Raw genomic sequence first — 144,179 nt, 5'->3', positions numbered from 1 at the left:
ATTAAACATTCAAAAACTATTGATTCTGTATGCTTGATTATTTAATTTTAATTTTAATAATTTAATTGTATATTGTATATATTTTCTATTTATAAGTCAATAAATAAAATGACATTTTCTAAAGTGCCACTGTTTTTTGACCCTTGAGAATATAGTCATGATGATGACCTTTCTCTTTGGAAACTTTCCAGTATATTGGTTCTCCTCACCCCTCAATCATTGGGCCTCAGTCTCATTCCTCCACCCTTACAAACTAACCACCACCTACATCACACCCTCCTTGCCTGGAATATTGTAGTGGACTCCAATTTCTCTTAGTCCAATCAATTGATCACTATAGGAAACTAATTTTTCCCTGTTCAAAAAAGCTCAAGCATTTCTCACTGTTTATTTACCCTAGCATTCAAGGGCCTTCATAATCTGTACACTAATATCTCCATTCAGACCTCACAAGTCAGTCCTTCTTCTTATGAAGACCACAAATGCCTTATGTTTTACTTCTTTAAACTTTTGTTCAATGTTAATTGCCATGCCTGGAATTCTCCCTACTACTTTTAGTCTCTCTAAATATTATTCATCTTTTAAAATTCAATCCAGATTCAATTTCTTCATTAAGGCCCACATGAAATTTCGAGGTATAATGGTGTCCACTTGAATCATTATTTTGGAAATTGACCATGTACTTATTAAGAATAATTTTGTAAAATATTCCCTATGTTCAAAATCAAGAAGTACAAAAGCATATGCAAAAAAAAAAAAAAAAAAAAAAGAAATGTCTCTCTCCCAACCTTTTCCTTCAACCAAGTAGGTTCCTTCCTGGTTATCCAATATTATTATTTTTGTGTATCTTTCCAGAAATATTTCATTAGAAGGAAATGAAAGTAGCTGCCTTTCAATATGTATAGCATTTTGTACCAAATTAAGTATGCACTTATTTCCTCTATAGATAGTTAACATTTTATGTACTTACATATTATTTTCCTGTTTATTGAAACTCTGCTTTGTCTTCTTTATAGAATGTCTGTCACACAAATATTCACTCATTGATTATGCAATTCATTTTTTCAAGTTTGAGATAGACTACTCAATAGTAAAACTGCGTTTCCACTACCTTCATCCTCAATTAAGAAGGATAAAAAAGTAAGCATCAGGTTTTTTTTTCAAACACTTCCTCCCCATACACAACCATTAAAGGGAAATTAAGGCATAACTAATTACATATGCAGATGTGTATTGTTCTACTATGATAGTTTAATTTGTTCCAGATCCAAGCACATATTACCGAATTTCCTTTGGTTCTGATACATATGCTGATACAAAGATTAACAAAATTACTGATTTGTAATGGATGATTCTGTTTCATTTTAGAAATCTCCCATTTCTGCAACATTCCAAGCTTACTGAAGGTATGTTTGCATTGAAGTTTTTTTCTGTAATTGAGTCGCTCTCCGTTTCACATTGGACATATTAGAAATGACATGACAGCCCACCCACCTTGTTACTTTTTCCTAAATGCCCCACAGTTTCCTACAACTATTTTAAATGTTTATATCAAACTGTGAAATGATAAGGCCCCAAGATAATTTTTTCGTATAAAAATAATACCTCCGAATGAAGTCTTGGAAGCAAAGTAAATTTCCTTCATAGTTAAACATTATTTCAGTATATTCAGTATATAATAATAGATTGGTATCAAATATTCAGTTTACTTCATACTATACAAAATGAAACCTTAATGTATTCCCCATATGTGTCCCTTGATTAATATATTTTTTTCTGATTAATCTTGTATTTAAATCAGTGCTTAAGGTTTACATATTAATTACAAAAACTAATTTTTCTTAAGAATAAAATATCACTAAAAAACTTCAGTTCTAAAACGTTGTTTTAGATTACTTTTATCCAAATCAATATTTGTCCTTTTAAAAACTTGAAAATATTTTTCTCATAACTCTATAAAAAATACTAGTATTTGACAATACTTAGAATTTTAATAGCTCATTAAATTACCAGAATTGCAACTTTATGTTTCTTGATGACTATTTCCTTCCCTCCACCACCCCCCTGCCCCTGAAAAAAAAGAAATGCACAGAAAAATTTCATGAATCAACTCTTATTTCTATGGGCCTTTCACTCAGAGTCTTATAAAATTCATAAATTATGAAATATTCAGATAGGAATGAAATCAAGTAGGAATCAAATAATTGTTTCATCAATTGATTTTATTTTTATTTTCAATTTTGATAACTTATTTTGGGTTTATTTTAGATTTTGGACATATATTATCAAAATACTTAATTTTTAACACATTGCTCAAAAGAGATGTTAAGACACTGTTAAAGTTGGGTTAGAAGCACTTCATTTTGATTGGCATGATATGTAGCTGGGGAAGTGAATATCCCCAAATAATTACACTGTCTTTGAATGAGTGGCTCATTTATAAGTAAAATAGCCAATGAGACTGAGGTAGTAGTTGTCAAATTTATAGGAAGTATTTAAGGGAGCAGAAATTCTCTTCTTTTATTGGCTGTTTCTGGATTACATGGAGATTATGAAGAGAGACAAGAAAAATGACAAAGCAATTTGAACAGTCCATCAAATTTTCAACTAAGAAAATTATTTTTCTCTGTAGATAAGCTTCCTATAACAACTCCTTATTGTACTGTATTGATTACAAGTTTTTCAGGGGGCAGGGAGGAATCTTATTTCCACATTTTAACAAAAACACAGAGATGTTTATTCCCTAAAGGATTTGTTCTTGGTTTCACTAGCATTTGGTAATCCTCCATCCTCAGTTCCTTTGGTTGGTTGCCATTTGGCATGTTGCCTTTGATTTTATGAGTAAGGTTCCCAATCATTTTTGCAGCTGTTATCAGTGCAATCTGACCTGTTTGGAAAGGGGAAAACAGGGGACAGATCTCTACAACTTTCACAGAATTTCATTCCTGTAGCTCTCTTCCCACACCTCTCATTCTGGTTTTCTTAGTGTACATTCCTCAACACAGATGGTGAAATTACTAGATCTTGGTTCAAGAAAGACATAAAAGTGAACCATTTTTAGGAATCATTGTTTATAAATATATTTGTTTATCAGTGAATATGGGATCTATTAACTCTATCCAGTTTACATACATACATATATTGTTCTCATTCATGGCCACTGATAATGCTTCTAATTTTATATAGTTTCTCTCTATCTCCAGCTAGTTGTTTTTTACATCTCTGATGATGCTGATATCTTTTATACTGATCTCAAACAAAATAATAATTTTCAAATGGTACTCCCATGAGTCCAAGTGATATAGAATAGGGGTGATGGACAGCTACTGGTATAGTTTTCAATGTTATAGTTTCGTCTCCCTCCTTTCAACCAGAGCACTACCTTTTAATTGGTTTCATGTACTGGACTTCCAAGTAAAATTTCATTTACATTGGCTTGGTTTTATTGCTGTTATTGCTTGTATGTGTGGTTTTTGTTGTTGTTGTTTTTGTTTTTGTTTTTTAGCTGGGTCTCTCTATGTTGTTCAGGCTGGTTTCAAATTCCTGAATTCTCCCATTTGTCTCCCAAGTACCTGGGAACTACAGGTAAGACCACCATGCCTGGCTTGTTAAAATTATATTTAAAGAAGGGATTTCACTACCACTTTTAGAGAATATCTGAATTAACTCACTCTTAGAGATGGCTTCAGGTCAGTCCAGCCCATAAATAGGCAAGATATTATTATAGCTGAAAAGACCTTTATGAGCAAATCTGCCCCTCCCAATATCTCTCCTTGTAGCAAGCTATCTAAAATTTCTACTTCTAATCCCACCTTTTTTTAAGCATTGAAAAATCAGTTTTAAGGCAACTATAATAGGTTGGACAAGAGAACATATTAAACCATCCATTAGCACACCATAAGAACAAGTGAATCTATTAGTTCTTGGGACCTAGTGGGATCTGGGAAGAAAACTTGGTAATTTTTATGAAAAGGGATAGAGAAATGTTTCCTAGGTCATCATTTCTGGGGCTAGGAAGTTCAGTGGAGGGGTGGCTAGAGCAGAGAAGGGATGTGATGTTGAACAGTAGAAGGCAGTGACAGGAACCCCCGGCTCTGATAAATTGGTCAGGCATGGGCCAAAAGAGTGGAGGGCAGATTCCTGGCAAAGGTAAAGAGAGGGAAGCACTTCATCTGCCCCCCAGCTTGGTCAGCAGAGTTTCTATTTCCAAATCAATGTAGACCTTTCTTTTCTGATCTGAGTACTTTATTTTTCTAATCTTGTCAACTATAAATATTTTTGTTTTAACTGAATTTTGCTCTATAAGTCTGCTGTTGTCACTAACATTTCTTCTTTCTTTCTTTCCCTCCCTTCCTCCCTTCCTTCCTTCCTTCCTTCCTTTCTTTCTTTCTTTCTTTCTTTCTTTCTTTCTACCAGGGATTGAGTTCGGCCGTACTTTACCACTGAACCAAATCCCCAACACTTTTAACTTGCACTCCTCCTGCCTCAGCCTTCAGATTTGCTGTGATTACAGGCATGCACCACCTCGGCAGGCTTTTATTTGCTCTATTTTGCCTTTTAAAAAGTTACTGTATGGTGCTCAAGTAAAATGTAATGACATAATTCCATAATTACATTCTTCTTATAGTAAGCTACGGAGGGGCAGAGTATTTATTTAACTCCCACAACTTTTTGAATAAAGGGAAAATGTCAACTGGGAATAGTTTTTGCATTATATTGAAGTGAGAAGTAAGATTGAGTTATCTATGACTCCCTATGTTGAAATTATTTTACATCTTCAAGCCTGTCCTGCAGGCAGCTGACTTTAAGCTGATCTCTGTACACACACAGTGATTTCATGCTTCTGAATGGAGAATGATCCTTGGCTAATTCTAAAGCCAAGATAGTGGGCAACTTAACTTTTACAAAGAAAGAAGAAAACAAGACTATTTATTTTACAAGTACAGGTTCAGTCAATGCCAACTCCAGACGAGGATGAGAGTTAAAGTGACAGAGACCCTCAATGAAATGAGACCAGAACTCTGCTTTTATCATCTTACCAACCATCCCTGCATTTATATATATGGAAATTTCAGATGTGCATAGTAATACTACCATCTAATCCTCTACAGTGAACAAAGTTCTTTGACATGCATTTTCCTTTTTGCAGACTGTGATATCTGAACATTCTCAGACCCAGCAGAGACACATCATGATGCCACTTGTAACTGAAGAATACCCCTCCGTGTTCCCAAATGTTTGCAGGCTCCAATTGTCTGAGAAGTGATCCCGCTGGGCCACCGTTCTGTGAGGTCCTCCACCAAGCGTGCGTTTGCACTTACAGTGTCTACTGCGTGTAGCACGGTCAAGACACCGGAGCAGCTGTACCTTCCTGCAGGTAAGAGGCTTCTTTGTCCATCACGTTCAAAACAAGCCACTCCAAAGGGCAAACACCTTTCAAAGTTCTGGGCACTTCCTAGGATGCAGACATAGACGCCTTCCTGAGTTCCCTTTTCCTTTGATGATCAAATAAAACCGAGCCCAGATCCCCGCTGTTTGATGTGCAGCTCTGTCCAGTTTCTCTAACCGCTGTGGAGGCCCCTCTGTAGCGTCTGAGATGACTCACTCCGGGCTTCCCAGTTCCCGCACCTCTGCGCAGTACCCCGGGTCTAGGCAACCTTTTCCTGCACGAGTGATCCTTTTTCTAAACCTCTATTTATACAAATTACTTTCTTCTTCCTTTGATTAAGCAACCGGGATTTATTTTCTTTTCTCTATATATCAACCATGCACACATCCAGTACTGAAAAACTCGTCAAGGTTTTGTGTTCGTATTTATTTTTATTTCTGATGAGGTAGGTTCAAATCAAATAGCAATGCCAGAAAAAATAATCAAACATCTCACAGTGGGCTTTTAGACTGAGTTTTCCTTTGTGGATCATTTTTAATTCTCTTTTTCATCAAGGGGTAATTAAATCAGTATCTGTGCTCAAGAGCCAGCGAAGGCGGCAGCAGAGGCCAAGGCGAAACCTCTCAGGCCCCACAGGCTTCCTTGCAGGCTTGTTCATTGGACAAGTGCCCTTCCCCCTAAGGAGACTTTCAGGAGAGACTGAGAGAGGGAGAAAGAGAGTGAGAGAAATTTCCAGTGCTGGCTACCATTCAGAAGCTGCTCATTCTTCCCCCATGCAACTCTACATCCCACATCAGAGGAGCAGGAGAGATCCCAGGTAGGAACAGAATCCTACCTGGATCCTGATGGGGGGGAGGAAATCCCCTCTCTCAGTGAAGGACATTTGTCTTGAATTTGATTTGGTGTCACTGAAGATCCATGAGATCAGATTCCTTAAAGGACACTAAAAATGTTTACTTGGTGACTCTATGGGTTCATAATGACCATCACTAGTTAAGAGTGGCAAGAGCACCCTCTCCCCACCACCAACAGATGAAAATCAACTCTGTAGGAAAAAAAAAAAGAGTGTGTGGTTATCTGATAATAAACACAACAGTTACATTGAGGAACAGCTGAGAAAGCTCTTAGGTGACCAGGAGAGGTCAGCCAGGTGACTGAGATTGTGTCTTAGACTTCTCTTCAAAATCACACCCTTTCAGTGCCAGTCCAAAATGTTTCCCAGTATAAACCTGATTCTCCCCCAAACCCCAGAGTGGAAGTTCTACAGAAGTATTGTGTGTGTGTGTGTGTGTACGCTCATATGTACAATTATGTGTGTTTAAACTGTTGTGTCCCCAATGCCTAAAACAATAGGTATTAAATAAATATTTGTGACTGGAATGTTAGAACATTAGAAGCCCCTGCCCCATGATAAATGGAGTTTACCAACCAAGACTAGCAAAAGAAGGAAATGACAGGAATTAAAGTACTTTTTACCCACAGTTTGGAGAAGAAAGAAATGGCCGCCTGGGAAAATAAATTGTGACCCAACACAATCTTCCCCTACTCTTCATACTAAAGGGAAGCAAAATCACACGCAGATGGAGGAGGGTGCACAGAGTGCTTCCTTAGGTTCTTGGAGAGAAGAGCTCCTAGAACAGGGTGCTTAGTTGGAAGGTGGCATACACCTTTTTTTTTCTAAAATTAAATTTGTGAACAGTAAAAGTGCAGAACTCTCCAACTACTAAGTAAAGGAAACGGCTAAATAAAATGTAGTTTACATGAGTTCTGGAAATGTCTCTAGTAAGAGAATCATTAACCTGGGACTTTGCAGTTCCCACCCCATTAGGCTTCCCTCCTCTGGGTGCTTTTGGAAAGGGAAGGTCCCAGGCGTACCGACGTTCTCTTGGGCGCTGGTAGAATAGACTGTGGACTCCGCAGCGCAACACCATAGGAGACTTGGTTCCCGCAGCCCTTTCCCCAGCCCCAAGCCACAGACATCATAAGCCCTGGCCCCAGCTACTGACGAAGACCATGTGCGGCTGCCATAATGTGTATAAAAGGGTCTCTCCTAGGGGTGGATTTCTTCTGTTCTTGGAATGCTTTTGGCAGATCATCCACTTTTCCCCTGGCCTCTTGGGAGTATGAACATACATTTTTCCTTATTGCAGACAGTATTCTAAAGTGTCAGATTGTGCACTTCCCACTACCTCTCCTGTCACCCAACCAAAAGCTCTTTTCAGCGCTTGGGACACTGGAGCACGCGCCCGCGAAAACGTCAGAAAGAATCTCCTGCAGAGCAAGGAGAAGTCGGACTGCCCTCAGGCTGTGCGCCACAGAAACCTTCAGCCGGCTGGTTGCACCAATTTAGGAGTCTCAGCAGCCGCCAGCTCTAGCCTGTCCCCGGGAGCGTCCAGTTCTAGCAGGAACGCTAATCTTTCAGCACAGAGCGCCCAAGTTCAAGGACTGCCCTCTTAAGATTTCAGACTCAAGAGGAGCATTTTGGAATTCAGGGGAGAGAAGAGCGGGTGGGGCAGAGCCCGCCCTGACGATCCGGGGTCGCGCGCGAGAAGCATTGAAAAGTAGGAAATAAGTGTCTGCTGACTTTGAGTTCTTTGGCTTTGATTTTAAGCCGCAGTGATGCTGGGTGGTTTCGCACCCCCACCCCTTTCGCCCCCTGCCGCTGACTCGGATTGATCCTGGAGCTAGTTACGGGTGTTAAACTGGTACGCGGGTGGGGCAATTCATTAGGCAAGAAATGGATTAGTTGTTTATTATCTATAAACATTCCAACCACAGCAACCTATCATAAAACCACGGAAGGGCCTATAAAGTAAAGCAGCAGCGAAGCCTCCATGTGGGCAGTGCGGATTTTGCAATTGTTCCTCGGGTGATAAAGTGTCCATTAGAGATGGAGAGGGAGAGAAGGGAGGGAGCAATAATAAAGTGAATCGTCAGGAAGCAATTTCTTAGATTAAGAATCAAGATTTCTTTAGGAAATCAAGATTTCTTTAGGGTAGGAAAAATATTGGGGTGAATTAGAAGGGGGTAATTAAAAGACAAAATAAGGGTTGGAGGGCCACAGTGGGGTCATTAGCGAGGTAGATGCCAGAAATAAAAGCTGTGGATTAAATGAGGATAGCCATTTAGTCTTTGGTTTCTTGGTGAAAATACTTGGTCAGAGACCATGAAAAGCAGCCCAACAATATTTTATGGGGGGAAAAAAAAGTTTAAAACTAGTATCTTTCTTGTGGCAGAAATTCGCTTTTGTATTTGGCTTTTTAGAATTTTCATTTGGAACAAAAACGGTTTGCAGTTTTTAAACAAAACAAATTGCTATTTTTTTTCTTTGTGTATTTCTTAATTCTTTTTTGCACGTTTGACATTTTACTATTAGAAATAGTAATGCAATATATAAGCCGGTTGATAAATAACTGGATCAAGTATAATATTTTTCAATTTAATTCAAATTCTATTATGCAGAATCAAGTTATTGGTAAATTTCTTAATTTAATTTCATAAGTATACAGGTTTAGAAATAGTGACCACATATCAGAGGTTTCTTATTTCTCAGATTTTAAAAACTTATTAAAGAGAACAGTCCAAAATGGGCATAATTTATAAGTAAAAATTTTAAAAATATACTGCTCTTGTAACTACCTAGATCAAGATGAAGAGCATTTACCAACACCAGAGAAGTACCCCTCCTGCACTGAAATTTTTTAAATTAAAAATCCATTTATTAGATCTTATTTTAGAAAATGTTGATATTTAAATAATTGCTTCAGTGCCTGTATTTCTTTTCAATGCCAGTATCTTGTGGATTTTCCCCCTGGGGATTATCTTCTTGAAAATAAAAATGCTTTGAGCATTTTGAAGAGGGAACAAAAAACAGTCTCCACATCCAAAACCCCTTCCCCCAGCTTTTCTTATTCCATACTGAGAGACATAACAAACAAACGATTACATGTTGGAAAACACATCTGAAAACAGAAAGGTCACGTTACTACCAAGTCCTGGGGAACATTAATCTGGTGTTTGGAAAAAAAGTTGACAGTTGAAGGTTGGGGTTTCTCTCTCTTCTACTCAGAGAGGGAGGAGGAAGAGGGGGAGGGGAGATAAAATTTGAATGAGATAAAAGAAAAGAGACAACTTTGTGGCCTTTTTACTTAAAAAAAAAATTATTTTAGGGCTACCAACTTTCTATCCCAGATTTGGGGGGTGGGGCGCAGGGACTATGGGGACTAACAGTCTGAAAAGACTCCAATTTACATTGACTCTGTGGAAAGGTGTGTGTATTGTCCTAAAATAATTAATGTGAATAGTGAGAAATAATCAAAATAACATCAAGCTCTGACTGCCTGAGGGGAGAATTTGCAGGACAAAAGCCAGTCCCTTTTCTAATAGCTTGTGAGAAGGTGAAAGTTGATTGCCTGACCATTTCCCTCTGTATAGCATTTCTCTAAGCCGCCCCCCATTCCTCCCAGGCCCAGGACTCAGAAGTAATTCCTTTTCCTGACTTAGTTAAGTACGGGTAACCCACCACCCAGTGACTAGGTGTCTAAAATACTGATATCTGGCTACCTTTGCTTGAGATACCTTTTATTTGATTTTGTAAGATAGAATGAGAAAGAAGATCTGAACTACATTCCTAGAACCATGATTGGAAATTATCATATTGAAATTATGCTAATAAATTGCACTGACAGCAAACAGTGAATCCTTCGTTATGGACATGCTCAGATCTTCTTGATATCTCTAAAACTGAGTTTTCCAAGCGGGCTGATGGAGGCGGGGGCCAATAAGTGAGAGATTTAGAATTAGTTTTACCAGAGCTTTGTGTAACCTTGAACATGTCACTTTAACCTTGAAAGGTTCAGGTTTCCCATGCACAAAATGGGATGGGATGATGAGCTCTTTCATTCTCTGTTTGTAGGGCAATCTTTAAGTCATCCCTCGGTAGGTTGCTAGAGCATTTTCCCCACTGGGCCCTTTGCATGCCTGTTAAAAGCGCAAGCGTGTATGTGGCCCTATCTAGGACATTCAAATACAAAGATTCTGGCATAGATTCCGGGCTGGGAAATATCGTCTGGACCCCCTGCAGTTAACTGCCTGTGGTGTAGTGGCCAGGGCGAGCCCGAGAGCTCTGCACCTACAATCTCGGCTGACAGTGATTCATGCGCTTGTGACTCTAGCCAACCGTAAACCTCCGATGCTAGATTGTGCAGGGAACAGCGCAGAGGATGGATCCACCCGCACGTCGTTTCCCAGTTTCCCTATCTGGTGCTTTACAGCTTCAGGGCTCAGGAATTTCAGCCTTTCCTGCTTCATTGGATTCCATTTCAAACCCTTCGGTGGACTGTAAGCATGTCCACTTCCTTCCCAGCCGCAGACCCCCAAAGAGAGGTTGGATGAGTCTGGTGCGAGTGCTAGTGCCTGGGGCCCAGCAGAGCTCCGGATGCAGAGGGCTACGAAGTCCCCGCTGCGTCGAATCCCCAGGAGCAGATTATAGGAACGGTAGGAACGACCAGCCCTAGAGTTGCTTTGACATTGGGGGTTGGGGGAGGGACGGGCGTTTGCCTCGGGATGGAATTATTCCTGATGGTTTATTTTAAGACGTGAACTCTAGAACGCTGCAGCGGCTGCTGCGATACATAGCTCCCAGAGTCAGGCAAGCAGCCAAATTGCGAGGACTCTGTGAAGAAGTAAGACTGGTTCCAACCAGTTATCGTTCTTTTTCTTTCCTTTTTTTTTTTTTTCTTTTTAATTTTTTTTTAAGCAGTGAGATCCTGAAGCGCTTGTCTCTCCATTCACAATTCTTAGCAGGCTGCCTCTGGCATTTTCCACTGCAGCACCAGATCTGCGAGGCAGACGCCTTCTCCCGGAAGACCCAGGATGGGGGCCCTGGCAGCCACACGGATTCCTGCCATGGGACCTCTAATATGTAGGGTGGGTGGAAGCTGACTTGACTCTTCCAGGATCCTTCCCGGCCACTCAGATTTAGATCCATCAATTCAAAAATTAATGTCACAACTATTGCCAAACAAAAACACACGGCTAAGAAAGATGGCAAATAATTCAACTGAGACCAAGGAGGGTGCTATCCTTCTTTACACTTTCAGATATCGCTTGAACTTTGTCATCCAATACTCCTCGCTCAGTACCTATTCTTGGCAGTCTTCATACCACAAAGTGTAGCGGACATGGTGTAGGAAGAGAAGGGGGCAGGACTAGCTGTTTTCCCTTCAGTGTTAAATCTGGAACTCCACCCCTCCCCCGCCACTGAAGCAGACGTGCAGAAAAAGTCCCCCCAGACTGGCTACCAAGCTGCGCCGTAGACTGTGAGATGAAGGATGAGAGAGAGAGAGGCTTTCAGTGCTTCGGGAAGATAAGATCCTTGAATCTTGGAGGAATTTAGCCTCTTTTCCTTACGTCAGCAATTGCTCCTTGTTTGTCACCTGCCGCCCCACTCACCTGGAGGGAGAAGAAGTGGACCCCAGAGGTCCCTGGGGAAGGCCCTCCATCCCCTACTCCCGAAGGCCATTTAAGATTTGCTTAGTTCTGGGGAAAGTCACAAAAGATACTAGTGTGAAAATAGATCCAAGGTCAGGCGCAGAGAAGCTCCGAAATTTCAACTCTCCCTTTTCATAAATATCATTCCGAATGTGTTAAAAACTACGTCGTTTTTAAGGTTTTGGGATTTCTGATGCTACACTTGAGATATTGAGATCAGGTATGATTTATGCTAGTTATGTGGCAGAACACCGTGGGGAGGGGGACTAAAAGAAGAGTTTCCGAAAGAACATACATGCCACTTAACATATATGCCGCTTAATCCAAAAGGCTCCCATGATTTTTATGGGAGCAATTGCAGTTAAGAAATTACATTTAAAATTAAATAAAATTTAGTTCTCTTAGTCATTTTACAGTTTTTCTAAACTTATGTCATTTGGTTATAGAATTTTACTTTGCAGAAAAAGTATTGCTTTTTTAGCAAATTATAGCATCATAGTAGCAAATAGTATGTCCAGCTTTTAAACACAGTTATTTTAAAACAAAATGTTTTCAACTACCTGGGAGGATATACACAACAGAAAAAAATAAGGTTATATTTTAGAAATTATAATCATTCCCCTCTGTTCTTTACCCCAGGAAAGAACAACTAAATTTGGGTTTCACACCTTTTTCTTTTTAATTCTCAGGCATGGGTTGGAAAATAATCAATGAATATTTGCAAGAAAACAATAAACAGCATGAAGCATGATAAAAAATGCCTGTATAAATCTTCCTAGCAAGACTAATCTATCATACATTTCATATGTAGCCCTATTAAACTGTCATTTATTACTATTGTACTTTTATGAAATTCACTTATGATATTTATAGTTTGTATCAAAATGGGAAAATGTAATTAATACCACTTACCTTAATTCAAAGCTCTCCCCAATGAGAGAATTTTTGCCTAAATAGCAAATATTAAAATTTAAAATTTGAAAGAATTAGCTACTTGAAAGTGTTTCCTGCAATTTTAGAATTTGTATTTGTGCGGTTTATTTCTATACTTCACATGGGTGAATAATTGGATGACCCTCACCATTTTCCCCATATCAGCCATGCATATTAAGGAAGATAAATTAATTTTGAAATTCTTATTTATTTTTGAAGTGATAGATGTTATTGTTATAGTGAGGTAAGTAAGCTAAAATCTTTGTAGTTAACAATAATGGAGCAGATTTAAGTCCTACTCTATTGTTGACATTGAAAGGCAAGAGCTATGATCAATTGATTTTTTTAATAAATGTGTATCGAATGCTTTGGTCAGCATATCTGTATAATGTGTGTTCTCAACAGTTTTTAAATAAATATTAACATTGGGATTATAGAGCTAGCTTTATTCCGAACTAAAGAGGACTTCTGGAAACCCAGCATAAGAGAGTAAAGATATCTACCACACACATTCACAGCCCAAACTTCCTATCCCCAGTGAAGCAAGAATAATCCTCTTATTTCATTAAAATGGTCACTAACCTTATAAAAAGAAAGGAATGTTCTAATCTCTTACCTGAAGGAGTCTTGTCAATGTAACAGGAACTGAAATTGTGACTGCTCTGTGCTGCCTATTACAGTACAGAGTTCTGTACAGCATTGCTTTTGTGAAGGCTGAAGTAATAATGTATGACTATGGCCTCCCGGGACTCTTATGAAAATGAGATATGTAGCTGGTTCAGATGAATGCTGTAGACTTCAACCTGAGGATATAGTTGAGAAAAACATACACTAAAACATAATTAAAATGTTATTCTTAACTATAGTGCTTGCATGTTTGTTATTTGGTATGTGCATGTTAATGTTATATGAAATCTATGTTAAGAAATTATAGTAGTTATGTAAGTGTTACTCAAACTTTGTTTTATGTCAGAGGGGCAAAAATTGCCTTAGAAAGCAACTGGCTTCAAAGTCTTCAGAGACTGTACATTTTAATAAATAACCCCTCCCTCCCGGCACCAGACAGTGGTGGAAATCGAATCCAGGTCCTTAAGCACCCTGGATAAACACTCTACCACTCTGCAGCTCCCTAGTCCACATCTTTCTCTTTCTTAAAAAAAATTCTGCTTCTTCACATGTGGCTTTTAAAGTTTTTCTGTTGTGACTCTGTATTTAAGGTGTTTTCCATTGACTCTATCAAAATAAAGTAATTGTTATTTGGGGATATTATATTTACTTGTAAATGTGTGCATATTTGTTTAAAACTATGAGCTCTGGGAAGAATTTTAATTCTATGAAATATAAAATGAGTTTTATGTAATGAACAGCTACTGTTTCAGCTAATAAAAAATAAAATTTATATCTCAGTAATATATTATCAAATGTATTTTTATTGTCAATTTAAGTTCATATTAATTTGAAAACAAGAATAAGTTCTTTTAACAAACTGTTGGCATACCATTATGTCATGTATATGGGGTTTTATTTGTTTGTTTATTGGCTGATTTAGAATGAAAAATAATTCTGTGAAAGAAATTTAAGGTGGATTATCTAGTCAATTTTTCCAGTCTAAATTTTAAGGTGCTAAAACATAATCTAATATTTTTATTTTTAAAGTTCTTCTTAAAAAAAAAAGTCTAAAAAATCGAACACTTACGCTCACTTTGGCAGCACATATACTAAAATTGGAATGATACAGAGAAGATTAGCATGGCCCCTGCTCAAAGATGACATGCAAATTTGTGAAGCATTCCATATTTTCAGTAATGTAGTCATGCAAGATACTGAATTTGGTGAAACAAGCTAAGGAGATAGAGGGTTTCCCTGTACACTTCTTTACATCTTTGTGGAAATATATAAATATTTTGAAATTTTTAATTAATAAAGAATTATGAAAAAAAATCAAGCACTTATTAGAGGAAAACTCTACTTAAAATTATAATGATCATTTGGCTTTTTTTAATCACTAATCTTCATGCCAGAAGAAATATGTTTGAGTCATTTACACCTTTAGTTCACTAAAATAGAAACATGAAATGTTATTCTGTAAACGGAAAACAAAAAAAATGTACATATAGTCATATATGTGTATGCATATTTTTTTCTTTAAAAAGAAGATTAAAAGGTTTCATAATTTTGAGCAGCAAAAGAGGAGTATAACAAACACTACAGTCCAAAGCAAGAATAAACCTAGAAATGATTTTTAGACAAAGAAGAAAGGACATATTCCAGTGCAGATTTAATTTTATTTAGGAGCATTTGGGATGAAAGAGGGGTAGGCTTTCACTATCTAAATTAAATTATCTGAATTATCTGCCTACATGAAGCAATAGAGACACATCCAAATGAGTTATGTAGATACACCCATAACATGAGAATATAGACCCTACCATTTACTTTTTAAATAATTCAGAATTTTACTTTTAGTTTGGAAATACATTTTGGCAACAACATTTTGAGACTTAATTTTCAATTACATATTCCCTGTAACAATATTCTTTAAGTGTAGCACACCTCTAGTGAATGCTCATCATTTATATAACAGCTATTTATTAACTGCCTGTTAACATCCAGACACTACTCTAGGATCCCCAAAAAGCAAAATAAACCTAATACCTGCCCTAGGTGGAGTTAGGACTTTTTCTGAAGACTGTGGAAATTAATCATTAGCGATAGAAAATCCTGTAGTTTTCAGTTGATCCACTAGGTGGCAAAGTGTGCAAACCTGGCAGCTAATATGCAAATAGCGGCTTTTGGGCATATCTTGAGTGAAATTTTCCAGCATATATTGTTACAAATGTCTCTGTTTGTCACAGTTAATAACTAAATTGTCAGAATACTTCTTGTATTTAATTTTAACAAATCATTTCTTGCTAGAGACTCATCTCCTAGGAAAGAGGAGAGCCAGCTGTATTCCTCAGAGGCCCATCTGCAAGATCCCCAAGCTTATCTTAAACATTTTTCCTCATTTCCTCTGCTTATTTCTCTGTGCCCCCAGATGTGCATATTATAGAAATCTTTCTAAGGTTCTGTACATCTGGCTTTGTACACTGCCCAGGGAGCCTTGGGTTAATTTTATCCAAATTTACCTAGATAAACTTGGGTTTCACACTTTGGTTTGTTAATATGACGGGGTTAGTGTCCAAAACGCAAACACCTTAGAAGTATGTCCATGGTAACAAGTAGCCAAACACATCAATCAACACATATATGAAATCATGCTTATATTTTGTTTTCAGAAACCTCTTAAGTACCACCTCACCCTTACACTGAGGAATTAAAATTCCTTAATCAGACCTCTTCTTTGAAACAATTTTGACATTTTTTCCCCAAATAAAATTGGATCTTTATTTATGTCTAGATTTCCCCAAAAGATTTTTTAAAATCTTCCCTTCCTTGATAAATGGTTTATAGAGGATGCAGAAATAGTTGAAGAAAATTTTAAATGCAGAGTTTGATATTTTCCTGTGCTTATTTATCATATGAAATCAAGATCTGTGTTTATAGATGGGTGTTCTTTAGATCTCAGAATGATATGTTGAAGATGAATATTGCTGTAAGTGAAGATGCTATCTCCAATTCCTCCCAGTTCATGTTCCCGCCTCCCCCACCTCCAGGACACAGTAGAATATTAACATTTTAGTACATAATTTAGAAATTTTTCTCCTTACATATTTTCCTTAGCTGTAGTGATCCTCAGGTACATTGGAAATGCATGAATTAATTATAGCAAACATATATTTGACATATATGGTTGAATTAATGACTTTATTAGTAACTATGATGTATTTCATAGAGAAATTATGTGTATAAAATTTACTTGTAGATCTTAATGTAGTCAAGAAAAGAGACTGGTATGGTGTTACTAGTGAAAAATCCATTCTTAATTTGATTTTTATTATTAAACGATTTTAGGCCTGGGATGGAGCTCAGTAGTAGAGCAGTTACCCAACAAGCACAGGCCCATGGGTTCCATTCCCAGTACTGGGACAGGGGTATGGGGAGAAGAAGGATTTTACTTATAGTTAGTCTAAACAAAAGAAAGGACAATTCAAAGGTTTTAAGTAATAAAGTGCTATTAAATTGAAGAAATTGAAACCAGCTATTATCCATTCCCACTGATAGCAAATTATCCTCAAAGTTAATCCTAAAGAGACTTATGGACTTTATATTTTAAAAAGGAGAAAAAAGGAAAACTTTTAAAGAAACTAAGATTATAAATAATTGAATAGATTATAATGGGATATTAGACTTTCCTTCTCTTGAGGTTTTTTGTTTGTTTTTGCTTTTTGACATAATTTTTATTTAAGCATGAACTTTTACCATAGTTCAACCTAGAGAATAACCTTTGAGTTATATTTACTAGAGAGTTCAGGGCTACAGGGCCATGATAATGTTGCTGGTGTTGGTGCAACTTCATCTGAAGGTCTGAATATTACTCAAAGGAAAACAACCTAAGAAGAGAACACTGTGAAAGCATCTACTATGTTGCAAATCAGTTACCACAGATCTAAGATGACAGTGGCTCTTAGTAAACCAATCACAGAACTTTAAAAAGAAAAAAAACTTTGGACAAGGAAATGGGAATACCTTGGTGGGAGATAGGGCCTTCTTATCTATCTATCTATCTATCTATCTATCTATCTATTTATAGCATTGCTAGGAATCAAACCCAAGGCATCTTGCATGCTAGGCAAGTGCTTTACCACTAAACTACATCCTTAGTTATTCCTCCATATTTTTTTAAATAGAAAACATTTCAAGGTTTAGTATTTTCCTTATACATAAGACAACACTAAATCAACATATATTTTAAGGAGTACATCGAGAGATTTCATTATTTGTGCAACCGTTTTCTGGAGTATTTCAATTAATTTTTTGCAAAATATAAAGAGCCCAAAATTCTGTGGCAAAGTCTCACATTATAACAAACATGAAGTCAATGTGTCATATTGTAGAAAAAAATACATAAAGGACAAACAATAATAACCATACAAGGGCTGGAGATGTAGCTTAGTTGTAGAATACTTGCCTAACACGTGCAAAGCCCTGGGTTCAATTCCCAGCATTGCAAATAATAATAGTAATAATCATACAAAACATGACACGTGGTTGAAATATAGTCCATGTAGAAAGCTTTGTGACCAAAAATGTTAATACTGTATTACATGTTACTTGAAACATAAAATCTTTGAGTTTTTGTGCTTAAATTTTTTTTTCTGGTGAACTTTTTCTTCTCAATACTGCCACTATGACTAATATTACATCATCATTTTCATGGAGACATCACCATGAGGACATCTACTTATGAGAAAATAAGCCACTTGTTATTAGCTCACAGAATGGCAAAGTGGTGCATAGTTGGTCTTGAAGAAGGGCTTTCAATTGATCACCAAGTGTTTCACAGAAGTGAAGTCACCTTTATATCCTTAGAATATATCTGTGAAGGCCAAATGAACTAAGGAATAAAGGCCCTTAGCAGAGTAAGTATAATCAAAGAGTGATACATTTTACTTACAATTTTGATTCCATTATCATTATTTTCAGTTAAATCTTTCCACAATTGTTTTCAGAGATTTCTGAGACTCAGTTTCTCATGGTATTGACCAAACTGCAAAATTAACTCCCCTACAGGAAATCTGAGTTACAAAATACATTTCCAAGATGCTGAAACTGTTTCCTCCCAAATCCAGGACTCTGCTGTGTGGCATGACACAAACATTCCCAGCTGAACAGGGTGGTTTTTATCATGGATGCCAACTGGAAAATAACTTAGAGATGTTTTGGGTTAGAAACAAATCTGACCCTTTGGCGCATGCATTACATTCAAAATGTCTCCACTCGAAAGTGCTTAGACTTTTATTATTGCATTTATCACATTGTATTACAGTCTTGAGTAGGGTGACCATACATCCTTAGTTTATGCATGTTGTCCTGAAGTACCATCTGGTTTAGCATTTTAGCACTCTCAGAAGTGTCCTGGTTTAGACAATAAACTCCATAGTCCCCCAATTATGAAGCAGGTGCCTGGCCAGAGAGGCCGAGGAGCACTGGGGTGGTCCTAAATAGAATGTGGGCCTGTTTGACACATTGGTGGTGCTGGTGACCCAGAGATGTCTGGCAGCTCTGCCTGCAGAGGAAAGCTCCTTAAGGAGAAACTTAGCCTTCGAAGGCAGGAAGAATCAACAGAGGAGAGTTAGGAAGGCCTCAAAGTCTATGAGGCAGGCTTGCAGGGAAATGGCTTCTCTTCCCATTTCTGCTAGGACACAGTGTATTCGAAGATAGTGTGGACCCCAGAGAACAGCACCATTTTGTTTTTCTCGGTTTAAGGTTGTATTAGGAGACAGCAGCCTGGTGAAGAAATCAAGGGTAATGAAACACATCCCAGAAGATGCTTTGCAACCCTGAACCTCAGTGAGGTATGAAAACAACTCACCCAGAATTTCTCAGGCTTCTGAGAAATACTCAGAGCCCAGGGCTGAGGTGGGATTTAAGATTGGATTTGTGTGTGTCTTAATCACCAGTACAAGATTTAATTTTGTTTAGTGTCGTTTCAGTTTTGAGTACTCCAATTGTAGGGTAAGTTACAGTCTATTAACTACAAAAGAATATTTTTGACCTTTTTTTTAAAAAATTAAAATGTATTTATTTTGGTGCTAGGGATTAAATCAAGGGCCTTACATATGCTAAGCACACTATCACTGAGCTACCGCCGACAACCCTATTTTTAAAACTGATGCATAAAAACTAGAAGGTGTACATATTAATGGGGAACCACGTGCTGTTTCTATACGTGTATATATTAAGCAATGTTTAACTCAAAGTAAACATAGCTCCTCAAACATTTATCATTTCTTTATGGTGAAACACATTCAAAGTTCTTTCATCTAGTCTTCTGAAATATATAGATCATTATCATTATTTATAGTCACCACAGTGTGCAACAGTAAAAGAGTAAGTAGAACACCTCATGCCCTGGCAAGGACTTGGACTGGCTAGAGGAAACTTTTCTGAACAAGTTGGTTATTTAGTTCAAAATATTAATTGTGAAAGATTCTTTAACTTGAGACACAGCAGCATTTGTTTATTCTCAAGGTATGTTATTAAAGTACTTGGATATTTTGGGTTGTTTGTTTTGAGAACACTTGTCAAAATCAATTTGCCCATTCTACAAATACTTATTTAGACCCTACTGTTTGCCATGCACAGTGCTAAGTGATTATGATGATATCAATATGCATCTCTTTCTGTGATTTATTCTATTGTTTTTATGTTGAGGACTCTCTCAAAATATTATACCAGCCATTATCCCTCGCCTGAGTACTAATTACATTTACAAACTAGTTGCTGAATACTTTCACCTGTATGTACATTAACTGATTGGCCATTTTCTTACCTACATCCTCTCATCACCACCTTCCTCCCAACACAAGCAAACTTGGCCTTCAACTGTGTTTCTTCTAGGATGGCAGCATTATTTGGAGTAATGTTTTTTGTTGCTGTTGTTTTGTTTGTTTTTGGTGCTGGGGGTTGAACCCAGGGTCTTGAGCATGGAGGCAAGCAATCTACCACTGAGCTATATCCTCAGTAGCCCTGCAATAATTCTTAACACCTTCTTCTTTATGTCCAACAGTCAATAGGGCACCAAGATGGTTTACTTTTGAAAGTGTCTCTTAAATCTTTCGTCTATCCCTTCCACTCCAATAACAGTGCTGGAGTTCAGATTTCCTTCAAATTTTGCTTGCATAATTAAAAGTGTATAACTACCAATCTTCATTGATTTCCTCAGACTACATTTCTACTTTACATTTTTTATCAGCATTAGAAAGATCTTAAAACAGATCAGAAATGACACATCAGAAAAATCCCCAGTTGTCTACAAAATTAAAGTGTCAACTTTCTATTATGGCTTACTCTTTCTCCAACTTGTATTTTCCAGTCTTTCCTTTCACTAAACTGCTGTTCACACCTTACCCTCCAGCTCCCAAAGGTAATTCACTACTCCATGACTCCCATCCACATTTGTATCTGTGCCTTTAGTTATCTCTTCTCTAGTAACACACCTATTAAAATAACACATTTTCTTCTGGTTTACTTAAGTTAGTAACATACACAAAGTACTTCGGAGTCAGTGTCTTTCTTGATCCCTACAAATGGTCATATGATTCTCCAGAAATCACCTAAATCCTACAGAACTCTGCAAAATTATTATGGCCATACACAAAGTATTTTAGGACTGAATGTGGCTATGTTTGACTTCCTCCCATAAAAGCCCTTGACAATGGGGGCAGTTTTCTTCCTTTTTGTCTCTTTCACTGCACATGGGCCGTCTTTAAATATTTATTTGAATGTTTAAATAACTTCACTGTTATGTAAAATAATGTCTTAAATGTATTGCCATGTAATAGGTACTTGGGTGCTACAGTGACCTTGATTATATGTGCAGTAGAACTTTGGTATGTGAGAAATGAGATTTTTTTTCGACACTGAAAAAAAAAACACAAAATGCATAAGAATAACTTTAGGCCTTGAATACAATGTGGTTGGCTATATTGTTTGTATTAAATTGATGTGATTAGCTGGGCTTGGTGGTGCACACCTGTAATCCCAGTGGCTCAGGAGGCTGAGGCAGGAGGATCAAGAGTTTAACGCCAGCCTCAGCAACCTAGCAAGGCTCTAAACAATTCAGTGAGACAGAATCTGGGGATGTGACTCAGTGGTTAAGTGCCCCCGAATTCAATCCCTGGTACCAAAAAAAAAAAAAATTAATGTGATTAGTGGAAGTATTAGAAATATTCTGAGTCAAAGAAAAAGAAAACTGGTGAGGGGAAGGACAAGACACTGTTCCACTCACCAATGTAAAAGAAAAAGAAATATGGATTGTGGGCTGGGTATGTAGTATAGAGGCAGAATGCTTGCCTATCATGCCTGAGGCCCTGGGTTTGATACCCAGTAGTGAATAAAATAAAATATTGAAAAATGGAAGCAAATGTTGGCAGTATCTAGTAGAAAGTGATTTCGGCTATCCAATTTTAAATGTGCAAAATCACCTCTACTGAGAAATGCATCTGGCCATTGCAGTCTGACACAAAGCACAAAGCATTTGATTCAAGTAACTCCTCTTGCTTTAATTCCATGTTTGCCAATCAATTTTCTACAGTAAGCTGGTAAATAAAGAGGGTACTGATCAGTAGGTTATCACTGTAACATTTCCTTCTGTACTGGATTTAAAATCAATGTCATGAAAAATACATTTGCTTAAGATGAGTTGACAAAACCAGATTTCTGAAACCAAGAACCAGACCCAGCATCAACACAAATTCATCAAGGTAATAAATGCCCCCAAGGGGACAGCTGTTACAAGGCATTGGATTTCACCTAATCCAATATGAGCTTAGTCCCATTCAAGGATATTTTTATTTTTCTGGTTTATTATTGACTATGGCCATAGTCTTTTTTGGGATGGGGCATTCTGGAAACTTCTAAATATTTTCCTAACTCCACAATCAACTAAGGGAAGGGAAAATAAATATATATTTATTTTTCAATTTCTGCAGTAACAGTAAAAATCTCCAAAGAGAAGTGAAATGAATAATTGTGAATCCCTGTGTAAACACTATTACCTACATTAGATTTTGCAGTCAAAGCCAGCTATGGTGATAACATCTAGCAACTCAGGAGACTGAGGCAAAAGGATGGCAAGTTGGAGGCCAGCTTTGGTAATTTAGTGAGACTCTGTATCAAAATAAAATTTTAAAAGGGCTGGGGATGTAGCTCAGAGACTGTTTTTGGGTTCAATCCCCAGTACTAAACACATGCACACATACATTTATGCAAACACACAAATATTTTGAAGTCCATTTTTAGATATTAAGTATGCAATGCAGCAACTAAATTGCAATTGCTACTAAAATTTACATACATTGAAAATAGAATAATATGATTTTTGAGAATTTTAGAAATGCAATAAACTATTTCATGGCTTCAAGGTTGAAAGTGATATTTGCTTCGTGAGAAACTGACTGCGGGCCATATGATAGATGACAAATATACTGGTCTACATACACATTATTCTATTTTGCTCTTGTTAGGGTTCTATCAATAAAACCAGCAGCCTTAATGAAATTTTCTAGGCCATTCCACTGGATATTCACTGGAAGTCTGGTTCTGGCTGAAGGTCTCTTTCCTTGGGGGATGTACGCTCAACTCAGAAAACTACTTTGAAATTGTTCAACAGGAAGGCACTCTTTATTCATTTTTCATTTTGATAAAACCTGACAAATGTACATTACCAGTTTTCTGTAAAATTAGCCCTCGAATATCTTTCAGATCCTCAAGATATTTTCTATTCTGCTTTTGTTGGAAGAAGTTTCACATGCCTCAACTCTTTTGGATAGCTATTTGAATAAAATTATAAATATTGATATTGTGTTGCTATTGCTAATTGGTACAAATGCAAGTAACAATTTGCACAATGTTGTTGTAACTCAGTATTGATATTGTATTTGGTATTGATAATTGGTATTTGGTGTCTAATTTGTTTAATTAGTCTTGGTTAATTAAAATACTTGGTTAATACAAATATCAAATATAATGATTGTCCAGTATTGAATATAATGCCAATACTGGGGCAAAAATTTATATTACATTTATTACCTAATAACTAGTCATATTCAGAAATTTGGTTTTAGGTAATAATGTCATTATTTTCAAACATAACACATGAGGAAGTAAGAAAGGGTGTATTAAGTCAGATTGCAATTTTATAGCTTAATTTTAAAACTTGACTACAATTAGGTATATTTTTTAAAGTGTTTTCAAAAGTGAAAATTATTTTACATTTCAAGTGCTTCATTTCTTTAAATGAAAAACAAAACAACAAAGTAACCTGAGATTCTAAAATTCCTTGTTTGTTTAATTTTTAAAATAAATTAGAGGTTGTCCAAGATTTTTGTCTCAAGTACTCTCAAAATGTCAACAACTTAAAAATTTAAAAAGTGATTAACTACTTGCAAAGAGGCTGAAAACAATATCTTAGGTATGTGTGTCCCCAAACATACATATTTCTGATTTAGACTTTTAAACTGTCAATACCAGAAAGACAATGCCATTGACGTGTACCTGGCACTAGTCCTTCCAGTTAATTTTTTCCCTGGAGAGTGGTTTTGGGCGACAGAGTGGCGTCCGGGCTTCCCAGGTTGTTGCACTGACAAACTGCAGTGGTGGTAAAGTCAAGGAGCCTGACAAAATCTCATTAATCATTTTAAATTAAATCCAACCTTCCTGTCCCACCATGCAAAGAAGAAAGCCTTTTCTTTCCTTCTTTCTTCTTTTTTTTTCAACAAATGAAAATTTCCTCAGAAAAATTTGGTATGTTTCTCGTCTTGGTCTTTAATTTAGTTAGACAAAAATAAAACAAAACAATCCACTTTTCTAAGCTTGAAAACAAAACATTTGTCCAGGTATGATTTAACAGATCAACCAAGTGTCTTTTAAAGATAAAATATATTTTGAATAAAAAGTCATGGAGACATTCTGAGAGGAAACTACACCATGCAAATTAGAAAGATTATTTATCTTTATTTTCTTCATAGGTCAATGAATTTATTTTGTTCTATCTAATGACCCTGCCAGGCATGGTGGTGCATGCCTATAATTCCTAGCAACTTAGGAGGCTGAGCCTGGAGGATTATAAATTTGAGGCCAGCCTTGGTAACTTAGCTAGACATTATCTCAAAAGAAAAAATATGAAAAGCATTGGCAATAGAGCTCAGTGGTAACATGACCCTGAGTTCAATACACACACACACACACACACACACACACACGTATATATACACACATGCACATACACGTGTATATGTGCTTGCTCTCGGGTGCGCTTTCTCTCTCTCATACATATACATATTACCCTTAGTAGGATTTTAAAGAGGAAATAAGAAAAAAAAATCCATTATATTTTGGTATATTTTATTCCAGTCTCTTCGTTCCATTCATGATTTTGCCTTACTTTATAAGGTTATTGTAATGTGTGTATGTACACATGAATATACACATATAATTTCATATCTTTTAATATTTACAAGTGGTTTTTCATATTATTCAGAGACATCATGGCTTCATAGTAATACATCATGAGAATGTATTTTGGTCTACCTGATCAGTCCCTAATATAGTGTTGGGTATATAGTCAAATATATGTTATTTCTTACAACTTCCCCCAATTTGGGGATTCAAGGTGTTTCCATCTATTTTTTTTTCCTTTAAAAATATAAGAATGTGATCAAGGGCATACACACTCCCTTTTCCCTATTTTTATTATTTTCTTAAGATGGCTCCCTAAAAGAGGCTCAATTTATTTATGAATGCTTGAAAAGAAACTGTAGGTAGTTGTATTAATAAGGATATTTAAGCAAAAAAACCACTTTAGGCAGTGAAAAACAAGCTCCAATTAGAATAAATAGGTTGTTATTTTAAATATTACAACTGAGCAAGTCAACTTTCATTAGCTCTGTATTCATTGATATTCATAATATTGCCAAAAATTGGAAAGAATAATTACGAAAACTAACAAGATCAAAGACTTCAATTCTTGAAGTTAAACAAGGGAGACAATCTTAAAGAAACAGTGATTTATCCAGATATTTAAAATTGGAGGTACTAGAGAGATAAATTTATGTTTAGGATAACATACAGGTTGAATCTGTCTTAAAAAAAGTTTTAAAGTTAATGACTTATAAATTGTGTACACCTGAAAAATCTGAATATGTTAGAAAAATGGAACTAGTAAAACCATCTTTCTATATGCTTATACAGGAACTGAACCAGAGCTAAAATAAATCAAGAAACTACTCTGGGGAAATGTCTATGTTAGGAACTGAATGAGACATAAGAATTAAATTTCCATCTGCGAAAACTGAGAAAGCTGTCCTGGAGGGAACAGAATCTGGGAACATTGAAGGACAAATAGCATTTCAACAGGTAAAATATGAAGGAGGATTTAACAGTTTCCCAAACGGGGTGAAAATACAGCATTCATTATGATTAGAGTGTTAATTTCACCAGAATAAACGCCGGAAAAATCCTGATGACAAATTTGGACGAGGCTCTAAAAGATTCAAGTACTGTTTCTTTTTTTCTTCTCTGCCCTCTCCTCCTTTTTCTCCTTTTCTTTCCTTCTGTATTCTTTTCTTTCCCTTTTTTTCACCCTTTCCTTCCCCTTTCTCCTTCATTCCTTTCCCTTTCTCTCCTTTTCTCTTTCAAAATATGATCTGTATCTTAGAAAACATAACCAGTGACTGTGTGGGAAGTATTCACTAGAAGTACCCAATTGGCATGGTGCATTCTGGGCTTGAAACAACATAACCCTTATTGGGGAAGGAAGGTGTAGACAGGCCTAAGCACTTTTGTGGGTTTCGGCAGAGCTCAGATTACACATCAGGTAAGGGAATATTTGCTCAAGAACCATATAAAAGCCATTAGCAGTACGATGATTTTCTAGCCTTAAAGAATTTAGTCCCAGGTGGCAAGGTAGACTCAAGAAGGCTGAGTATAGACGGGAAAAAACTTCCTTGGGCTACAGTAAAAGTAAAGATCAGCACCCTTCTTGACAATTTCTTTCTTTAGTCATTGCAATACTGTTCTTCTCTAGTGCTTTGATGAACCCTCTTTTCTGACTCCTTTTTTCTTTCTCTACCCAAACCTAAAATAATATATTTCCCAATTATTTCTTTTTATACTCCATACTTTAAGAGACATTATCTTTTCCATGTATCACTTAATATGCTTTAAATAGTAATGTGGACTCCAACTTAAATATCCAGCTCTATTAACTTTTAACCCTAGTCCTATTTCTGGCTGCATTGAAAGCTCTATTCATTCTTTGAAGTTCAAAATATGCAAAAATTGGGATAATCTTTTCCATTTTACTCCACCTGTTGCTTCTCCTAGGAGCTACCATTCATAACAGAACAACCAGGCAGTCAGATTACAAATCTTTTTCTAAAATCACCACTCCTATCAATTTCCAAATTTATTACTTCTCTCTAACATCCTCTGCAACTTTTCTAATTCAGATCTTGAAATACAACCTGAGTGGTTGGGAGCAGTCTAATCTTAAGATCATGTTTGATGAAAAAGTTGGACATGTAGAAAATAATAGTATAACTACTATAATAAAGATATGTACAAAGCACCACAGTTTACAGAAGAAGAAGCAATTAACAGTGGTGTGTAAAACAGTTTGAGAGCTTTGATAAAGAAATTACATTTGAGGTGACTCTCAGATGATTAGCAGAGGAACAATATATACACAGGTAAGAAAAATGTATCAGAGAAAGAGAGCTTATAATAAAAGGCAAAGGAAGATCAAACCATAGTTGAGGAATGTTATTAGAGATGAAGCTTTAAAGATAAGCTGAGGCCTGATTGTGAAGTCTTAAATGCCATGCTAAGGAGGTTACACTTAGTTTTTCAGGGCAAAAGGGGACTTTGAAGTGTCATCAAGATGATTTGTGTTTTAGAAAGATATAATTGTTAAATCTGAAAGAAGATGCAGTTCTCAGTTATAGGTAATTTGTTCCCCAGCAGATACCTGAATATATAGGAACATTATTTGTATATCATAATGATTGGGGGACACTAGTGGCATCTAGTAGGCAAGATCCAAGCATGGTTATGCCCCATACTGTATGTGACATTACATATAATACAAAATTCTTCCCATGATGAAGACTAACCTTCCTTCAAAAATAATAGAACCCATACAGAGAAACACTGAATGCTTAATTTAGTACGTGTTTTTTATTATTAAGGGTTTTCATAGATGGATCATGTTAAAAATTTTTAACCGCCTATTTTAAAAACGAATGAGGAATAAAACCCTAATCATTAACCATAAAAGGAATACTATTCAATTAGAGAGGGTTTAACTTTAAGTGATAGCCAAATAGCTCTTTCAGCCTTCCAACAGATAAAACAACCAACTCAGGGCAAAATATAAAATTCAATGACTTGAAAGTAGTAGAAAGCAACCCAAAGCAAGCTGATCCTACAGAGAATATCATTTTGGGTAGCAGAGAACACAGCATTGGGTGAGCTTCCCATTTTGATAATTAGCCCAAAGGCAGTCCTACTCTGCATCATGTGGAACCTATAGTTTTACTGATCGAAGAACCACAGGCTAGGGTTTGGGGTAATGGCTGTTGCTGGAAAATGCAGAGGGAAAGCCTGGCAAGGAAAGAACCAGTGAGAGTCTCAGATCCTATATATGTACTCTGCCCCCAATTCTGGCTGATCCCTGAAGCATGCAGGCACAGAACAGACTCTAAATAAAGCTGCCTAATTAAAGAAATGAACTGAAATTTGACCAGCCTTCAACTATAGGGGAGCCACAGTTTACAGCTGGAAGTTTAGTCAAGTTAACTGCCTATTTGTTTGGGGGGGGGAAGGATCTGGGGAAACAAATCAGAACCCAGGGCTTCTATTACATCTTATTTACCATGTCCAGAACATAGTCTAAGTTATTTAGCATATAAGAAACAGAAAAATGTAAACCCATTCTCAAAAGAAAAGGAAACCAAAGAATACTAGCACTGATATGATCCAGGATATTGGAATAAACAGACAAGTATTTTAAAGCAGCTTTTCTAACTATGCTCAAGGATGTAAGGGAAAATGTGCTTGTAATGAATGAAAAAAGATAAGAAATCTTGGCAGCGAGATAGAAGTCATAAAAGCTGAAGGCAATTATAAGTTATAAAAGCTAAAGGGAATTTATAGAACTAAAAAAGTGTAGCAATTTAAAGAAAAATGTTTATTGGAGGCTTAAAAAGAGAACAAGTATATAAAAATTAGTAAACTGGAATACAGATAAAGAGAAAAAACCACATGAGGAATAAAAGATTGGGAAAAAAATCTATAGAGCCTCAAAAACCTGAGACAATATGAAGCTAAAAAATATTGCATGAAATAAAACACTCAGAGGAAAATAATATCGTACAACAGCAAAAACAATTTGAACACTACTGCCTCCTTATCAGAAATAAGAGGTCAGAACATAATGAAATAATCTTTAAAGGGGAAAAATGTCAACTCAGAAATATTCAGCCAAAAACTCTTCATAAAAAAATCAGACATTTTCAGATAAAAGAACACTAAGATAATTTTCAGCAGACATGAACTGAAATAGAAATCAGACAGTTTTTCATTTTGAAAGGAATGATACTGCAAGAAAACTTGGATCATCAGAAAAGAATGAGTATCAGAAATGATAATCTGGGTAAGAATTAAAGGGTATTTTTTAAAAATTTATTTAAAGTGTGTATGCTTGTTCAAGGAAAATTATAACATATAACATACTGTATGTTATATATGACAAGAATAAGGTAGTGGATGGGAGGACGGCCTAAATGGGTCTCTATGGTCACATTGGTTTGGTTTGCACAGGTACATGTCTTTGTGAGGTTTCATTGATCAGTATGCATGATATTTCTGCATTTCACTGAACGTAAGTTTTACCTCAAAGGAAAAAAGCTGAAACAATAGACTTTTAATTAAAGATATGCAAGCTTAAGTCTTTAGAAATGAAGTATATTGTTTGAAACTTATTTTAACCTGTACCAAACTAATAAAATGGATTCACTAATGGAAAGAGGGATGGATAAATATGTAATAAAATAAATATAGTAAAATTTTAATCGTAGAATCCAGGTGGCATGTATATAGGCATTCTCTATAAAATATGTCAATGTTTCTATATGTTTGAAAATTTCCATAAGAAAATGTTGAAAAAGGTATTGCTAATCCACATTTATAATTAGACCGTAGTAGAAAATAAGACTGATAAAAGGGGAAAAAATTGGGAAATGGGAGCTAGTAAAAAAGAAAAGAGAGTGAAATTTAAAAAGATGACAATTAAGAGGGATGGGGGGGAAAAGGAGTAGACAGAGAGGTCTATGTGCCACACACTGGAACACAGAAACAAAAATAAAATACATTACACTGTTCTTTGTCTTTTGAAGCTTAATAAATTAGTTTGAACTTTACAAATTAGAATTACTTTGTAATGGAATTCAAAATTATATACATGTAAACATTACTTATTTGATTCAGAATCTAGACATTGTTTTGTATCAGTTTAAAAGTTCTTCTGACATTAAAAATGATTTGATTACCTTATTTTTGTCCTTTAAAAATCTATAGTATACTACTGCAGCTGTAATATTAAAAATCTCTATGGATTTAGGGTCAGATCTGAAAGGAAGCCAGGATTCTACACTTCTAGTAAGAAGTCTCTACTCCAACTCCCTTACCTCAAGCTAGCAGCTCTACCATCATATTCTGTTCACTCCAAACCTTTTGTTGTTTAACTTACTATATAAATACAATGTTCTCTATCAATCCAATGCTGTGTAAATCCAACACTCTTTAACCACTAAATAATTATTAATTAAGACACAATGAATACATTTGCTCTCCATTTAGTAGGGTTTGTCCAATGATGTAATACCTGTGAATGCAGAGCTGATGTCTAGGTATTACTAATACCTAGTACAGTGCTTAGCACATGGAAGTCCCTTGATGAATATTTACCAAATGAATGAACAAAGACTATATACCATCGTCACAATATCCCTTTCTCAATGAATTCTGAACAGAGATTATCAAGATTTTTAGGAAAAGAGTAAAGTGTGATTAGTTCAGCTATAAGTAAGCAAAGATTTATCAGAGTTCTAATAACATTTATTCTGTTCTGATAAGTGTAGATGTTAAATTCAGACACATTTTTAAATCTTAAGTGGTTTAAAGGACTTACTGAGAACTGATTAACTCAGAAGTTTAAAAAATGAAGAATCAAATGATAAATTTATATTATACAAGTAAGTACGAGTTTTGCATAGTAATATAGTAACAAACCAACACTCTTGGAAGTCCGAAGACAAGGATAGCTGGTATTGGTTTCCATTTGACGTCAGATCCTACTTTTACAAAGACAACAATATTCTCAGATAAGAACCAAATAAATTTCAGAACCCAGTTTGAGAGAAAAGGAAAAAAAACTTTAGTTAAAATCTTTACAATAAAATAATTATGATTATAAATCTCTTTAGTTAAATATGTACACATTATGTGGAATCTTAAAAAAGAATGTAAATGGATAAAGTTTTTCAGGCAAATCTACTGCACAAATACACCATCTTATAGAGTATAATGTGTGTCAGTTTAACATTCTTTCAATAGTTCTGTTAGACAATGGCTGTGCTTTGTGCAAAACATGATAAGCAAAATTAAGAAAAATTCTCCAAAGTTACTTAGTTCTCCAAGGAAATTACTAAAAAAGAAAATAGTGAAAGAAAAAGAGGTTGTATACTCAAGCTTGATTGTATACAGAGGCTAGAAGGGCCAGCACTGATGAAACCCCCATATTTGCTAAATAAGTCCTTGGGTAGCTTTTAGTCTGAAGTAGAAAGTTGAAGTCCTAGTAATTGTGCTTTTATGCAGCCACATGGCCAATAAGGTAGATGTTGTCATAAAGGTGCCCTACAAAATCTTCACTAATGTTTTGAGCAGCACGACGAGTATTTCTAATAAATTCTCTTTTTGACATCTTATTCTTCACATGAGGGCTAGTGAGGTCAATGGAAAGTAGAATCAAAGAGTAGCACAGTACATAAACAGCGTCTGTAAGGAAAAAGAAACACTTTGAATTATTTGCTAGTATAAAAAATATTATCCCAAAGGTTTTACATTTTACATAAGGGCAAATGTTCATAATTTCAAGAGCTCAAGATTAGTATACAACTAAACAGGATGACCAACTCCTCCCAGTTTGCCTGGTTTTGCTCTTTTTCCAGTTCAGCACTAAAAGACCTGGAAAATTCCTCAGGACTGGGCAAACCAGGACAGTTATCCTCCAGTCTGAATGTAAATTCAGTAAGCATGTCCTCCCTTCCTCCCTACCCTGCAACTGACTGAACCCAGGGCCTCATACATGCTAGGCAAGTGCTATACTACTGAGCTATAATCTTAGCCCTCATTAAGTATTTTTTTTTTCAATTCAGAAGAACTTTAGAATAGTTTAGGAGTTTATAGTAAAAAACTCATTATAGATTTTTCTTTTAAGTTTTAGGTGGATCCAGTATTTTTATTTTACTTTTATGTAGTGCTCAGGATCGAACCCAGTGCCTCATGCATGCTAGGTGAGCACTCTACCCCTGAGCCACAACCCCAGTCCTCATTCTAGACTTAAGAATTTCAGAATTAGCTTTATTTTCATTTTTGCTTTCAAATGCTTTCACCTACCATACCAAGCTACACTTTCAGAGGCAACAACTATGTAGAGATTTTAAAATGCCTATATATACTAAGTATTGCTTTAGAATTTGCTTTTGCTTTTTTTCACACAGTATATTGTAACAGCTTTCTTTAATTTCACATATAGAATCTTCTCACTGTTTTTCATGGCACCACAGTAACCATTACAATCCTATTGATATCCCATCTCACAATCCTATTGTGTATATCTTATTGATATAAACATTCAGGTTATTTACAATTATATAACTATTTGAATATGTGTATTATGTTATTTATATCCAACTATTTGTGTACTATGAATCAAAATACATATTAAAAATTTGCACTAAGAGCATATTTTCCTGCTCATTAAAAAAGGAACATATTTATTTACAGAGTGCTTTACATAAACCTAGTTTAATATGAAAGCATTTTAATGACTACTTGGCATTAAAAATAAAATGTTAACAATTTATAGGATTATGAAATTAATATTCTTACTTGGAGAGATGTATTTCAAAATCCTATGGAATTTACCTATTAATTTCAAAGGTAAATCTTTAGAGAAAGGATTCCTATACCAGAGCACCATGTAACAAAATAATTTTCTTCTTTATATAAGCTCAGGTCAATACTTGATGTTTAATATTACAATAGTAACAAACGATACTTGGTACTCTTGTGGTGTTTATATTTCAGAATCCTACAGCTAACTGAAAGATCATGTCTTGTAAAGCATGTTCAGTAAATTTCATATGATACATAAATGTTTTGTAATCTCTGCTTAATGAGATAATCAATATAAAATTTTTTATATGAAAAGATAAACCTATATCAAATGAAAAGCACACAGGAAACTAAGGTTCTATCACATGCAAACATATATGTATACATATACAGTACATACAAACACAATAAAAACTAGTTGTATTAAAAACAAATTTTATTAGGCACAGGGTCTCTGGTCTAATTCTTAGATCCTTGATCCACTTTGAGTTGAATTTTGTGCATGGTGAGAGACAGGAGCTTAATTTCATTTTGTTGCATATGGATTTCCAGTTTTCCTAGCACCATTTGTTGGAAAAGGCTATCTTTTCTCCAATATATGTTTTTGGCAGCTTTGTCTAGAATGAGATAATTGTATTTATGTGGGTTTGCCTCTGTGTCCTCAATCCCATACCATTGGTCTACATGTCTATTTTGGTGCCAATAACATGCTGTTTTTGTTACTGTTGCTCTATAGTATAGTTTAAGGTCTGGTATAGTGATGCCACCTGCTTCACTCTTCTTGCTAAGGATTGCTTTGGCTATTCTGGGACTCTTATTTTTCCAGATGAATTTCACGATTGCTTTTCTATTTCTATGAGGAATGTCATTAGGATTTTGATTGGATTACATTACATTATATCTGTATAGTGCTTTTGGTAGGTAGGAAATATGGTGGAATGAGATGGACATCATTATCCTAGGTACATGTATGAAGTCATGAATGCTGTGACTCCACTTTGTGTACAACCAGAGAACTGAAAAATTGTGCTCTATTTGTGTACTATGAATCAAAATGCATTCTGCTGTCATGTATAACTACAATAAGTAAATTAATTTTTTAAAAGCAAAAAAAACCCCATAAATTTTAGTTGAAAAATATTACCTATGCAATGTGTGGATTATTATAAGCTTTAAAATAATTTCTCAAGTATTCAATTATATTGGTAAAAGTATCGAACACTCAAACAAGAATAATTTTAAAGAATATCTGTAGCTAAATCTAACTTTTGTTCTAAGTCAGTAAATTTACTATGTATAAATGATGTCTATGACTAAGTAAAGTGGTCCTCTATGTTCACATAAATGATATATTCCATAGATGCAGTTACTGCTAAAACAGCAAAATAAATATTTTTAATTAATGGAGTCATTTTTCCCCACAGTGAGAAAAATGTGTCATATTGGACTGTTTTTACCTGGAGGTGGCCAGGGAGGAGGGAGGAAGTAATGTACTATATATATATATTCTTACCAGGACTAAGGCCAAGTTCCCGCATTAAATCAGGATTACAAACACAGAACCTATGTGAGAACTTTGTTATAAGAGTTTCAAGATATTCTCCACGCTCTTCAGGGGCATGGATATGACGAAAAAATTCTCTCAGTGCATTTGGCAAGAACTGATTTCTAAAATTATGCAATGTTACAAGGTCATCCAAGACATCTCTCCTATAGAAAAAAAAATAGGTACAGCTTTAGTTAACTTTATTAAAAAATGCTAATAATAAAAATTATAAATTGTAATTTGTAATTTTTTGATAAAATAATGAATTATTACTCAGTTAATCCTATAAGAGTATATATTCTTCTTTTTTTGAACCCAGAGGTGCTTAACCACTGATCCATCCCCAGTTCTTTTTTTTTATTTTGAGACAAGAATCACTAAATTGCTTAGGATCTCACTAAGTTTCTGAGGCTGGCTTTGAACTTGCAATCCTCCTTTCTCAGCTGCCCAAGCTGCTGGGATTACAGTAGTGTTCCACCACACCTGGCTCAAAAGTATATATTATTCTTAAAACTTTAAAACATTAAGTATGATTATCTAATGAAGTTAAACAATTTTGAACTCTTTTATAAATAGGTTATAACAAAACTAAAGACAATACCAGAAATAATTCTGCTTATAAAATAAAGAAATTGTTTTGCAGTGTCTTCTTGACTAAGTCTTTATTTTTTAAATTATGAAAGTAAAGACAATCTTCACCTACCATACCAAGCTATACTTTCAGAGGCAACAACTATGTAGAGATTTTAAATTGCCTACATATACTATATATTGCTTTAGAATTTGCTTTTGCTTTTTTCACAGTTTATTGTTAACAGCTTTCTTTAACTCCGCATATAGATTCATCTCACTGTTTTTCATGGCAGCATAATAGCCATTACAATCCTATTGATGTATCCATCTTACAATCCTATTTTATATATCCTATTGATGTAAACATTCAGGTTATTTACAATTATATAAATATTTGAATATGTATGTTATGTTTAATCAATAGCATTCTAATGTCTAGTCTCACTTTGTTACAATATCCTTCAATGATTATTGAACTTAACAACAATTATGTGATCATAACCTTCAACTTCTACCAATTACTTATGGCAGGGACAGGCAAACTATAGATACTGAGCTAAATATGGCCCACTGCCTGATTTTGTAAACAGCTGTATTAAAACACAACCACAGTACTTTGTTTATAGATTATATGTCTGTTTTCACAACACAATTGCAGAGTTGTAAGTAGCTATGGCAGAGATAATAAGATCAGCAAAGCATAAAATATTTATGAAAAGATCTGTTTCTTTACTGAAAACTGCCAATTCAAAGAGCCTGACATTTAAAGACAAGAAGAGTCAATGAGAATATTTTTACATAAGAGACTTCTTGTAATGACTATATACCCTATTCTTTAGCAAAGTTTCTAAAACAAAGTAAACATTTATAAATTGGTACTAAAAAATCCTGAGGAAAAAAAAGATTGAAAGGCATGCATTTTTTTGTGTGTGCCATACGTTAGTTTAGTATCAGATCTATAATTTTTAAAATAGAGTTTGTGTGGCATCAAAATGTTTTCCCATAATCTTTTTTTTTTTTTTTTTTAGTAATCAGGGACTGAACCTAGAGACACAGGAACACTGAGCCACATCCCCAGCCCTTATTATTTTTAAATTTTGAGACAGGGTCTCAATAGGTTGCATACAGCCTCACTAGACTGCTAAAGCTGGCTTCAAACATGCAGTTCTCCTCCCTCAGCGTCCTGAGCCACTGGGATTACAGGTGTGCATCACGACACAAGGCTTCAATTTTTTAATGTCCATCAATTAGTAGAATAATAGAGTATAAATGAGTGACTATTAAATCAGAACAACATATTAGTTATCTCAATGTGTGTAGAACACACTACTAAATGTCATATTTTCAGAATTTTCAAACATGCACTTCTGTGTAGTACTGCTATGCACACACATATCCTTATATCTCTAAGTTTTGATAATTTATTTTCATAATAGATTTTTACATGAACAATTTCAGAATTCAAAAATTTCAGTTATTTTAACACTTAAGATTATAGCTAGTTATTAAGAAAAAGGGCTGCAGCTTCCACAAAAATATTGATTTTGGTTTGTTATTAGAAAAATGTTGGGCTATCATTTTGTTTATGTGCATGGACTTATTTTTACTTTTATAATGGCAATTTCTTCATTAGCAAGATAAAACTCACAAAACAAAGGATATCTAAGATACAGTAATTGATGATTGCTATCTAGCATAGTTTTTACAATAAAACTTCATCAAAAGCCTCACTTAACTCATTTCTTATGAAAACTAAAACTTCTTCTTCTTCTTCTTCTTTTTTTTTACCTTTCATCAAGATAGATTCTCAGCTTTTTCCAGTTCAGTGTTCTTGTACAGAAGATAAACTTTGCTATTTCCTTTGGCGAATCATCTAGGATACCCTTGGACATAAAGTAGTTCACTCCCTAAGGCAGAAAGACAAGTCTACATAAATAAAATCACCCCTTATTTATAAATTTTGACAATTAGGCAATAGCGGAACCATAGCTATAAATTTTCCCAGCATTACTAGGCTTTTTATATAGCTTTATCATGCAAAATACAAGCTAGAACCTGAACTGAAACTATTATTTGTCACTGATAGTTTACATGCAATGAAAAGTAGGAAATTCAAAGTTAAGATTCCTAAAGAAATATTAATTTAATTTTCTGGCTCATGTCAGGTAAAACTAACTATACAGAAATATGGCCTAATTTGGGACAGCATATGAAAGAAACCATCACACAGACTATAAAATAAGACTTGTAACTAATACTTCCCCTGCCTAATAGAAACCATGATTTTTTAAATCTTAGTCCACTTTCAAGGAAACAGTTTCTTGAGAAAAAATAATATTCTCAAAATGAAGGACTTAATAATTTTTAGTCTGGAAAGAAAAATAATTAAATTATTGAACTTTAAGTAAAGTAGGCCATACTCTAGGCTGGTTAATGGGTTTTACTAGTTTGGCTTTAAGCATTACTATATGTTATAAGAATCTAACGACAATGCACATTGAGGCAAAAACAATTTGAAAGTTTTTATAGGATTTATCTTTGAATTTCCTTTTCTCTGCATGCAAAGTTTTCCAGAGAAGCATTACCCATAACTTTGCATCTACTTTAGATTTAATCATCACCAACAAAACATCACAAAAAATCAAATGCTAAAACCACTGTTCTTTCACATATATGGAAGTCACATTCAAATAAATGTATTAGGTGGATTTGAATGTGCAGTATTGAAATAAATTGCAGGTGTGTTTATTTCAACTTGTAGTTATCCAGAGCCATGCATTTCTATGAATGCTTATGTCTGGATACTAGCACAATGTGTGCAGTTAATTGGTAGAGAAGATGACGTATTACATACACGCAACATACTATTTTCACACATAAATTCCTTCAGCATTTCTTCATTTTACAAACACAGAGTACTCAGAAATATTGCACACATTAGAATTTAAAAAGCTGGAATATATTCTATAAAAGACTCAAAGACAAAAGCTTTCTCATAAAATTTTTATATTAAAAAATTTTTAAAGCAATTTGATACCATGAGGTAATGCTTTTAAAAGGTTATAATTATCTGTAAACTGTAATTCCAGGATGACTTTTTATATAAAACTAATTTTATGATCCTTCAGAATAATACCTTAATAGCAATGTTACCAACTTTTCATGTGAATTTTAATAGTACAAAGGCAATGCTAAGGTCCTGATTTTAAGAATCTACATAAAAGAAGATAATAGTGTAATAACATGAAACTTTCCTATTAACTAAATTGTAGGTCATATTTCACTGAATCCTGGATTCAAGGGCTTGAAAATGTCATATGATGAAGACAGAAAGTCAAATTTTGTCTAGAATGAGCTGTCAGCAATTGTCTGAGGGGGCAGGGATGAGAGAACTATTAATGCTTGTTCCATCCTTTCCTCCATTAATTTGAATAACCGAGAGTTGACTGTATGTTTAATCAATCAGCTTAGCAAAAATTGAGTGGGGTTTGTTTCCAAAATTTCTCAGTGTAAAAGAATAACAGTATTTTCAAATCATTTCTGTGTTCAATTTTAATTGAAGTGATTTAAAGATGAAGAAATGTCAATTAAGGATTACTTAATAGTCTTTATTCATACCCAAATTGCTATTTAAGAGGTATAAAATTAATTCTCACCTATTAAAAAAACACAAATATAATCCATTAAGTAGGATATAATTATATGTCATTATATGTCATTTTAATATCATTTGATGCTATTTAGTTATAAGGTAACCTTAGTATTTGCCTATGTAATCATCATAAAAATATACTGTTGACTATTTCCTTTTTATGGAACATGTGTTTTGAGAATTAAATATCTAATCTAACCAGAATTCTCCAAAATCAATCAAATACACAGGAGTAAGCACATACACAAAGAGTTTTAAACCCAGTTCTGAAAACTAGAAACATATAGCCTGAAATAAGCCAACTCTATTGGTTTTATGTGGAAAGGAGGCTTTAGTTTCAAGCCTGAGATTTCCCTGTAGAGGAAGAACTATCAAAGTGAACGTCAAGACAAACAAAAAAAAGGCATGGGATTAGATTATAATTGTCTTGAATAAGGAAGCTGGCAATCATCCAAACTCCTTTCTATGTAATAGTGAAATACAAAAATATAACAGAACATTAGATCCGTTGAAGGATGCTGTATTTGTTCAATAAGCAGTTTTTTTTTTTTTTTAGTTTTTAATAAAATTTTAGAAGAATGGTACAGAGAGATCTCCAGACCACATAGTACACTAGCAACTAGAACTCACAGCTATGTATGTGTGTGTGTGCCACATGCATGTGAACACACTGATTTGTCTACGTGGTCTCTCATAGTCAAAAGAAATCATGAGCACTCATATTTAGTCTATTAATACAAATACAGTTTCTGGTAAAAGGAAGGTTGCAACTTGGTATATTTTACCTGATTACATGGTTCATTAAAAAAGTGTCTAATTTTGAAAGTTACATTTTATGATGCATACTGACAAAGTAGAATTTATCTGGACAGAGAAAATTAGTACTCAGATGGTTGAAGAGTATAAAACTCATGTTATATAAGGAAGAGGTGAGGAATGTAGAGGTATTAAACCAAAGAAGGAAATAGTTAGAAAAGAAGAAAAAATAAAGACATTCAATATATCAAAATAATGCAGCACTTAAAAAGATTTTGTTTTTCAGTGTTGGGGATCAAACCCAGGACCTCTCACATTCTAGGCAAGCAATCTAACACCGAGTTACTCCCATAGCTTTCCTATGTACTTTTTTTAAATGTATTTTTTTAATTGTAGGTGGACACAATACCTTTATTTTATTTTTATGTGGTACTGAGGACTGAACCCAGTGCCTCACACATGCCAGGGGAGCACTCTACCCCTGAGCCACAGCCCTAGCCCCCTATGTACTTTTAAAATGGAAATTAAACACGTGAAGTCCATCTAAGGACTGCAGTCTAGGAATCCCTATTCTAAATGAACATAGGAGTCTCAAGCCAGTTAACATCTCATTTGAAAGGCATGCTTGCAACTATAGCTGAGTTGTTCAAAGGCGAATAGTTTGTTATTTGCTTGAGTCTATTTTTTCTTTTGCATTTCCAAAATAAACTTAAGCTTCAAACTCATTACTATTTAATTTCATTGTTTATAAATTTTAATTCCATTATGCAAATTCTATTCTGTTCAAATTTTATAACTATTTAAATCGTTTCAGTCACAGTGTAGTTCTTTTTTTCCATGTGGGGAGGATTCTAAGACATTTCCATAAAATAACTGTGAGATAAATCTTAATGGTGTCAGTCTTATATTTGGCTGGCTCCTTAGATAAGTTCACATCAGCTGAAAAGAAACTATTGATCCAAATAGATTTTACTTAAAAAATAGTTCTATAGGAAACTTACAGTAGGATAAACAAAATTCCTATTATGAAAGTAGACATTAGGCTTCATGTTTCTTTGGAAAATGATAAACTGGTAAATAATATTCATGTTATAAATCCTAACTTTTTTTTGGTACTGGGGAGTGAATCCAGGGGCACTCAACCACTGAGCCACATTCCCAGCCCTTTTTTTTTTTTAATTTGGATAGGCTCTCACTGAGTTGCTTAAGGCCTTGCTAAATTGCTGAGGATGGCTTTGAACTCATGATCCTTCTGTCTCAGCCTCCTGAGATGCTGGGATAATAGGCATGTGCCACCATGTCCACCTTAAATTTCTTAATTATTTAGTCTTTTAAAAAAGAATCCATTAACTTTACATTTAGATATAAATATGAATACCTAAAGAATAGTATATATAATAAATGTATATTTACATATGTATGCATATTTACATATGAATGCACACATGTCTAGCAGTATAAAGTTTTTCTAAAACAAATCAAACTTCATAAATTAAAACTGTCCACATCACCATTTAAAATTATGTTAAACATAGATAGTATATGTGAGGTATTCAGTGACAAACACTGAGTGGTATAAGACAGTTTTACCCTAGGAAAATTTATTTGTGGTGATGAGACAGGTATAGAAATAACTTGCATACACAATGTGACAAATCAATAAAATGCATGTCCTAAATTAATCTGTATTAAAAATAAGAATTTCAACAGTTCAATGAATGGAAACATCACTACAGGATGGGACATTTGAATAGGTTTGAAGAAATGACAAGAGTTCAGAAAGCTCTAAATGAGGGGAACACTGGAAAGAACATTTCAGTTGATATGTGAACAAAAGCAATATAACATAAAAACTAAGTATTTTCAGGACAAGGAGAAATATCTTGAATTTGAGAATAAGTATGGAACTGGACAGTAGAATAAATAGTGCTGAATTTTAGGATAAGTTTTTTATTCCAAATCAATATGTAATTGGAGGTCTTTGAAGAATTTTTAACATGAGGAAGCTGGCCTACAATATAAATTTGACAGTATAGTAGTCCTTCCTTGTGGTTTTGCTTTCTGTTCATTCAGTTACCTATTCATCTGTGGTCTGAAAATATTACATGAAAAATTTTGGAGATAAATAATTCATAAGTTTGGGGCTGAGATTGTAGCCCTGTGGTAGAGGCTCGTCTTGCATGTATGAGTCACTGCGTTCAATTCTCACCATCACATAAAAATAAATGAATAAAATAAAGGTCCATCAATAACTAAAAAACCACATATTTAAAAATAGAATAATTCATAAGTTTTAAATTGTGCACCATTCTGAGTAGCATGATGAAATCTCCTGCTGTCCTGCTCCATCCCTCCTGATTCATATCCTCACTTTATATGTCACTTAGTAGCTATCTTGGCTATCAGATCTACTGTCATGGTATCATAGTGCTTGTGTTCTAATAATCTGTGTTTTACTTTAAAATGGCTACAAAAAGCAAGAGAAATAATGCTAACAACTTGAATAAGCCAAAGATAAACCAAAAAGTGCTTCCTTCAAGTGAAAATGAGAAAGTACAATAAGATATGTTGGGTCAGAGGGTATAGTCAAATACATTTTTTTGGCAATATATTGCTATAATTGTTCTATTATTTTTCTTAATTTCTTACAGTGCCTAACTTATAGGTTAAACTATCATAAGCATGTATGCATAGGAAAAAAAACTATATGTAGGCTCAGAACTATCCATAGTTTCAGATATCCACTATGAGTTTTTTATCCTCCCTGGATAATAAGGAAGGTCTACTCTAATATAAAAAGAAATAATGGAAGATAAACTAGTGGGCTACTACAAGTGTTTGAAAGCATGGGAAAACAGTAGAAATAGGAAAGAAATAATAACATTTTAAAAACTCCATATGTTCCAGAAATGAAAAGAGGTGAGTATTCTTGCAAATATGCTGGCAGTGATAACTAATGTTTCTAGCTTGATGAAGAGGGAATTGACTTGACAAAAAAAAAAAAAAAAAAAGACTGATGGGGAGAAGGGGGAAAAAAGGAATTACAGAAGGTGTTGATTTGAAGAAAACAGTGATAGATTTGGTCTTAGGTTGAATTGGAGGTGGTGATAGATATAACCAGAAAGGCATAATAGGCAGTTGGCAATGTAATAGGATGTAGAGAAAGAAGGGAGGATTAGAGATATAGATTAAGGATCTTGATTAAGAAGGATCAACTGGAGAGATGGTAAAAAAGAGGAAAAGGGTAGAATAATGTCCTAGAGGCCAAGAGTCTTTGAGATTTAAAAATGGGAGTAGATACAGCTACACAGTAGAGTTGAAAGAGCATAATTTTCAGAAGTATCAAACATAGCTCTGCCAGTAAATGATGATGTGACATAAATAATTTACTCAAACTTTCTGAGTCTCAGTTTCCTAATCAGTAAAAATCTTAGACAGCTATTGTGAAGAAACTAAAATGCCAAGCAAAAGAAATAGCTGGCTTACCTTTTCTTTTGGATAGCTCAAGGAGACTATGGGAAAAGAGGTCACTGTTTTTTTTGGTGATTGGGAGAAAACAAAGTAGTGACTTTCAAGAAGTCTCTTTCCTTCCAGTAGTGGAGGCTCAAGTCTAAGTAGAAACCTAAAGAATGAGCTTAAGATAAAGAAACTGAGTAAAATCCACTTGCTTGAAAATTTTATTAGTACAAAAGGGGAAAAGATAAGTGGTAAAATTAAAGGCAAAAAGAGAAAATAAATATTTTTCAAGGTAATTTGACCTATGCATGTCAGAATGCAAAAAAAAAAAAAAAAAGTCAATGGAGAAAGAAAAAGACTGATAAGCAGGAAAATTATTGCTCTGCAAGAGTAGCAACACAGACAAATGGGAGCAAGGAGAAAGACAGAAAAGTACCATTGGAGTTATATAATGCTTTCTAGGCTAGGAGGACAGGGAAGTAGCACTAGTTCAGAGGCAGTGTGAAAAATAAATTGTTTGATAGTTCATTTTCAGAATATGGTATTTAGCCTTAATTGGGATGTAAAGATTCAATTGTAGCTATTTATAACTATATCCTTTCCCTTTGCCTGCCCCAATTTTAAAATTAGCTAATCATGTAGACTGTAATGCCAAACTCCTTCTATTAGGGCAAGGGGGAGTGCTGCAGTCTACCTGCACAAGTGTACTTGTTAGCCACATTTGGTAGCATACCCTTCAGGAAGAAGTAAAGTTTGCCTTGCCTGCCCAGAGCATGTGTTTGATTTCTTGCAGTACCTTGGTATTTTTAACAATAGATATATTTATTAAAAAGTAAAAAGCAAAAAACAGAGTGCATGTTGGTTTCCTTCTTAGGCAGAATACCGATTTGAAAAGGAATGGAAAAAGAGAGAGCTGATCTGGATCCTTGGGCAAAGCAGTGAAGATTTCTATTAGCAATGGTGGGGGTATAACGGAATCCATTAGTAATAAACAATAATGGTGCTGAGCAGCAATAAGAATCCAGGGAAGTCAATGTGAATCAGTCTCCTCCTCTTATGTTAAATTCACCAAAATCTATCATATGTTTGAACCAATAAATATATATTTGGGAATAGAGTGCATTCTAAAAAATAAGGCATGTAAAGCCAAATAGAAAAGTACATTCTACTGACTAGTAGCACAGATACCTGGCAGGAACATTGTATAACAGTTCATGTCAATTAAGGAGATCATTAATATAAGAAAACCAGCATATATGAGGAACATATTCTTAAATTGTTTTCTTAGAGAACAGCTTAGTAAAGAAATTTAAGAAAAAAAATGATTTAGTTTTTTTGTTTAAATTTGTCCTTTTATACATGCAAAATACAGTACCATGATAAACCTATTGTTAGAACACTATATAATACAAAGAAACTGGACATTGCATTTAATTTTATTTTTAAAAGGATATTCTAAAAATAATAATTCTTAAATTTTATCAACAAATATTTACAAAACAAAATAGCTCAATCTAGATTTCTAACCTTCCTTTCAATATAAGAACTCATATATTAACTTTTACATATACATTTTAACCACAGTGAAATGAACAAAAAAATAGTTAAAATGTATTATTTTCACAGTAAAAGTAATGTGAAAATTAAGAGTTACAACATGTTATAAAAATTTCACTTTCTAGATAGTAACAAATAAATAGTACATCAGAAACAGCGTGCTGCAGGTCAAATGGGAATATTCCCATTGTCTCCTTTGAATACAGAAGCAACAATAGTTAAGAGACTGCTCTGATAAGATTTCTTTTTTACAGGATTTCATAATTGCTAAGGTAAATATAAAATCTATTAATTTTGTTCAGTTCAACAGTTCTCACTCTTCCTGTTTAATCAGAGAATATGTGCTCTATAGCTAAGGAATTAAAATTAAAAACCCACAAAATTTGGTCAGGCACAGTGGCACACACTGGTAATCCTAGCAGCTCAGAAGGCTGAGGCAGGAGGATAGTGAGTTCAAAGCCAGTCTCAGCAAAAGCGAGGCACTAACAAACTCAGTGAGACCCTGTCTCTAAATAAAATACAAAATGGGGCTTAGGGATGTGGCTCAGTGGTTGATTGCTCCTGAGTTCAATCCGTGGTACCAAAAACCAAAACAACAACAACAAAAAACTGCAAAATTTGAACGGGATTTATTTGTAAATAAAAAAAATCAACATGCTGTTTTTTATGTGCAGTAAAATAAAGACTAAAAAGTATGCTTGTAACAATGGCAACTCAGTTGCAAGTTATCTTGTGCAGTTACATCCCCTCCTTTTGCCCTGCATTCTAAATTCCAAAGAAAAGCTGCACCTAAATGATCAAGATGTTAACTGCTGAATAATCTTTCTTTAGACTTACAGAATCCAGAACATCTGGTGACCTTCATGTTACATCAGAATGCATAAGATGATGCTTAACTTTTAGAAACATAATGTGTGAGGGCTGGGTCAGTAACTCAGTGATAGAGGGTTTGCCTAGTATGCCTGAGGTCCTAGATTTGATCCTCAGCACTAAGAAAAGAGAAAGGGGTGGGGTGGGAAAAAATTTAGAAATTAGCCCCAGGAAATCAAGGTCCCTTGTAATGTTCTGGTTTGAGAAAAAAGATACATGTCCTGGATGACGAAGACCCCACTCAGCACCTAGCCTTCCTGCACATATTACTATATTATCTCTTTTCCCTCCCTATATAAGTCCTTATATGCCTGAATTTCCCAAGATGGTCTTTTTTGGGGGGTTCATGATAACTTTCCCCCATCTTCTCAGGATGTCAATCTTTACATAATTTTGATTATAATTTTGATTATTTCCTTTCCACCAACTTTCATCTCCTGAGTATTGGTTTTTAAATAGTGAGCAGATAGACCTTGGTTTGGTAACAGGCCCAAGTTTTTAAAGTAGTCCTATGTTGGCAGGGCACAGTGACACATGCCTGTTATCCCAGCAGCTTGGGAGGCTTTACAAGGCAGGAGAACCAGAGACTACAATGCTAAGTGAAATAAGCCAATTCCGGAAACCAAAGACCAAATATTCTCTCTGATATGCAGAAGCTGACTTACAATAGGCAGCAGAAAGGGAGGAGTGGAAGTTCACTGGATTGAACAGGGCAGAGTAGGAGAAGGGAGCGGGGATGGGAATGGGAAAGACAGCAGAATGAATCGGACATAACTTTCCTATGTCATATAGGAATACATGACCAGTGTAACTCTACATCATGTACAACCACAAAAATGGGAAGTTATACTTCATGTATGTAGGTCAAAATACATACTACTGTCACGTATAACTAAAAAGAACAAATAATTTTTTTAAAAAAAATCCAGCCCCAGCAATTTAGAGAGACCCTGTCTCTAAATAAAATATAAAAATGGGCTGGGGACGTGGCCAAGTGGTTAAATGCCCCTGGGTTCAATCCCCAGTACCCAAAAGTTGGCTATGTAGAAAGATTAGTTTATAAGACTAATATGTTTTCCTTCTATATAGGTACCCATAACTAAACTATGCACTGGAAGACTCTGTTAATACTAGAACTAAAAGAATAGAGAATTTTGATGTCAGTTTGAAATCTGAACTGCAGATCTCAGTCTCTTCTTTTACCTACCAAGAACAAAGAACACTCACTGTCTACACTCATGTGGGAGAAAAGAAAATTGTGAGAGAAGAGAATGTATCAATGTCCTGTAGCTAATTTCCATTAATATAGTTACTGAAATGAACCATAACATCACACTTCATCTGGAAGATAATGAGAAATCACATTATTCAGACATGAGTGTGGGATGTTGGAAGAAGCTTATTTATGAATGTTCAAATTAGCAAGGATTTTAGTAGCTTCTGAAAACTATTTATAAGGAACTTTTCAGTACATTAAAGTGCAGAATATTAAGGAATTGCTAAGTACAGTCATATATATACCTGAAATTATTTGTAGTTAGAAATCAACAGGAAATCTCACATAAAAGTAGGACAGTTAAAATAAAATAAAAATGAAGAATCCCCTCCAGTGGAATCTAGAGGAACTGGAGAGGGGACGTGGGATAGATTTTTGTTTATTCTTCAAGAGAGAGAAAACAGTGACATCAGACAAAATATAAGAACCTCCTTATCTAAAGGTTTAAATAAATAATTAAAAGTCATATTAATTAATTATAATAGTTTCAAACAGAAAATGATCCACATCTAAGAAAAATAATAGCCCCCCCAAAGAGGAACATCTGTCACTGGGGTGCATCAATAAGATGACAGTTAAGAAGTCACTTCACAAATGATAAATTACCACTAAGAATTAAATGTAACAATAATTATTGTAATTATTACTGAGAAAATTGCTATTAGCTGAGGCAAGACTCTTGGAAAATGCATTCTATCTCTAACCTGCCTCTAAAGTGGAAGGAAGAAAACATTAGAATTAAAATATGGAGATAAAATTCTATTAGGTTCAGGTATAATTAATAACAATTTAAAGTAATGAAGTGATGTATTTAAATATTGATGTTAGCTAATTTAGAATTTCCACTTCATAAAAATCACACACAAACACTGCCATTTGCAATGTGCATATGTAACTATGTAACTCACTCTGATAAATAAGATATAGTCTTATATTATCTTAATTATAATAAGTACATTTATAAATATATTTAACAACTATGAAATGAAAAACTATTTTAAAAACTTATTGGTGCATATCAATTATAGAAAATAGTGGGTTTCATTGTGGAATATCTATGCATGTACATAATCAATTTCACTCCTCAGAACCTTCCTTGCTTTCCCTTCATCCTTCTCCCTGATCCCATTCCTATACTCTGATGGTCTCCTTTCTATTTTCATGAAATCCTTTTTTCCCTCCAGCTTCTACATATGAAAGAAAACATACAGCACTTTAAACAACTATTTCTTTTAAAGTCTTAATAGCACACAAGCAAACAGAAGCAAGTTGGGACTCAAATGATACTTTGACTGCCAATAAATACAAATATTTATTCATGTAATGACAGTGTCTGTTCATGCTACCACCATTTGAGCCAAGACACATGTTCTAATTTGGACATAATTTTTGGATCTCAAATTATTGTTTAAAATGTCTTTGAAAAGATTAAACTAGGCAATAACATTGAAACAAAATGTTTATTGCATATGCAAAAGATTATTCATATATCAGGAAATGTAAGTAAAGGCAAAGGGTATCACTAAAGCTTAGAGATGTTTGTGGAACCAATATACCCTTCATGAAGAACTATTACTCAGTGTCAAAATAGTTACCTAATAGAATCCAAAAGTTTTAGAACTCCAAGGCCTAAAATAGCACCTGGTTCTTCAAATTAAGTTGTTGTAGTTGTACTTCTAGTATAAATATTTAGATCCATTTTAGCAGTTAGAAGCACTAAGAATTTAACATTTATGTTTCACTAAACCTTTATAACATCATGTTATAGGTAATCTTATTGTACCCATTTTATAGAAGAAGAAACAGAAGCATACAGAGTTTAAATAATTTGCCCCAAATCAAAGTTATGTAACTAGTAAGAGGTATAGATAACTAATAAATATTTGTTGAAAGAATATTTGAATTTAGTGTACAAAGCTTCCAGCTGACATTCAAGAGAAGCTGTAAACTTTTAAGAATTAGTTAATTTATCTAGGAGAAAAAAATAATACAACCCCTCAACTTAGGAGTTAGATTAAATATGAAGGGTATATAAAACCCAATATACCTTGAAATGCCTCAAATTATAAATTCTAATAGGTCGGCATCATTAATCCAAATAAAGCAGAATATCACCCTGATGCTATATTTAACTGTTGGTGGCTAAAAGTGGTTCATAATTAAAACTTTGATTATAAAAAAGGTAGTTCTAAAAATTTTATGATATGAAAGAAAAAAAGATATAATCTTATGGATAAATATATATTACATTTTGATTTTAAATGCCTTTAACGTAGTGTTTCTTTCATATTCCCATATTTTAAAAACTGTAGTTTAATGGACTTGATGACATTCAATAATTGAGAAAATATTGTCATATCTTGCAGTGACATATACTGTGACAGTGGTAGTAGCAACTGCTAAACTCATGAAAGACTCCTACCTTAAGACATTAAATCTAGGCAATGATATCAAGCTGCACTGAAGCTGTGATTATATCAGAGAGAAGAAATCATTTTGGAGTTACCAAAGTGGTCAGGTCACATATGGTAAGGAAATAAAAAGAAAATAAATTTTTCTTTGAAATGTACTTAAAATACCTAAGCCAACATTACAATGTCTCTATCTAAACTGGTAACACAATTTAAATGAAGAAAAAAATCTTTCTCAGTTCTGCAATAAACACATGGTTCATTAATACAATGTCTACTAATTTAACTTTTAAAAGTTCACACCTAATAAGGTAGCAAATTAGTATCTTTCATAGCATTTTGGGAAAAGAAGAGCAAAATCCATCAGGTAATTTGATCAATGAATAAACTATTGGAAATTTGTCTCTTTTAGGCTTCTAAAAGGTTTACTTGGAGGGGGGGATATAGCTCAGTTGATAGGGTACTTGCCTTACATACACAAGGCCCTGAGTTCGATCCCTAGCACCAGAAAAAAAAAAAGTTTACTTGGAATCCACAAATCTTTCTATGAACTAATCTAAACCATGTGTTGCAATGATTACTGGAGACAAGGGAGGAGGAGATGACCAAACTAGAGTACGGTTAGGGCAAAGTATGAAATAAAATTGACCTAATAGACAAAGAATAAAGTTGCCTTCTTAACCATAAAATCATCTCAAGGATCAGATTAAAGAGAGATACGTAGGTGGATAGACAGATAGGAAAACATCTGGGGCATAATTTTTCATTTTGACTAATGCTGATCAAGCAGAAGAGGTGTGGCCAATGAACACGAACATTTTAGCTCCTTTGGATAAAGAATTCTTAGAAGGTAATTAAGCTGTTTTTTGACGAGAGACTTTTCTCATTGTTAACTAGCTCTTTTTTTCTCTGATTAAATTCTCATCAGCAAATCTGGGGATACATTAATTATGTTTAAAAATAATCTGCATTCAGGATTACATATCAAACTCCTAAAAGTTTGGGTAATAATGCTAATAATAATACATCAGTCTGATTTGTATTATAAACAATAGGGACCCTAATTCAAAATTAATACAGGGATAAATTTATTTTAAAAATAAAATTATCTTGTAAAACAAGAAATTCCAAAATAATATGGCTCCAGGGTTGTTGAGCTCAGGAATGGCAACTCAGATCCAAATTTTTCTTTCAAGTTTTCTATTCTGTGTTTCTAATACCTCTCACACACAAATACTACTTCCCTTTGTTTCTTTTTAAAATCTGGAAAATCTTTCTTTGCACACATTTCTAATATCTTGAGTCAGAACTGAATTATGTGAATGCCATGGAAGCCAGGCAGAATAGAATTAACATGATTAGCTAGAATAAGCTATATTTAACTCTTGAGACTAGGACTGCTACTGCAATTCAGTTGGTTGAGGTTCTTTCTTTAGTGAGAAGTCAAAGTAATAGGATCATGTAGGTCTATCGTTAAGTTTTAAAACATTATTTTTGTCATAGAAATAGTCATATAGAAGGAATTCAAAGGCATCTCTTGAATTACACCTCTGTTGTTCTCTTTTTCCACACTGTGCAATAGTAGCTATTTCCTTCTGATAATGAGGTTGAACTACTTCAAGCACAGCATAATCGTCTCCCTTCTTTTTTGTCTGTTTGGTCAGTGACAGACAGCTTAAATAGCAAAAAGGTAGAGTCAGCTGCCAATTCAAATGGTGGTGCTTCTGGTGTCACTATTTGTCCAAAGGCCTCTGACCCAACACAAACCAGAAATAAGGGAGACAGAATCACAAATTTTGCAAGTAGGTCACTAACTAAATTGGTGTTATGGATGCTTGGATACCTTCCCAAATGCCATTTCCCTCTTTTCTAGCATTTCAGTATCAGTTACTAAATTATAAGTCTAAGTCAATCATGAAATCCTTTCTATTCTGCTCTCTATTGGTCCAGGAGTGTTCTTGATGTACTTGTGATTTAGTTCTGCTCATAGAAAATGAGCAGAAGTATATTGAAAACTTATGGAATAATCTTTTAACCTAATACGTTTAAGGAATGTAAGAAGAAAGCTTCTTTTTCTGCTCCTTCTTTGTGCTGTAAACAGGATCATGTGAGAATGTGGTATTTTGGACTGTGGCAGGCATCTTGCTATCAAGAGGGTAAAAGTCAATAGATAGTGGGTCCACAATGAGATCACTGTATTACTCTGGGTCCCTCCAGAACCCTTTAGAAATAAACAAATATATATGGTCTAAGTTACTATTAGCTTAGGTTCTGTTGCTTACAGTAAAAAATATCCTAGTTGATATATATGGGCAGAAGTGGGTATGGCCAGAAGTAGATCATGAAACTGGTTGAATGAAGCAGCATAGTGTAGGGAACTGAGAACTAAATTATTCCTAAATAGACTCTAAATAATAGCCAAAGATTAGGAATTTCTATTTATCTTTCTTTATGCTCTCAGTCATTATTCAAGGAATATACATCTCACTGTCAATCTAGCTCACATTCTACTACTTATGAGTTTATTCCTGACACACTAATCTACTTTTGGTATAATGATAAAGTAAAATTTCTAGATATATAAAACTAAGAATAAAATCTCAAAAGGCAAGTACATTTTCCAACATAAAAAGCATCTTAGTGTCCTGTTAGTCTTCATTGTCAATACCCTTGGGAAACAGGAGCCACTTAGATTTAATAGAGAAAGAGAATGAGATATTGAGGATTTAATAATGAATGATTTATTAATTCCAAATTATTCTACATGGACATTTATGTTAAGGTCTACACATTGTTGCTTAAATTTGATATTGCTTTCAAGTTTATTGTCATACACTTATTTTCCAAATTAACATTTTCCTTAAGAAATTGAAAAGATGAAAAAAATACCTCAGTCTGTCAGGACTCAAACACAACTCTCAGGGTTTTTTTTTTTTTTTTTTTTTTTTTAACTTGGTAATAAGTACTAACAGACTATGGAAAAGAAAGCAAATAGTTATAGATCTACAGACTTTCATAAGAAAGAAGATTACAGGTATAACCGAAAAAAAAAAAAAAAAAAAAACCAAGCAATTATGGATCCACAGACTTTCATTAAGAGGTTGTATCAGACAGCTATAAATTAACAATAGTGTATTTCAACCATTCTAACATTTATAAAGAGTAAGATTACAGATGATCTATACTAGTGTATCTCAATATGTGTTTCCTGGAATGCTATTTTACAAACCTATCTATCTATGTGCATAGTCAAATAAACTTGGAAAATTCTACACATGACATTTCTCTTTTAAAGAGTCATGAAGTGCATCAGTGTATTAAAGGCTCTAAAAAGGTATGCTGTAAATAAAAGCCAATTAACCATAACATATCATATTCAATTTTATTAGATTTGGGAACTTCTTTAAGCAAGGTATTCCTGAAGAATACATTTGAGAAATGCTTATCTGTATATTCTGATAATATCAATAAGGGTTTTCTATCCATAGGAATAAAAATCAAAGTTACTTCTCACCACTGTTACCGTGCTATGAAGTAAAGTAATGACCATTTTGTTGCTGTATATTGGAGCAAAAAGGAAGATTCATTATCAGTACGAAGATCCTTTCTATAATGGAGAACTCCTACAAATTTCCTGTTTATACTTACACTGGTTCAACAACAACAACAAAATGCTATCTTAAAAATAAGTTGCATGTTGATTTCTATCTAAAATATGTATATAGCTCAAACTTAAAATACTTTTATAATAGATCTTATCTATGATCAACCTAGTAAACTGCAAAAAATTGTATGCATGTAGGTCTTTCTGTACGAGTACAGGGGAAAAAGGCCTTTTTGTTAACCTGACCCCATGAGGATATTAAAAAAAATGTTAAAATAAAAAATCCTATAATAAAATTAAACCATATTCATTGCCAGTTTTGTAGACTCTAAATTTAAAATATGTCAAGAAAATGTTTTAACACAAAATACAGCACAAGAAATATATGTTACTGGTTGGTAAGTAAAATTACTTTATTATAATACTGCTAGTAGAATAAAATCAACACACATAACTTGTACATGCAAGGGAAATACAACATAATGGAAACGGGTCTCAGCACATTCCTTTACTAGAATGTGGTCATCTGCCACTAAGTACACAAGCTCATGCATAAGATCAAGACATTACATACAGCTGAGATCACAATGTCATGCATATAACAACAGCGTGCTAGATAATCGTACCACAAATTGTGCAGATGTTCTCCCCCACCCCATGAGCCACTGCCAGCAGTTGCTGTGGAGTTTGGTTACCCATATCCGTGACATGAACGGTGTCCTTTGGAGATTCTTGTTCCCTGTGGCTGTAAGTATTCTTATTTTTATAATATTTTAATGATGCTTGCTATTAAAATGTTAAGTACAAAACTAGAAATTATGGAAAAGTAGACTTTTTATAATACTGAACAATTATATACATCTTATCTCAGATAACTGCAATAAACACCACTTACACTTAAACATATCATCCAAGTAATTTACTGCTCAGAGTTAAATGAACTAAAAATGATATTTCTGATGACAGTGCTCCAGTGAGTGGGGGGAAAAATCAATCTCCAATAAGTACTCTTGATTTCTAGCACTCAAAAACCTTGACAAACATCATTCTAATGACCTGGCTAACATATGACTCATACAGATGAGTTCAACATAAGAACATCTTTTTGGATAACCCTTTCACTTTTCAATTTGAAGACCTGAAACAATTAATCAAATGGCTATAATATATTTATATTAGTAACAAACATATACAATATAGTCATTAAAACACTTCCCTTCATTCCTCAGAACATATTAAATATATTTCAATATCTTGTTTTGCCTATTTGTATCCTAAGTGCATTCTGGTAAAGACAGAATTCTATTTTGCTATCAGACAACACCTGCTTAATTACTGATATTTATAAAGCACAACATCAGAATTCTGGAACCACAACATACTTTGAGTGGTTCAAGTCTACACTTATGGACAGCACCATATGGCCCTTTCAAAATGGTAAATTCAGTACTTCTGGAATTCTCAAGGATATCTTTAAATCAGGCCAAGAAGTAAAGAAAAAGAAAATACAGCCAACTCTCAATAGCAATGGAAGGTAGGATGGATAAGTAAAATCTAATGATCAAAAAAATTATAATTAAATTAATAACTTCAATCCACTCTCTTAGCAAACATTTTGATTTAAAAAATTTAAAACTGTCAGATTAAAAAAAAAGAATTTGAATTTTACCTCTTGTCTCTGCCTCCCCTCCAAATACTCTAGAGGAGGTAATAACAAGAATGCTATATGCTGATATATGTAGCTGCAAAAATGGAATCATATTTTTACATCTAGCTTTTTCAATGTGAATACTTAAAACTAGTCAATATTTTAGTGTATGAGGATATATATGTATAAGTATATATAAATATGTATATTTAATATTTGAATAAAAAGATGGCTTTAGGATTTGTTTTAAAAACAGATACTCTTAGCAAGGAAAGACTACTTACCATAATCAATATCTGCAGTTACATCCAACTTTTCCCAACTTTATAAATCTACAACTTGGTACTTACCAAGTTACATTTTCCTTAGAATGCAACATTTTCAAGTCATATCAATCAAATATGAGTTTTACTCAACATCAATATAATTTGTGATGAGATCCAGTATGGCTTGAGAAACTAGGCAAAATAAAGACTGGGGCTTACAAGAGCTGCCTCTTCTGATCCCTATATATTCTAGAGTTAAACACTGTACTATTCTGCCTCAGTTCTTCAATTACCTCAATAGATTGATGCAAAACATATATCTTGTCATAAAATTCATCGTGAGAACTATTTTAATTAGCAATGAGTAATGTCTAATTTAAATAACAAGTTGAGAACAATAAAGTCTCTGACACCATGCCATTCTCTGATTATCTACCTATAGCAGAATTTCTTGAATGGAGAAGATAAGCCACAGTGTAAGATAAAAAAGATGACTAGCTCATTGTTCCCATATGTTTACAAGGAAAAGAACAGATTTGACCAAAACAAAGTAAAAACAAGTGTTTTTTTTTTTTCAATAATAAAGGGTATCAGAAAAATTAACAATAAAATAATAAATATTAAAACAACTTATGATAAATAATTTATCCATTCATTTGCCTTTCTTAAGAATGATCATTAGGTTCTAAAAAACAATATTATATTCATTCTAAATATATAATTTAAACTTTAACTTCCAATGAATCATTCTATTTTCATTAAGAGTATCAATTTTCTCTCACCTCTTAGAATAGTAGAGAGAGGAAAGAGAACAAATATCTGAATTTCAATATTACACCAGGTTTTAAAATTTGTAAATTTGTTAGCAATGAAACTTTATTTGATTTTTCATGTGTACAAGAAAAATTTAACAAAAAAAGAAACTATATGCAATAAGTGAAAATCAATTTAAAAATATGCTGTCACTAGTATTATTATATGTACATTTATAAAATCAGTATTTCTGTTCAAGATAAAAATATTTACATGGGAGAAATATTTCCCTAATTATAACAAAAATCAATTCCCTAATTTTAGAACATGCTTAGCTGCATGATTTAATGAGTCCTTTGTTTTTTCCTTGGGGTAGTGGAAACTAAACTCAGGGCCTGATATGTGTTAAGTAAGTACCCCATCACTATGCTACATTCTCATCCCTAAATAGTCCTTAAGACTTCTATAAACAAATAAAAAAGTTGTTTTTTTTTTAATTTAAAAGATTTGTCTAGTTAATATTTTTCCATAGAAAATAATACTCCTGGAAGTATTAATTTTGAGCATTGAATAATTTCTACTTAGATTTCAAAGAATTAGTGTAGTAGGTATTTAAACAATTCTGAAAATTAGAACTTTTTCAGAATAAATTAAAATGAGAATAGGAAAAAAAGAGTAGAAGAACTGGCTTCACATTTTGATCATTATTACATTTTAAGAAATAATTAAATGATCAATATAAAATTTTTCAATTTTATAACAATCTCTAAGTACTTTTTATGTCAACAAAGACTTATAGGCATCAATTAAAGACAATATTTTGATGTTGGAAACTAGAATGATGTTATCTGTGATTATGATAAAAGTGTATCACTAGTAAACAAACAATAAACAGAAAATGCATAGACAACATTTGATGAACCTATTCCATGTTCTAATTATCAAAATGTCATATTCTCCAGTAATAAGTATCTCTAAAAGATCAGAAGAGGACTGCAAATGTCATGGATGCTGTCATACAAAGTGAGCAAGTAGAAAGAGTAGAACAAGATATAGTAAAGGAAAATGACTATGTCATATAGTAATAATTAAACTACGAGGCTTCTTAGTGATTGAAAAGGTATGTTCAATTACTTGTTTTACCTGCAAATTTGTTATGTTAGAAAGCTGCAGCAAGATAGCAATAAAGTTCACATGACTCAAATATTCACATTTTTCACTTACCTCATCGGGGTTGGCATTAAAGGTAAGGCTACCTTCATCCAGCTGCATATACAGTTTTCTAAAAGAAAATCCTAGAGGTGGATTCTTATTGTAAATGGAACAGTGACCCCAAGTGGATTTGCACAACCTGAAAAATAAAAGAAAATGAGACAAAAAGTTATTGCATTTAATTTCCTAAATATGCATGAATATGATAAAAGAGAAATATTAAATAATATAAAATTAGATCTTGTAGCTCTAAAGTTTAAAATTTTTAATTTTATATTTGATTTTTTATTTATCAAACATGATAAGTGCCTTAAATTTGGCAATTTTCATAGAACCTAAAAATTTAAGTTACAAAGATTAATAATGTTCATAAATACTACCTGAAGTTTAAAATAAGTATCAATAATAGTAATAATAACTGAAAGTGCTTACTAGATGCTAGGCACTATTTTAAGTATTTCAATTGTACTAATTTACTCAACTCTCTCAACAATCCTGATGTTGGTGCAATAGATAAAAAACAAAAAGACAAAAAAGTTGTCCAAAGTCACACAGCTAATAAAGTATACAGGCAGGATTTGAACACAATGAGTCTTACTCCACAGCTTGAAATCTTAATCAAGATTCTAAATGGAATATATTAGGTACCTATGCCCTACTGTGAAATAAAAATAAATGGGGTTTGGGGTCGGGTGGGAAAATTGTTGGGTAGGGAAATAATCTTTTGCTTTTTCAAAAATGCATATATTAACAGACAAACTAAACATAGCAATTGTAATGTTACAACTTTAATACATCAAAAATGTAATGTTAAGCACGACTGTTAATACAGTTTTTCAAACACACTGATTCTTTACTATTACAATGATAAATGATTATTTTAAAAGTCTATAGAATCTAAAATACTGTTTGCATCTAAAAATACACTATTTTCTGCAGACCAGTATAGTGGTTTCCGACTCTGTACAGAGGTAATAACTATAGGTTGTTATCTGAAAGCTCAATTTTTGTCTTCTTATGAATGCATGGAAATTCTGGAGTCTTTGCCTCAAAAATGTAAATTTTTATGTGTATGTTCAAAATATCTGCAACTTGTTGAGAGAAAACAGTTTCACCCTCTAATATTCATTATTGATTTCTGCCTCAAATTTCCTTCTTTTCCTTTCCTCTCCCTTTCTCTCTCCCTTTCTCTCTCTCTCTCTCTCTCCCCCTTTCTCTCTCTCTCTATCTCTCTCTCTCTCTCACACACACACACACACACAGAGCAGAGAAAAATGTGAAAAAAGTTATTGTTTTAGTCCATAACATCAGAAATTTCGAGGATAAATGGGTAAAATACTTGATTTGACACTATCCTCTTAATAGTTAATTTATATCCTGGCATTACTTTTACTAACCAAATGAAATCACTGATTTTAATTGTTTAGAAATCAGCTTCTGAGTTTTATAACTAAGCTATGTGAAAGCAATAATCTCCCAACATCAACAAATATTCAACATATTCAAAGTTAAAAACCCAGCCAACCTTTAATTTCAAATAGAAACAATTTATTAATAAGAAAAATCAAATGTCATAGATATAGGCATAACTATATGGCAAACAATAAAGCATTTCTTTTGGAGATACACCATCCAGATTTAAACTTCAAATGAAAAATTCTGCTTGAGTTCAGATAAGCTTAGAAATGAGCTTTTTTCAAGTTCAAATGTAGGAAAACAAATTAAGTTTGAGAGGAATGTTAAAATGTAGAAAAATATTACAAAGAATGAGCTAATTTTAAAGTATTTAATTCCCTCATAAGTTCATAGGTGATTAAAACTTATGACTTATATCAAACACTTCTAACAGAATTTCCTCTCATATAATACCTTCACTATGACAAGGCACTGAAAGCATAACAATACCAAACTAAAGATTTTATCTATTCATAAGCTGAGAAATGACCTGTGTTATTTTATACTATAATTATGTAACATTAGGAAGGCTAACATTAGAAATTTCACTACTGGAAATACCTTTTTACTAAAGTTTGACAATTTAGATTAACGTATTAATTCCCTCAATTAGATTCCCAGTTAACTGGGAATCTAATTGAGGGAATTAATACGTTAATAATGATTAATAAGATTTCAGATGGCTTTGAAAGCTCTTTTCAAAGTGCTTCCTGGATATTCTCTTCAATGTTGGTGGAAATGACAGTTGAACTATGGCTGACACTTTGTATTGTATTCACAATACTGTTACCATTTTTTTTTTAAAAACTGTTCTATACTTATGTTCTTGAGATTCAACATGTTTATTTCACATTTTTAATAGCACAAACAAATTTCTTTACCATTTAAAGACAATTAATCTAGAGATAAAACAACAATAATAAAAATATCAATATATTTATTTTAAAAAAAGAAATTATTTAGTTTTAAAAATATTTTTATTTCTAGATATGCTCTTTGTTATTATGAAATTCCATTTTTAAAACAATGCAACTTAAATAAACTTTGGTAAAGAATGCTAGAAAGTCTGAGATCCCAAAATTCTCCTATGTTTGGTAACATTTTCAGGACCCAAAAGAAACAAACCACAAGGACCTATGATTTTTTTTTAAGTATGTAGTGCTATTTAAGAAGTAACTTAGGTTCAATTACAGACTCTATACTTCCAAATGTTCCTAGATTTGTAATTTAATTTAAACTGGTATAATAGTCACTAAAATTTCTATTATCCATTTTAAGCAAATAGACTGTTTATCCCCTTGCTTTCTAATTTTTTTCCTACTGTATTGATGAAATGGTTATAAAAAATAAAAAGTAGATGAAATTTTCACCAGCTAAAGTTTATGCTAATAAGCACCTTTGATAAAAAATGTATAACTAAAAATATACACATGTGGGTTAGGATTGTGGCTCAGCGGTAGAGTGCTCGCCTAGCACGGGCGGGACCCGGGTTCGATCCTCAGCACCACATAAAAATAAAGGCATGGTGTCATTTCCATCTACATCTAAAAAATAAATATTAAAAAAAACATACACATGTACTCCCTTGGAAACCATTAACATCTGAGGATTATTTATTGATGTTTAGGTATGCCTGTTTTTCAGATGGGATACCTGTGGGAAGCACAAACGACAGAGAGGATGTGAAGACTCCAGGTTCTGAATTATAAATTCTCAGTTCAGAACTTTGTTGTACTTTTAGAATAAGCTGGAAATTTCTGATTTATAACAAACTGAAATTTATAACCTCTCTTTTCACTGTAAAGTCATTGATCCATTTTCCTTTCTACTATCTTTCTTTTCTCAATATCAAATTTGACTGTTAATGATAACTTTCTCTATTTTTTTCAGGTTTAATAAAGTGCAATTCAAAGTACAAGCCAAAGTGAAAAAAATTTATTTTATATATATATATATATATATATATATATATATATATATATATATTTTTTTTTTTTTTTTTTTTTTTTTTTACAAGAAGAACATTAAGCCTGATTACGTTTAGAGAGATCTGAATCAAATATTGGTGGGTTTAACTTACCCTTGCCAGAGGAGTTCATCATTAGCAAGGTCCTGCCAAACACATGAAGCCAAGCAGAGGTCAGTTGCATTCAGATAGGACAAGATGGTAAAACTTAGCTCAGGAGGCAACATTTCCAAGTTAATGAATCCTTCTTGTTCTTTAGATTTCCTTGCTTTTAAAAGATGATATATATCAATGCCTCCTTGGACTTGTTTACGATGATTGGTGTTAGAAATGTTGCTTGCAGCCATTCTCCTGTTCTGCTCTCTGGTGAGGTAGCCTTGCTCACTATAGCCTTCCTGTTGTAGCTGCTGGTTTCTGGCCACTCTCCACAGCCCTTGACCCATCTGCAAGACTGAGAAAAAGCCAGAATGTAATAATGGTAACATTAAAAAAGTAAAACATCTTTCCCAGTAGTACAACAAATTTAACATGAAGCATTCACTTATCAGAATTAAAGTTCCTCATTAAAGACTAGTAAAACCAGTAGTATATTACAAAGAATAGTTGAACATTTAAAGTACAAAAGTTGGATGGAGAAAGTTTCAGAAATATTTCGTGTGATCATCACCTTTTTCCCAGCTTGCTAACTCTTTTAAGTCCACAGGTGACAAAATCATTTTTCATATGGTAAGATTTAAAAGTTACTGATGTTCTAAAGACTCTTACAAATTATAATTATGTGGACTTATGGACCAGTATTAAATACAGCTCTGATCAGAGCACAGGACTTTAGTTAAAAGGCCTCCAGACCCTGCTTTTTATCACAATTCGGGCTAAGCTAAACTAGCCCCTTTTAACCAAACTCCCAGATGCATAACAGCTGTGAAACAGGCTTTTCGTTTAATTCTTGCCAGTCTACACTTATGTTGTAGACTGTAATAAAATGTAACATAGGCCCTGAAGTCTAATTTGGAAACCTTATAAATTAGACACCTAGAACTCCATGATAAATTGCTTAGTAACAGTGGACTATTTTATTTTGTTGTTGCTTTAAAATAAAAATCATAATTTAGACTATTTTTCCAATACTTCTCCACATGGCTCCATGGATTCCCCTGAGGTACCTGGGGAAAAGCAAAATAAGAAGGTGTGCTCTAGTCTCCCTCACCTCCATTTGACTTGCCACCAGAGCAGCTCTAAATTTTTCAGTTACAGATATTGGACTGTAATATACAGATACTTAGAAAACAAGTGGCCTAGATTTCTTATTTGATCTTGTCTTTAAAATAAGCAGTTTTTCCTGAGTAATAACTTTATTAAAAAAAAACCTAAATAAGGAATAGCTTTTAATACAGGTAATTCCTTTCATGATCACTCTTTCAAACAAAATATTCTTGCTTTATTAACCCAAGTTGACTACTAATACCTGTTTGTGTTTCAAAAATTTGGAAAAAAAATACTGATTTTTACATAAAATCATTAACATTGTCAAATCCATTCATAGCATTACTTGAACTTATAGTTTTGTTAAGAAAAAAGAAAAAAAAAACTCTCAGAAAGATGAAACAAGAACAAACAACAAACAAATGAACAAACAAGCAAACAAAAACTACAACACTGCTGGCTAGAAACTCTGAAAATTCTTAGGAATAACTTGAAAATTGAGTAGACCTTAAAAGAATGTCAAAGATATTATTTTCTTAATATTTAAAAAGGAATAATCCACATGTATATTTACTAAATTACGGGCTATTATCTGGACAATGACTATCACATTAGGTTACTTGTTGATCCAAACAAGAAAAATTATTAATTTTAACTACTCCTTCTTACATTGAACTGCTTGAAATTCTAGCAGCTTAAGCTACAAAATGGTGGCATATATGTGTGCATGTTGAAGTAGGAGGTTAAGAAAAAAAGAATATATTAGTGATTTTAAAACACAGAAGGCACAAAAACTAACCTTTCGTTACCTACCATGCATACCACTATAATGGTATCAGTTCTTAAATTATGAGTTCAGCTTTAAAAATTTAATGCTTAAAAACCACATACTATTAAGAAAATGGAAGGACAAACCACAGACTGGGAGAAAAATCTTTGCAAAAACATATATATAATAAAGGGCAATAATCCAAAATATACAAAGAATGCTTTAAACCCCCCAATAAGAAATAAACCACTTAAAAATGGGGAAAAGATCTCAGTAGGAGTCTAGTAAATTTTTTGTTCTTTTTCCTGTTTAGGAAAAAACATCTCAATAGACACCTCACCAAAGAAGACTACAAATGACAAGAAGACACTCAACATCCTATGTCATTAGGAGACTGCAAATTAAAACAATGAGATAATATTACATAACTGTTAGAATGGTATATTCAAAACACTGGCAATAGCAAATTCTAGCAAGGATTTATAGGAATGTAAAAAGACACAGTTACTTTGGAAGACAATTGGCAGTTTCTTACAAAATCAAACATAGTTTTATCATATGATCCAGCATTCATTCATACTTTTTGGTACTTACCCAAATTAGTTGAAAACTACAAAAAATCTGCACATGTATGTTCATAGTAGCTTTATTTATCATTACCAAAACTTGGAAGCAAGAAAGATGTGCTTAAGTAGGTGAGTGTATAAACTATGGTACATACATATAATGGAATACTACTCAGCACTAAAAAGAAATGAGCTATCAAGCCATGAAAAGTCATGAAGAAAACTTAAATGCATATTAGTAAATAAAAGAATCCCATATGAAGCTATGACCTCAATTTTACAACATTCTGGAAAAGGCAAAACTATGGAGTTGATTTAAAAAAATTAATAGCAAAAAAATATAGAATGCCAACAAAAATTCATAGAGAGTTTTCAATTCTCTTAATATTTAAATAGGCCATATTACATTATAAAATAAGCACACTTAATTTTGACACAAATGTAACATTTTAAGACTCACAATCATAAAAAAGGTATTTTATTTTCATGTTTTTTTGGTTTAACAGCAGGAAAATACCTAGGTATCACATGTGTTGCTAGTTTCATCTAGTGTATCTGTTATTCTAAATAACTAAATTCATTTTTCTATTTTGCACCACTAAAGGTAAGTAAGCAAACATGGTAACTATGGTGTCTGAAATCTTAATATTTAAGATATTTAATAATAACTTTCATGTACTTCCTCTATAGCATCTTTTTAGTGGCATATGTTTAAGCAGCTGTTGTTAGGGCTGTTGCTAGGAACAAAAAACCAGGGTGATTTCCCTAGGCTCTGGACTTTAATGAGGATCATTTAAATTAAGCACTGGATAATGTGATTCAGAAAGCATCCAGCAGGTAGAAAGAGGTAAAGGGCCAGTTGCTATTTCTTAAAAAAAAAAAAAAATGATGGGGAGGGTGGAGAGTTGAGGCTCAAAGAGAACTGCAAGGTTACTTATGGGATACTTGACTCTAAATTGTAGCTTTTACACATGTAATGTGGAAAAATAATAATACCTAAAGCTCAAAAGGCTGTTGTACTGGAGATGATGTCTACAAGATTCATTTTATGCCTAACAATCAACACACGTTAGGTATTACTTTCTTTTGTCAGAATCATTTTGGCTTATGACGAACACTTTCATAAAATGTATTAAAATACTTTAGCTATTCTGAGGTTTTGCCTGCTGAATAAAGTTATTTATGTTTATACTTGCCTAGGTTTGTAGGGATTATACACACAAATTCCTAATCTCTTTTAATTATTCTTATATTTTGGCCAAGTATTTTTGGGTTTTGTTTGGTTTGGTAAATGCAATTTGTTTTTCAATGACCAATACTCACCCACGGGGGGAAAAAAGCCCTTTAAAAAAAGGTTGTGAATTCCACAAAAAGATTCAAAAGTCAATATGCCTGACAATGATTCCAATAGCAATATCTTGAAACAGGTTCTTGTGCTATCATTAGTCATCTGTCAACTTCTGGCTTTAAAATTGAGATTCAAAATATGATATGGAACATGAAGAGATCTAAATTATGCAGTTAATGCTGGGTTGTTGCATTATTGAACTAAACAAAACTTGATTTCAAGGTATGGCATTTTTAGAATTGCCAAGTTTTAATAAAATCTTGGTATAAGAATTTTTACTGAAGCATACATAATATTATAAAAGATATAGTGCTGTCACTCATAGCAATTATTTGGTTAAAAAAAGTCACTGAATAGTTGAATCACTGAATATATAAAGAATTCCAAATTGAAAAAAAAATGAACACAGAAGTTTTTGTATTTGAAATCATTTTTTAGAGAGAGAGAGAGAGAGAGAGAGAGAGAGGAGAGGAGAGGAGAGGGGAGAGAGAGAGAGAGAGAGAGAGAGAGAGAGAGAGAGAGAATTTTTTAATATTTATTTTTCAGTGGACACAACATCTTTATTTTTATGTGGTGCTGAGGATCAAACCCAGTGCCGCGCGCATGCCAGGCGAGCGCGTTACTGCTTGAGCCACATCCCCACCTCCATCAGTTCTGTTTTAATATGAATTTTTGTGGTGAAGTTACTGCTGGTAACTTATATGTTCACTACAAATAGGTTGAGGGAAATGGATAATGCTTTCCTGGAAAAAAATTCTTCACTTTTAAAAGAGAAATAATAACTAGTGTATTTCATGTATAAATATTAGAAATAAAATTTATTCTTATTATTCATTTTAGCTGTGTTTTATAAAATTCAGTGAAAACACTGAATTACTAACTACTGAATCATTGCTCCTACAGAAAATACAGAGATATTTACAATGGTCAAACAGCCAAATGAATGAGATTTGAAAACTTCTACTTTCCTAGAATTTGCAAACATGCCTATAAGGAGCATTACTTGACTACTGTTGTGATCAGTTAATCCTGATCAGTCTCAGAGTCATTAAATACTATTTTGATTTAAGAGCAAAATATTCATGTTCAATTCCACACTGCCCACAAACACACTCATGAAGCACAGTAGTGGACAAGAAACTCTGAAGCCTTATATTAATGACTATTGAGTGAGGAACTGGTAATCAAATTGAGTAATCCTAAATACTTAGTTCTAAGGAATGCATCACATGAACTGAACAATAGCCATTTTATTAATTTAATCTCCTGCATAAGAATTTCATATTTTGGTTGATTTATTATCATATTTTACATTTCAAACTTAAACTTAACTTTCTATCCTAAAGTCCTATGCTGTTGTGGCATAGCAGCATAGTAATAGGATGATGTAAATGAAAGTAATAAGATTCAGAATTATTCAAAAATTAACAAAACCTTTGAAAAATATTTACCCAGAAGATTGCACAGAGCTTCTTAATTAGCTAATGTTCCCTTTGTGGAGTAAACAGTAACTACCATGAAAAAAGATTTCAACATATTGGTGTAACATGAAAAGTGGGAGGAGGAGTGGTTTCCAATGAAGTCATGTAGAAAAAAAGGAAGATGATCTGGAGAAGTGCAGAAAGATAGCAGAAGCTTATATACTTTGCAAAATGCCCAAGACGTCTGGGACTCCAAAACATAGAGTAAGAAAGGGAAAAATACAGAGTAAAATGAGTAATAAAATATCAGTGGGTTAACATCAGTGGCTCGCTGTTTCCTTTTCCTATATTAGAAAGATAAAAATTTTCCTACTTTTACGATTTTTGTGAGAATTAAATGAAATAATATGTGTATATGGAACAGTAGACCACAATCTCTCCTCTCAATACATATACACCACATGTCTAGAATGTTTAGACATCCATCTCAACCCCTATCATTTACCAGGCAAATTTTAGCACTTTCTCCAAAAAAATCTGAAGAACCACCAAGAAACTATTCCTCTCCATGACCCTCTTAATAATTATAATTGGCCCACTATAATGACTATCAAATCAATTCCCCTAAATCAAGAACCATCAGTCCTATGAGGGCCCACACATCTATGAATCCACATTTTATTGTCTCAAAGATGTTCAATCATTAAAAGTGTGGCCAAAACATCTGCACAAGAATTATGGTAAATATTTTGTGGGTTTGCCCATAGTAGGTACCCACTGAAAGCTGTGTGATACTATAATATATATATAAAAAAAAGATGTGGGCTGGGGTTGTGGTTTAGTGGCAGAGTGCTTGCCTAGCACACGTTAGTCACTGGGTTTGATCCTCAGTACCACATAAAAAATAAATAAATAAAGGCATTGTGTCTGTGTGTGTCTACAATTGAAAAAAAAAGATGCATTTTCCCCCAACTTTCATCTTTTCAGTCCACTCAGGACCCACTTGTGGGCCATCAAGAAACTCCTAATGCAGTGTTTCTTAATGTGGATTATCAATGTCCATTGAGCTAAAAGCAAATGAAAACAAAACAAAAGCAATGAGATAATGTAAAAATGAAATTTGGAGCTGATCTGAAGGTAGCTCCTGTTGACCAAATATGGGTCAATGTGGGCATCAAAATGACAGTAATATGATCCATCACATAAAAAAAATCCCCCAGTCTACATGGATGATCAATAAATACATAAATACGCGGAAACTGCTGCTTGGAGCCTGCTCTTATCAGAGCACACACTGAGCACAGAGCGGCCGAGTTCCGGCTCCCGGAACTGCCCTGGCCCAGGGCTAAGGAGCCCGCGGAAACTGCTTCTTGGAGCCTGCTCTTATCAGAGCATACACCGAGCACGGAGTGGCCAAGTTCCAGCTCCCAGAACTGCTCTGGCCCAGGGCTAAGGAGCCCGCGGAAACTGCTTCTTGGTCCGGGTCCTGTGGAGGGCCGGTCAGGAATCACCAGTTGCTTTGGTTACCTGGCAAAGGGAACGAAATGCTGCCATTCGCATAGGATACCAACATGGCAGAGATCTGATGTCATCAGAAAGCGGCGGAGGAGAGAACTTCATCAATACCAGCGGCGACAGAAACAGTTGGTCTCCTGGTAGGGAGGGTGAGGCACAGACACCCGAGTCTCTCTCGATTTGTTGTCGAGCCAGAGGGGAGGAGCCGGGCCGCCGCCCGCGCCCGGAGCAGGCCCAGCGGAGCGCTGGCGTGGTGGTCGCGTGACCCCAATTGGAGAGGGGGCGGAGCGGAGCCGCCACCCGCGCCCGCAAGGTGGGCAGACCCGCGACCCAGTGGTACACGGGCGTGGTAGGAGGGGCAGGGCAGAGCCGCCGCCCGTGCCTGCAAGGTAAGCAGACCTGCGACAGACTGGCGGGTCAGGCCCAGCGGCCTGCCAGCGTGGTACACATGTCACCCCAACTGGAGTAGGGGCAGAGCAGAGCCTTCGCCCGCACCCAGATCAGGCCCCGCCGGTGTGATGGTCACGTGACCCCAATTGGAGTGGGGGCGGAGCGGAACTGCCACCCGTGCCCGCAGGGTGAGCAGACCTGCGACCAACCTGCAGATCAGGCCCAGTGGTCCGCAGGCGTGGTAGGAGGGGCAGGGCAGAGCCGCCGCCTGCGGCTGCAAGGTAGGCAGACCTGCGACAGACCGGCAGATCAGGCCCAGGAGCCTGCCGGCGTGGTACACACGTCACCCCAATTGGAGTAGGGGCAGAGCAGAGTCGCTGCCCGTGCCAGGAACAGGCCCAGCGACCTGCCGGCGGGGTAGTCACGACACCCCAATTGGAGTAGGGGCAGAGCAGAGCCGCCACACGTGCCCGAAAGGTGGGCAGACCTGCGACCAACCAGCGGGACAGGCCCAGTGGCCTGCTGGTGCGACAGACACGTCACCCCATTTGGAGTAGGGGCAGAGAAGAGCTGCCGCCCGTGCCCGCAAGGTAGACAGACCTGCGACCGACTGGTGGAACAGGCCCAGCGGCCGGCCGGGGTGGTAGGCACGTCACCCCAATTGGAGTAGGAACAGAACAGAGCCTTTGCCCGCGCCCGGAACAGGCCCAGTGGTCCGCGGGTGTGGTAGACAAGTCACACCAATTGGAGGGGGGGCAGAGCAGAGCGGCCGTCACGCCTGCAGGGTAGGCAGACCTGCAACCGACCGGCGGATCAGGCCCGGTGGCCTGCAGGCATGGTACACTCGTCACCCCAGTTGGAGTAGGGGCAGAACAGAGCCGCCGCCCGCGCCCGGAACAGGCCCAGTGACCTGCCGGCGTGGTAGTCACGACACCCCAATTGGAGTAAGGAGAGAGCAGAGCCGCCGCCCGCGCCTGCAAGGTAGGCAGACCGCCGCCCGACCCTGCAAGGGAGACTTTTCAACTATACAAGAGCAATATAAATATATAGGGGAAAAAAACATTTCAAAAACACAGCAGTTTCACCAAGCAGAAAGAAACGCAAGCAGTATGAAAAGACAAGGAAAGAAAGGACCACAAGCAATGCAGGTCAACTCAACTTTAGAAGAGGTAACAGCTGCAGCAGATGGAATGTCAGATAAAGAATTCAGGATATACATGCTTCAGATGATCTGGAGTATCAAGGAAGACATTAAACAGCAAAATCAGACAATGAAAGATCACTTCGACAATGAATTACACAAACAAATCCAGGAAGCAAAGGATCAACTATACAGGGAGATAGAGGTCATAAAAAACAAACAAACAGAAATCCTAGAAATGCAGGAAGCAATAAACAAACTTAAAAACTCAATGGAGAATACTACCAGCAGAGTAGAACACTTAGAAGATAGAACATCAGACAATGAAGACAAAGTATTTCAACTTGAAAAGAACATAGACAGCTCAGCAAGACTGTTACGAAACCATGAGCAGAACATCCAAGAAATATGGGATAACATTAAGAGACCAAACTTAAGAGTCATTGGGATACAGGAAGGTATAGAGGTCCAAACCAAAGGAATGAGCAATCTATTCAATGAAATAATACGAGAAAACTTCCCAGACTTGAAGAATGAGACAGAATCCCAAATCCTAGAAGCCTACAGGACGCCGAATGTGCAAAATCATAAGAGACCCACACCTAGACACATTAAAATGAAGATGCCCAACATACAGAATAAGGAGAGAATTTTAAAAGCTACAAGAGAAAGGAAGCAGATTACATTTAGGGGTAAGCCAATCAGGATAACAGCTGATCTTTCAACACAGACTCTGAAAGCTAGAAGATCCTGGAATAACATATTTCAAGCACTGAAAGAAAATGGGTTCCAACCAAGAATTGTGTATCCAGCGAAATTAAGCTTCAGGATGGAAGATGAAATTAAAACCTTCCACGATAAACAAAAGTTAAAAGAATTTGCAGCTAGAAAACCATCTCTTCAAAACATCCTTGGCAAAACATTACAGGAAGAGGAAATGGAAAATAACAATGAAAACCAACAGTGGGAGGTAGGACAGTAAAGGGGGGAAAAATAATCAAAGAGGAAAACAAACCATGTTTAGTAACATGAATAAACAAATATGGCTGGAAGAACAACCCATATCTCAATAATAACCCTAAATGTTAATGGCTTAAACTCACCAATTAAGAGACACAGGCTAGTAGAATGGATCACAAAACAAGACCCAACAATATGCTGCCTACAGGAGACGCATTTGATAGGAAAAGACATACATAGGCTGAAGGTGAAAGGTTGGGAAAAATCATATCACTCATATGGACTTTGGAAACAAGCAGGAGTGTCCATACTCATATCAAATAAAATAGATTTCAAGCCAAAGTTAAACAAAAGGGATAAAGAGGGACACTACATACTGCTTAAGGGAACCATACACCAACAAGACATAACAATCATAAATATATATGCCCCAAACAATGGTGCAGCTATGTTCATCAAACAAACTCTTCTCAAGTTCAAGAGTCTAATAGACCACCACACAATAATCATGGGAGACTTCAACACACCTCTCTCGCCACTGGACAGATCTTCCAAACAAAAGTTGAATAAGGAAACTATAGAACTCAATAACACAATTAATAACCTAGACTTAATTGACATATATAGAATATACCACCCAACATCAAGCAGTTACACTTTTTTCTCAGCAGTACATGGATCCTTCTCAAAAATAGATCATATATTACGTCACAGGGCAACTCTTAGACAATATAAAGGAGTAGAGATAATACCATGCATCTTATCTGATCATAATGGAATGAAACTGAAAATCAACGATAAAAGAAGGAAGGAAAAAGCATACATCACTTGGAGAATGAACAATAGGTTACTGAATGATCAATGGGTTATAGAAGACATCAAGGAGGAAATTAAAAAATTCTTAGAGATAAATGAAAACACAGACACAACATATCGGAATCTATGGGACACATTGAAAGCAGTTCTAAGAGGAAAATTCATTGCGTGGAGTTCATTCCTTAAAAAAACAAAAAACCAAAAAATAAATGATCTCATACTTCATCTCAAAATCCTAGAAAAAGAAGAGCAAAACAACAGCAAAAGAAGTAGAAGGCAAGAAGTAATTAAAATCAGAGCTGAAATTAATGAAATCGAAACAAAAGAAACAATTGAAAAAATTGACAAAACTAAAAGTTAGTTCTTTGAAAAAATAAACAAAATCGACAGACCCTTAGCCATGCTAGCGAAGAGAAGAACAGAGAGAACTCAAATTACTAGCATACGGGATGAAAAAGGCAATATCACAACAGACACTTCAGAAATACAGAAGATAATCAAAAATTATTTTGAATCCTTATACTCCAATAAATTAGAAGATAGTGAAGGCATCAATAAATTTCTTAAGTCATATGATCTGCCCAGATTGAGTCAGGAGGATATAGACAACCTAAACAGACCAATATCAATTGAGGAAATAGAAGAAACCATCAAAAGACTACCAACTAAGAAAAGCCCAGGACCAGATTGGTATACAGCAGAGTTTTACAAAACCTTTAAAGAGGAACTAATACCAATACTTTTCAAGCTACTTCAGGAAATAGAAAAAGAGGGAGAACTTCCAAATTCATTCTACAAGGCCAACATCACCCTAATACCTAAACCAGACAAAGACACTTCAAAGAAAGAAAACTACAGACCAATATCTCTAATGAACCTAGATGCAAAAATCCTCAATAAAATTCTGGCGAATCGGATACAAAAACATATCAAAAAAATTGTGCACCATGATCAAGTAGGATTCATCCCTGGGATGCAAGGCTGGTTCAATATACGGAAATCAATAAATGTTATTCACCACATCAATAGACTTAAAAATAAGAACCATATGATAATCTCGATAGATGCGGAAAAAGCATTCGACAAAGTACAGCATCCCTTTATGTTCAAAACTCTAGAAAAACTAGGGATAATAGGAAAATACCTCAATATTGTAAAAGCAATTTATGCTAAGCCTCAGGCTAGCATCATTCTGAATGGAGAAAAATTGAAGGCATTCCCTCTAAAATCTGGAACAAGACAGGGATGCCCTCTCTCTCCACTTCTGTTCAACCTAGTTCTCAAAACACTGGCCAGAGTAATTAGACAGACGAAAGAAATTAAAGGCATAAAAATAGGAAAAGAAGAACTTAAATTATCACTATTTGCAGTTGTCATGATTCTATACCTAGTGGACCCAAAAGGGTCTACAAAGAAACTATTAGAGCTAATAAATGAATTCAGCAAAGTGGCAGGATATAAAATCAACATGCATAAATCAAAGGCATTCCTGTATATCAGCGACAAATCCTCTGAAATGGAAATGAGGACAACCACTCCATTCACAATATCTTCAAAAAAAATAAAATACTTGGGAATCAACCTAACAAAAGAGGTGAAAGACTTATACAATGAAAACTACAGAACCCTAAAGAGAGAAATAGAAGAAGATCTTAGAAGATGGAAAAATATACCCTGTTCATGGATAGGCAGAACTAACATCATCAAAATGGCGATATTACCAAAAGTTCTCTATAGGTTTAATGCAATGCCAATCAAAATCCCAACGGCATTTCTTGTAGAAATAGAGAAAGCAATCATGAAATTCATATGGAAAAATAAAGGACCCAGAATAGCAAAAACAATGCTTAGCAGGAAGTGTGAATCAGGCAGTATAGCGATACCAGACTTCAAACTATACTACAGAGCAATAGTAACAAAAACAGCATGGTACTGGTACCAAAACAGGCGGGTGGACCAATGGTACAGAATAGAGGACACAGTAACCAATCCACAAAACTACAACTATCTTATATTTGATAAAGGGGATAAAAACATGCAATGGAGGAAGGATAGCATCTTCAACAAATGGTGCTGGGAAAACTGGAAATCCATATGCAACAAAATGAAACTGAATCCCTTTCTCTCACCATGCACAAAAGTTAATTCAAAATGGATCAAGGAGCTTGATATCAAATCAGAGACACGCCATCTGATAGAAGAAAAAGTTGGCTACGATCTACATACGGTGGGGTCAGGCTCCAAATTCCTCAATAGGACACCCATAGCACAAAAGTTAATAACTAGAATCAACAAATGGGACTTACTAAAACTAAAAAGTTTTTTCTCAGCAAAAGAAACAATAAGAGAGGTAAATAGGGAGCCTACACCCTGGGAACAAATCTTTACTCCTCACACTTCAGATAGAGCCCTAATATCCAGAGTATACAAAGAACTCAAAAAATTAGACAATAAGAGAACAAACAACCCAATCAACAAATGGGCCAAGGACCTGAACAGACACTTCTCAGAGGAGGACATACAGTCAATCAACAAGTACATGAAAAAATGCTCACCATCTCTAGCTGTCAGAGAAATGCAAATCAAAACCACCCTAAGATACCATCTCACTCCAGTAAGATTGGCAGCCATTATGAAGTCAAACAACAACAAGTGCTGGCGAGGATGTGGGGAAAAGCGTACACTTGTACGTTGCTGGTGGGACTGCAAATTGGTGCAGCCAATTTGGAAAGCAGTATGGAGATTTCTTGGAAAGCTGGGAATGGAGCCACCATTTGACCCAGCTATTCCTCTTCTCGGTCTATTCCCTAAAGACCTAAAAAGAGCATGCTACAGGGACACCGCTACATCCATGTTCATAGCAGCACAATTCACAATAGCAAGACTGTGGAGCCAACCTAGATGCCCTTCAATAGAGGAATGGTTAAAAAAAATGTGGCGTTTATACACAATGGAGTATTACTCTGCATTAAAAAATGACAAAATCATAGAATTTGCAGGGAAATGGATGGCATTAGAGCAGATTATGCTAAGTGAAGCTAGCCAATCCCTAAAAAACAAATGCCAAATGTCTTCTTTGATATAAGGAGAGTAACTAAGAACAGAGTAGGGTCGAAGAGCATGAGAAGAAGATTAACATTAAACAGGGATGAGAGGTGGGAGGGAAAGGGAGAGAGAAGGGAAAATGCATGGAAATGGAAGGAGACCCTCAGAGTTATACAAAAGTACATACAAGAGGAAGTGAGGGGAAGGGGAAAAATAATACAAGGGGGACAAACGAATGTCAGTAGAGGGGGCAGAGAGAGAAGAGGGGAGGGGAGGGGAGGGGAGGGGGGATAGTAGAGGATAGGAAAGGCAGCAGAATACAACAGACACGAGTATGGCAATATGTAAATCAATGGATGTGCAACTGATGTGATTCTGCAATCTGTATATGGGGTAAAAATGGGAGCTCATAACCCACTTGAATCAAATTGTGAAATATGATATATCAAGAACTATGTAATGTTTTGAACAGCCAACAATAAAAAAAAAAAGTACATACAAGAGGAAGTGAGGGGAAAGGGAAAAATAATACAAGGGGGAGAAATGAATGACAGTAAAGGGGGTAGAGAGCGAAGAGGGGAGGGGAGGGGAGGGCGGGATAGTAGAGGATATGAAAGGCAGCAGAACACAACAGACACTAGTATGGCAATATGTAAATCAATGGATGTGTAACTGATGTAATTCTGCAATCTGTATATGGGATAAAAATGGGAGTTCATAACCCACTTGAATCAAAGTGTGAAATATGATATATCAAGAAATTTGTAATGTTTTGAACAACCAACAATAAAAAATTAAAAAATAAATAAATACATAAATAAAGAAGAGGAGGTAGGTCTTTCTTAGCAGTACAATGATGACTAATAGAAAGAATAATGAAGTTAGAAAAATCACCACTTTACAACCTTCAGAGAAGAATTACCAGTGGATGCTGAATGGAGTCTGATAAAGAATGCAATTTTTATAGTCTCAAAGTATCGTCCCACATGTTACTCATTGCTTGCAAAAAGAACTTAAGAAATCTTACAGTACTTTAAGCAAATGACAAAATTAGCATTGACAATAAAAGGCAAACAAACACATGCGTCTCTGGATGTGACACCCTGAGACAGACACAAAATCAATTACATTGTATTCCACCCAAAATACATAATTCAATTGTAAAATATCAAAGAAACACAAATGGAGTCCATAAAACAATAGAATTTTTTTCTTTAGGATTCCAATGCTATAAAGAACGCCAAAGAAAGACTGAGTAATAATTTCAGGTTAAAGAAAATATCTACATGCAGTATATGAAAAGGATCCTGTACTAGGAAAAAATTGCTATACAGGATATTACTGGGATAATTAAGAAACTGGATATATGGACTGAAGATTGTATAAAGTATCACATCAATGTTAAATTTCCTGAACTTGATAAGTGTATAATGAATATGAGTATATTCTTGTTCTTAGGAAACATAAACTGAAGCATCAAGGCATGATTTATGCAACCTTCTCTAAAACAGTTCAGAAAAACTGATGTCTGTGTCTATAAAGAGAAAATAATAAAGTGAAGTAGCAAAAATGTTAAAAATTGGTTAAGCTAGGTAAAAGGTATATAAGAGTTATTTCTATTGCTCATATGATTGTTATGTAACTAGAATCCTCCTGGCTATGGAATCTAGGCATATGAATTTGAAAAACCCCATGTTTGAGTTAGTGCACTGAGGTCAAGAACTGCTACCCTAGGGTAAATTATATTATGAACTGAAGCCCATTACTAAGGAAACAGCATTATAAGAGTAGTAAGAAACCTGTTAAGGAAAATATCAAAACATTAAGTAAGAATTATTTTTGATAAGAATTTTTTATTTTGAAGAACAGAGAAAATATTTTTAAACAAAATAGGAAAACAACATCCTTAGAATTCTTGTGTACGTGTAGAATTCCTAGCTGTTCTGGGCATAGTGGTATACACCTGTAATCCCAGCGGCACAGGAGATTGAGGTAGGAGGATCATAAATTCAAAGCCAGCCTCAAGCAACTTAGCAAGACCCTGTCTCAAAAATAAATAAATTAATTAATAAATAAGATCGGGGATTCGGCTCAGTGGTAAAGTTCCTCTAGGTTCAATCCTTGGTGGTAATAATAATAATAATAATAATAATAATAATAATAGAATTCCTAGCTGCATTCCCTTCTTTTGTATATAATAGTATGTATATAATGTTTATTTACATAGTATTTAGTACTATAAATAGTAACAAATATTATTTTTGTGCTATAAACCATTTATCTAATACTCTGAACCATATACTCCTAAATATTTTACATATTGTCTCATTTTAACCCTCACAACAATCTTAATAGGTAGGTAATATTATCTTAACCCAAAGAGAATAAGCAAATTTGCCTGAGATCTCATAGCTGGAAAATGGAAGATCTAAGAGTCAAACTCAGCCCAGACCTTTTATTTCTAACCAGCAAATCATACGTCCAGAGCTATTAGAGCCCATTAATTGTCAAAGACATTTTACCATCTGTCTCTTCATCACTGGTGCTCATCTCATTTACCTGTCACTGCTTATTATCTCTACTGTTGCTCCCAGCTGCAACTGCTCTTTCAGGCTAATGTACTTAAGAAAGCCACAAACTTTGATATGAAAAAAGATCTGGATCAAACTCTAATACAGAATATGATTAGTTATAATATCTCCTTAATTTTTTCATTAGTAAAATAATAGATAATAATTCTTATCCCATGGAACTTAAGATAACATTTAGAGAACTTAATCCATAGTAGGTAGTTTACAATAAAAGTAGTTTTACATACATTTTCTTCCAGACTCTTTAAATGATAACTTTTATTTTTATTCCATTTAATCTCATTATTTTGGATTGAATTACCTAATTAGTCATAATCCTGTTCCTAAATTTCATGAATTTAGGACCTATGAAATTTGGAGAGATGCCACTGACTTTTGCTAAGAAAAAAAAAGTAAATATAAAAAGTAAGTTGAAGTTAACTTTGCTTGGATTGATACATTATATATAAAAACAGAGTATGGCAAGTAAGGTAAATAATTGAGTCATCAGTCAGTGATAACAGGTGCCACTTTGGAAGTTAGGTGCTTTCATAATTTTAAATCACTATCAATATGCTTTCAGAAGAAACTCTAAGAGTTCATTGGAAAACTCAATGAGCCAAAAAGTCCTTTTGGAAGTACCACAAAATACACCTTCCAATTAATAAGAAGTTGTTTACAATACAAATTTTAGTAACACCTTTCCATCCCCAGTAATTTAAATTATGAAGTGTTTTGTGGATAGCAGGTTAACTTTTTAGACTTTCTAAATCAATTTATCAATTGGTGAGATTGGTATTTGCAGGCACATTTCTTGATAATTGTACAATATTTACTCAAACATATGTCTATTAAGATAATTTTGGAACTCATTTATTATATTGTACTTTTATTCATTTTATTATAGTTCATTGTTACAAGAAAATTTAAATATATAATATACAAAAATATAAGTATAAAATGTAAGAATATATACATATATATGCCTATATGTATATACACAACCCTTCCTTTGTACCATTCATGGTAACTACTTGTTAGTAATTACCATGAAACACACAAAGTAAGACCACACTGCCAACATGCACTAGTTTTAGTTAACAGGGCACCATGGAAATGAGGACTGCCTATTAAGTACTAAGATGAGGAGCTGATGCCACACAAAAGTGGATAAATGCAGTATAAAACCTAGTGTCTTGAACATATAAACTGCTCATCAAATATTTGTTGACTGACTGAATGATAAACATTGATTTAAAAACTGAATTAGATGAATCAGGACCTAAAGCTCACACCTTTTCCAAAATTAAAATCATAGATATATAAGACATAAAAACTATAAATTAAAAAAAATACATAGGGGAAATCTTTAAGATCTAAGGCTATGCAAGGAGTTCTTGTCATTAAAGCATGATATATAAAAGAAAAATTAATAAAGTTAATAAAATAAAATAAATAAAAAATAAAAATTAATAAAGCTATTTGAAAGCTCTTATTTAAAAGATAAAAGCATGACCTAGGGAATGGAGTTGTGGCTCAGTGATAGAGCACTTGACTGGTATGTGTAAGGCCCTGGGTTCCATCTCAGCACTGCATAAAAATAAATAAATAAATAAATGATTCATTGACAACTAAAAAAAATATTTTTTTAAAAAGCATAACCTAATGAACTGAGAGAAAACATTCACAAACCACTCATTTGACAAAAGACTAGTAGAGAAAATTAAAACAATCTCAAAACTCAACAGTAACAAAAAAAACAATCCAATTTAAAAATGGCCAAAAGACATTATTTAACCAAAAACATACACCGGCAGTGAATAAGCACATAAGGTGTTCAATATTATTAGCCAAGAAAAAGATTGATAACAGTTGAAAAAGTATAGCATGAAGGACTTCTGGGATAACATAACTGTTCAGTACCCGACTGTGGAGTTAGTCTGCATGAACCTGCACAGAACTTCTTACACACATATCCATTGTGAATCTGAAAAGACTGGTGGACTGTACCACTGTCAATATCCTCCTTGATAGTATATTATAATTTTGCAAAATGTTACTGGGGAAATAAGGTAAAATGTAAAAGGAATCTGTATATTTCTTGCCATCGCATATGTATCCAAAATTATCTTCAGAGAGAGAAGGTGGGAGGACTGAACTGTACATTTAAAATGGGTTAGTTTTATAGTATGTAAATGATAACAAAATTGTTTTTCAAAAGGAATTAGGAACTTTCATGAATGCTCTGAAAGAAGTGACCAGGGACACAGCAAATTTGGTGTGATTTGACAAACAGTAACTATTTTAGACTTTAGGAAATTAAGCTAATTTTTAAAAATTTTAGTCTATGAATTATCTGACTCTGTCAAATTTACTATATAGATCAAAGAAGACACAATCAAGTAATATAAATACTTAACAATACAAATCCTAAAATGATGTTTGACTATTATAATTGTGTTGTGATATCAATAAAAAGATTATTTTCTGTGTCTCTTACTTAGTCTATGAAAAAGAAAATGTAGGGCTAGAAATATACAGCTCAGTGGCAGAGCACTTATCTAGCATGCATGAGACCTTGGGTTCAATCTCCAACAACACACACAAAACAAAAACAAAAAGACAATGTAAATGCAAAATACATTAGAAAATCAGTATAACTTCTCATTTAAAATTACATAAAGTAGTGTGTTAATTTAGACCACTTTAAATAGTAACTCTCTAATATATGTGAAAATAATGATTTATTTATTAATATTTTTAAAATGTTTTATTTAAATCTTTTATATTCGTGTACATCATTTTTTCTATTAAAATAATAGTAAAACTAATAGTAATACTTTTATTAAACATTGACCAAATTCTTAACAGAAGAATCAATTTAAAAAAATCTAATTGGAAGTATGTAGGTCTTTTTGGTTTTCTTTAAATTCATTTAGTTTTATTATGCTGAAATTGGAGAATAGACTCTAACGTCTGCTACAGAGAAAAGCATAGAGGTTTTCTTGACACTGCTATTGTAGAGGGTGAATTTAAAGCTACAATTATGCCATAACTTGACCTAAGGTATTTCAAACAACGTTATGAGCTTCTGTTTTCTATACAATAGGGGAAATCACTCCTATCTATTTTACAGGATTGCTATGACCCTTCAGTAAGATAATGTATATAAAAGTACTTTTTAATTAGTAAAGCAGTATGTAATTCCTAGTTTAATTTCTTTAATGAAAAATCTGAGAAACAGCTGATTTTGGATGTAGTTTTCTCATTAAAAAAAGAATTATGGTCTTAGTCTAAACAAGTATGTGGTAGCATAGCATAAAGGAACTTCTACCTAGAAAGTAGTACAAGTTAAAGATTAATTGCCAGCAACTATACCAGTTACTAATTTATAAGAACTATGATAGTTTTCTGTACTGCTTACTTCTAGTAAATGGCAACAATCCTAAAACAGGTAGTATATTTTATTGTATGACGTGTTTTCAAAAGAGTCTTTCCACAAAAGAATAAGATGAAAATAACTTCATTAATAGTTGTATATCTAATATAAAGCAATCTGTAAAATATTAGTAGGTTTAATCAAAATATTTACATGTAACATGTTAAATAACAAAGCATTATTCATATTTAAGAAGGGTAGGTGTACTAATGCTTTTAGTAATTTGATGGCAGTGAGCATTCAAAGGGTATATGCTATGAAGACAACTGTATGTAATGAAGAAGAATGGTTTATATATACCATGCAGGATATAAAATCTTCCTAGTGGAAACTGAGAAGAAAAAAGGCTGAAGGTCTCAAAAAGCACTCTCATTAAATACTCTTGTTTGAGGCAAACCAGTTCCATCAAGCACCTTTGGAAAAACAGTGTTATACCATTTAGGTAATGACTGATAGACATATAAAGAGCCTCATTTAAATACTCATTATAATTTTCTTCAACATTTCTTTGGCATCCAAATAGTGAAATTTGTAAAGACTTCTATCTCAGACAAAGATCTAAAATGTGTAAAAACAGTAATCTCTAAAATACACATTTCAATTTTAAAGATAAAGAATTTCATTTATATGTCCCAATATTTTTCAAGAAGAAAGCAACAATTTAATTTTTGGTAACTTAGGTTTAAAAATATTTAAGTGGTATCAAGTGATATTATTCAATGGCCTATTAATGTTGAGAGAATCTGTGAGAAAATATTTTGAGACATTTATAATCAAATTGGCAGCCCATTTATTTCTCTACTTTCAAAAGAAAAGACCACCAAAGTAGTTTACAATAGAGTGGGTAGAGAAATTTTAAAAAGAAAAGAAAAAAAACCTGATAACCAATCACACTCCTAAAATTTAAGGGCAACAATTGTAGAGGAATGAAAGAAGGGTAAATCCAGAAGGAGGTCTTTCTAAGGAGAAAAGGGAAATAGCTAAGTACTAAGAGGTCACAAGGTACATTAAACACATAAAAAAGGCCCCCACTCATTAAATTTAAAGATGTGGTCCTGCAAGAGCAGTTTTTCTTACTAAAAGGCATACCATTTGTAGGATTTGTTTTAATTCAAGAATATTTACAATATAACTTTGTTTTCTGAAGTTTTTTTCCTGTTCTTTAATTTCATTCTATAATGAGTGTTACCAAAATGGTAACTAAATAAACATAAAAATTAAGATGTATTGTTTAAATCCTAAACAGAAATCTGAGAATTTTAGGCTTATTTTAATTTCATTAACTTGTTTTGAAAGAAATGTACTATCATCTGTGTTAACTTGTAGATAAAATAAATTTATCACACTTTTTTACCAGTATTACCTTTAATTATACTGGTTCTTATTGCACTATCATTCACTTAGAACAATTGTAATCAGCAGCAGCCATGACAGTATATCCCAACTATCCAACTCACCTCCTCAGTGTACATCAAACTCTCATGCCCACTAACTATAATAGCTATTCATATGAGCACTGTGGAATTAAAAAAACAAAACAAAAATCATAATTCTCATAGAACTTATTTTTTTTTACAGAAAAACAAGGTATTAAATTTTGAGAGTAGCCTGAAATAACAGGAAAGTCAGAAATGTGATGAGAAACATTTAATAGTGAAAAGAAACCAATATAAAACATGGATTTTATTCAGACTGTTTCTTTAGTTAGATGTGAGAATTGGGGAAAATATTTAAATTTTGAAAACCCCAACTCTTTACCTGTAAAACAAAGGTTTTGAACTTGATTATCTCCAAAGTCTCTCTTAGCAATAAAATTCTAGGGTTCCAAGAGCAATTAGGCCAGAAAAAGAAATAAAAGAGATATCCAAGTTGGAAAGAAAGAAGTAAACTTATCTCTGTTTACAGATGATTTGATCTTATATGTAGAAAACCATAAGAATTCTGGAAAAAAAAACTTAAAAACTTATACATGAATTCAGCAAAGTACAGAAAATAAAATCAACACACAAAAATCACTTGTATTTCTACGTACTACCAATGAACAAATTGAAAGGGAAATTAAGAAAAAAATTCCATTTACAATAGCAACAAAAAGAATACAATATTTAGGAATTAGCTTAACCAAGCAGATGAAAGCATTTTACAATGAAAGATACAATGAAAGAAATTAAATAAGTCACAAATAAATAGAAACACATTCATATTCATGGATTGGAAGACTTAATATTGTTAAGATGTCAATACTACTTTAAAACAAGTGAAATAAGCCAGTCATAAAAAGACAAGTAATGATCCTGCTTATATGAGGTATCTAGAGTAGTAAAAATCACATATATAAAAAATAGAATGGTAATTGCCAGGGACTGGGGGTGGGATGGGAATGGGTTGTTGAATGTGTATAGATTTTCTGTTTTACCAGATGAAAGGAATTATGAAGCTGGAGGATGATGATTGTAGGCACAACATTATGAATGTATTTAATTAAAATGATTGAGGATGAAGTTTATGTTATATGTATTTTAACCATACTGGAAAAACTGGAAAAATAATTCTATGCTCCTATAAAAATAAAATGTTGTGAAAAAAACCCTAAAAATATATAAAATGAATAAGTAACAGAGATGGGTATATGTGTCTATGTCTTTAGCATTCATCCTTCCTATTTCTTTTCCCCCTGTCTTCCTGACTTCTAGGATTCACTGCTCAGTATGAGCCGATAGGGGCTCTCCAAGCTTGGTTTTCTTGCTAAAACCTGGTTCTTTCATTTAAAAAATAAAGAGAGAAGGGGGGGGGAATGAGAATATATATATATATATATATATATATATATATATAGAGAGAGAGAGAGAGAGAGAGAGAGAGAGAGAGAGAGAGAGACCAATACATATATACCTACACACACACACACACATAACTGGGGATTAAACTGAATGTAGAATCTACATTCCTAGTTCTTTTTAAAATTTTTCTGTTTTGATTTTGTGATAGGGCCTTGCTAAATTGCTGAGTTTGGCCTCAAATTTGTGATCCTGTCTCAGCCTCCTGAATCCCTAGGATTATAAGTGTGTACCACCATGCCTGTCTTCTTCATTCAAATAGTTTATGAAATCCTATATATTCTATTCTTGAAGAATACACAAACCACTAACTGCAGATCTAACCTACCTAAATCTGCTGCCTAAACTTAAAACCACATCTTTTTCTATCTCTATATAACTAAAATACTTTGCCCCAAATATGATATAAATTTACTCAAGTTAATAAAAGATGTTTTAGTTTATTATAAAATGTTTGTCAAGAAATTTGTCAGAAAAACAAAACATTGAGAGAAAACAAAACAGGAAACAAATTTCCATAAATAGATGCATTCATTAAAAAGTTTTAAAAATATTACATAATAGTCCAATGAAAAAGCAACATGAGTTACATGTAAATTTTTTATACTTCAGTACTAATGATTTTGATGCATTATTGTGACTAGAAGAGCCTCTGTTTCCAAATCTGCATATAGATGTAGAAAACATTATATACTTTTATATGAGTGGTTGTTTATAAAGTCATAAATTTGAAAATATTCAAAAGCATTGTGAGCAAAGAAAAGAGGAATGTTTTGGTAATTCAATGTTATATATATAGTGTGAAATAAAGAACATATTTTTAATCTAGCAAAAACATAGTAAAAACACAAAACTGATCCTCACTAAACTGATCATATGTTAAAAAATTATGATGAACATTTTGGATTACCTGGAAGTTATTACTGTAAAATATTTTTTTGGATGGAAACATTTAAACTGTACTATTTTCTCAAGATTCTGTTTAAAATGGTGCAGGCATCTAAAGGACCCAACATTGTATCTGTAAAGTGACTTCAACCTACTATAAATAAATTATGTTAACCTGATACAGAGCAAAGATTTAAAAGCCAAATTTATAATCTGCAAATTGCCATATTCAAATTGGTGGTAAGCACATGAGGTTTGAGAGATAAAAAATAATATTTTACTAACAGATAAGAATTTACAATATCCTTCAAACCTGGAGAAAGCATAATCAATCTGACATTGGGTCATAGCCAAAAGGTGGACATAATAAAGTCTGAAGCCTGTATCTTTCATTTCCAACAAACTTATATGATTTACTAACAAATTGTGCTTGGGATGCTATGTGCAGCCCCATAACACAGGAAGAGGGTGATACCTGCCACCTAAAGACACTTAAAACATCCAAAATGCATTTTCTTTTCTTTTTTTTTTTTTTGGAAGGGGGGTTCTAGGGATTGAATACAGGGTCTCACTCATGCTGGCAAAGAGTTCTACCACTAAACTCTATCCACAGCTCTTTTCATTTTTTTAAACAGTCTCCCTAAATTGTAATCCTCCTGCCTCAGCCTCTGAATTAGCTAGCATTAAAGGCATGAGCCACTATACCTGGCTGAAATAAATTTCTAAGACAAACCTCTCCCAATACAAAGGCTGTCAGTGATTAACATTCTCTCTATATTTATTCCTAGCCCCTTCCTGATCCCTTAGGACCTTAAAAGCCATCTTTGCTCATGTTTATTTTGAGCCAATTTCAACCATACAAAAAGGGCAGTGGATAAGAAACACACAATCTCCTGTAGGTATATGCTCTGCTTATGTAGACCCTAAACACAAAGATCCTCTCACACATATCATCTCTCAAAGTATTCCAAGAAAAATATAAAGTATGCCTCTTTAGATAATTAGTATGAAAAAAGATAAAAACTTTTTCCAAGAGAGATAATATTAGTACAACTTTGTTTATTTCTTTACAATCTGAAATTTTCCTTGTCAGACTGCATTTCTATTAGACACATTTTTGCTCAGTTATTCTTATCTATTAATTCCTGAAAGTTACCAGCCAGGGTATCTATGTCAGGCAGTCTATAAAAGGGCAGCCAGTGATCCCTGTCTTAGGGATTCATGTACTTATGTAATCCCTTCCCTCTCCATTTTGGGTTGTACTTAATGGCTCACTCCTAACAAATCAAAATGTAAATAGTGACGGAATATCACTTCTGAGATTAGGTTATAAAAGACCACAACCTTCTGTTTTGGATGCTCTCTCTATTGTTTACTCTGGGGGAAGCCAGCTGCCACATTATGTGAGGCAGCCTTTTGAAGACATTCATGAAGTGGGGAACTTAGATTTGCCAAGATCCACATACATGCACTTGGAAGTGGAGTCTTCTTCACCTCAGAGGAGCCTTCAGATGAGATCATAACCCCTAATTACAGCTTGATGGAACCTCATAAAACAACCTGAGCCAGAGGCTCTCTGTTAAGCTGTGCCCTAATTCCTGAGGCACAGAAACTGAGATAATAGATGTTTGTTGTTTTAAGCTGGGGTAAATAAGGGTCATAGTTTGTTACTCAGCAATAGATAACAAAGTACCTCATCAAACAAATTGTCAGGTTAACTAGACAAAAATGAAATTTTATGAATCAACCTGAAAAATATAACAAAACCTGTTTATTCTTCATTCTGAAACCTGACATATTTGTAAGTCATTTTTATGGAGGGGTGATCTCTTATCTTAGAAATATAGTTACCACACTCCAAACATTAAAAGAGGAAGAAATGCTGAGATGGAAAACAAATTGGCTTCACAGGCAATAAAAGGTCAGGATTAATTAACCCAGGGAGAAACACCTAGAATCCTTAAAAATAAAAACTATAGTTGTAAAACAAGTAGACTCAATTATTAGACACACAGAACCTAAAATAAAACCAAAAAAGTCAAATGACAGAGAATTGAGATTCTTTTGTGTAATTTTGTCCAATTAATAATATTTATTATGCATCATGTGAGAGATTAGAGCCCAGTTACAACGAAACAAAAAAAGACGAATTAAAACCTTAACAAATCTTATACCAAAATTTGCTTGTTGTAACGTCAACTGCATTTGCATTCATAAAAGAACCAAAAAAATGTGGTAAGGCACCCAAATAACACCTAAAAGCAACACTTGGGCTTAAATAAAGTAACCCTTGCTGTTCTCGGTTTTATTTCGAAATGAGGCTGGGTCACCAACTGGGGTCCCAAGCTGACCTATACCCCAATGGCCTAGAAACAGAAGGAACGCCCATTCCCGCCTCATGGCACTGATTCTTCACTTTAATAAGCCACCACTGCTGTCACTCAAGATACATTACACTCTCATTGGTCGTAAACTCTTACAGATCGGCCAATTTCTGCCAACTGGCAAGCACTGGCTGTCTTTATTTCCGTGAAGAAAAGTGAGGGTAAACAGGCAAAAGAGATAAATAGATATAAAATATCTAGGCTGACGCTAGTACCTGAGCGACCTGCGATCTCCACCGCCGCCGCGACGAATCGGCCTCTGGGCGGGGGCTTTAAGCCAAAAAGAAAATGGCTCAGCCAGGAACTGATGCCCAGGCCATGGAGAAGTGTGTCCAAACTTTACTAGTTCACGCCGGTGAAGATGACGGCGGCGAGAGTATCAGAAACAGCCCTACACCCGTGTGAACTCGGAACACCTCAAGCTGCAGGAGCCAGAGCTGCCGACTGTCCCAGTTTTGACGTTTCCTATTGTTGCCGGAAGTGACGTTCGGGTTCTGACCCTTAAAGAAGAAGCACTTTAATTCCCGTTGTTTACGATTCGCTACAGATTCCTTGTTTCTCGCTTCTTAGTCCGAGCTATTCTGACCTTTTAAATTATACTGATTAATAATCTGCAACTTAGTATCGCCCTGGCCGTTGAGGAGGCCTTCTGCAGAGTCAAGTCACCTCAGAGTCTGGACGAACGGACCATGGAATCTGCAGCGAGGAATCCTAGAGCGCCAAAGAGCCCGCCGCTTTGAAGATCTTGCCGCGGTGCGCGGCGGGCTCGAACTCGTTCTTCCAACACAAACGGTCGGCGCGAGAAGCGCGCTGGGGCTCCAGCTCTGGCCTTGAGGGAGTACCTGCTGGAGACTAGTTCCGGTGATGGGCTCCGGTTACAGATGCCCTTTCTCCCCTTCTTGTCGTGCTGGGCTAGAGGTCTTCTTTGCTCGGGGGCTGCCGGGTGAGCCCCAGGGAGCCTGCGGGGCTGCGCACTAGTTTGGACCGAGTCGCCTCTGTCTGCTTTCCTCACCGAGACCCCGGGTGGAGGCGAAAGAGCAGGTCTGTCTCTTCACCCTTTTAACTTAAATTACGGAAGGGGAATCCCGAATGTGCCTTGCGTGTATACCCGCCTGGTGTATGCTTTTAATAGCGACGAGGTAGAAAATATCGTAGCTGCTTAATCAGATTTAAGCTGTGGCTTAGGATAGAGAAGTTACAGTCTTGGGATCAGTGTAAAGGATGGATTCCTAGTGGATACTCTGAGCTGAGGATGCATCGGGCTCCTCTAAAATACTGATGGGAAGGAAGAGTTGAAAGTAGTTGGCTTTTCCTTGCTTGCGTTTTCCAGGTGTTTAAAATATTTCTCCATCTTAAGAATTACAGATTTTTCTCTCACTATAAAAGGAACTGTCTTGAATTTTAATTCTTTTTTTTTATATTCTGTAATTGGGGTGTCGTAGAATATTTTTCCAGAATTATTCGCAAACCTTTACACAGTTATTCCCTTTCCCCCCAGTTTCCTCAATGCTTTCCCTTCCTCAAACTTTTCTCCATATCACTTAGAACAGTGTTTCCTTAATATCTTTTGTGGAAATTTTCACAAATTTAATTTTTTCTCATCTTTATTCCTCTTGTTTTTGACGCATGGTTTTTAGATAATATAAATCGTTTGATCTATGCCACAAACTCTTTAACCATCCACACTAATGTATACAATTTAGTTGTTTGATTCTAACAAAAATCACTTTGAGTCCTGTGACATCCCATTGGGAGGCATCATTTTAATGATCTTAAACTGCTAGGTGATTGAGCTACATTAAAAATCTTAAATATTTTACTTAATAGTATATTTTACTTAATAGTATATGTTGTTTTATCCCATTCTCATCAATTCTCTCGGACAGATTTGACTTGTAGACAGAACTCTAGGGGAAGCTAGCCAGCAATATTGAGACCTTAATGACTGAATCTGTGCGACAAGCTGAGTATTGCCTCCTTTGAATTTTCTTTGACAAGGGTAATCAGGTGAAAATGTTAATCACATTTTTTAAAGTAAAAAATTAATTTTCGTTTCCAAAAGTACTCTGTTAAAATATGCATAAGTAATAGATTAGCTTCTTTTAATATCTTAATTTTAGTGTTTTCTCCCCCCCCCCCTTTTTTTAGCAAAGCCCTTCATGGAAATGTACAGCAGGAGCTGTAAATTTTTTCTGTAATACTCAAATTTTTTTAATTTCTTCATTTTTACTATTCTGTCTTATCACTTATCTCCTTCACCTACAGATCCAAGCTGTACTTGTATCTTACTCTTCTTCAAAATATGTATTCTACTGGCACTGAAGAGGATGTGTTCCAGGGACATACTTTGTTGTCAGAAATTCCATTACCAGAGGTAGAAATAATGTAAGAGACATGGAAATGTGTTTCAGGACTTCAGAAAAAGGAAAGATACCACAAAATTGCATGTACTGGGATGATTAGATATACATTTGGAGGGACTAAACGAAATCTGTGGGAGAGATACCTTTTACATTAAAGTTAGAGAATGTCTTTCAGTAAGAAAGTACCTGAGAAGAATTTTACGAAGTTAGATAGGTCTGGAACTTGAAAGAGTTTCAGACATATGAAATTGTTCAGTGGCAGAATCCAAGAATTTTTTTTTTTTTTTTTTTTTTGGCAGTTACAAACAAATTAGTTTCCATTTCATTTTTTTCTCAGCTAAATAAAGGCTGATCTTGGGAAAACTGTTTCCATATGTCCATCTACACCCATGCCTCCTATAAGATGTTAGCTAAAGCTTACCTTCTTGACCAGTATTTTGTATAATTTGATTTTGAAATTGGTTATTTCCCATTTGACTACGACCCAAATTCCCTTTGCCTACAAATGTAAATTTGTTTAGGTGGTAGAATTGAGTGGCTGAAAATAGTGACTGAAGTGATCATGGAAGAATGGTAAACATTTATTCAAGAACCTATTCTTCACCATGTTGCTAAAGGAGAACAGGCTAAAAATAGGACAGTAGTTTTCCTCAAGAGAGGGAATAGTTGCTCTACCCTGGAGAAATAGCTACAGAAATGGGTGGCAAGGGTCTTAACATAGAAAGCTTACTAAATTTAGGATTTTGCAAATTGGTAGCCTTAATACCTCTTTATGTATAGATTCAGACAAGGTGTGTAAGGGAATGATTTATATTCTGATTGCTACTGAAATACAGACTAGGGGGGAAAAGATCACACCAACTACTTCACCTAATTTATGAATTATTCTGTTTTGTTTTGTTTTTAATGTCAATGACTTCATTTTAAAGGAGCTTCATTCTCAGAAGATTCATTACTCAAGGTATTGTTATGTATTATTTTCCTTTTATGAAGTGTCAATGAATAGTTGTAGATATTTTTAAATATGTTTTTGAATTTTGCCTTATTGATTAAATTTGTGATTCAAAACCTGTTTATCTCCATCATGCAAAAGTTCTTAACAAATTGTCTATGTGTTTATTTTATGAACCTCCTTTGGAAACAACCTCCTTTGGGAATTTTGTAGTCCATTCAGTAAAATGAGTCATTTAGAAATAAGTTTCATGGTATTATTTTGGGAGAGGGGATTTTTTAAAAAATGATCTTTTATAAAAAATCTCAAAGATCATGCATGTTTGTATGTTTGGGTGTTTCTGTTATGTACATTTTTCAGAGTCACTTCTCTTTCATAGATCCCTATGTACATCAGCTTTAGAAGATATCAACAATAAATTTTACAAAGTAATTGTACTGATTTACTTTTTTCACCTAATTGTGTTAAGAGTTTCACATGCACTACTGACTCATATTTTGGATTTACTTCATAATTTCCTAAGGATTAATGAGATTGAGTATCTTTTTACATGTTAGGTCTTATAGTTTTTGCTGTGATCTCTTGCCCATTTTTCTATTGAGCATCTTTTTTTTTTCTCCCCTTATTGTTTTGTAGATTTTTTTTACATGTTCTACATAAGATTATTTTTGTTGGTTATATGTATTGCCAGCATCATCGTCCATTCAATGACCTTTCAGAGTATCTTTTGATGAACAGAAGTTACTAATTTTAATGTGGTTCATTTTATCAGTCATAAGACATCTTTCTCTTCCTGAGATCCTGAAGATATTCTCCTCTGTGATCTTCACAAAGCCTGGTTGTTTGGCCTTTGTATATTGTTCATTATAAGATTTTCTTTATTTCTTTCAAGTTTGGATTATATTAATTGTATTTTATTGAAGTTAGATCTTCAATAAACCCTTTGTGAAGGTTGTAATATAGATTTCAGGATTTATGTGGATATTTAGTTGATGTATTACCATTGGAAAAGACTATAGTTTTTTCACTGCTACTCACTATTGTCACTATTATCAATATATATGCTGGTTTTGGACTTGGTTTTGTGTCATTATTCTGTTTGTACATCTTTTCATGAATTCCAAATTTAATTTCATAAAACATTTTCATAATGAATGATTTAAGTCCTCCAATTTTGATCTTCAAGATTTCTTAGTTATCCTTTAGCTTTTACATTTCTGTATAAATTTTAGTCAGCTTGTCAATTTCCACCCTCAAAAACCTGTTTTTTGTGTGTGTGTGTTTGTTTAGTGGTAGTAGGAAAGCATTGTTTTAGTCAGATTTTTTGCTTTTGTGACTAAAGGATCTGACCAGAACAATTTTAGGAGGAAAAGTTTATTTGAGGGCTTAGGGTTTCAGAGGTCTTAGTCCATAGAAGGCGGGCTCCATTCCTTTGGGCTTCAGGTGAGGCTGAACATCATGGTAGAAGAGTGTGGCAAAGGGAGGCAACTCACATGGCAATCAGAAAGCAGAGAGAGCCTCCCCTTGTCAGGTAAAAACATATACCCCATAGCCAAGCCCCCAATGAATCACTTCTTCCAGCCACACCCCACCTGCCTCCAGTTACCACTCAGTTAATTCCATCAGGGATTAATTCACTGATTAGGTTAAGGCTATGGCCCAATCATTTCTCTTCCAAAGCTTATATTGTCTTGCATGTGAGCTTTTGGGGAACACCACATCTGAACATTAACAGGGATGCATTGAATTTATGTATCAATAATCTATTGAGTCAATCTTTGATCAAAATGTTGCCTCTTCTCTAGATCTTCTTCAATGCATGTCAATAAAGTTTTATAGTTTTGTTTTGAGATCCCTCCATCTTTTCCAGATTTATTCATGTTTGATATTTATTGAGGCTATAGAGAATTATTGATAGATGTCATTTAAAAACATTTTCTATTATTTGAGGGATACAGAGACATGCAATTGAGTTTTGTGTATTGGCCGAGTATTCAGCAAACTTGCTAAATTTACTTATTATTTCTTTTGGATTTTTTCACATGCAGTTTATTCAGTGTGATGTCAAACAATAATGACATTTTTATTTCTTACTTTTTAATATTTTTTCCTTCTTATATTTTTGTACTATCTAGGAGTTCCAGTTTAATGTTGAAAAAAAGTGATGACAGTAAATATGCTTGCCTCTACCCAATCTCGGAAGAAAACTTGGTATTTCATCATTGAATACAATGTTTGTAGTAGATCTCCCCCCACCTCACTCCACCTCTTTTTTTTTTTTTGTACTGGAGATTGAACTCAGTGGTGCTCTACCACTAAGCTACATCCTCAGACCTTTTTTATTTTTTGATACAGGATCTCACCAAGTTGCTAAGGGTCTTGCTAAAATTCTGAGACTTGCCAACCTCCTGCCTCAGCCACCCAGGTCACTAGGATTACAAACATGAATCACAGCACCCAGCTGCAGTAGATTTTTTTTTTTTTTTTTTGGTAGATATCCTTAATCAAATGCAGGCAATTCCTCAATTACTAATGTTCTAAGAATTATAAATAAATGTTGGATATTTTCATATACCTATTGTTCATTATAAGATTTTCTTTAATGTTTGGGTTATATTGATTGTATTTTGTCTTGTACTTGGGTTATAATTCAATAGTTACGAATTTTGGTGCTCCAGTTGTTTCAGTTTGTAACCATTAGGAACTCTTTGTTGGCTCCTATGTCCCTTTGACATAACCCTTCAAAATTTTCTTTGTAGAGTGTTTTTTTTTTTTTTTTAAGAGAGAGAGGGAGAGAGAGAGAGAGAATTTTTAACATTTATTTTTTTAGTTTTCGGCGGACACAACATCTTTGTTTGTATGTGGTGCTGAGGATCGAACCCGGGCCACACGCATGCCAGGCGAGCGTGCTACCACTTGAGCCACATCCCCAGCCCTGTAGAGTGTTTTTGTGTGTCCTGAAAACTACATAATGCTTCAGTTCATCTTCTATATTTCCTACCCCAGTCCTAGAATTGAACATTTCTTCAAGGAGCCCTGATTTCTTGTATTGTAGACATCAAGATCTAGATGCTAGTTTGCCAAAGGATTGCTATGCTTGTTGCTGAAGGATGTTACTTCAAGAAACTTTCACTTGACAGAGAAACAAAATATATGTGTATATATTGAGCACTACACAGGTTAAATATCTCTTATCCAAAATGTTTGAGGATCATAGTGTTTTAAATTTTGGAGTTTTTCAGATTTTGGAGTATTTGCATAGGGTATTGGTCAAGCATCTCTAATCAAAAAATCTGTGATTTGAAATGCTGAGAATCTGAAACTTTTTGCATATAGACATGATGATCTAAAAGCTTCAGGTTTGGGGAGTGTTTTGGATTTGGGGTTTTGGCTTAAGATTGTTCCAGGTGTGTGCACATACCAATAAATCTTTCTATTTGAAATGATTGGTATCAATATTACGGTAAACATGTTGATACTGATGTTTCTAACTATAATCAGTTAACACATAGAGCTAATTCTAGTGTACTCCACTTACCTGTAAAATTCCTCTTAAACCTGGTTCCCATTATGCAATCATCAATATACCTAATTTTAAACTTCAATATATCTCTTTAAGAGTATCAGAATTTTTATCTCATATGCATGTAGGCAAAAACTTTATGAACCAGAGTGCAGTGTTTATGTGTTGTTTTTGCCTTTAATCTCACAGACTCTATTCACTTTCACCCATCCCCTTTAATGCAGTTGTTTCATACATTGGTAATGTAATTCGATTACCCTTTCACAGTCTACACTCGATCCTGTGCAGTTTCCTAAATTATTTTTAAAATTTTTGCATCCATTAGCATTCACTCTTTGGACTGCAGAGTTTCATGGATCTTGATGAAGACATAATGTCATTTATCTATCTATAAGATATCACAATGAGTAGATTATCTCTCTAAATTAATACTCTATATTTCACCTATATATCTTACTCTTCTCCCTCTGAATCTCTGGCAACTATTGACCTTTGTGTTTTTTTATTGTCTCTGTAGTTTTACTATTTACAGAATGTCTTCTCTTTGAAATTGTCTAGTAGCCTTTTTGGACTTGCTTTTGCTTAGAAATATTAATTAAGATCTATCTGTGTCCTTTTGTAGCTTGAAAAGTCATTTCTTTTTATTGTTAAATAATATTCCATTGTGTGGATGTACATTACTGTAATATACCTCAGGTTGTCTTGGTTGCTTTCACTTTTGAGTGGTTATGAATAGAACTGTTGTACACACTGATTATGTAGGATTTTATTCATACATAAATTTTTGTTAAGTTAGTGGATAAATGAGTACTATAATTGCTGAATGTGTGGTAAGACTATGATTAGTTGTGTAAGAAACTGCCAAACCATCTCCCAAAATGGCTATACTACTTTGAATTCTCACTAGCAATAGAGTTTTGTTTCTTCATATCCTCAAATACATTTGGTTATTAATAGGCTTATTTTTGTTGTGTTTTGTTTTTGGATTCTAGCAATTCTAATAGGTGTGAAGTAGTATCTTGTTATGCTTTGGATATGACATGTCCTCCAAAAGTTCCTGGATTAATGCAGGAATAGTCAGAGTTGAAATGATTAGATTATAAGAGCTGTGACCAAATCAATCCATTCTAGTTTGAATGGACTAACAGAGTGGTAACTCTAGTGAGTGGAGGTCACTAGAGAAAGTAGGTCACTGGGGCGTGTCCTAGAGGGTTTGTCTTCCTTGTAACCCATTCCCCCTTCTCTTTCTGCCTCCTGGTTGCCATGAAGTGAATAGCTTTCCTCTGCCAGAACCTTTGACCATGATGTTCTGCCTCAACTTGGGAGCCCAGAGCAATGAGGTCTGTCAACTATGGACTGACATTTCTGAAATCCTGAGTCTCAAATAAATTTTTCCTCCTCTAAGTTGTTCTTCTCAAGTATTTTGGTCATAGCAGAGAAAAGCTGATTAACACATATCTCATTGTTTTATTTTTAAATTTGCAATTACCTGATGATATGTTGAGCATCTATTTAAATATTTTATAAAAATTTTTAAAATTTATTTATTGGTGCATGTGAATTATACAGAATAGTGAGTTTTCTTGTATTCTATTTGTACATGCATATAACACATAATCTGACCAGTATTACTCTCTAGTAATTTCCCTACCTTTGTCCCTTCCTCTAATGGTTTGTTTCTACTTTCATGACATTCTTTTTTTTTTTTTTTATTTCCCCTCTAGCTTTTATATACAAGAGAAAGTATATGATACTTGTCTTTCTGTGTCTGGTTTATTTTGCTTACATGATGTCCTCCAGTTCTCATTTTCCTGCAAATAAAATAATTAATTTCATTCTTTATTACTGAGTAAAACTCCATTTTGTGTGTGTGAGTGTGTATATACATACTTTATTTTCTTTATCCATTAATCTGTTGACAGACATCTAGGTCAGTTTCAATTTGGCTGTTGTGAATTGTGCTGCAATAAACATGAGTATGCAGGTATCCCTAAGCATACTGATTTTAATTCTTCTGGGCACAGGTATTACTGTTTCATATTGTTTTGCTTTTGTTTTTCTGAGCTTGGGGTTGAATCCAGACCCTCTTACATACAGGGCAAGTCCTGACTTAAATTATCTTGGATAAATACTGAGGAGCAGTATTGCTGAATCATATGATAGTTCTATTTTTAGTTTTTTGAGCAATCTCCATACTGATTTCCATAGTAGCTGTACTAATTTACATTCCAGACTATGTAAGAATTCCTTTTCCCCAGCTTCCTCACCAGCATTTATTGTTCACATTCTTGATGATTGTTGCCATTCTGACTGTGATGAGATAGAATCTCAGTATAGTTTTGATTTGCACTTCCCTGATGGCTAAACATGTTGAACATATTATAATATAATTGTTATATAATGGTTTTTATTTATTCCTTTGAGAAGTGTATGTTAGATCATTTGTCCATTTATTTAATTTTTTAAGTCTTTTTTAGTTCTTTATGTTTTTGGATATTAATCATCTTTCAGTAGAATAACTGGCAAAGATTTTCACCCATTGCAGGCTGTGTGTCTTTATGCTGATTTTTCCTTTGTTGTACAGAAGCTTTTTAATTTGATGCCATCCCATTTATTGATTCTTACTTTTATTTCCTGAGCTCTAGGAGTCTTATTTAGGAAGTTGTTTCCTGTACTTCCTATTGAATTATTTCTCTTGTTTTCTTTTCTAACAGTTATAAACCTTCTGGTGTTATACCATTTTGAGTTGACTCTTATGCAGGGCGAGAATATCTTACATGCTTGTATGCCACCTGTATTTCTCTTTGGTGAATTCTCTGTTCAGATCTTTTGCCCAGTTTTTAATTGAGTTGTTGGCTTTATGCTCTTCAATTTGAGTTCTTTGGATATTTTGGAAACAAGTCTTTACCCAATATGTGTTTTGTAACACCATAACCTCTTTTTGTTCTCTTAACAATATCTTCCATAGAACAGAAGTTTTAATTTTAATGAAACTTAGCTTACCATTTTTTGGTTTTATGGATTATAAATTGATATTATCTAGAAACTCATTGCTAAACTCAAGGTCATATCAGTTTTCTACTATATTTTCCTCTTAAAGTTTTATACTTTTACATTATACATTAAGATCCATGATCCTTCTAAACTAAATTTTGTAAAACATATAAGGTCTGTATAGAGATTCCTTTTGATTCTCTTCATATGTGATATATTTATTTTTCTTTGGATGTTTTTAGAGCTACTGCTTTTCTCTTATGAGATACATCGCATTGATATATCTTGGCATGAGTTTTATTTCACTTATGTTGATCACTCAGTGACTCTTTCAGTCTAGAAAATAATGACATTTAGGTCTAAGAGATGTTTTTGTATTATTTCACACCTTCTTCCCTCATTGTCTCTGATGACTTTCTGGAATTTCCATTCATTAGCTGTCAGACCTTTTGGTTTGATCCCCTGGTTTTCTTATACTTTTCCATGTTTGTATCTTTTCATCCTTTGTATAATATATTTATTTTTTCAAACTTATCTTCTAATTTTTATTGAAATTTTTATTTTTATTATTATTTTAAATTGTTTTTGATTTTTAATTAAATTTCATTATAGTGTAAAAGCAGACATTGTATGATTTCTATTCTTTTAAGTTTGCTACAGTGTTTTATGGTCTATTATGAGTCTACTTTAGTGAATGTTCCATGTGTTCTTATGAATGTGTATTCTGCAATTGTTGGGTGAAGTCGTTTTTAGATATCTGTTATATCCAGTTAATTGATGGTGTCATAAGTCCTTACTTATCTTCTGTCTGCTAGATCTGGACATTTATTATAGAAGGGTGTCAGAAGTCTCCAGTTAAAATAGTGAATTTATCTGTTTCTCCCCACAGTTCTCACATATTTTGATGTTCTTTTGTCAGGTGCATATATGTTAAGGATTATTATATTTTCTTGGAGTTTGATTTTATCATTATATAATGTCCCTCTTTATCACTGATACCTTTTCATATTGTAAAATATGCTATGTCTGAACTTAATATAGTTATTCACACTTTTTTGATGAGTCTTACCATGTTTTTTTTTCTCTATCCATTTGCTTTTAATCTATGTGTGTCTCTTTTAAAATGGTCTTCTTACAGAAAGCATATAGTTGGATCTTGTTTTTTTTTTAATTCACTCTGACAGTCTCTGACTCATTTTTAAATTATGATAAACTTTTTCATTCTTTTTTAAGCCTTCTATTCAGTTTTTTAAAATATTTTTTAGTTGTAGTTGGACAAAATACATTTATTTTATTTATTCATTTTTATGTGGTGCTGAGGATCGAACCCAGTGCCCTTCATATGCTAAGAGAGCACTACACCATTGAGCCACAACCCCAATCCCCCCAATTCAGTTTTAATATTCTTTCTAACCTTATTGAGAATATGGATGGCCCCTAGCTTACAATGAAAGGTCCAATTTAAATTTTCAACTTTACAGTGTGTTTAATGAGAATAATAAATGCATTTTCTTTCTTTTCCTTTTTTTCTTTCTTTCTTTCATTTTCAGTACTGAGAATTGCACTGAAAATCAAAGTCCTACGACTGTAGACACACTAGGCAAGTACTCTATCACTAAGCTATATCCCATCCTGCATTTTTGACTTATCACTCTTTTCAACTTACAGTAGGTTTATTGGGATGTAACCCCACATCATAAGTCTGTGTTATACTTTTCATTTTTAAATTTTCTTTTATTTTCTGCATTAATTCTGTATCTACCACATTTAAAAATTTATTTCATATTGATCTCTGCCTACATCCTGAAGGCTTTCTTCTAATAGTTATTGATCTTTGGGTATATATTCAGTTTTAAACATGAATCTCTACAAAGAGGTGCTTGACTAGGGCCTATGAATGGGATAGTTTTGCTGTAGGTTTATTGGTTGTGATCCTGGCCATTTTAGTAGATATATCCCTCAAATGTCAGCAATGTTAAGATATTTTTCTCTAGGTTTATCTACTTTCTCTAGAGTAGAACTTGCCAGTTTGCTGTCATCAAGGATATGTTTAGCTAATAGCTATCTTGAAGCTGAGGTGTAGGAATAAATTATACTATTTGATTTTTTTTCTTTAATCTTTCTTCCTTCTAGCATTTGTTCTATATTTTTGCCTTGCCTGATGTTTCCCAGTTTGGTATCTCTTTGTTTCATTTTCCTCAGAATGTAAATTTATTTTCTTTTTCCAGAAAAAGAGAGAAGTAGTTACCTAGCCAAACAAGTTATTGGAGGTGTAAGACCAGAGGGGATAGGAAAAGTAAACATCTAGGGTTTAGACACACCTTATATGGACTTTCAAATAATTTTTCTTATACTTCATTCTCTTGGCCTTACTTGTGTACCTTTCAGAAGTATCTGGTGCCCCTTATTTGTGAACCTATGTAGTTTCTATTGTTTCCTAAATTGCTCTTTCTCTGCTCTGCTAGATTGGCTGTCACTCATCCATCTGCTTTCCATTTTCCATAATTTTGTTGATTATTATTTTACCACATTAAATCTCCTCCAGTTGTCTTTATCCTGGAGGGTATATATAATTTTTAGTTATTTACTTTCATCTTAGTGGTGTTTAGAAAATGGAAATGAAGCTATATTCTTTTAATCTGTCTTATGTAGGTGGACCTTGAACTTATTTATTTATTTATTTAATGGATTTTGTTCATCTATATTTATTTGTAAAGAAAGCATCTGATTGGCAACTGTGTGAGGTCAGAGCCTTAGGAATAATGACTATGTCTCTGCCAAATTTCTGTGTCTTCATTTTTTACTGATTGCATCATGTAAATCTTATGTAAGTATCTAAAATAGTCACTGATAGAGGCCATTTTAACTTGCTGTGTCTTTCCAAATTCTACTTTATTGTTCAAAGCAAAACATTTGGGAGAATGTCATATGAAATCCGTTGTAAGAACATGAACATAAAGCAAACTTTTTTGCAAGGGAAAGATAATGGGTGGTAGGAAAGAAGCTCACTGTACATTCTAGAATTTATAGTAGATGCAAGTCAGTAAGTACTTGACAGGTAGGAAAGATAATAGCAGAAATAGAGCTGGGATAAAATCAACATAGCAAGTGCCCAAGAGAGAGATGAACAAGGAAGAGTAGAGAAATTTCAAAATGTAAACTGACTTAACCACTCTTTCTTGGATTTTTATTTTTATGTGATAAATTAGATTATTTCAAGAGTTGGAGCTGAATCTAATGTTAAATAATGGCAACAGGTGACTTAAAAAGAAGCTTACGGAACCTAGAACAAGTGCTTCGCTTGCTAAATTATCCTGAAGAAGTGGACTGTGTAGGGTAAGTTATAATATCAAACTTATTTGTATTATTTGGATAATAATTTAGAGGGAATACCTAAATAAAAACAAAGATTTTATCCTATTTAAATTTCCTTTGAAATATTTAAAATATTTGAGAAAGGACATTTTAGAAGTTTGTATATAAGTATTGATTAGTGAGAAATTCCAACCCAAGAGAATTAAGATACTATTTATATAAGTGCATTATACACTAGTATAAAGTATTATTTCTCTATAACTTTTAAATTTATAGAAATATGACAAACTGATTTTATTAGTTATAATCTACTACTCATTCAGTTGAATCATATTTCTTATTTTTTAATATATTCAAAATAACCAGAGAGCTTGCTGCTTTTTTTTGTAGAATATAGCAACATACGTTCTCCTTTATAAATGCCCATCTGATGTGATAATCATTATATTTTTTATATTTAATTTATCTGTTTTTTCATAGCACATATTCTTACCTATTATCATTGGTTGATTGATTGATTAAATATTTCTCCCAGTAGAATGGAAGCTGAAGTCTTGAGATTTTTGTTTTGTTCATTATAGAAACTCTACATTTAGAATTGTACCCGGCATATATTAGGAGTTGGTTAGTTGATAGACATTTATCGAGTGGAAGAGTATCAAGGGACAAGTCCAGGTTAGGTATATATTCAAGTAGTGGAATTAAACTAACGACTAAGTAGAATCCTCATAGGAGAATGGATATTCTAATTATACACTAGGGAGGACTAATCCCAAGAGAAGGCTGTAAGTAAAAAGGATAGTGAGAATAAGGAGAAAGTTTAATTACTATTACTTTGTAAGAAACAAAGGTATGAAACAAATGTAATCCATAGTTTTAGCAGTCATCTTGGCTTCTGAAAATAAGAAAATCTCAAATATCCAGAATTTGTAAAGACTTAACCAGTTTGAGTACACAGTTTTTTTTCTTATTATTTTTGAGCATCATTTTAAGACATTTTAGGTAGGAATAATTGAAAATATACCAATACTGCCTTTCCTATCCTCTACTATACAACAGACACTAGTATGGCAATATGTAAATCAATGGATGTGTAACTGATGTGATTCTGCAATCTGTATATGGGGTAAAAATGGGAGCTCATAACCCACTTGAATCAAATTGTGAAATATGATATATCAAGAACTATGTAATGTTTTGAACAGCCAACAATAAAAAATTAAAAAAAAAAAAGAAAATATACCAATACTGACCTGTGTTCTTTCTACAGTAGTTTTAGTTAGCTTTTTATTGCTGTGACAAAAATACTTGACAAGAACAACTTAAAGGAGAAAAACTTAATTTTTGGCTCATGGTATTATAGCTCAGTGGTGGGCTGAATTCACTGTGCTTGGCGCAAGGCAAAGCAGATGATAGAAGGGTTCAACAGAGGAAAGCTGCTCAGCTCATAGAGGTGTTCGGGAAGCAGAGAGGAAGTGGCTAATGGGCCACAGGGAAGATGCACCCTTCCAGGCCATGCCCCCAGTGACTTACCTCCTGCAGCCATGCCCTACCTGCCTGTAATTAACCATCAGTTCATTCAAGCCTGGATGGACTGATTAGGTTACAGCTCTCACAGTCATTTCACTTCCAAACATACCTGCATGAACAGGGGAGCTTTTGGAGGACACCTCATATCCATAGCAACAGTGTTTAAACATTTAATTTTTTTTATTGAACCATGAGCATCATTAAGAACAATACTTCTTAGATTATTCCCAAACATGGTGATATTGGCAGGGTCTATTAAGGGAGGTAATGTTGCTTCTTCCACAGAGACTCAGATTGTTTCCTTCTCACAACCACACATATACAAATACACATATAACACTTCCCTACATAATTTGATTCTTTCTACCTTTTCTGTAAAATTTTAAAAAATTTTTCCTACCATGAACTGTTTTTTGTGTTGATATACTACTGATTTGTATTATCCTTTTTTTCCTTACTGTTTCTAATCTGCTAAGTCCTTAGAAGCTGAATAACCAAAGTCATTGAAATTAGCATAAGATGTGTTTAATGTAATCTTGGCTGTTATCTGTTCATAAAGTGAATAAAATGAACAGATTTGCTGTTCAACAGTATTTCTTTCATTTTATTTTTGGACTATATTTCAGATAGAGAAGGTTGCCAGAGCAATTTCCTCTTTGAGTAAAATATTGCTTTACTCAAAAAGAAATACAAAAGTGAAAAATCATGTGCTTTGTTGTGGGAAACTAATAAGGTATAGATTTCAACTGAGCAAAAAGTGGAATGTTGTAAACAGCTTACCTAATTATAGCGTATACTCTTTCTAGTCCTTTTTCCTTATTTGTAACTTATAATTCATAATATTTACTTTTGTAAGTTTGTGTAGAAAACAAATAAGGTAATGTAACAAGTGTTTGCAAAACCACCATGTGTTGTTGAGCACTGTGAAGTGTTAGAAAATGAAGTCAATCTGGTAAGACTAAGCTCTGGAAAATCAATAAATACTGCTGCCCCCAACCCACGAAGGCAGCTGAACTTAAGGTCAGTGGTGTGAATTCCCAGGTACACCAAATAAAACACAGATACACACTTTACCTTTAAACAAGCTTCAGGATGGCTTCTCCACTCTCAGCCTCAGGCTCCTCAAATAGGAGAGCAATAAAAAGTCATGCAAGGCTGGCGAGAGAGAGCAAGCACATTCAATAGTGGGCTTTTATTGCAGGGACCCTTATTCTTAGAAAGTTCCATCCAGAAAAGTTCAGAAGGGGCAGGGTTACAAAGGACAGGTGAGTGTAATTTGATCCAAGGGGCCATGGAGCGACATGCCTGTGTCTGAAGACATGCCCTTAACTTCCTGGACCGGGGGCAATGTCCAGGTCACTACAAGATGTCAATGCCTCTCTGCTCCAGGATGGAAGACACAAATCATTCAGAGTGCCTCCCCACAAAATACTATAGTAAATAGACTGTTGGTGCTAAAGAGCTAAAGTAAGTTTTTAAGTAGATGAACCATGAATAACAGTGTTTCATGCTAGAGTGGTTTAGAATGAGAGATAGAATCTGGAGGGTCATGTACGACCTAATTGTATCATGGCTCTAGTTTTAAGTCACAAATTATTTACAAGATTTTTAATTCTACCTTGATCATTGAGCTTTCAGAATTATGCTCATTAAAATGTTTCCTTTTTTTCTTCTAACAGTTTGATAAAGGGAGACACAGCAGCTTCTTTGCCCATCATCAGCTATTCTCTTACTTCATACTCACCTTATGTAACAGAACTTCTGATGGAATCCAACGTAGAGCTGATAGCAAAGAATGACTTGCGCTTTATAGATACTGTCTATAAGGTATTTTGAGTTGATGATGAAACAATAATATTTTAGAAGTTATTAAATGATTTGAAAAAACTAATGTTTTAATAATAATTCCTTAGATGCTGTCACATGTCACTTAATGATGGGGATATTCTGAATAGTGTGTTGTTTGGTGATTTTGTCATTATGCAAACATCATAGAGTGTACTTACACAAACCTTGATGGTATGTCCTATTACATACCTAAGGTATATGTATAGGCTATTATTCCTAGGCTGTAAAGTTATACAACACATTACTGTACTAAGTGTTGTAGGCAGTTGTAATACAAAATAAAGATTTATATATCGAAACATATAAAAGGTATAGTAAAAATATTAGGCAATAGGAATTCTTCAACTCCATTTTGATCTTCTGGGACCACTGTCATATATGTGGTCCATCATTGACCAAAATGTTCTGCAGCCCTGGATTGTGTATGCAGCATATATAATTGACAAAATATTTCATACTCATTCATGACATTAAAAAGCATACCCTATGGAAATCAAAATGCAATTCAAGTTTGCTTTGTAACTGTGAATGTTTCCTACTCTGATAAATTATGGCAAATATAAACATTATTCACTGACTATCATTTGCCATTTTTCTATCAAATGTTAGTAAAATTTGATACACTGGCAGAAATTAGAGGTGAATGTAATTACATTCAGTAAAAATTTGTAGTTCATAAAATTATGAGTTAATGTAATTGTGCATAAGAACTGAAACTTTGAGGTAATTTGTTCTTTGAGGTCTAAGACCTTGTCTTATATTTATCTAACTAATATCTACATTTCTACTGTATGTATATTGAATTTAATTTTAAAAATATTTTTAATCATTTATTTTTTCTCAAGTATTGTTTTTTTAAAACTTTTTTTTTATGGTAAGGCCTATTTATTAGATCTTACCTTTAAAAAACAATAGAGTTGCATTTAATGGAATGGGAGCTTTTATATGTATTCTAACCCCAGAAAGCTCCTATAGAAGCGTAAATAGAATTTGTAAGAAATATTAGGATGTCACCTAGCAGAACTTTACAACTTTAGAACCACTGGTCTAGTCTGTTCACAAATGAGAAATTGAGATAAAAAAAAATATTGACTTGGGGCTGGGGTTGTGGCTCAGTGGTAGAGCGCCTGCCTAGCACGTGTGAGGCCCTGGCTTCGATCCTCAGCACCACATATAAATAAAATAAACATATTGTGTCTAACAACTAAAAAATAAATATTTTTAAAAAACATATTGACTTGTCTAAAAGTGTAATAGAATTATTAACAAATGGAACTATGGTTTTCTGACATCTAGTATGGTAGCATGGTATTTTAATGAACTAAGGAGATTTTCTAGTACGTACGAAGATTTTTGAACTTTTTGATGATTGACTATTTTTGCATCTCTCTGGCACATTCCTAGCTACCTGGTTGGTTGGTTGGTTTGTTGGTTTTGCTGTAATGGGGATTGAACCCAGGGATTCTAGGCAATACTAGGGCAAGGGTTCTGTCACTGAGCTACATTCCCCAGACCTCTAGCTGTCTGTTTTCTACATGGATGCCTCTCATGACTCACACCAGCTCTATAAATTTTTGTAATAGCATTCATTAATGACATAGTCTTTCTTGTCCTCTCGAAGATCGCTATCTCCTGACCTAGTAGCCATTTATCATTTTGGATTAAAGAAGAAAATGGTTCCATTACAGAATCTTTTTCCTCTTTGCAGCTTCTTCGTGATCAATTTAATTATAAACCAATTTTGACAAAAAAGCAATTTATTCAATGTGGGTTCGCAGAATGGAAAATCCAAATTACTTGTGATATTTTGAATTGTGTGATGAAGAAGCACAAGGAATTAAGTAGTCTTACCAAGGTAATTCTGTGAATAGATTTGGATGCTAACTTATGCTAAATGACCCAACATTTTAATGTATAAAATTAAGCCCCTATATAGCCAGTTGTTGCATAATACAGTTATTACATTATTCACAGATTTGGGTAATCTTATAAAGCTTTATGTTTACTTTAAATACTAGTCACTTATTTTTATACACCTGTAACTTGGAACTGCTAGTCCTAAACCAACAGTTCAAAGATAGTGCATTTTCATCACTTCTTAGTTTTTAAAAGACATGTAGTTTCTAGAGTCTCATTATTTTTAGATATATTTATATATGAATATTTATATGATAGTGAAATTAAGTATACATTATTCTTTCACAGAAAATTTGTAATCAATGCCTTTTTTTCTGGTATTGAACATTGAATCTAGGGGCCCTTTACCACTGAGCTATATTCCCAGATATTTTATTAAGACAGGTCTCACTAATTTGCTTAGGTTCTTGCTAAGTTGATGAGTTTGGCCTCAACTTTCAATCCTCCTGCTCTCAGTCTCCCAAGTCACTGAGATGAAAAATATGTGCCACCATGCCCAGCTGTAATTATGTCTAATATCATTTTGTTTCTAGACTCCATCACAACAAAGAAAGAAAAGCATTGCTGGTAAGTCAGAACCTTGTTCAAGCAATGAGAAAGCACTTTTAGAACCTGTCAGCATTGATGTCACGACTGGCAGGTTTCTGACTTCAGGAAAGGTATGAAAATATGAAAAAAAAACTTGTCATATAATTTAATAAAGAGTTATCTGTATGGTGAATATGACATACATGATTCACATCTCTGCCTGGCTCTGGTGAAACTTTTGAGTCAAATACTACAATATAGGAATGTTTATTTCATATACCAAATATTGTTTGGGAAACGTTCCTGAAGTTTTAAGAAGAGAATAGCAATGTAAAATCAAATAAGCCTTATGTTTCTATTTTCAAATTCTGCTTCATTTCCCAGATAAAATACTGGCAATTTAAAGTTACATTATGCAATTATCTACATCTACTCTTCATTATATGTATCTGTTCTTCCTAAAATGGGAACATATGAAGAGCCCACCATTAATTATAGTGGAGGTTATGATGATAAATTTACATACATTGATGGTTTTACAATTAAGAGTATTGATTATCTAATGATTGATAATCTCCTAATTTGGAATTGGGTTTTGGTTGTTTTAAATGTAGGTGTTTTTAATATTTTCTCTGTTTTGATATCAGTTTTTGACTACTTTTAGCACCTATGCCTAAGTGTATCCAGTATGTTTAGAAGTATAGTTTTTCTATCTCCAAGAGATATTTAAACCAAAGTATTATTTTTTAATTATATATGTACTTTCAGCTGTCTTCTATCTGGCAAAAACTTTCTGAGATTGAAGGATAGTATGCCAGATGAATAGGTTCTTACGCTATGTCAGTAAAGGAATTCTAAGAGGCGTGGATTCTGAATAACTGCCCATAGTTCTCATCCATACACATCTCTAAGTCTTCTAACTCTTGTTAGTTTTTTATGATTTTCTGACTGTTAAATGATTTATATCATATATCCTTCCCCAACTAGAACATGGGTAAACAGGGATTTATACCACTTTTTTTTTACTTTCACTGTGCTTTAGCATAGTATTGGGCATATTTAATAAGTACTTATTACTTTGATATTAAATATGATTTGATATAATTAAATGTACTTTTCAATTTATTTCAGTGTGTAGGTTGAAGGGTAATCTAAATTATCCTAACAAAGAAAAATGCAAAATTTCAATACACTAGACTTGTTTTTTATTGTCTTAGTTTTCTTCATTATCTATCAAAATTTAATGATTTGTGTCAGATCTTCAGTCTGACATAATTAATAATTAATCATCAGAAATTTGAATAAATATTAAAATTCTAAGATTTAGAAAAGTTAGAATCTTAAGTACATTTCTTTGTTTATGGGCAAAATATGAATCTGTATTAAAGCAAATTATCTCCTTCACAGCACTTTATACAGAATGCTATTCATGACTTTGTCACATATGTTAAGTTTGTATAGTGCATATGCAAACTGTGGAAAGTAAGTAGGCAAAAGAGCCCTATATAAATGCATTGTTGGACCTAGTTCTTGTCAGAATTTTCCCTTTGCCATTATTAGGATTTGATTGTTACCTGAAGGTGTAATATATTGTGACTTGTTAATTATACTTTTTAGTTTTAATAGTATAATTATCTATTAAAAACATGATTTTAACATGTGATCAATGTTTTAAAATTGAGCGATTTTTTTTTCTTTTCTTGTGATAAGTCTGAAATACCCTGTGTTCTGTGTTCTTCTAGCACATGTTGATTTAGACTAGCCATATTAGACTGTGGTTACTATGTTGAACATCACAGCTCTTTTAAAATAACATTTTATATTATGTAATACTTTAAACATTTATAAAAGTACCCATTACCTCATTTCAAAAATTTACCAATTCTTTGCTAATCTAGTTTCACTTTTATTGCAGTAACTCTTCCTGACATTTTCAAACAAATCTAAAGATCGTTAAATAAATATTTCAATTTTTTTCTAAAATAGAAATGTTTTAAAATAGAATGCTTTTAAAAATATGAACCACAGTTTCATGATCACACATAAAATATTGTAACAATAATATTTTATAGTATTTTGATACATTATATTATATATGGCGATTTAAGATTTTTTAAATCTTGAAAGGAAGATCAGGTATTCTTTTTGCAAAATGACCATGTGTTGTTTGAAATAACTATGGGAGTACAACCATTAAAGTATTTCTTACATATTTTTCTTATGCAGAAGAAAGCTGTGGTGATTCGCCACCTGTATAATGAAGATAATGTTGACATTCCTGAAGCTACAACAAGTTCAGTAGCAGATACTGATGAAGCATTTGATATGTTGGGCTTAAAGCCTTCTGAAATAAACATTCCTGAAGAAAACGTGCCTGAAATCAAGGATGAGCAAAAAGTAAGAATGTTAGACTTCTTTATCAAATGCCAGTATTTCTTTTGATAACCTTGACTGTTTCAGTATTTAAACTTTGCCATATTTCTAGCCTTTTGAATTCTTAATGATGGCATGTTACTCATGTTATCATTATGTAGTAATCAGTCATACTAAATATAATTAAACTGATATTATTTGTTGTTGTGTTTAGGACTTTGGACATATGTTCTGAGTAATGCAAAAAATAAGAAGACATGGTGTCAGGGGTGGAAGGGGAGAATGAAGTTCATTGGATTGGACAAAGGGGAATAAAGGGAATGGAGTGGGGATGGGACTAGGAAAGACAGTAGAATAAATGAGACATAAGTTTCCTATGTTCATATATGAATACATGACTAGTGTAATTCCATATCTGGTGTAGCCATAAGAATGGGAATTTATACTCCGTGTATGTATAGTATGTCAAATTATACTCTACTGTCATGTATATCTAAAAAGAACAAATAAAAAAAATTTAAAAATTTATAATCTAGTGAGATAAAATATAACACTTTGTGCAGTGGAGTTTGCCTACTACTTGTTTTCCTATATTGGTGATTGGAAAAGCTTGGCACTTCATTGTCTTTTCATTTTCCTCTCTGGATCCATGCTATTTTTTTTTTTTTTTTAGATTACCATTTCTGTTAGCCTTTATTGCCATGGACCCTGTTATGTATATGATCTCCACTGCTTTTGCTAAAATATCTGTTTCTATCCTTCATCTATGTCATACGATTTCTGTACATCTTAATATATAATTGGCATTTATAAAAAATACCAGATAGCCCTTTGACTTATTTCCTGTTATATGGCACAGTGAATAATCTCAATGCACTTAATGTCATTTTTGGTCATTTCCTCTTAGTTTTGTTTGTTAAAAGAAATTGTTAGTGGAAATTTTATAGTACCATCTGTATTATTTAAGGGCATTATGTAGATTCACTCACAGGAACCATGTTAATAGTTACTGTTGCTCTATTTTTTTAGGTGGGAATGGAGACGTCAGATCTCATATTTGAGATGAACTAACTTAAATGTTCAAGTAGTCTCCTTCCAGTGATAGTTCTTTTGACTCTTGCTGTACTGCCTCTCCTAACTATTGGAATAACATGGTGAAAATGGGAATACATTGACTTTAAAGGAATTTCAACTTATAAATTAATCTTTTTAATCATTTTAGGATGTAAAAGTTAACCTCGAGATTACTGCACTACAGACCATGCTTGCTGAATGCCAAGAAAAGCTTAATAAGTTGCCTTCCATAGAGAAAAGGTTAGACTGTTTGGAAGAAGCAATGAAAGGAAAAGTGATGGTAGATGAAACGACCTGGACTAATCTTCTGAGTCGTGTCACTCTTCTTGAAACAGAATTGCTTTTGTCCAAAAAGGTATTTTTCCTTAGCATGTCTAGAATATCTCAGATATAATAAAGCATTTTTTTATTGTTAGGTGTGTTTTCTATTGGAAATTTAAATATGAGAGTATTTAGGTAATGAGAAAATGTTTACTTAGAATGAAGTCCTGTCTAAATATAGCCTGTTTTATCTGTGGCTATTATTTTTCTCTTTATCAAGTAGGATAATCTGGAAAACCTGTAAATTGAGCTCTAAGTTGTTAAAAATACTTAAATTACTTAAAATGAGGTAAGAATATGTTTGATTTTGTTTATAAAAAATTTGAAATTAATCTCTTAATAGTACAATATTTGAAGAAGATGAAAAATCAACTCTTTTTTTACTTAATAACTTCTATTGTGAATTTCATAGAAATAACAACTGAACTTAACATTGTTGTATTGGAACTGAGAAATTTGTTTCTATTATTTAGAATTCAATTCTGTTTTGTTTTTTTCTTCATAGAAAATAAAGTTGGTAGATTCAAGAAGCTTAAATTTGCTTCTACATTTAAAAGATACTTCTAATGCCTACAAATACTTACATATTGCTTTGAAAATAAAATAATTTAAATTATTTAACATTGTTCTCTTTTAATATTTTATACATGGCAGTAAGAATATAAAATGAAAACATTTTTCTTTTCATTTTATTCTAAATGTTTATAACTATACTTTGCAGAATGAATATATAGACTTAAATGTAGTGAGTGAAGAATGTGCTTCTGGTAGTGATGTAGATCTTCAGACTCTTGGTAAGTCCCTAAATAGTATTATTATTGGTGGTATAACAAGGGATTTTCAGAAAAATAATTTTTATCGGTACTTGGTAATTTTAGTGTTCTCAAGCCTTGTTTTTTAAAGAAAACACAAAGCTTCCAGAAGAAAATAATGAACCTAAAAACTACTGAAACTAAGGATTGCTTGAGAAGCCAGTTTACATATCTCATGTAACATAGTTGGGTGAATAAATTCCAGTGTACATAGTTGCAAACCTTAGAGACATCTTGCTCTTTTTGTCACTCTAGATTAACAAAATAGACCTTTAGCGTTTTTAATTTTTAAACTTTTGTAGCATTCTTGAATGCAAATAATATATGTAAAAGAAGAAAACATTTGTCAATAATCTGTGAAGTATTGAAAACTTTTTGCATTTGAATAGTTCACTGATAGCAGTAAAAGAAGAAAGATCTAAAATTAGTGACAGCAGTGACAGATCTTTCCCATGTCTCTTGCCTTCACAAAGATATTATCAGGGTGACTGAGCTGCATGGAGCAGCTTGGATAAAGATTTCTGTTTTTCAGCAACAGCTTTTTTTTTTTTTTTGCTCTTTTTAAAATGTTTAAAAATGTGTTTTAATTAGTTTTACATTGCATCAACAGCAGTTTTGTTCTTTTGATTCTTCCATTGATCTTGAAAGACATGTTTTTATTTTGTGTCTATGATTAAATTGTATTTGTAGGAGAAATACTTTGTACAATTGAGAATTCATTGTGCAGTTAAATTTTAGTATATGTAAAGTTTAGTATATAGTATATAGTTTAGTATATAGTATAAAGTTTAGTATATAGTATAATCTTCAGCTATTATATATATATAATAATAACAACAGTACATTACAGTGGTAACTGTGTGCCTGGCACAATTCTACCTATTATATTAACTGATTTAATTCTCAAAATAACAACCCAAGATAAATACTATTATTACCGATATTTTATAGATTAAGAAACTGAGGTACAGTGAGATTGAGTAACCAAGGGTCACACAGTTATCGAATGATAGACAAATTTGAATGCATGCAATCATTTCTTTTCTCTTAACCACTACTTAATTAGTATACGTGCCAATTTCTTTTTCTTTCTTTAATTGCTTTTATTTTTTAAATACATGACAGTGGAATGCATCACACTTCTTATTACACATACAGAACACAATTTTTCATATCTCTGTTTGTATATAAAGTATGTTCACACCAATTCATGTCTTCATACATGTACTTTGGATAATTATGTCCATTACATTCCACCATCATTGCTAACCCCCTGCCCCCTGCCTTCCCCTCCCACCCCTCTGCCCTATCTAGAGTTCGTCTATTCCTCCCATGCTCTCTCTCCCTACCCCATTATGAGTCAGTCACCTTGTATCAGAGAAGACATTCACCATTTGTTTTTTTGGGATTGGCTAACTTCACTTAGCATTATCTTCTCCAACACTATCCATTTACCTGCAAATGCTATGATTTTATTCTCTTTTTTTTGCTGAGTAATATTTCATTGTGTATATATGCCACATTTTTTAATCCATTCATCTACTGAAGGGCATTTAAGTTGGTTGTACAGTTCAGTTATTGTGAATTGTGCTGCTATAAACATTGATGTGGCTGTATCCCTGTAGAATACTGTTTTTAAGTCCTTTGGGTATAGACCCAGGAGAGGGATAGCTGGGTCAAATGGTGGTTCTATTTCAAGTTTTCCAAGGAATCTCCATACTGCTTTCCATATTGGCTGCACTAATTTGCAGTCCCACCAGCAATGTATGAGTGTGCCTTTTTCCCCACATCCTCGCCAACACTTATTTATTTTTTTTTAAAGAGGGAGAAGGAGAGACAGAGAGAGAGAGAGAGAGAGAGAGAATTTTAATATTTATTTTTTAGTTTTTGGCGGACACAACATCTTTGTTTGTATGTGGTGCTGAGGATTGAACCCGGGCCGCATGCATGCCAGGCGAGCGCGCTACCGCTTGAGCATATCCCCAGCCCTCGCCAACACTTATTGTTGTTTGTCTTGATAATAGCTACCATTCTGACTGGAGTGAGATGATTTCTTAAAGTAGTTTTGATTTGCATTTCTCTAATTGCTAGCGATGATGAACATTTTTTTTATATATTTATTGATTGATTGGATATCCTCTTCAGAGAAATATCTGTTCATGTCATTAGCCCATTTATTGATTGGGTTATTTGTTTTTATGGTGTTTAGCTTTTTGAGTTCTTTATATACCCTAGAGGTTAGTGCTCTGTCTGATGTGTGAGGGGTAAAAATTTGCTCCCAGGATGTAGGCTCTCTATTTACCTCACAGATTGTTTCTTTTGCTGAGAAGAAACATTTTAGTTTGAGTCCATCCCATTTATTGATTCTTGCTTTTAATTCTTGCACTATAGCAGTCTTAGTAAGGAAGTTGGGGCCTACTCCCACATGATGAAGATTAGGGCCTACTTTTTCTTCTTTAGACGGAGAGTCTCTGGTATAATCCCTATGTCCTTGATCCACTTTGAGTTGAGTTTTGTGCATGGTGAGAGATAGGGGTTTAATTTCATTTTGTTGCATATGGAGTTCCAATTTTCCCAGCACCATTTGTTGAAGAGGCTATCTTTTCTCCAATGCATGTTTTTGGCGCCTTTGTCCAATATAAGATAATTGTAATTTTGTGGGTTAGTCTCTGTCCTCTATTCTGTACCATTGGTCTACCAGTCTGTTTTGGTGCCAATACCATGTTGTTTTTGTTACTATTGCTTTGTAGTATAGTTTAAGGTCTGGTATAGTGATGCCACCTGCTTCACTCTTCCTGCTTAGGATTCCTTTAGCTATTCTGGGTCTCTTTATTTTTCCAGATGAATTTTTCCAGATGCTTTTTCTATTTCTCTGAGGAATGCCATTGGGATTTTGATCGGAATCGCATTAAATCTGTATAGTACTTTTGGTAGTATGGTCATTTTGATAATATTAATTCTGCCTATCTAAGAGCAAGGTAGATCTTTCCATCTTCTAAGGTTTTCTTTGATTTCTCTCCTTAGGGTTCTGTAGTTTTCATTGTATAGATCTTTCACCTCTTTCATTAAGTTGATTCTCAAGTTTTGTTTTGTTTTGTTTTTGAGGCTATTGTAAAAGGGTAGTTTTCCTCATTTCCCTCTCAGAGGATTTGTCACTGATATACAGAAATGCCTTTCATTTATGGATGTTGATTTTATAACCTTCTACTTTGCTGAATTCACTTACTAGTTCTAGAAGTTTTCTGGTGGAGCTTTTTGGGTCTTCTAGGTATAGAATCATATTGTCAGCAAATAGTACTAGTTTAAGTTTTTCTTTTCCTATACATATCCTTTTAATTTCTTTCGTCTGTCTAATTGCTCTGGCCAGTGTTTCAAGGACTATGTTAAATAGGAGTGGTGAAAGAGGGCATCCTTGTCTTGTTCCAGTTTTTAGAGGGAATGCTTTCAATTTTTCTCCATTTAGAATGAAGTTGGCCAGGGGCTTAGTTGAGACAGCCTTTACGATGTTGAGATATGTTCCTGTTATTCCTAGTTTTTCTAGTGTTTTGAACATGAAGGGGTGCTATATTTTGTCAAATGCTTTTTCTGCGTCTATTGAGATGATCATATGATTCTTATCTTTGAGTCTGTTGATGTGATGAATTACATTTATTGATTTCATTATGTTGAACCAACCTTGCATCCCTGGGATGAATCCCACTTGATCATGGTGCACAATATTTTTGTTATGTTTTGTATTCGATTTGCCAGAATTTTATTGAGAATTTTTGCATCTATGTTCATTAGAGATATTGGTCTAAAGTTTTCTTTCTTTGATGTGTCTTTGCCTGGTTTTGGAATAAGGGTGATATAGGCCTCATAGAATGAGTTTGGAAGTGTTACCTCTTTTTCTATTCCCTGAAATAAATTGAAGAGTATTAGTATTAGTACTTCTTTAAAGGTCTTGTAGAACTCGGCTGTGTATCCATCCACTCTTGGGCTTTTCTTGGTTGGTAGACTTTTGATGGCATCTGCTATTTCATTACTTGATATTGGTCTGTTTAAATTGTGTACATCTTCCTGATTCAATCTAGGCAAATCGTATGACTTAAGAAATTTGTCGATGCCTTCAATATCTTCTGTTTTGTTGGAATATAAGTTTACAAAATAATTTTTAATTACCTTGTGTATTTCTATAGTGTTTGTTGTGATATTACCTTTTTCATCATGTATGCTGGTAATTTGAGTTCTCTCTCTCTCCTTCTCTTTGTTAGCATAGCTAAGGGTCTGTCAATTTTATTTATTTTTTCAAAGAACCAACTTTTTGTTTTGTCAAGTTTTCAGTTGTTTCTTTTGTTTCGATTTCATTGATTTCAGCTCTAATTTTAATTATTTCTTGCCTTCTACTGCTTTTGATCTGTTCTTCTTTTTCTAGGACTTTGAGATGTAAAGTAGGGTCATTTATTTGTTGACTTTTTCTTCTTTTAAGGAATGAACTCCATGCAATGAGCGTTCATCTTAGAACTGCTTTTATGGTGTCCCAGAGATTTCGATATTTTGTGCCTATGTTCTCATTTACCTTTAAGAATTTTTTAATCTCCTCTTTGATGTCTTTTGCAATGCATTGTTCATTCAGTAGCATATTGTTTAGTGTCCAGGTGTTGGAGTGATTTCTATTTTTTATTTCATCATTGATTTCTAATTTCATTCCATTATGATCTGATAAAATGCTTGGTAGTATATCTACTTTTTTGTATTTGCTAAGAGTTTCTTTGTGGCATAATATATTGTCTGTTTTAGAGAAGGATCCATGTGCTGCTGAGAAGAAAGTGTATCTGCTTGATGCAGGTTGAAATACTCTGTATATGTCAGTTAAGTCTTAAGTTACTGATTGTATTATTGAGTTCTATAGTTTCTTTATTCAACTTTTGTTTGGAAGATCTATCCAGTGGTGAGAGAGGTGTGTTAAAGATTATTGTGTTGTGATCAATTTGACTCTTGAACTTGAGAAGAATTTGTTTGATGAATATAGCTGCACCATTGTTTGGGGCATATATATTTGTGATTGTTATGTCTTGTTGGTGTATGATTCCCTTGAGCAATATGTAATGTCCATCTTTATCCCTTTTGATTAACTTTGGCTTCAAGTCCACTTTATTTGATATGAGTATGGAAACCCCTGCTTGCTTCCGTAGTCCATGTGAGTGGTGTGATTTTTCCCAACCTTTCACCTTCAGTCTGTGTATGTCTTTTCCTATCAGATGAGTCTCCTGGAGGCAGCATATTGTTGGGTCTTTTTTTTTTTTTAATCCAATCTGCTAGCCTATGTTTTTTGATTGATGAGTTTAAGCATTAACATTCAGTGTTACTATTGAGACATGGTTTGTATTACCAGCCATATTTGTTTATTTTTGTTATTTAACTTGATTTGATTTTCTTCTTTGATTAGTTTTTCCTTTAGGCTACTACCTCCCTCTGCTGATTTTCATTGTTGTTTTTTGTTTCCTCTTCATGGAATATTTTTCCAAGGATGTTTTGTAGTGTTGGTTTTCTAGCTATAAATTCTTTTAACTTTTGTTTAACATGGAAGGTTTTTTCATCTTCAAATCTAAAGCTTAATTTTGCTGGATCAAGATTCTTGGTTGGCACCCGTTTTCTTTCAGAGCTTGATATATGTTGTTTCAGGGTCTTCTAGATTTCAGGGTCTGTGTTGAAAAATCTGCTGTTACCTTAATTGGTTTTCCCTATATGTAACCTGATTCCTTTCTCTTATGGCTTTTAAAATTCTCTCCTTATTCTATATATTGGGCATTTTCATTATAATGTGCCTCGGTGTGGATCTGTTGTGATTTTGTACTTTTGGCGTCCTGTAGGTTTTTTGAATTTGGATTTCCAATTCATTCTTCATGTTTGGAAAGTTTTCTGATATTATTTCATTGAATATAGATTGTTCATTCCTTTGGTTTGGACCTCTATGCCTTCCTCTATCGCAATAACTCTTAAATTTGGTCTTTTTATGCTATCTCATATTTCTTGAATGTTCTGCTCTTGGTTTCTTACCATTATCACTATGTGGTCTATGCTCTTTTCAAGATTATATATTTGTCTGATTTCCTGTCTTCCAAGTGGTCTGCTCTGTTGGTGATGCTTTCATTTGAGCTTTTAATTTGGTTTATTATTTCTTTCATTTCAAGGATTTCTGTTTGTTTTTTTTTTTTTTAGAACCTCTATCTCCCTGTTGAGGTGATCTTTTGCATCCCGTATTTGTTTATATATCTCCTTGTTGAAGTGATCTTTTACTGCCTATATTAGCTCTCTTATATTTTCCTTGAGTTCACAGAACATTTTAACCATGTACATCCTAAACTCCTTCTATGTCATTTCTTCTGCTGTGACTACCAATGATTCTATTGAAGTGGTGTCTTCATTTGTTTGGGGCACTTTCTTCCCTTGTCTTTTCATGTTTCTCATTTGTTTTCCTTTGCAGCTCTGTGGGTCTAGATTCTTATTGTGTTTATCCTATAGGTTTGTAGTGTTCTTGTAGGGTTCCAAGACCTCTCCTTTGTGGGGAAGGACAATGTTAACAGATCCCAATATCAACAATATACCACCTATGAACAATTTGTTGTTATTAAGACGTTTACAGTTTAGTCTCGCTGTACAGAAATGTTGGATTCAATTATTTTCTAAAATATAACCAGTAGTTTTGTAAAAAGGTTTACAGCTTCTGATGGTGGACAATAAACTGGGGGGTCGGGTGTATGACGATATGCTGAGGAGGTAGGATGTGAGGATATAGAGTTAAAATATCTTAGGAATTGTGAAGGAGAAATCTAGTGAAGAGAGTTAGTAGCAAGAGAAAAGACAGGAAGTAATTTAGGGTAGGCAAATATGTGGGATGACAACAGAGTATATAAAACACACATATGTATTTAGAAAAATACAGATGTTAAAACACTAAAATTTGGAGGGGGAAAGAATAAAAAGGATAAGAAAAAAAGGGCATATACAATACCTCTATATTATATTATTCAGATGACTCAGTCCTTAAAGTCCTATTTTATGCAAAGTTCTTGGTTTCACATATGTTGGGGATGTGAGGGCCGGAGGATAGAGAGGTAGAAAAGAAAAAACAAACAAACAACTCGAAGGAAGAAACTAGGGTTGTAGCTAGCTTTAGAGATCTGCATCTTTCCTGCTTCTCTTCTCATACTGTAGGTGAGGTAGACTGTTGTAACCTGCTGTCTCTGCCCTCTGGATGGTGGAGGTAACCAGGGTGGGAAGACTGGTCCTGGCACAGGGCAACTGGATGTGGGGAGTGGCACCCTCTAGTCCCTGCAGAAAGACTGCACCTCACGGGTCTCTTTCTGGGACTGCTTGTATGACTTGAGTGCCTGGTACTATCTCCCTCTCTTGCCTGGAGATTTCCCAGTTCCTGGTCTCTTGTTAGGCTCCAGACTTTAGCCCTGTCTCCCTCTCCCCTAGCAGTTCTCAACTGAGGAAACTCTGACCCTGGGGACTCCTGTGGGCGGCTCCCTGATCGCACTGCACACCTGTGTTAGGCAGCTACTGTGTTGGGTTACTGCCGCTGGAGAAGGGGGAAGGTTGGAAACCTGGTACCTGGCCATTTGATATCTGATCTGGGAACTGCTCCCAGCTAATTTGGCGAGAATGTTGAGTCAAGATGGCAGTGGTGTGCTTTCAGTGACGGGATGTCTGGTGACGTGGGGGGAGCCTAGGGAGCCGGGCGATGGTGTTGAGCTGAGGGTAGGTAGCAGCTGAGTGACTTGTGTGGGAGCTGTGTGAAGTCTTGGCCATCTGCAGATGTGTTGATAGATGATTCTGCTAAGGCTCTCGTCAAGTCTTGAGTGGGCTGGAACTTCAGGCTTTGGGTCCTGCTCCAAGACCAGGTGTCCTATTCCAACGCTGAGACCTGGAGACCCTTGTGGGGTCACAATGCTGGGGATTTCTGTTGAGAGCAGCTGAATAGGGGTCCTCTAACACTCTCAGAGATGGAGTATTCCAACTAGGTGAGATCTGCCTGCACGTCAGTGCAGGGCACAGGGCGGCTCACTCCCTTCCCGCCACCATGTTTTTCTGGAGAAAAAACATGCCAATTTCATCATCACACAGAGAACTATTTTAGTGATTAAGTTATTAAATATAATTATTTGACATATTATTTTAGGTGGTAAATTTATTATAGACTGCAATTTTCAGATTTGGTAAAAATATTGATTTTTTTCGTTTATTCATGCATTTATTCATCAAATATCATAGCACTACTCTAAGAGTAGTGAAAACAAAAATTATCTTCTGATATGTCTTTCTAGCAAACAGAAAGTATATCTATAACATCTCGTGAAGCTCAAGTATTTCTGCATCGAAAGAATATTGAATGTACTCTTTGCAAAATATTACTTTTTAAAGTTTGATTTGCATATTGAGCCTTACTGTTTTTTTTTTTTTTAAATATATTGTTTTAGTTGAAGATGGACACAATACCTTTATTTTATTAATTTATGTGCTGAGGATTGAACCCAATACCTCACACGTGCTAGGCAAGTGCTTAACCACTCAGCCCCAGCCCCGGCTTACTGTTTTTTAATAACATTATTATTACAGAATATACTCTAAGCCTATATCAGAACACTGTCTGAAATGAATGTTAGGTTATGAATGAGGCAAATACGTGTTTAATAGTTTATAATCTAGATAAATTAAAGAGTCCAGTTTATAAAGCCTTAACACCTTTTTCCTTACATGATGCTTGAAAACATAAGGTTTGATTTCATTTGCATGCAGAAAGCAGTAATTTACCAGTCTAGTCATAGAATCATTATTCCATCAGGAAGGATTTCCACGAGGTTCCAGATTTGTTTCCCTTTATCAAAAGTGTAGTATTCGTGGAAAACTGTAAGGCAGCTCAGTAAAAATAAAGTAGTAGAACTTTTTAAGGATTGAGTTTTGCTTGGGTCATTTAATTAATTTGTTTATTTAGAGGATTTAAGAAAGTGAGGGCTCTTCTGATTTGAATGTTGTCAGGAAGCAGGGGCAATTTGATGATAAGAATGAAATTGAGCTGAAATTTTCAATGGAAAAGAAGTACTCATGTTAGTGGAGAAAGGGCTATATCTAGTCATTTTTGTGGTTACATAATGCTTTTGTCTCCTCAGAAATGACAGTGGTTTTATGTTGATTTGGGTTTTTCTATTTCATGACTTTATGTGATATTGCTTTTAAAGAAATTGTAATGTGTTCATATTATTTATGGGGACTACAATAATTTAGGTGTTAATTGCCATTTAGGCTACCCCAGTGTCAGGGCTGATTGTCTTGTTTTTGTCTTGTTTGCTTTGTTTGGGCCTTTCCCCCATAGAAGTAAAACATATTATTAAAGTATGACACCACAAAAGGGTATGGTTTGTTCTGGTATGACTAGAAGGAGGGGTACATGTGGGCAAGGTTAATATCCTCAATTTGTATCATAACAGTAGTTTAATGATTGATTAGTAGAATATAAGACGGACAAGGACAGTAGTTTAAGAATAGTTCATTGGTCATTGTTTTAGAAGAATAACAGATGTCTGAACTAAGGCAACAATCATGAAGATAAAGATCAGGGAATATGTTTTGGAAATAATTTGATGTTCAAATCAGAAAGACTATTTATCAGTAAGATATTACTTCATTCACTGATTGAAGAAGGAGTGAAGGAGAGAGGAAAAGTTAAGACTGACTGCTTACTCATATTTGACTCATGTGATTGAGCAGATAGTTGGTACTCTTTAGTAAAATAGGGAATTCAGGAAGAAGAGAAGATTTGGGAAAAATAATGAGTTCACTTTTGAATATAATATGTATAGAATACTTAAGATTCAGAAACTGGTTGAATTTGCACATAGGTCCTTGATTTGGAAGTATTTGCTGACAAATTATTAAATAGTAAAGGATGCAGCTAATTCCCTTACTGGTAAAAGGTAATAATACTCCAAATTTGACAGTCAAAGATTAGTGGTCATGTAAGAGGAACTGTCTAGAAGATCTAGTGTCCGTATGTACCTTAGATTTCCTTTTCTTCAGAGGGATCTCTTAGCAATCACTACTGAAATGCTCTTAATGACTGACTTCTGGGACCTGGTGTCATGGGTCACTGCTCTCCATTTTCTTTTGCAATCTGAACTGAATTCTTTTCTCAATTTCCTACAACATGGCTAAGAAACAATTATGTTTAAACAAGACTTTACTAACGGTTCAAGAAAGCAATAAGAAAAATTGTTACTGAAAGTAATATGCACTTAACTCATCTGGCTATGAAATGTGCCTGGTGTTTGTATGCTGTACTGTATACCCTTTGTAATCCCCATGGGGAGATCTGTCTGAATAGCCTCCCAGCCTGCATAATACCAATTTCCTTCCATCACAAAACACACCCTTGAACAAGGCTAGATACCTTAAAGTTTAGGCCCCAAAATGCAGGGGCAGAAAAGCCATTCCTTTACTCCCTGATATCTCCATCTTCCCAGTCCTGTATCCTCTTCCTAGGAATCCTTCCTCTTTGGGGAATAACATCAGTACTTTCAGAGTATACTTAACTCTACCCATAGAAAATAATAGAAGATTTAGGGTATAGTAGATACAATGCCTGCTTAGTTTTAGATTATTCCTTAAAATTACTTATTGCTCAAAGTCCCTGGTAAAAAATATGGATCTCTCTAGTCTTCAAAGTTGTACCATATGCTCTGGACCTTCAGGCTCAGCTAATTGGATCAATAGTAGACACATAACCCAGCGAATACCAATCCAAAGGGTGTTGAGCCAAATTCTATTCTCTCTCTTAGAATTTGGAATTAAGACCTCAAGAATAACTTCATGTTACTCATTACCAAATAATGTTGGGCCTGGGCTAGGATGGCCATTTTATTCAAATTCATGCTGATGATTGAACAGTGAAAGCCACTCTATAGACAAAAGCAGAGAAAGGGAGCAAGTGACAAAAGAAGTAGGCAAAAGAGACGGTGATTCCATTTGAGATAAAAATTGAAGTCTTATAGTTGTTTCAGTCCTCCTCTATTAACATTTTGTTCCCAAACTGAGGTTGTCAATAAAGGCTTACGATAAAACTATCTTATTTAGATCAGTTCAAATGGACGACTGTTTTGTTGTTGTTTCCCTTATCTTTACAATCAGAATTACTCTGACATAATGGGGTATGATTATAGGATTGACTTGGTGGGGCATGTACTATCTCTAATGGTCCGTAATTGATTGAATTGTAGGAAAAATTTACCATCATTTTGTCAAATTAATAATATCAGGATATCCGAAATGTTAAAATTTTTTATTTAGAAAAAAACTGGATCATGAATTTTGCACATTGTTTTTTTCATGTGTATAAACTTGGAATAAGGATGTTTCTTGATTCTTTAAAGGTATATATTGTCAAGTTTTAGTAGTAGTAGAAGTTTTTGTTTGCCACAGAATAATATTGTAAAATATCTATTAAACAAATTCATGATAAAAGCATCATGACAAATTCCTGAGCATTTGTTATTTACTATAAATACTACCATTTTAAGAAAAGAATATGTATGCGTCAGTGGCTTAAAAATAAATTATGAACTTACCTATTTATTCACACTGATTGTGTCATGATAAAGATAATATTATCTGTTGCAATTTCTTTTTAGACAGTCTTGCTGTATTGCCTATGCTGGCCTCACACTGGAAATTCTCCTGCATAGTCTTCCTGAATAACTGGGATTATAGGCATGTGCCACTATGCCCAGCTGCCTTTTGCCATTTTTAGTAGCCATTTTATACCATTTAGATTCTTCACATGTAGGCAGTTCTCTTGAAAGAATACTATACCAGTAGCCATTTTATGATAATGTTTATTTTTCTTCCATCTGTAATTAAAGTTTATGGACATGGATGCTATTGTGAAAGGAAAAGGTGACATAAAACTTATTTCTTCTCAGATAGAAAAAACGAAGTGGAAGCATCAGCAAATATTCCTCTGTCCTCTGGTTATAGTACAGAAACAGATTCAACGCCCAGAGCTTCAACTGTTATTTACAGTGGTTTGAAAGAGACTTCAGAGGTAAGAAAAACTGACAGCTGTACAGATGATCTCCTTTCTAAGGTCAAGAAGATAAGCAAGCATTCACTTCAGTTGTATATGCTATTATCAGGAAAAAGCAAAACTATGTAAATCTTAATCTATCAAAATTCTTTGTGATAAGTAACAATAATCGATGCAATATTTCAGACTGTGTTTTATATATTCATGGTCCGTCTTTGAGGATGATTTACTTTGAGAAATCGCCTAAATTTGTTGCTTTTTAAATTAAAGGAAACAACAATCCAGAAATTGGAAAGGATGAAAAAAATGTAAGTAACAGAAAGGGGCAACAGAAATTAATTTCTCTGTAGGGAATTGTATTGGATTACAATATATATAGAATGTGCATGTGTTTCAAACCTTAAAGGTCTCAATCAGGTGTGGAATTTCCTTCAAGACTCCAGTGGATAATAAATCCACCTACAATTATGTGTTTGTGAGATGAGTCACTGTTTTGGTTTCCAAGAAGTGGTATAAAACATTGTTAATGGAATTAACTGTGGATTAAAGAGTGCAAAGATATTTTGGGTTGATAGTTAATCGAGTTATCTTTTTTTGATAACTGACTTATCAAAATATTAAAAATATATAAATAAATGGTTTAAAGCATCTTTTTCAGTAAGTTATTGATAAAGTAATACTATTGACAGTACTTTAGCTCAAATGACATTACACCTGGTATTTTTTAAAGACCAGTTCAAAGGAAATACAAAATGAAATTTTATAACAATATTATACAACCTGCTACATTAAAAACTTAATATTTTGAAATGTGAGAAGTGTTAAAATAACTCATGCTTCAAGAATTGACTATATTTTGTCTCCTATGGTATACTTAAGTTTATTAATAGCAACTGTGCCTAAAAGTAGGGAAAATATTAAAATTTATTTTAGACTCAAAAGCATACTCTTAACAATTTAAATCCTGTTCTTCATTATGAATCATTTATTTACATAACATATCATTTGTTTATTCTATTTCAGGTTTGAAGAAACAGCAGAGTTACTGAAATGCTCAAGTCACTAATTGTAGAATTTCCTGCATGAACCTCTCTAGAACTTTGACTACTTACTGTACATGTTGTATATTTTAAGAATCTATATAATTTTAATATACTGCAATTTTTATTAAGAATTTGAATTCCATTTGATATGAGTTTTTCATTAATTATTGAATAAATATTATTTTTGAGCTTTGATTATACTGCTTTACTCTCCTTCACTTTTCTTAGGAAAAACTTATGTTTCAGTACATTACCTTTACAGAGTGAAGTCATTACAGCAAGCACTGTATTTTTGTGTTGACATTTGTTGGCAATGTGCTAAGTAATATGTTTTTTAAAGTACAGACTTGAGGACCATAGTTTACATCCTGTTGGAAACATTCCAGCTAGGACTTGCATATTGTACCCAAGAGGCTCTCGTACATACCATCTTGCCATCTGTGCTAACGAATAAGCGGTAGTGAAAAGTTAAAAATGCTCATTGAAAATTAAAGCTAAAAAATACATCTATTTTATGCTTAGTCAAAAAGCAGCAATACCTTTCCAATTAACACTGAGAATCAGGGTATGATTCTCTTTTTGTATTGAAAAGGTTCTGAAAGATCACTTTGAGAGATGTGTTGAGTATTTAAGTTCCCCGGTGTATAACACATTTTAAGACCAGCAGCACAGATGTAGATGGTGGCTGTCAGAAGATACACAGTGAATTTTTTTTTCTCTTCATGGAAGTTGTAAATATTTTCGAATAGTAAAAGCCTTAGATGAAGTTAAATCAAGAGAAAATGAAATTCATTTTAGAAATTATTACATAGTATACTTCTAAACTTTGTAAATAAAAATATACTAATAATCCTAGGCAATACTCAGGAAACTTGAAGGATAAAAAGTTTTTTTTTTTCTTTTTTATCATATAGAACATCTGATTGCATCCTACTCATCTGTTTTCAATACATATATCTAATTTGATTTTCACTGGTGAACAGATAACTTTTTTGAAAAAGTATTTTTAATATCCCAACAAATGTTGTCACTAGACTTTTAAAACTATTAGCTTTTTATGTTAGCCTATTAAAGAATATAACCTTGAATTTAGCAAAGTTTTAATAGTACATCCAAAATTAATGAATCCTGTTAGCTTTATTTTATCAATTACAGGAGAGCATTTATAAAACTCCACAGTTTTGAAAGAACAATACATCAGCTTCTATCAGTTCTAGTGTGGAATTATAGCACCACCTTGTGGTTGATACGCTAATATTTTACCTTTTCTTGAAACAAGTGATTTCCCATAAAACAGAATCTTATTTTTCCTTTCGAAAAAACTGAATTCCAATTTTAAAAATAAACATTTTTGAAGTTTTCTTGTAGAAGACAGAAGAAAAGGTAAGTTCCTTTTTCTCTTTCTGTAATCCTCCTTTTTTCTTTATATAGTATAAATGTAAACAAAATTTAGATGTTTTAAAATATTTTAATCTAACTTATTTCTAATATTAGAAAATATGTGTCTATTGAAAATGTAATAAGACATTTTTTATTTATGTTACCAAGTAGAAATTTGGAATCCAAATTTGGAATCCAGCTTAGCCAGGAACAAACAAAACAACTCATATAACTATATATGTTTACACTTACAAGAGTATACTATTTTGAACACATAATATTTACAAAAATAAAGCAAGTTTGATTTAAGCTAAGTTACTGAAGAGGATTGTCAAATTATTTCTTATTCTAACTCTTTTAGAAATAGTAGAAACATTTTTCTATAGGTAATTTGGTCAGTGGTTTATAACAATAAACCAGCCCCTTTGGGGAGTTTGAGAAGCTGAGGTGGGGAAGTCCTGGAGAGATTATCTGGGGTTACATAATTGACCCTTAGTTAACTGTAAGTTTTATACTACCAACAAAGGTGTCAGTGGCTTGTGCTGCCCTGTTTACACTGTACAGTCCAAATAGTCTGGGTAGAGACAATATATAATACCACGAAGAATGCATATTGTGTAAAGTACTAGTAAGAAAGTGTTGAAAATAAGTAATGCCAACTATATGAAAATTCTAGGCAAAGTTAAGGTCTATTATGTTAGGAAAAAGTAGTTCTATCATGTTTGTTTTACTTCACTGTTTTAATGTGATGTTTTAACATGTAATATATTCCTTGAAAAATAAAACTTAAAGACTTTGGAACTGTGTTTTATGCCATTCATTACTCAGAGCTTTATATAATTGATTGGCACTTGGAGAAGCATTAAAAAAATAAAAGGACCTTGTCAATTTTATAAACTACAACACTTTTTTTAAGCTCAAATTACATTATAGCTTTAATTTTTACATTTTAACAATTCCCAGGTTTCTCTGTCTCTTTTCTTTCAATCCAAAGAATGCAGAGAGAATAAAGTGGTAGAGGTAGTATAAATTTTTAAACTACAAAATTAAACTTTAATTGTTATGACACTTGAACTTTAGTGTTTATAGTGAAAATGATAGGCTTCTTATGCCACTCAAAAAGAGAGAAAGCAACTGGAAACTGTCCATTACTGACAGCAGTATTTAGAACGTGCAAGTTTTTTTTTTTGTTGGGGAATTTTTAAAATTATATTTTATCATGATTTATATTTGTAATACTTGTAGAAATGGGGCCTATATAAATGTATATGTCCTTTTTCCTCACTGAAGTTCACTAACTCATAAATAAAAATATTTAGGTAGATAGGTTTTTTATTCTTTAATTATTGATACATATTTGAATTGTTTCCAGTTTGTCCATAATGCTGTTGTAAACATTCTTGCACATGGTGAACATAGTTAGGCATTTCCATTGTGTATATGCCTAATCATTTTTTTTTCTTTTTCTTTGTTTGTTTTTAGATATACACGACAGTAGGGTATATTTTGACATACTTACATGGAATGCAACCCATTCTAATTTTGATTACATTCTTGTGGTTATACATGATGTGGAGTCACACTGAGCATAGGAACAATAATTAAAATGTTTGAGGAAACGAATGAAGATGAATTATTTTAACAAACATTGCTTGGGCACATTTTTCTCAGCCATGATTCCTTATCTGTGGTGTTAAGAACTCTCCTTATAACACCTTTTACATAAGAATTTTTTTCTGTCTCTGGTGATGAGATGTTTCTGTTCTCCTGGTATGGGGTAGGGATGGCATAGTGCCCATTTTGTATCTGCTATTTTTCAAGTGCCTTTAGCTTAAAATAATCCATTTGACAAAAGTGGCATATTTTGTAGTGGCATATTCTGCCACCCTTCACTATCAAAAACAGAATACGAAATCTCACTTAGCCAAAGATAATTGCTACTACCAGTCTCCCGCATCTGAGTCCCATTGTTATTAATTACTATGCTATCCTTTATTCTTCATTCTATTTCATACGTGTATTTCCTTTCCCATTTTCATTCTATGACCTCAAGGTTTTCTCTCTGTTTGCACTATCTACTGATCACCCTGTTGATATCCTACCCCTTCAGTGTATCCATACTACTTCCAAAGTAAGTTTTTGAAAAGTTCCTTTGATTATGCCATGTTGCTACTAAAAATGCCTTTCGTTTCTCCTATTTGGGGGAAAAAAAAAAAAAAGACAAATTTCTTAGGCTGAGCATCAGAGGCCTATTTCTCTGAAGTCTCATCTTCCTTTCCAGATTATCTGCAATTCTGTAGACAGTCTAGGTACAGTGCTTTCTTAAATTGTGCTTTTGTACATGATCTCCTTTGCTAAGAATGACTTTCCCGTCCATCTAGTGAACCTCAAAGCCACTTTACCTTTCTTGGATAGGTTTCTCTCAACTACAAAGTCCAAGTTATAAACTTTCATTTCCGCTGCCTTAGTGGCTTGTTTATACTTTTGATTTTTACATCGAGTTTATAGCTATTATTAATTATTTTTAGTCTCCCAGTGTACCTATTATTTGTTTATTTTTTTATTCACTACCAACTAAATGATAATAATTATTGACTGAACAATGACTACTGAATAAGTAAGGATTTCCAGATGAGTAAGATTTTATCACGTCAAAAGCTGGGACCTGTCATCTATGCTATATTTGTTCTATGGGAGGAATCTATATTTTCAGAAAAAAGATATAGTTGTATATTCTAGAAAAGAATCATCCTAAACTGAATACCTCTTTGATATATTAACAAATACTTTTAGAATGAATGAAAGTTTACTGAATTGTTCCCAAGGTGCCAGTGTGTCAGGCACTGGACATAGGGACAGAACAAGGAAAAGATGGTTCTTATACTCACCAAGATAATGACTGAGTAAGAAGGATAACTTAAAAAGCAATAACAAAGTGTAGTCAGTGCTGTGATAAGGGAAGGCTGATACAGCTAAGTAATCAAGGTTGGTGGGAAGGCTTCTCAGAAAGTGATGTTAATTTTAAGTCCTAAAGGATGAATTGTGCTGTGGTTTGAATCGTAATTTTAAATTAAGTTTTAATTTTAATTTTATGATTTGAATTTTAATTATCAGTTAATTTTAAGTCCTAATGGATAGCCAGACATTATGGTTTAAATATGGTTTATTCCCTCCAAAATTCAAGTTGGAATTGAATTGCTATTGTGAGCTTTTAAAAGGATAAAAATTGAATCTGACTATGGTGTTTTCTGATGAGGTCTTTGGGAGGTGCTTAGTATTAGATCAGGTTGAGGGCATGAAGATTGAATGCCAATGGCTTTATAAGAATAGAAGCCAGAAGCACACACATGCTCCTTGTATTGCCATGTGATACCATTCTCTCACATGCACTCCCTCCATGCCATCTGCCAGGATGTAATACAGCCAAGTGGGTCCTCACCAGATCTAGCACATATACTTTTTTGGACGTCTTAGGCTCCAGAACTGCGAGCTAACTAAATGTCTTTTCTTTCTAAGTTGCCCAATCTGTTATTGTGTTAGTATTAAAACATTAATACACCAGCAAAGATAGTTTACATAAACGGACTAGCATGAGCAAAGGCATGGGAAGAAGGGCATTTTAAAGAAAGTCACTAGGGCTAGCTAGCATACTGAGTTTGCATTGTGTCTATGGGAGCAAGGTGGTCAGAAGTCAGTTTACATAGGCCCCAGGAGCACATTAACTTTATTTACTGAAAAATTTTAAGCTGTAAAAATCACAATCAGACTGGAGTTTTTGAAGGATTGATTTTTAGTGGTTTAGTGTGGAGAATGGATAAGTGGACAAAACTAGAGGCCAAGAAACTTTAGGAAGGCTGTGATAGTAATCTAAGGAAGAGAGAGGGTGATTCAGATAATGAAGACAATATCAATGAAGAGAAATAATGGGATTTGACAGAGAATGTATTTCAATTTAAGGCCATCTTCAGTTTAGAATCTGCATTGGGGGATGGGAGGATATACACTCATGTTTAATTTCTTACCAAATTGTTCCTGGATTAGAATCTTAATTGGAAATACAAAAGATCAAGCCCCACTCCTAACCTGAATTGGATTCTGCATTGCAGCAAAAACCCAAAGTTATTTGTAGGAACCTTAAATTTGAGAAACACCAGTTGATATTCCTTTTGCTTTATTAGCATAATCAACATGGAGTCTAAACTTTCAAATTCAGGATTCTTCTAAATTGCTTTTATCTAGGTATATGCAGCTTTTTATAATACGTAATTAGTATTTGGACTCAATACTTTTTTGAATGGATAGAGTGTTGGGGTTTGAGTGAATTTAGTTAAACTATCTTTTCTTCTTAGTTGAACTATATAGAGCTCTATATATGAACTATACAGAGTTAAAACATCTTTCTTCAACATTAGATGTGTATTTTGTACAAATGTCTGGGGCCTCATCAATAATGATCTTTCCCTAAGTGTGCACAGATCATGCCAATTATCCTCTATCTTTGAAATATGTGTGTTTATGCTGAGAAATTTCCTAGTTTTCACGTTTAATTATATTACCCAAAGTACAACAGACAATATTCTATAGACAATTCAGTGTTTTTCAGTGTTATATCATGGAGTAACTATTGGGATCTATATTTAACTTAAAATTCAGCAGTATATGGTTTTGCTTTTTCTAAAAATCATTTGTAAAGTACAACCTACTTTTAGAAGTGTCAAAAATGAAGAAAGAAAAAAGCATCTTAGATTTAAGAAAATATGATAGTTCACAGCCACATCAATGTTTATAGCAGCACAATTCACAATAGCTAAACTGTAAACCAACCTAGATGCCCTTCAATAGATGAATGGATTAAAAAAAGTGGCATATATATACAATGGAATGTTACTCAGCAATAAAAGAGAATAAAATCATGGCATTTGCAGGTAAATGGATGGAGTCAGAGAAAATAATGCTAAGTGAAGGGGTTTTTTTGCAAAAAAACAAATGCTGAATGTTTTCTCTGATATAAGGAGGCTGATTCATAGTGGAATAGAGAGAGGGAGCATGGGAGGAATAGATGAACTCTAGATAGGGCAGAGGAGTGGGAGGGGAAGGGAGGGGGCATGGGGTTAGAAATGATGGTGGAATGTGATGATCCTTATTATCCAAAGTACGTGTATGAAGACACGAATTGGTGTGAATATACTTTGTGTACAACCAGAGATATGAAAAATTGTGCTCTATATGTGTAATGAGAATTGTAATGCATTCCATTGTCATAAATAAATTTTAAAAACCATCAAAAAAAGAAAATATGATAGGAAGCAATTTCAATAGGTAGGTTGAGTATGAGGAGAGGAAAGTAAAAACTTTAACTTGACTCAATGTGTCTTCCCTCGACTTTTCTTCTGCTTAAGTAATTCACAGTATCTGGTTTGTGTTTTCAAATTCTGTTTATTTTTACTCTGTTGATGTTCAAATTAGAAAATTCAAAACAACACCACAGCTGCTGACCCTTTTTAATGACCATCAAAAATGTCAAAATTTTTAAAATTTAAAAGCATCACCAAATTCCCCTTATCCCTTTCTCAGTTTGGCATCACATTTTGATTTACTGTGGTTTTCCCCATTCTATTTTCCCCATTTATATACTATACTTTTTCAGTTTTTGAACTTGCTAGACTTTACATGACCTAAAAATGCCATTCTGTGTACTTAAAATGTTCCTTATTCCCTACTCTTCATTAAGGTGTCCTATAATTTTCCTTCATTTCACTTTGTACCTTATGAAGCCCATTTGCAGTTGTTAAATAAGGTCTTCCCTCTGCTAAACTGCAAGGACCATGCAAGAAAAGATCCCGAATTTTATTTACTAATGTGTTCTCCATGCTTAGCACAATGCCTGATACTCTCAATTCACTTTGTGATTTGATAGACAAACACTTAACACCCCTTCTCCTCCACCTCGTATTTCTATGTAATTCAAATTCTGTAGGCATCAGGTACTGATTTTTAAATTCAAATCCATTTCAATTTAATATCAACTATCTGTTTAGATGTTGTGCTACAGTTGTGTATCTGGTAAATGTAGGATATAGTATGTAGCACTAATTCCCTAGTTGGTAACTTTTAAAAAGTTTCTCCATCCGATAAGCATCAATATATTTGGAGTTTAAATATGGAGTTTCCTTATGAAAGTTTGCTCAAAAAAAGTATACTCTGGGTCTCATTTAAAACACTAAAAGGTAGTGAAGTTTTAGAGAAAATGAGGTTTCTGCTTGTGGAAATATGGCTGACAAGACATTTAAAAATGTACAAAACCCTTGAAAGAACTATCAAATAGTCTAGATAAAATGCAATAAGTAATTATCAAAGTTATCTCACACACACACACAAAGAAATCCTTAAGGGCTAAAAGAAGAGGAAACGAATATTCAGAGTAATACCCTTCTCTAAAACAGCAGCTTCCCCGAGGGACTGCTGCTGTTAGTAACCTAAGGTCTTGAAGTGGCCTCATGTTTTTTCATTGGCTTTATTGTGGTATTATTTACATACAGTAAAATCCACCAATCTCAGCCATGCATTCACTCAACAGCCATCATAATCAATATGTAGAATATGCCCTTTTGCAGTCAAACCTCTTTCTCCATCTGTGCACCTTAACAAACATGATTCCCATTGTCATTTTAATCCTGCCATTTCTAGAATTTCACATTAATGTAATCATACGGTATTTAGTCTTGAATTGGGCTTCTTCACTTAGCATATGCTTTTGAGATTCATCCATGTTGTAGGTAGTAGTGTAATAGCTGTCTTCCCAGAATTTAAAAATTTGTAGACCCAGCCACTGTCCTGTTAACCCTTCTTCTCCACCTTAGCTTCCTATAGCAATCATCTCACTCTGAGAACAAAACCTGAATAGAAACTGTCCCCCAAATCCTTGGCCCCTGGCACCAGGAGAATGCCAACAGGACCCTGAAGCACAAGAATTAGAATAGACCTCTGGCCCACAAGCCTGGGCAAATAAATTTTGTTCTTCCCCTATTTAATTTAAGTTCTGTGAGTTGGGTAGAAGGCAGAATAACTGTCTTCTACATTTGGTCAAACTGTAAATAAATTCATTTTTCATTTTTATTAATTTGATTTTATTCTAGGTTTTGATGGGTGCCAGAATCTACCCTGCTGTGACACCCAGAGCCAAACCTATAACTGAGGGCCCTGGTATCTGTAGTTTGTTCCTTTGTGCCTAAGAATTTGGGCACAGCTTTTCACTTCTCTTGGGCAAATAACTAGGAGTGGGGTAGCTGGGTCAAATGATTAAGATTGCCTCATTTTATGAGAAATTGCCAAACTTTTCCAAAATGACTGTACCATTTTGCCTTTCCCACTAGCAGTGTATGAGAGTTTCAATTGCTTGCCATTGATGCCAATACTAGCTTTTGTCAGTCTTGGTGGGTGTATGTTGGAAGTTCAAAATATAAGACTTTATATGTACTGCCTTGATACCTGGTAAAACTGGGAAGGCTTCAAATGGTCTCACCACATGATTCCCTTCCCGCCTGGCTTCCATGGATAAGGTTCCCTAACCAAACATTCCTCCTCACAGGGGATTAGACACTTATCCCTAAGTAGCAGGGTTTCTGTTCTATGCCAAGTATAGATTATCCAAAGAAACCAATCATTCTCCTGTTGGAACTCAGGGTCACAACCCCCTCTTAAGAAGTAGTAATACTACAAAGTCTGCCTGTCCCTTCCTCCATGTGTTCACTATTCCTCAGCAGAGCCCCCATGTGGCCCTGCATGACGTGTAGTCCTATAAACTGGTACTCCCCACAGGCTGTGAGTAAATGAGAATAAGAAACTATTGTCATTCTTGTCTGTCTAGTGTTTAATGTTGTTATGGTTTAGATTATGTGTTCCCCGAAAGCTCATGTGTGGGACAATGCAAGAAAGTTTAGAGATGAAATGATTGAGTTATAAGAAGTTTAAACTGACCAACACATTAATTCCATGATAAGGATTAATTGGTGGTAACCAATTAATAGGATGTGACTATTAATTAAGTGGGTCCCTGGGAGCATGCCTTTTGGGTTTATATTTTGTCTAGCCCAGAGCAATGGAGTTGGCCATCTATGGACTGAGACCTCTGAAACTATGAGACCCCAAATAAAATTTTTCTCCTCTAAAATTATTCTTGTCAGGTCTTTTGGTCTCAGAGGCAAATTTAAAAAAATGATATAAAACAAATGTTATATGTTTGGCCAAATCAATAACCCTGAGGAGGGAATCCCTCCATCATCAATGTGATGAATAGGAGATAAAAATAATGTGTGATGGTATTCCATAGCAATTTTAGTTTATACTTCTTAAAAATGTTGAGCATCATGTGCTTATTTACTATTCATGCATCTTCTTGATAAATCTCTTCAAATTTATTCCCTACATTTTAATTTGGGTTGTTTGTCTTATGGAGTTTTGAGAGTCCTTTGTTGAACATGTTTTGCAAAAACTTTTTCCCATTCTATGTTTTCCCATTCATTTCTTTAATAGTGTATTTTAAAGAGCAGAAGTTCTAAATTTTAATCACACCAATTTTTCAATTTATTAGTTATTGGAAAAGGAGTGTTTTCTCCATTGTTGTAGTTGGAGATCACAAAAATTATATTTTTCCTTTCAGTTCTATCATGTATTTTTGAAACTCTTATTAGATGCATAAACATTTAGAACTGTTATTTTTCATGATAATGAGCTTATTTATGAATTGGCCCTCTTTATCTCTGTATTATTCTCTAGATATCCACTTTCTCATACTAATATAGTCATCCCAGCTTTCTTTTAGAAAGTGTTATCACAGTGCTTATTTCCCATCTTTTTACTTTTAATGTATTTCTGTGTGTTTCATTAGATCTTTTAGAGACAACATAATTTGGTCTTGTTCTTTTATTCAATCTGAAAATCTCTGAAGGGTTTAGATTATTTAATTTGATTAGGGGTATGATTGGACTTAAATCTACCTACCTTCTTGTTCTTTTTATTTATTTATTACTTACATACATGACAATAGTGGAATGCATTACATTCATAATTATCCATTCACAGCACAATATTTCATACCTGTATATAAAGTATGTTCATGCAAATTATGCCATTATACATGAGCTCTCTTATTTTTTTTGCATTACAATTCTTAATACACCTTTATGCCACAATTTGTCATATCTCTGTTTGTATATAAGGTATGTTGACACCAAATTCACATTTTCATACATGTATTTTATATAATGATTACCGTCTCCTTCCACCATCCTTGCTATTCCCCTTCTCCCTTCCTTTCCCTCCCATCCCTATTCCCTATCTAGAAGTAATCTTCCTCCCATGCTCTCCCTCCCTACCCCACTTTGAGTCACCCGCCTTATATCAGAGAAAACATTCTTTTTCTTTATTTTTAACATTTGTTTTTACTTCCCTTTTATTTCTTCTTTTTCTGCATTATTTTGTATTTTTTTATCATTTCTTTTTTGTGTCTCTTATTGCCTTATAAAATACATACATGCAGGGCTGGGGATGTGGCTCAAGCGGTAGCGTGCTTGCCTGGCATGCGTGCGGCCCAGGTTCGATCCTCAGCACCACATACAAAACAAAGATGTTGTATCCGCCGATAACTAAAAAATAAATATTAAAATTCTCTCTCTCTCTCTCTCTCTCTCTCTCTCTCTCTCTCTCTCTCTCTCTCTCTCTCCTCTCTCTCTCTCTTAAAAAAAAATACATACATGCACACATGCATGTATACTCACACGTGCTCCCATGATTACAATGTATATCTTTAACTGATTACAGTTCACCTTCAAATTCATACCACTAGAAGTATGACATAAGAACCTTAAAACAATAAGCTTTCATTACTCATCCTGATCTTTTTTGTCAAAATTTATTTCTATATGTGTGATAAACTGCATAAAGCATTGCCATTATTTTTTGCAGTAAACAGACCTTTATCTTTAAAGAGGTTTAAGTCTTTTTTTTAAGAGTCTTTTAAAAGACACTCACCATTTTTGATGCTACTTATTCTTTTGCATATTTTCACATTTTCTCCTGGTATTATTTTACTTTTGCATGAAGGGCTTCCTTTAATTTTTTTTTTTCTTTTTCCTGTTCTGGGGATACAAACCAAGGCCTTGCACATGCCAGCAAACCTTTAACTTATAGTATTATTTGCTGGTGACGAATCTGAAAAAATAAAGGGCATTTCACCATCATTTTAAAAAAAGATGTTTTGAGACCAGACATGATGATGCATGCCTATAATCCCAGCAGCTTGGGAGGCTGAGGCAGGAGGATGGTGAGTTCAAAGCCAGCCTCAGTAAAAGTGAGACATCAAGCAACTCAGTGAGACCCTGTCTCTAAATAAAATAAAAAATAGGGCTGGGGTGTGGCTCAACGATTGAGTGCCCCTGAATTCAATCCCCAGTACATCCTCCTCTCCCCCACAAAAAAGATGGATGTTTTTGCTAGGCATGCGATTTTAGATGAATGGATTTGTTTGTTAGTTCTTTTGGCAATTTAAAGATGCCCATGCACAGTCCTTGGTTTGCATTGTTTCTTATGAGAAGTCTGCTATCATTTTTATCTATCTTCTCTATGAAATCTTTTCTCTGTCTACTTTGCTACTTTAAGATTTCTTTTTTTATTATCATTGATACTCAGGAGGGCTGTATAGATGAAACAAAGTATAGATTGATCTTTAGAACATATAAAAACCAATTTTATTTCTATAAAGGAACCATGAATTGGGATTTTAAAAAGACATAAAACAAACAGGTAATAAATACTACTTAGAAACAAGTGTAGTAAAAGATATGTGTGAACTTCATATAGAATATTTCAAATAAAACGTTAAATAAAACTAAATAAATATATGGATACACCATCTTCATGTTAGGAAACTCAGTGATGACAGTTAATTCTCACATGATTTATATTTTCAATACAATTAATCTCAATCAAAGTCTACATTTTCCCCATAATTTAAGATTATATAAATTAAAGAAAATAAAGATTTGAAAGATAACTGATTAAATTTTGAGGGATATTCATCCTATAATATATTGAAATTATATGCTGTAATAATTATAGCAGTAATTAAAATTGTTATACCAACATTGGCAGTGCAAGGCAAACATACAGGTTAATTGAAAAGTAGAGAGTCCCCACACAGATTCCATATAGAAAATAATATATAACAAATGCTGCATTACTGATTAGGTAATGGGTAAATTATTTAGTAAGAAAATTAATTTTGGATCTTATTTGGTACCATATACAAATCATTTTCAGATTAATTTAAAGCATAAATATGAAAATAAAAATGAAAGTAGTTCTGTGAACTGTAATATTACTTCCCCTCCAAGCTAAATCTGCATTTCAAAATATTTTCAGGTACTTTTATGAATATTAAAGTTGGAGATGCACTGGTAAGGGAGATTGTCTTTATAACTTTGGGGTGGGGAAATAGTTCCTAAAACACAAGATACACAAGCCATAAAATTAAAAAACTAAATTTGGTTTTCAAATGAGAATATTAATTACTGGCTGAAAAGATGTTGGCTTCCTGGAGAATTGGTGTTCACGTTGAAGGTAGCCCTGCAAATAACAGGCTTAATTACTTAGAGATCATCTCAAGTATCCTGCATCTAGCACACAAAGAGGTCACAAAAAGCTCAATTTAAACTGCCTGAAAAGTGAAAAGGAATTTGTTGGCTCATTGAACAGATAAGCAGGGGGGATATAACATGTCAGAGGCCAAAAATCCCACCAACAAGGAGAAAGAGAAAACAGCTAACTTGTGTGTATTCCAATCCTGAATGTTATGGGGATCAGTCACTAGAGCCTAGACCGGTGTGGACAGCCAAGGTATGATGAGTGAAGGAGATGTAAGTGAGCTCACAAGTGCACCGTTACTACTTTGCTATTCTCATGGACATTTGCCTACAAAGTCTAGGTGTGTCTGATGACTATTGCCTGACCTTGTTATAATGAGATTTTAAAACTCCAAAATCAACACCCCTGATCTCTCAGAAGATGATTTAGATGTTTGTATGGACAATGCAGTATCAATAAGAGCCGTGAGTTAGTGTTGTTGGTTATGTCTGGGCTTTCAGGACTGATGTCTGACTCCAGAGAGATGTTCAGCTGGTTCAGATGAAGTAGAGATTTTCCATCTTCAACATAGAAACCCTTCTAGCCTCAAATGACGAAAGAACAGCCAGTCATCGCTAATAGCCAGATTATCCCCATCCATGTTTTCCACACTGTCCTATCTACACCCACCTCCTCTGCCAGCCCTGGTTCTCTAGTAGAACTCAGGAGGAAAATGTGCTTATATGTCTTCTTTGATGTCACAGATACACAGTGGAGCCAGTGATATGGAGAAGGTAAACTGGTAATCTGGATGTAAAAGAACGAACAAGGCTCATTGGAGAAAATGCCCTTTTATTAAGGAACAGCTCTGCATATTTATAGAGCAGGGGGTGGTCTGACAGTTGGCATGGGGTCCTTTCTGATTGGTGGGTAAGGATCATGTAAGTCAGCAGGGCTAGTCTGATTGGTGGGTAAGGATCATGTGAGCCAGCAGGACTCACCATTGGATGGCTCTTCTTAGGGGGTAGGGAAGTTAGTCTTTGGAGCTGGGGTGACTCCCAACAGGATGCCTCAGGCACAGATTCCAACATGAGGTAACACTGACTGGACTCCTCAATCTGTAGGACCAAACTGCCGTAATGTCCTCATTGGAGGAGAAGAAGGGCTCCGATACCAAGGCCACTATCTGAGCCATCCCTGCCACTCCAGTGTATTTCCCATCCTTTTCTTCTTCCTTCTGGCAGTGATAGAGGGGGGCCACCATCTGGGCTCCTGGAGGGAGTATCTAAACCTCTTGAATATTGGTTTCTTCCTATTTACAGGACACTTTGGCTTGTCACTGTTCCTCAAACTGATCACCATAGAAGTTTTGAAGTTTCCAGAAGTCATTGGGGTCCTCTGGTAAAAACAGTAGAAGTTACATGAAAAGCCTCACTAGCTTGAGCCCTTGTCCTCCATAATTCCCAGATTATGGGAATTCTCCATCCTTTATTTGTAAATTTTACTTTTGACTTCCCATGCAATGTTATCACTGAAAGAAAATTTCAGAATATCTTGAGAAACACTTCTGTCAAAAGAAAATGTGAAATAATAAAGCAGAGATGAATTTTTCACTATAAATCACCAATAAAAAGTCAGTATTCAAAATGTACAAAGAACATATATAAATAAGTTTTAAAAAAACAATTTGATAGAAAAAGAGAACAACAGATAATCAGAATTCCTCAAAAAAAAAAAAAAAAATTCCTGGCCAGATACAGTGGTGCACACCTCCTGTTGACTTGTTTAAAAGTCAAGCGAGATTAAATTTTGTTAGGGTTAGCACTAACAGGAATCAAATTCTTCTAATGAAAGTGCAATCAGTATAAGCACTTTGCAAAATAATTTGACAAAGTCTAGTAAAGATGAATGTCAGAATATGCTTACAACCAGAAATACCCCATTGTGGTGTATATCTTAGATAAATTCTCTCACAAATGCTTAAAGAACATGGGAGAATATTCATAGTATATAACAACATTGCATGAATCACCAAAAAGGTTTGCAATAACTATTGGTAAGAAATAAGAGTGAAGAGATAGAATCATGTCTATTAGCTTAGGGAGCTTTACCCGAGTGATAAAATACCTTTACCTTGAGGTCCGTAATTTAATTTTATAATGATATTATGTGCCGCAGTCTGGCTGGGCACAAAATCACGAGCCACCACACACCTTGTAGATTCAAACAGCAACTCTTTATTCCCGAACTCACACCGGCACTCTACAAACACGATCTGGCCAAATCCACGTTCTGGGCCAAATCCACACTCTCCACCGGGCTCTGAATCCCAAAATATTCTCTGAATCCCGCGAAAACCCAACGGGAACTCAAGGAGCGGGCACGCCTGAGGCAGCAGGATACGCCCTATTCCCAGCAGGGTGCACCTTAAACCTGGAACCGCCCTAAACCCAGAACGCCCTAAATCCCGATCCGCCCTAAACCCTGATCTACCCTAAACCCGGATCCGCTCTGGTCCTTGAGCAAGGTCACCTTTCATGCAAAGTCACTGCAAAACCTGGGTCCACCATGGAGAGTCCTTCCTCTAAGCAACATGGAGTAGGCTGACAAAGAAATTGCGATGCGTCATTCCTACTTGGCAATGGCTCTCAGCATCTCCCCCCTTCTGATTAATTAAACAACAAGCAATGTGGCTTAAGGACCGTGACTGGTAGGTTGTCCAATTCAACATATGGTTCTTACCTGTCATGGGAAAAACTGACCTCTAGGCGTCAGCCTCCTGTCTTAGGTTGATACCACTGCAATTGGATCATACCCGTCACTGACTACCGGTCCAGCATACAGCCATACTTGTGGAATGGCCTATGCACCAGTGGGGGGGGGGTAAGGTTCTTGCCTCACATCTGTTGGCCCCCAAATTTGGCCTTGGTGCCAGTGGGGGGGTGAGGTTCTTTGCCTCACCTCTGTTGGCCCCCAAATTTTAGACCACCACTAGCAGAAGGGAGGAGGATACAGAAATGCCACGACACCAAGCCAATTAATGGCTTCTTTGGAGAAATTGCATCACTGGTGACACCATCAGCAAAGATATGCCAGCACTACCACAATTCGCTGCACCAAACGATAGTTCACAATGCATACAAGTGATACATAGTCCAGGCAAGTTCTGCAAGCAGTTCAAAGCGGAAGAGTCTATCAATATGTCCATTTCCTCCCAAAGTAAATCGACTCCTTGATTGAGCATTACTTGTTGAGTTATATTCATTGATGCATCAGTTTATACAGTTTACTGTGATAGCTATCATAGAAGCTGTAGTTTGGTTTTATCTTTGTCTTCACTGGCACTGGGATGGAGATAGGAATTCTGACAATGATGCTAAAGAGACATTATCCTGAACAGAATTATTAAATATGATGAAAAGGAAATGTGAAAGTAAACAAACAGATCTGTTAACCTCCTTTAAAAACAATCCTTAACAGCTGTTTACCTAATTTAAATTAGTAAACAAACAGATCTGTTAACCACCTTTAAAAACAATCCTTAACAGCTGTTTACCTAATTTAAATTAAACCATTTAAATCACGTGAATAAAAAAAATTCGGATCCATTTTTTCATGAGCGCTCTTCATATAAGAAATATGGACATACGCACACACAGACATACAACACAAAACACAAGAGTGCACACAAACGTACAACACGTAAGACAATAGTAAAGGCCTTGTAGCTTTACCTAGGTGAAATCTCCATTGCAATGTTTTAAAACTCCACAGTCAAAAAATAAAACTGATCAGAAAAACACTAACCTAGGTTTGTATGAGCTCAAAAAAATAAAATAGAACTTTATGATGTGGAAAAAGGCAATAATAAAATAGATATTGAAAAAAGCATCCTGGTTAATCACTGTCACAGATATAAGAATAGCCAAGCTGGAGCTCTGGATATCAGCTGTTATGGATTTGAGTCAAATCATCTTCTTTTTGGTCTGTAGAAATTGTTTTGGTTAGTCTCTCTGGAATCCAAATCGGCTGCTGTTCTAAACACACAAACAGAACCCCAACTCCAGACAATCACTGGGTCAGGACCTTTCCATTGTCCTGTTAGAATATCTTTCCAAAGTACCTTAGGCTTATGTACATTTTTTGGATACATATGTCTTTCCACAGCACTAAGTCCTGATGAATCCAAATTTGAAAAATTTAGAGTAAAAAGGGTTATTTTAAGTTTATCTTTGGGGGATATATACCCCTTTCCAATTCCCTCTTTTTGCTTTAATAAATACATTTTAATAGTTTGATGAGCTCTTTTAACTATCCCTTATTCCTGTGGATTGTATGGGATTCCTGTTAAGTAAAACATTAACTGATTTTTCTTCAGGGATGATGTTCCAAAATATCCTATATGCATCCTTTGGAAATTTAAAGATCCTTTTAAATTTAAGTCTTCCAAAAGCATTTTGCCTTAGTTTTTAGAATTACTTTAGTCCTTTTAATTTTTTGATGTGGTTTTAAACCAATTTCCTTTTAGTTTAACGTTTTCTAAATAGGCTCTTGTCTATAAATTTTAACACCCTCATCTGAGACTTCTAATTTCTGCACCACCAGAAATTAAAGTTGATGGGCTTTTTGAAAAAATTACTAATAATCTCCTTGTTCTTCTATTTTATCCAATATTTGACTTTAAACTTCTCTCTTCTACCTTTTTCTATCTTGAATGTCTGTATCTAATAGTTGTCTTAGCTTTTTGTATTTTCTATCTGAAATACCTTTACTTGACATTTTCAACCGTTTTCTATCTTATTTCTATCTTCTAGTTTTTTTTCTAAGGTTTGTATATTTACCCTTAGTTGCTTATTTTCCTCCTCGTTTTTTTCCCTATTTTGTGGGTTTAAAATTCTTGTCTTCCTACATTTTTTTTATCTTTCTACATATTCTTTATCTTTTTTCTTTTTAACTTTCTATACTTCTGTCTTTAAAGTTTTTCACTTCAAATTTTTAATCTTCTTTATCTAAATATCTTTTATCCTATTATCTTCCCATAAATTATTTTTGAAGAGCCCTATCTTCTAAGGAGTTTACTAGGATAAATCATCTCCAACCTATAACTCCAGGAAATTAAATATATTTACTCACAGGATAGGCTTGTTTATATGTGGTTGATATGAACTTAGCACAAATAGTGATTCAGTCTCTATAGAGTTTAAATCATAATTTTCTAGTAGAAGTTTCACAAATTTCTCCCAAGCGAGCCAAATAGAACCCTTTTTCTTTATTCTGCCTACCATAGTCTTCAACATATCATGGAACCATTCCTGTCTTCGCTATTCTCCCATCTGGGACCTATTTCAAGTTAAAACCATGCCACATTGTTCATTTTTATCATGGAATTTAAGGCATAATTTTTTAAAATTTCAGTTTCTCTGAAAAGTTAGGGAGAAAACAATGATTTTTTTTTCACTCTGAGCTATCTTTATTATTACTTTTCTTTCAAGCACAATATGCTGTGTTTTTAAATATTTTTTATTTGTTCTAATTAATTTATACATGACAGTAGAATTCATTTTGACCGAAAAAAATTATTAATGCATAATAATCTATGTAATTGTGATGGGTATATTAGGTACTTATTTCTTGTCCAGATTGTACTTCTCTCTGTTTAGGAAATTTATCCAGGTTCCTAACAGAAAGCTAAGGCAGCAGTGAGCTCTTTCTACTTATTCCCAGATACTGACTGACAGATGAGAAGATAAACTATTCCTTTAGGCAAGGCATTTTGCTGGGTCTTCTAGGAGAGAGAAACTTTTTTCCTTCCCACAGTAGCTACTATAAGAGATTCTCTCTTTCTTTGTACAGTGCAGTGTGAGAATGTGAGTCTGGAATTGATAGTTATTTGTACCAGAGTGAAAGTTATTGACCTTATGGAAATAATAATAAGACAGTGTTTGAAATGCTGGAGGAAGCTTCATCAAAGCCAGACCTACCATGGATTTCACAAGCCAATACATGGCCATTGTTATTGGAGGACTTTTAGGTATAATAGTGCATCTAGAAAATTGTGGTTAATTTTTAAGAAAAAAATCAAACTCAAAGAAATAGCTTTAATTTTTATCTCATGGCAAGTAAGAAGTCCTCAGTAAGTATGACTTTCTATCCATAATAGTCTGATACATATGAAAGATATTGGTATTTTATAACTCAAGCTCAACTACTCTTAACATTCAGGTCCAAACTATCACTTAACAATATAAATTAAAAACAGTTTTTAATATGAAATTACAAAGAAAAAATGTATGATAAATCCATTAGCATTTACATTTAGGATAGCAATTATACTTTCCCATTTTATTGGGAAAGTGAATCAGGATGAATAGGAAAATATCCCAGAAAAACTCTGTCCAAACACAAAAATATTCTTACTTTAATAAGGGTCATAAGCATTTTCAGAAGTTGTTAGTCCTTCTGCTCTTAGTACAGAATTAGTTGATTTGATTTTAAGTTGTAAAAGCTAAAGGAAACATGCTTTAAAATTGTTTTGATCTATCTTCAAAGGAACAAAAGTTTTAAAGTAGTCAATGTTAAAATATATTTGGTAGTTTAGCAATAACGTTTTGCTTCCAGGGTAATGTTCTCACACTTTATAAGCTTTAAGAATGTACTCTACTCATGGGAACTAAAAATGTTATGCTTAAAGAAACCAAAGGGGAAAAGTTCAAAAGGTAGTCCATGCATTTCTTTTTTTTTTTTTGCTTAGAAAAAGGAGAAGATTGTTTGGATTATGTTACTCTCTGATTTAGTTAAAAATAATTTTTAATGAATATATGTTAACCTTTAGGTTATCACAATTCTTGCTCAAGATAGATTTATGATGAAAATAGACTACTGAACTGTCTTGTTAAATGTTTGAAGATGAGTTTGGATGAAAAGCAAATAACATCCTCTACCCTTAGGTCAAAAAGAATATGTAAACCCAACCAGTTTTAGATAACAATACTTATTACAGTTTCAACTATAATAGTTTTATTAAAATAATTATATGAGAATTTATATCTTTTAAAATGTTTTTTTTATTACAAAATATGGTCTGAATTTGTAAAATGTTCATTTTTTAACATGTCCAAAGTAACTTGTTCTTTTTATTTTTATTTTTGAAATGTGAAAAAGTACAAAGAGCAAGTTTTACCCAGAAATAACTTTTCTTAATATTTCAAAGACTATTACTTTTTACACGTGTCTATTTATCTGTGTGTGTACTTGTGTGGATTGTGTTGGTCATCAAAAATAGATGTAATTTTTTTTTATTTTTTAATGGAAATTGTGAGCATTTTCTATTTCATTGAAATATGTTTCAAATGCAAAAATCTGGATTTTCATAGCTATTAAATATTCTGTCCTAGTTCAACATTGAATATTTTGCATGTGCTAGGTCCAACACCATTTTAAATCATTTCCTATTGTGTACTTCACTGGTATATAAAAATAGTTGAAAATTGCTGTGATAAACATTTCTACATGTACATCTTTAATAATATGTATTATTACTCTTAATGCTGTGTCTTTAGTGTACACATTTGATATTCATTGCTGGCTTTATATCCACTAAAATTATCCCCTTCTAACTTTAGGAGTTTTTGTTTAACTGTATACTCAGCACAATTGAACATTTTCACTTATTAGATTTTTTCTAATTAGTACATAAATTATGTTGCTTCATCATTATATTTCTTACTCTTTTTTTAAAATTAAGGTAAGACAATTGCTTAGGTTTTTTTGTTTGTTTGTTTGTTTGTTTTTTAACCCCCTTTGCTCCTCTCCACAGAGAAAAAAAAGTCTGAATACTTTACTGTTTCTTCTGTTGTCTAACTACATATCTCTAATTAATATAGCTATAGCTTTTGTTTGATCTACTTTAGGCAATATTTTTGGTTACCTATTATGGAAGTAGGAAAGAGCACTCGAATGTTGCTCTAATTCCTATCCATTCCTGCCAATATATTTATATTACTTTTTTTTTTGCAGTGCTGGGGATTGAACCCAGGACCTTGTGCATGCAAGGGAAGCAGTCTACCCACTGAGCTATATCCCCAGCCCACTATATTGCATTTTAATCTATCATTTTGTGCTTTCTTCCTAGAAGCTTTCTGCGTGGAGTGCTCCATCCTCTTGTTCCTTTTTCAGCAGCTGCTCTCCAGGCCTTCTTCCATCCATTTCGTCATGGAGCTTCCTTTGGTCACTCTCCTGGGTTTAGTCTTGTTTCTTGGATCTCATATTTTAAGCATGCATTGATCATGACCACTTACTGTTCTGATTCAGCTGTTTACTCAATATATGGGGTGAGAATCAGAGTGTGCCTTTGGCTGTGCTCTGATGTTTTTATAAAGCTCATCACTACGTCCAGAAGTTTCCCTGAATTCTGTCTGCAGAGCCAATTCCCGCCTCAGCCTCAGCCCTTTCAGTGTGTGTGTACCCCACCCCATGGCCTTTTCCTGCCTGCTACATAGTAAACTTTAGTTTTTATTTTCTAGAAATTTCTTAAAATATCTGCTATCATATTTATTGTCATGGTCAGTGAGGGCTATAGAAGATGAGACAATGCATACTTTCTTAAAATAGAAGCTCTTCTTCATTAATTTGAATTTAAGAAAAATTATACACTTTGCACAAGATAATTAGAGAAAAATTTAAACATTAAGTAAGCATCAAAGTAATCCATCCTTACATTCTTCCTGCTGACTATTAAGTTGAAATATAGGTAAAGTGTTGCAAATCCAACATGATGAGAGGAGTAAACATTGGCTGATGGAAGTAAGAATTAAGATATGTAGTTTAGCCAGGCACTGTGGCGCATGCCTATAATCCCAGCAGCTTGGGAGGCTGAGGCAGGAGGATCGTGAATTCAAAGCCAGCTTTAGCAAACATGAGGGGATAAGTAACTCAATGAGACCCTGTCTCTAAATAAAAATACAAAACAGGGCTGGGGATGTGGCTCAGTGGTTGTGAGTTAATCATATATATATATATATATATATATATATATATATATATATATATATATATAATATATATATATTATATAGTTTAACAGTGAAAGCAGTGGGCAGCACAATAAGACCATCTCTAGTTGGGTTGGTAGAGTGAAGGCACAGTGTTCCATATAAGCTGGGACAAAATAAACAAAATAAAATTTCTTGTACCTAAGTTCTCTAAAAGTTTATTGAGTACCTATTCTAAACTGAACCACTTCATTCATTAAAATGGAGTGAGAGAGGTAGTGGCAAGAGAAAGAAAGGAAAATAATGGGGATAGCATTTACTCAATCTTTGAACAAGCAATACTGGCCACACTCCAGACTCATTCTATTAATTTAAATCAACCACATTTTATAAAATACATTCCCATAGGTCATATTTTATAGCCCTTAATTACATTTATTGCTTCTTATAATTCTAACATATTTTATATATATATATATATATATATATATATATATATATATATATATATATATTTTTTTTTTTTTTTTTTTTCTCATCATTTTCACCAAATAAAATTCGCATTAATTTTAGGAGCATATTTA

General features: G+C 34.1%; 2 protein-coding genes and 1 non-coding gene across 8 annotated transcripts; 2 read left to right on the top strand and 1 right to left on the bottom strand.

The window, feature by feature from the left end:
* The first annotated feature begins 14,508 nt into the window (after positions 1-14,508).
* LOC114085930 (U6 spliceosomal RNA) lies at positions 14,509-14,615 on the top strand. The gene has a single exon (XR_003581576.1). It is a non-coding gene; the product is annotated as a U6 spliceosomal RNA (small nuclear RNA).
* A 10,191-nt stretch (positions 14,616-24,806) lies between these two features.
* Fbxo8 (F-box protein 8) lies at positions 24,807-85,400 on the bottom strand. Its single transcript, XM_027927088.2, has 6 exons — positions 85,165-85,400; positions 59,772-60,108; positions 56,249-56,375; positions 36,564-36,682; positions 34,170-34,366; positions 24,807-31,534 (listed from the first exon to the last, which is right to left on the bottom strand). The coding sequence occupies exons 2-6, from the start codon at positions 60,098-60,100 to the stop codon at positions 31,347-31,349; spliced, it is 960 nt and encodes a 319-aa protein (XP_027782889.1). The 5' UTR covers positions 60,101-60,108; positions 85,165-85,400; the 3' UTR covers positions 24,807-31,346.
* A 16-nt stretch (positions 85,401-85,416) lies between these two features.
* Positions 85,417-121,801, top strand: Cep44 (centrosomal protein 44). Of its 6 annotated transcripts, none has more exons than XM_071610520.1 (13): positions 85,417-85,990; positions 87,215-87,323; positions 88,242-88,273; positions 97,991-98,117; positions 101,306-101,453; positions 103,183-103,329; positions 103,925-104,050; positions 106,146-106,316; positions 107,515-107,721; positions 108,409-108,481; positions 120,460-120,581; positions 120,834-120,871; positions 121,587-121,801. In XM_071610520.1, the coding sequence occupies exons 4-13, from the start codon at positions 98,029-98,031 to the stop codon at positions 121,627-121,629; spliced, it is 1,164 nt and encodes a 387-aa protein (XP_071466621.1). In that variant the 5' UTR covers positions 85,417-85,990; positions 87,215-87,323; positions 88,242-88,273; positions 97,991-98,028; the 3' UTR covers positions 121,630-121,801. The 6 variants fall into 6 exon arrangements, with proteins under 6 accessions (XP_071466621.1, XP_027782886.1, XP_027782887.1 ...); XM_027927085.3 differs by having other exon boundaries at positions 87,215-87,334; XM_027927086.2 differs by lacking the exon at positions 87,215-87,323.
* Positions 121,802-144,179: the final 22,378 nt, after the last annotated feature.

The sequence above is a fragment of the Marmota flaviventris genome, chromosome 3 (genome assembly GCF_047511675.1).
Source record: "Marmota flaviventris isolate mMarFla1 chromosome 3, mMarFla1.hap1, whole genome shotgun sequence".
NCBI classification, from domain to species: domain Eukaryota; kingdom Metazoa; phylum Chordata; class Mammalia; order Rodentia; family Sciuridae; genus Marmota; species Marmota flaviventris.
Note: the sequence above shows the minus strand (reverse complement) of the source record. Positions and strands in the feature narration are given on the sequence as shown.

Bases quoted from the DNA above. Each gene is read 5' to 3' on its own strand.
- Cep44 (XM_027927084.2), top strand. From the start codon at position 98,029: ATGGCAACAGGTGACTTAAAAAGAAGCTTACGGAACCTAGAACAAGTG. The intron at 101,454-103,182 runs GTATTTTGAGTT...TCCTCTTTGCAG, and splicing joins TTATAGATACTGTCTATAAG to CTTCTTCGTGATCAATTTAA. The intron at 108,482-120,459 runs GTAAGTCCCTAA...ATTTCTTCTCAG, and splicing joins TGTAGATCTTCAGACTCTTG to ATAGAAAAAACGAAGTGGAA.
- Fbxo8 (XM_027927088.2), bottom strand. From the start codon at position 60,100: ATGGGTCAAGGGCTGTGGAGAGTGGCCAGAAACCAGCAGCTACAACAG. The intron at 36,683-56,248 runs GTAAGTGAAAAA...TTTCTGCCTTAG, and splicing joins TTAATGCCAACCCCGATGAG to GGAGTGAACTACTTTATGTC. The intron at 31,535-34,169 runs GTAAGAATATAT...TTTTCCTTACAG, and splicing joins GGAACTTGGCCTTAGTCCTG to ACGCTGTTTATGTACTGTGC.